At 42.2% G+C, this 144,179-nt stretch overlaps 3 protein-coding genes across 13 annotated transcripts; 2 read left to right on the forward strand and 1 right to left on the reverse strand.

The window, feature by feature from the left end:
- Positions 1-1,235: 1,235 nt before the first annotated feature.
- smarca4 (SWI/SNF related, matrix associated, actin dependent regulator of chromatin, subfamily a, member 4) lies at positions 1,236-104,319 on the forward strand. Of its 8 annotated transcripts, none has more exons than XM_062974067.1 (36): positions 1,236-1,444; positions 15,182-15,271; positions 19,685-19,934; positions 21,773-21,905; positions 26,348-26,740; positions 26,872-26,970; positions 28,924-29,182; positions 30,680-30,806; positions 31,730-31,903; positions 32,422-32,595; positions 33,451-33,618; positions 46,225-46,275; positions 50,560-50,690; positions 52,691-52,748; positions 55,239-55,357; positions 56,156-56,306; positions 56,462-56,625; positions 58,417-58,483; positions 62,967-63,077; positions 67,560-67,802; positions 70,039-70,152; positions 70,314-70,421; positions 71,379-71,465; positions 74,761-74,807; positions 77,980-78,146; positions 79,840-80,003; positions 83,027-83,254; positions 83,466-83,564; positions 84,009-84,086; positions 88,243-88,461; positions 99,247-99,500; positions 101,216-101,324; positions 101,834-101,935; positions 102,627-102,759; positions 103,327-103,466; positions 103,803-104,319. In XM_062974067.1, exons 3-36 carry the CDS (start codon positions 19,713-19,715, stop codon positions 103,833-103,835), a joined length of 4,926 nt encoding a protein of 1,641 aa, XP_062830137.1. In that variant the 5' UTR covers positions 1,236-1,444; positions 15,182-15,271; positions 19,685-19,712; the 3' UTR covers positions 103,836-104,319. The 8 variants fall into 8 exon arrangements, with proteins under 8 accessions (XP_062830137.1, XP_062830140.1, XP_062830134.1 ...); XM_062974064.1 differs by having other exon boundaries at positions 1,237-1,444; positions 88,243-88,470; XM_062974066.1 differs by having other exon boundaries at positions 1,237-1,444; positions 88,243-88,470; positions 101,219-101,324.
- A 778-nt stretch (positions 104,320-105,097) lies between these two features.
- Positions 105,098-114,682, reverse strand: dnase2 (deoxyribonuclease 2, lysosomal). Of its 4 annotated transcripts, XM_062974111.1 has the most exons (8): positions 114,397-114,629; positions 111,640-111,797; positions 110,639-110,747; positions 109,697-109,874; positions 108,904-108,979; positions 108,102-108,266; positions 106,264-106,461; positions 105,098-106,010 (listed from the first exon to the last, which is right to left on the reverse strand). In XM_062974111.1, exons 2-8 carry the CDS (start codon positions 111,662-111,664, stop codon positions 105,613-105,615), a joined length of 1,149 nt encoding a protein of 382 aa, XP_062830181.1. In that variant the 5' UTR covers positions 111,665-111,797; positions 114,397-114,629; the 3' UTR covers positions 105,098-105,612. The 4 variants fall into 4 exon arrangements, with proteins under 4 accessions (XP_062830181.1, XP_062830183.1, XP_062830182.1 ...); XM_062974113.1 differs by lacking the exon at positions 111,640-111,797 and having other exon boundaries at positions 114,559-114,682; XM_062974112.1 differs by lacking the exon at positions 111,640-111,797 and having other exon boundaries at positions 114,397-114,627.
- Positions 114,683-126,621: 11,939 nt separating this feature from the next.
- On the forward strand, positions 126,622-128,473 carry LOC134297139 (ubiquitin carboxyl-terminal hydrolase 4-like). Its single transcript, XM_062974118.1, has one exon. The coding sequence runs from the start codon at positions 127,654-127,656 to the stop codon at positions 128,317-128,319; it is 666 nt and encodes a 221-aa protein (XP_062830188.1). The 5' UTR covers positions 126,622-127,653; the 3' UTR covers positions 128,320-128,473.
- Positions 128,474-144,179: the final 15,706 nt, after the last annotated feature.

Genomic DNA, 144,179 nt, shown 5'->3' on the forward strand with positions numbered 1-144,179 from the left:
TCACCACATCACAGTGCCACTTTTACAATCCTCATGCATCCAGCATCTGGCCACTGGGCCTTAGTTTGCCCATGCCTGGTTCACACCTTATTTTAGTTTATTTTTGGTTATTTAATATTCAGTTTATTTTACTTAACTGCTCTTTGTCTAATGTGGAACAAATCCTATGTAAAATCATACTACGTATTTTTGACATAAGTATTGAAATCTGCAATGTATACAGAAAGTCTTTACTCTTTTCCCCATGGTAACTGTTCTGGTATTAAATTTCCCCCTTGAGGGGTAGATTTCTCTCACTCCCTGTTGTCTCACCCCTGTTCTTAACTATGAGTCGCTTGTAAATTGGATGTTTGTAACTCGGGGACTTCCCGTATAGTGAAAAGATGAATAAAACAAAGGATCGTACAAATTAAAAATATAGTCAAGGTAACTTTGGTGGGCCTCATCCTTGAGTGGCTGCATCTTTTCCTTAGTTTTGTGATATTTCTGTTTCTGTCATTCTCTTGAGGGAATAAACCTCTCGAAAATGTGTGCGCCTTGCCTCAGAGATACCCCTAAACTGTTCCTTTCCTGCGCAGTCTGGTTTCAGGGAAGGGATTCCCATTTTTGCACGTCTTGAGAGAAGCCTAATTCTTATTCTGCTCAAAAAAAGCGACACGAACACAGAGAGGCGTCCTCAGCAGGCGCTTTTCTCCCTCCAGGTCGTCGCCTACCTCGCACATCCCCCTTCCCCCAATAATCTCCTCAGCCGCAGTGGTGGCCGCAATGCGCATGCGAACCGACGCCACAGCCGGCTTGTTGGGGGATGGGCACAGACCTCGCGCTCGCGACCCGCCCTGCCAAAGCGCGCTCCCTTGCCTCGCCAGACGCGCCCCCAGCGACTGGAAAGCCCGCCCCACCCGCTACTTCATTGGCTGAGGCCGAGACAAAAGAGGCGGGCATTTGGCGATATTTGCATTCAAGGAGGTATAGGTTCTATCAAAGCGGGTCGCGTCACTTACGGGCAGAGAAAAAAAACCATTGGTTGTTTTAATGGCAAAGGCGAGTGTAGAAATGTAAAGCGGGTCGCTATTGGCTTCACCGAAAGCATCATTCTCTAGACTTACTCGCCCCTCCTCTTTCTCTTTCTTTTCGCTGGTTGGCTGGCGGTCGGAGGAGGTTTGAGAAAGCCTCTCCGATTGGCGCGTCGAGAGGGAGAGCCCCTCCCCCGCCTCGTTGAGCCGGCTAAGGAACGCGCAAAAGAGAGAAAGAAAGAAAGAAAGAAAGAAAGGCGAGAACCAGCCGAGCCTGTTAGGGGCGCGTCCACGCGAGCCCAGCAGGGGGCGCGCAGGCGAAGGGCGGGGAAGGAGGAGGAGGAGGAGAGAGCATCTCTTTCAGAGACCTAGGCAGTCACCTTCTTCTTTGTTCGCCGTCCCTGCCCTCCTGGGAACTCCTGGGCCGCCCGGTAAGCGAAAGGGCGCTGCGGGGGGGACGGGGAGGGAGGGAGGAGGAGTGGATCGCGCATGCGCGTGGATGGCTCTCTGAATGAATGAGTGCAAGCCCGTGTGGACGGACCTGGGAGAGGGCATCGCGGGTGGGAGCATCCCACTTGAAGAGGGGGAGGGGTTGAAGAAGAGCATCCTGAGCCCATCACCAGATAAGGATGGTAAGAGGATGAACGTGCGAATGCGTGTACCCGTGTCTTCCTATTCCCACCCTCCTCATCTTCATTTATTATCCCCTTTTTATTGCTCTAGTCTGAACCTCTGAAATATAATCAATTAATCCATCATCGTCATTATTATTTGGGATTTTAAAAAAAATAATGCCAACTTGTAGATGTGAACATTGACGCATATTGACAACACTATGATTGAAAAAATGATTGCAAACCAGTTGTAAGTCCTTTGCCCCAGCTACATCCACCTCTTTCCTTAGCACTTTTTGCATTCACAACACTGAAGTTATTGTTGTAAAAAAAATATAAATAATCACGGAGGTGTCTTGTTTATTTTTCAAAAGGCTCAGATTGAATCAATAATGGAGGAAATTTGGGGGGAAACCCATCCTATCAAAGATCATCCTTTGTAATTACAGAGGTGAAAGCCAGCCAAAAGAAATGTTCCTGGACCATTGTCCATCCGTTTCCAGTGAGCCCCTTCTGCTGGGCCTCCCACTCCTCCCCTCCTTTTGACCCACCAACCCTTTGATTGAGTTGCTGTGAGTTTTCTGGGCTATATGGCCATGTTCTAGAAGCATTCTCTCCTGACATTTTGCCCACATCCATGGCAGGCATCCTCAGAGGTTGTGAAGTCTGTTGGAAACTAGGCAAGTGGGGTTTTGCCCCACTTTTGATCTGTTTTGATCTGTGGAAGGTCCAGGGTGGGAGAAAGAACTCTTGTCTGCTGGAGGAAAGTGTGAATGTTGCAATTGGCCACCTTAATTAGCATTGAATGGCCTTTCATCTTCAAAGCCTGGCTGCTTCCTGCCTGGGGGAATCCCAACCTTTGTTGGGGGGTGCTAACTGGCCCTGTTTGTTTCTTATCTGGAAGGCTATTCAATTCTAATCAATGCTAATCAAGGCGGCTAACTGCACCTCTCACACTTGCCTCAAGCAGACTAGAGTTCTTTCTCCCACCCTATACCTTCTACAGATATATACACCTCACTAGCCTAGTTTCCAATATACACAACCTCTGAGGATGCCTGCCATAGATGTGAGCGAAACATCAAGAGAGGATGCTTCTGGAACATGGCCATACAGCCCGGAAAACTCACAGTAACTGTGTGATTCCGGTCATGAAAGTCGCCGACAACACTTTGATACTTTGATTCTTCCTCCCATCATCCCCTTCTACATCACTCCTCTGACCATCAGCGCACATGACTTTCCCTTCCATTGATTTCCTCAAAGCAGGTAGAAAGAAGATTGTAGCCTCCCGTTTAAATGACCAGAGTACAATTTCCTTTCTCTTTTCTTTAGCCTAGTGGTTCTCAACCAGTGGCTCCCCAGATGTTTTGGCCTTCAAGTCCCAGAAATCCTAACAGCTGGTAAACTGGCTGGGATTTCTGGGAGTTGTAAGCCAAAACACGTGGGGATCCACAGGTTGAGAACTACTGCTTTAGCCCATATCCGGGAGAATTTTGTACTAAGCAGAATCCTTCAGGGCCTAGTCTCTACTGGGATTGTCTTAGAGGATTTTGAACTAAGCAAATCTTGATGCAGCAAGGACTTTCTTACACACTTTAGAACGGCATGGGCAAACTTCGGTCCTCCAGGTATTTTGGATTTCAACTCCCAAAATTCCTAACAGCCGGTAGGCTGTTAGGAATTGTGGGAGTTGGAGTCCAAAACACCTGGAGGGCCGAAGTTTGCCCATGCCTGCTTTAGAATGTACATCTAGGGCCTCATCTACAGTGCTATATAACAAAGTTCAAAATAGCACAATATGGTCAGTGCAGTTAAACTGTCTTATATGAGGCTGCACTGACCATATAATGCAATTTCTTACTGCCTTGTGTGGCAGTATAGATGGGACTTAGGATTTCTTAGGTGGCTTTCATTGTGCTTTATGTGTTCAGGGATTCCGTAGATGTGTATCCCTGCTTTGTATGTTTAAAACACATTGATGGACCTTGAAAAATTTTGTTTTGTTTAAATTAGACAATGAAATTAATTCTACTGCAACACACGCTTAGCTTTCTCCTCTCTCTGAGCTCCTTTCTTGCTGAAGGGCAGTTACTTCTTTCTCTTCTCCGTCACTGCTCTACTGCCACACTAACCTTGAATTTTGTACTGTTTATTGGATCATCCCTTGGCATGGGAGGCATTTCATTTCTGTTCATTCTTTAATTAGGATTTATCAAAATGTACAATGGTCTTTATAAACACAATACAAAAAACCTTGAGATGTAAAAACATAGATATAAAAGGCAATAGTAACTGATTCATCTATCCAGGCCCAGAGCTTTGTTTCCTCTAGTTTTGAATCCTTTTATGTATTTAAACATGTTAGATCTAAATTAGGGTTGGCATTCTCTGTTTGGGGAGGGGAGATATCTCATCCTTACATCTACATTCATTGGAGCTAGGGCACAAGACCACAAATACAAACCTTGTTTTTTCCGATTGAGAAAACACTTTCTAGGAATTGCTTGGTTCTCTAGCACAAATTTATGGTAAACATCCACCAGAATTGCACTGGAAGACCTTAAGATTCTTGGAGATAACATTTTGATGAAATTGGTGAATAATCAAAGCCATAAAAGTCAAACCTTCAAACCTGTAGTTGGCTGGCAGGAATAAAGTAGAGCACTCCACTCTCAGTCTCTATACTGAATTTCATTTATGTATGGAGGGAACATTTTTGATTTAGTTTGTTTTTGGAAAAATTATCCACATTCCCAGATTGTTTATTATAATGGCAAGAAAAGAACAAAAATTTATAAAATGTGAATCTGTGAGCGGGAATCCCCCAACTTTACTTATGTCCTATTTTTCCAGTATTGTCTCAGTTTATCTCCACTCTGTTGTTTTTTCATCTCTTTCCTCTGCCTCGTCCGTGGAAAGAATGCACAGTATAGTATATCTGCTCTTTTTTGTTGCCACATACCAAGACATGAATTCCAGAATTTCACGGACCTTTGATTGATATATACATTTATCTCATATTTGACTGATTCTTCTAGGGCAATGTTTTCCAAGCTCTGGTCTTCCAGGTGTTTTGGACTTCAGCTCCCATAATGTCTGACCATTGGTCAAAGTGAACAAGGCTTCTGGGAGTGGAAGTCCAATGCACCTGGAGGAGCAGAATTTGGGGATCATTGTTCTAGATTCGTGGTTCCCAACCTTTGGTCCTCCAGGTGCTTTGGACTTCAACTCCCAGAAATCCCAGCCAGTTTACCAGCTGTTAGGAATTGTGAGAGCTGAAACCCAAAACACCTGGAGAACCTACGGTTGAGAATCGATACTTTCCTCCAACCCATGATGGTTACAAGAGGATGGAGATGTCTCTTATTATTTTAGGAGTATATGTATCACCCTTCATTTAAAAAAAAAAAAAAGGTTTCAAAGCACTTTATCTAGAACAGTGGTTCTGTTGCCTGTGCCATTATCTAATTCCTCTTTTGCTGGTGATACTTTTCCATTCTTATGGTCCTCTTCAGCAAGTTCTCAACTAGTTCACATGGCTATCCTCTTTTCTTCCAAAGTTGTTAAGGCCTCCAGGAGAATGAGGTCCATTATTGGTTTACAGTATCCAGAAGGGCTAGAAGGAGGAAGTGTTTGTTGTATTTCCTTCTCTGCTTTTATAGTAAGCTTGGTATGAGATACAAGAGTCATTAGAGGATGCAGTGAGGGGTTCCCAGTGGTGCCATGTTAGAAGGACACTCCTCATGCTACGTTGATATTCCTGAGCAGGTATTATAGATCCTCCATGAAGAGTCACCTGCAAATTTTAGAGGAACTGCTGTGTTGATACATATGGAAGATCTATTACTATATGTAGTACTTCAGCATGACAAGCTAACACCTTTCTCTTCTGTTCCCTGCTTTAAAGTTCTTGTACTCTCAAAGGAGTTGGGAATGGGACTTGTTATTTTGACATTATTAAGCAGATGAACATCACGAAAACTAAAATAATGGTCATAGCTGATGTACATCATTTTAAAGTACAGTAGATGACAAAAGACATCAGAATAGTTAAAAATAATAACAATGGAGACTGCAGTCAATGTGAATACTGAAGTTGTCCATGGCATCATGTTTCTCATTTCTATCTGCTGTTGTGAACATTGGCCAGTGAAGATAGCCAATAGGATAAAAATAAACTCATTTGAGATGTGGTGTTGTGGATACCATGGACTGGTAAAAAGACCTGCATTGGGTTCTAGAGTACGTGAAGCCTGAACCAGCCCTAGAAGCCAAGATGATTAAACTGAAAGTATAATGCTTTGGCCATATTGTGAGAAAACACGATTCACTAGAAAAGGTAATAATGATTGTTAAGGTTCTCTGGAGACTAGGATTCAGAACAATGGCTTTAAACTACAGGAAAGGAGATTCCATCTGAATATTAGGAAGAACTTCCTAACTGTGAGAGCTGTTCAGCTGTGGTACCCTCTGCCCCAGAGTGTGATGGAGGCTTTTAAGCAGAGGCTGGATGGCCATCTGTCGGGGGGTGCTTTGAATGCAATTTCCTGCTTCTTGGCAGGGGGTTGGACTGGATAGCCCAAGAGGTCTTTTCCAACTCTATGATTCTATGGTAGAAGGCAGTAGGAAAAGAGGAAGATCCTGTTACAGATGAATGGACTCAACCAAGAAAGCCACAGTTGCCCTGAGTCTGCAAGACCAGACCAGAGCAGTTGACAGGTTGACTTGGAGGTATTTCATAGTTGTCATAATTTGAACTAACCACAGTTAACAACAATAGTGGCAATTTGTATCAGATAGCAGAGGCAACAAAAGAGAAGATTGGGCTGTTTTCCTCTTACTGGCACTGTGTAAATTTTGATAGGTCCTTTACAAAACACTGAGATGTAGTAATTGACAGATTCAATCATCTTCTGGTGCCAACCATGTGCCACCTGTGCTACCCCTGTGGCGATGGAGCTTTGGTTACTTCATTGTTTAAGGAATTGTGTTCCAGATCTTTTTTTCTCCTTTTCAGCTGCTGCATCTCTCGAAATCCTAAGCTCTGAGTCTCCCTCTGGGGTGAGAAGGGTGGGATATAAATGTAGTAAATAAATAAATATTTTTGGCATCGCTTCTAGAATCATAGAGTTGGAAGAGTTGGGCCATCCAGGCCAACCCCCTGCCAAGAAGCAGGAAAATAGCATTCAAATCAACCCCCTGAGAGATGACTATCCAGTCTCTGTTTAAAAGTCTTCAAAGAAGGAGCCTCCACCATACTTTGAGGCAGAGAGTTCAACTGCTGAACAGCTCTCACAGTGAGGAAGTTCTTCCTAATGTTCAGATGGAATCACCTTTTCTATCGTTTGAAGCCATTGTTCCGCATCCTAGTCTCCAGGGCAGCAGAAAACAAGCTTGCTTCCTCCTCCCTATGACTTCCCCTCACATATTTATACATGGCTATCATGTCTCGTCTCAGCCTTCTCTTCTGCAGGCTAAACATGCCCAGTTCTTTAAGCCGCTCCTCATAGGGCTTGTTCTCCAGACCCTTGATCATTTTAGTCGCCCCCCTCTGGACACATTCCAGCTTGTCAACATCTCCCTTCAATTGCGGTGCCCAGAATTGGACACAGTATTCCAGGTGTGGTCTGACCAAGACAGAATAGAGTGGTAGCATGACTTCACTGGATCTAGACACTATGCTCCTATTTATGCAAGCCAAAATCCCGTTGGCTTTTTAAGCTGCTGCATCACATTGTTGGCTCATGTTTGACTTGTCCTCGAGGACTCCAAAATCTTTTTCACATGTACTGCTGTCGGGCCAGGCGTCTCCCATTCTGTATCTTTGCATTTATTTTTTTTATCTTGCATTTGTCCCTATTGAACTTCATTTTGTTAGTTTCGGCCCATCTCTCTAATCTGTTAAGATCATTCTGAATTCTGCTCCTGTCTTCTGGAGTATTAGCTATCCCTCCCACTTTGGTGTTGTCTGCAAACTTGATGATCATGCCTAAGTGTCCTCATGGACAGTGCTCTTTTCATTTCAGCTTCTTCTTGCTCTTTTTCTTTGTTTGCTTTTTTGAATAAAAATCCGTTTTTAAGCTCAACTGCATTTGTCTTATTTTTTTGTCCCCCACCCTGATTTCTTGGGTCCATCAACCCTTCTTCTTAATGTCTTCTAAGGGAATTTACCTTGGTGTCACCATTGTCCTTTAATTTAATTTTAGAACACTTTTTGAAATATTTTCTTTGTCTTTGGCTCAAGAATTTATTACTGCTTCTGTGGAATGGATTCCTCCCCCCCCCCCTCCGAAAACTGGAATATTTGAAGTGCTTTTTAGATGATTAATAGGATTTTGGAATCATCGTTGGTTAATAATGGCCACGTTCACATGTATAAAAAGAAACCATCGAGAGTGTTATCTCTTATATTACTCTCCACTCACATTCTATAAAGAGGCGTTCTGAAACGTTTACATCCATTTTAGACAATGCCCAGATTAGGTGATGCTGAGGTTAATTTTTATAGCAATTAATGAAAACAAGCCAATTGAAATCATGATTTATGAAGCTTGCTTCCTTTTTCTAACCATAGTTAAGACTAATCATACTTTAAGGTTCACAAATATTGATAAATTGTGGTTAGTCTAAGCCAGAAGGGGCGACTACTGATCTTATAGCTATTCAAGAGGAACTGTGGAGTGAAGCATGAGAACCTAGTATACTCCAGCTATTGAAATATGGAAACTTGATACAGGAGGAAGAGTGACATTAAGGCATATATTAATTTTGTACAACTGCAACATCAGTTGCGTCCACTTCTGGTTCAAACTAACCACAATTAATACATGTGAACAGTAAACTATGGTTAATCTTAACTGTGGTTAGGAAAATGAAACTAGCTTCATAAATGATGCAACTGGAAAACTTGATACAGGAGGGAGGGTGATATTCAGGCGTATATTAATTTTATTGAAGATCACCTTTCTGTCCACTATCACAACAAGTCAGTGTGGATTACAAAGTATCCTTTTCCTATTTTCCATTTTATTTTCCAAAAACTTGTCAAGTCAATGTATCTAAGAGACTTGGAGTCATATCATAGTACATCTTCTCCTTTATCTTGTTGTTTCCCATTTCTCCTACTGTGCTACTGTATTTTTGGGGGATGTGGAAAGTATTCAACTTCTAAATGAACTGTTTAATAAGGCTAATTAGCAGTATAATGCCTATGAATGCCAGTCACAGTAAGATGGAGGTTTTGGATTGCAAGTAATAAAACTATTACAATGTGTCCTTTTGAATAATGAAGAAAAAAAAAAGATAGGTTTGAAAAACTGCAAGTCGCTTCTGGTGTGAGAGAATTGGCTGTCTGCAAGAATGTTGCCCGGAGGTTTGATGTTTTACCATCCTAGTGGGAGGCTTTTCTCATGTTCCCACATGGAGAGCTGGCACTGACAGAGGGAGTTCATTTGCTCTCCCAGATTCAAACTGCACAAGGGTTTAACTCATTGCACACCAGAGGCTCCATCAGATTGCATTGAAAGCATTTTTTTTCATGCTATACTCTACTTGTGGCTATAAAATTGCTTCATCAGATGGACACTCTTGAGTATCTCTACTTCCTTAGTGAGCGCCGTAACGTTCAAACTTGTGATCTTTGTTGAAGTTTCTAAAAATGCTCCCAATTTATTAAATTATGATGTTGTTAACATCTAAAATTATAATTATATCGATGGACAAGCATTACACCCATTTCCAAACAGTTGATGTATTTGCCAGAACAACTGAACTAACTCAGCATTTTAACCTTTACCAAGTTGTTCAGTTTGGTAAGGCAAAAGAAACTGAACATTTGAAAATATTGTATTGTAAGTTTTCAGGTATTATAGATGCTTGCTGCAATTCAATATGTTGCAGGCTGCCTTAAGTGAACGTGGAATTCTCCAATTGAGAGGCTTTTCACATCAGCTTTAGGGAGGATGTTTGTTAATCCAACTAAGAACAAGCAGTTTTAAGTTGCATTGTTGTTAGTTAGACAACAGCATCATACCATTGAAAATAATTGAATGGTGCTTCACATAGTGTGGAAGCCTTGTCATTAGAGAGTTTGGTGTGAGCATCAACGAACATACCGTATATACTCGAGTATAAGCCGACCCGAATATAAGCCAAGGCACGTCATTTTATCACAAAAAACTGGGATAACTTATTGACTCGAGTATAAGCCGAGGGTGGGAAATGCAGCAGTTACAGGTAAATTCCAAAATAAAAATAGATACCAATAAAATTTCATTAATCGAGGCATCAGTAGGTTAAATGATTTTGAATATTTACTGTATTTCAAAGAAAAGCAATAAACTAGCTCTATAAGTGGAAAAGTAGGGGCAACAAAAACAATATGCTATCAACAATAACCTAATAACAACAACAACAACAACAACAACAACTTCATTTGGATCCCACCCTATCTCCCCATGGGGACTCAGGCTGGCTTCCAACATAGTAACAGGCAAACATTCAATGCTTATATAAACAGTGCAGAGCTAGATATAGATCTATAATTATAGATACTAATTTCACATATGCATTTCCCCCTGAAACGTTTGCAAATCCCTCTGTGTGTGTGCATTTCCCCTACAATATTTGCAAGCCCTATAAATATGTGTGTGTGTGTATATTCATATCTATCTAGACATGTCTATATATATTTGTGTGTTCATTTCCCCCTGTAATATTTCCAAGCCCTATATATAGGTAGGTAAGAATATATTCATATCTATCCAGACATCTCTGTTTATATAGATATTTGCAGAGACTTGCAAACATATGAGGGTAAATTCATATATAAAAATAATGTATATGTATGGCTACAGATACACAGGTACACAGATCTATATGTATAAAGGATTTGCAAAGACCTGCAAACATATGAGGGGAAATTCATATATAAAATTAATGTATATAGATAGATACACATATAAAGTACATAGAGATTGAAAAAGTTTGCAAGGGGTTAATGCCTATATATCTGTAGGAGAGTTTAACAAATATTTCAGGGGGAAATGCTTTCATAAGATTAGTGAATATATATTTTTCTTCTTCCTGACTTGCAAGGGTGTCTCTCTTTTCAAAACATTCTCTTGATTAAGAGCGAGGGAGGCTTTGCAAAAGTAAACACACTGATAAGGGAGGAGAAGAGAGAAATAGGTCACATATTGCAAGCAATAGCCGGCAGGCTCTGTTGCCGGCCTTGACTCGATTATAAGGCGGGGGGGGGGGGAGGCTTTTTCAGCTCATAGATAAGGGCTGAAATCGAGTATATAGAACCATAGATTCAGGAGACAATTCTAATCTCAAAGAGCAAATTTTGTTGACAACGGAAGTATTGTGGCCAAAGAAGCCACCAGTGCTTTGAAAAAAAAACCCTTTTTTTTTTCGTGTCAGGAGCAACCTGAGTTGCTTCTGGTGTGAGAGAATTGGCCGTCTGCAAGGACGTTGCCCAGGGGACGCCCGGATGTTTTGATGTTTTTACCATCCTTGTGGGAGGCTTCTCTCATGTCCCCGCATGGAGCTGGAGCTGATGGAGGGAGCTCATCCACGCTGTCCCCAGGTGGGATTCGAACCTGGCAGCCTTCAGGTCAGCAACCCAACCTTCAAGTTACAAGGCTTTAATCCTCTAGGCCACTGGAGGCTCCGCTTTGAAAAAAAAATGATGGGGATCATAGACATGGAAAGGATTCTTTTTCCCTTGCTTGTTTGCTCCCCAGTGCACTTATTGCAAAGCGATATTTCCAGTTCATAATGGGCATGTGTCTACGGGTTCACATATTTGCATGTTACAATGAGTTTTGGCTTTACCTAAAGACTTAATAGGCCAGAATTTTGCAGGGCTAAGAGCCTGTACATGTTGATGAGAATTGTGTTTCTCCATGTAAGTAAATACCGTATCTATGCTAGGAAGGAGAAATTAAGCTCATTGAAATGGGTTCAGCAGATCATCCTTGTGAGATCTAATATCTCCTGCATTCTAATGCCTGGGATTTTGTACCAACCCTTCATTCCACAAAAGCTTGCTGCAGGAAATGCATATAATCATTTGTTGTTGCTGTGTGATTTCAAGTTGCTTTTAAGTTATGGCGACCCTAAGGCAAACTTATCTCAAGGTTTTCTTGGCAAGATTTGTTCAGAGGGGATTTTGGCTTTGCCTTCTTCTGAGGCTGAGAGAATGACTTGCCCAATGTCATCTAGTGTGATTCCATGGTTGAGCGAAGAATCCAACTCAGACCTCCAGTACTCAAACCATTCTTTTACATGAAACATTGAATCTATTTTTAATAGTCTGTGATCTGGGATTATAAATTCTACATCGAAGACTGTAAATATAGACAACAGCATGTTTGCTTAAAATTAGGTTTCTTTTTCAACCAACATAGCTTGGGGAAAAAAAAACTATGGCAATTAAATTGTATAAGAATTAAGCATTTTTATGTTTCTGGCCCATATTGCCAAAAAGAGGAAAGAAGTATAGAACAGCTTGCCTAACCTCACTTAGCAACTTGATTTGTACTTGGTATTAGCATTCTTTACAGAATGGTATTAGCATTCTTTACAGAATATTTTTTTTTTAGAATTTAAAATGTGCCATCTATATACTATGATCTAATTATATAATTTTTGGTATAAAATAATTGTGTTTAGTATATTAACCCTAAAGTCCAGCCAGGCAATATAAATTCAAATATCTTGTTTTAAAAAATGTTAGAAGGTCTGGAACTCTGAGGGACCTCTTTGTTTTTTTTTGTTTTTGCAAAAAAAAAGATAAATACAGAAGGAGCTAACAACATTAGTAAAACAATGAACCATATATTTCCATATAAAACATGATTAGGAAGGAGGTGTGAAAATTGATGGAAGGAACATCAGTATTTTATGAAATGTGGGTAGCACAATACTATTTTCTGAAAATAGCAAAGACATAAAGTGGCTTTTTATTAAAGTTAAGGGAAAAGTGCAAAACCAGAGATGAATATTAAGAAAATAATGATTCCAGATTATTTAAAGTGGTAATGAAGACTTTCCATGCTTTGGCTCAGTCATTGATCAAAATGGAGATGATATTCAGAAGAAGACTAAGGCTGCTTCTACACTGCCATATAATCCAGGTTATCAAAGCAGAAAATCCACATCATCTGATTTGAACTGGATTATCTTCATCTACAGTTCAAAGCAAATAATGTGGATTTTATACAGCTATGTAGAAGGGGCCTAAGACTCTAAAGAACAGCTGAGAAGGAACTAGGTAAGGTCCATAATTATATATAATTAAATACCATATTTCACCAATTTCACCGATGCAATTTCTACCCAAAACTGAGGCTCCAAAAGGGCTGAGTCTTAGAATCAGTGGCATCCTAGAATTGCGGGTATTTTTTAATTTTGCGTGCTTTGCTATCATGATGGTTTTCTGGAGCTCCAGTTTGGGCTGCATCTTAAAATCAATGGTGTGTTACAGTTAATGAAATACGATATGAAAACCAGAATAATCCATGCCACAATATCATCAATCCTATGTATGGATGTGAAAGCTGATCAGTAAACAAAGATAATAGGAAGAAAATCTACCCATTTGAAATGGGCTGAAGGGAACTTCTATGGATCCCGTGAACCACTAGAACGATAAATGAATGGGCCCTATTCAACCAAGCCTGAACTCTGGCTAGAAGCCAAGATGACTAAACAGGCTGTTGAGCTTTGGACATATCATGACATGACACAACTCATTGGAAAAGTTTATAATGCTTGGTCAATTGGAGTGCAGTAAGTAGTAAAGAGGAAGGCTAGGCTATAGGTGGATTCAGTTAAGAAATCCATAACCCTGGGATGGCAAGAAGATAATAAATCCAATGGGCATTTGTGTTTCAAATAATAAGAAATCCAAGTTGTATGATTTTTTAAAAAAATTCAGAATTGGTTTTATAAAATCTTATGTCCATGACTTGTGAACCCCAATAAAAGACTGGTGTGTTCTAGTAAAGGAAAGAAAGACAATCAAGGGAAACTATCCAGATCCTTATACAAATATGCAGTGTATTTGGGGCTAATAGTATTTGCAGCCAAACCTTTTCTTAGATTGTTATGAATCCTTTTCTAGAATTGATATTTTTGAATTTCTAAGAGTGTGGCCAACTTAATAAAGAGGAGAAACACTTTGCCAAAAACTTTCCAAAACCACAATCCCGTCAAAATGTCTCTAAAAACAGAACAAGTGCCGTTTAAACAGAGACTTATTAAATAAACAGAATTGAAATAAGGATACAGACTTTGTTTGGGGTGCAAACAAAGCCTTTATGAGAGGACAATTTATGCAATATATCTCAAGACTGACAAAAGAAAGAGAAACAAATAAGAGCAAGAATTTAAAGATGACTGAGAAAGCTACAACAAAAGGTGTAATTAATTCATTATCTAATGTTTTCCTGTCGAAGATTGAATCCCAAACTTCTGTATCTTAAAACAAAATTATTCCAGATTTGCAAATAAACCTGGGAAGTGATTCTCTTACAGGTTAAGACATGATATGATAAATAAATTTGTGACAAGCTAATTTTGAAGTTAACTGACCTTATATAGTCTTCCCTCCCTATTAATGGATTCAACCATCAATGGCTTGAAAATTCCCAAAACAAACCTTGATGTTGCCATTTTATATAAGGAAAACCATTTTATTACACTGTTGGATATAATAGGTCTTGAGTATCTATAGATTTTGGTATCCACAGGGATCCTGGAACCAAACATCAGTGGATAACAAGAGCCAACTAACTGTAAATGTATCATAGACAAAGATAAAAGTTTTCTCGTGACGTTAAGTCGAGTCGTGACCGACTCTGGGGGTTGGTGCTCATCTCCATTTCTAAGCCGAAGAGCTGGCGTTGTCCATAGACACCTCCAAGGTCATGTGGCCGGCATGACTGCATGGAGCGCCGTTACCTTCCAGCCGGAGCGGTACCTATTTATCTACTCACATTTGCATGTTTTCGAACTGCTAGGTTGGCAGGAGCTGGGGCTAACAGCAGGCGCTCATTCCGCTCCCAGGATTTGAATCTGGGACCTTTCAGTCTGCAAGTTCAGCAGCTCAGTGCTTTAACACTCTGCGCCACCACCAGGGGCCCTAAATGTATCATATTGTATAGATTTATTCATGTGAACATACGTTCCTTCACAGTTACTAGGAATCCTGGTGTTGATATAGCACAAATGGTAGATGTGTGGTTTTGGGGTTTTTCATGTTTTTAATCTGCAGTGCTATTCACACATGAATTTGTAAGTAGGTCATGCCAAAGTCAATCAGTCTTACTTCAGGGTAGATATGTGCATGATTATGTTGTATATGGGTATGCTCCCTAGAGTAGAATATTGCATTTCTTGTATCTGTGTGTAACATTTATAACCCAGATTGCTGTGTTAATTTTGTAGTATGCAGAAGTCAACCATTTTACATTTATGAGTGCAGATAGGATGCAAAGACCAGAAACAAAATAACGACCACTTGTTTTTTCACCCCAATAGCATTGGAATTGGTGTTTGGCAACTTATAGAAAACCCTAATCATCTTTTGGGACCACTGCTATGAGTTAACAAGTATATTGGGATTTTCAGGTAGGTGTAAATTCAGAGTTATGCTTTAGATGTATGAAGTTCATATTATGTATGTTCTATTTCACTTTTTAATGAATTGGTAGTGACTGAAAGAATGGAGAAATGTTTCTTAAAATAATGAAAATTGCCTGTTTCTAATTGCTTTTAGATATAATAAGGGAGGCTGGACTCCTGGTGGTATGACTTACTGGTAAAACATGCTACTAGCATTAAGTCAAAGTTGCTTGCTTTCATTATAAACACATGCTATCATGTGTTCACCCTAAAATATATATTTAAAAGAAACAGTATAGCAACACGTTGTGGGGTGGAGATGTTTTTGGACATAAGCTCAAGTGGATCTTTGGTAATTTCTTAAATGGGGTAGACAATGGCAAGAAAGATCAGGAGGAGCAAATTGAAGGGAAAGGAGTATTGGACTCCAAATCAGGGGGAAAGTAGTTGTGGCCCAGTAAATGCATGAGCTGCCCCCATTGTCATTTCTGCAGCCCATGAATCCATAGTCACTTGTCCAAAATTGTGTTTTTCCATCTAAAAGGTTGAGTTGGTGGTTGTTCCATTTGCTTAAAAGTAGTTTTGCAGGCTATTTAATACTAATCCTATTTCCAAAAAAAACCTGTTGTCCAAAGTCAAAGTTGACTTCCAATCACACCCAGATTCTTTTAAAGTAGCATTTTATTTGAATCCCAAAGACCTTAGGGCTAGCTGTCTCTTCCCAAACCAACAGTGGGCAACTCTCCAGATTTTAGTGGACTTCCCAAGTCCCAGCAGTCCTAGGCATTATGGCCAACAGTATGGAATGCTGGGAGTTACAGTCCAGCAAAATTCAGAAGGCCACACCATTCTCACTCTGTCCCAGGCTCACCAATGTTGCTCATCCTTGTTTTAAATATTAAAACGCAGTGTATTCCTTCTAGTTACCTTTTTATTTATATGTATGATAAAATGCATACCCTCAAGAGTCTGCCCTTTCAGCAGAAAAAGCATGCAAATACCAAAGCTTGCTGACTATAATAGAATGGGCTGACAAGGGTTCAGCTGCTGTGAAAGAAATTCAACTTGACTTCTACTGCCCTTTTAACTTCAGCTTCTTACACTTCTATGGTTTCTGAATAATTGCCAACTAAATAGTCATCAGAATGCAAGATTTCCATATTCCGCAAAGCCAAGCTTTATTACCGTATATACTCGAAGATAAACCGAGTTTTTCAGCCCTTATTTATGTGCTGAAAAAGCCTCCCCCGGCTTATATTCAGGTCAAGGTCAAGCCAGCAGCGGAGCCTGGGGACCACAGTATGTTTTCTTTTCCAAAACCTCCCTTCTTCGCTTCTCCTCCCAGGCTGGTTATCTTGTTTTTTGAGAGAGGCAGAGACAAGAAGCATATGTTTTCAAAAGCGAAAGGAAAATGTGAGAGAAAGCTTTGCAAGCCAGATTGCATGGGTAGAAGGGGAAGGAAAAAAGATATTCTTGCAAATTTGCACGATTCATTACTATTACTATTACTACTACTACTACTACTACTATTGCAAGAACATTTGAGTCCAAAGGGAGGGAAAAAGGGAAAAGAGAGCAACAGAAGGTGTGTATTTCTTTTTATTCCTAAGGAAACAAAAATGAGGTAGGTATTTTTGGGAGGGGGAGAGAAGTTTTAAAAAGCCTTTTCTGGCTACTTTTAGTGTTTGAAAAAGGGAAAAAGAAAAGAAGTGGGAAAGGGCAGGAGAAAAGAGGACAAATTTGTTTTTAGGGAGGCTTTGCTTGCATTTCTTCCTTGAGTAAATGCATGCCCCAAAGCTTCTAAATATTTATATAGATGTTCCCCCTACAAATACATTAATATATGAATTTTCCCCTCATATGTTTACAGGTCTTTGCAAATCCTATGTAAATATAGATAGAGATTTCCATGTACCTGTATATCTGTTCCTATATGTATACATTAATTTTATATATGAATTTTATATGAATTTCACCCTCACATGTTTGCAAGTGCAGAGGGAAAATGTGTGTGTGCGCACACACACACACACACAGATGTCTAGATAGATATAAACATTGATAAATAGGGATAACAAATATTGCAGGAGGAAAATGCACATAGAGAGAGGATTTGCAAAGGTTTCAGGGGGAAATACACATGTGAAATTAGTATATATAATGATAGATCTATATCTAGCTCTGCATTATTTATGTAGGCATTATATGTTTGCCTGTTACTATGTTGGAAGCCGGCCTGAGTCCCCAGGGGGAGATAGATAGGGCAGGGTACAAATGAAGCTGTTGATGATGATGATTATTATTATTATTATGAAGTTATTGTTGCTTTTCCACTTATAGAGTTAGTTTACTGTTTTTCTTTGAAATACAGTAAATATTCAAAATATTTAACCCACTGATGCCTCAATTAATGTAATTTTATTGGTATCTAATTTTATTTTTGAAATTTACCAGTAGCTGCTGCATTTCCCACGCTTGGCTTATACTCGAGTCAATAAGTTTTCCCAGTTTTTTGTGGTAAAATTAGGTGCCTCGGCTTATATTCGGGTCAGCTTATACTCGAGTATATACGGTAACTTATTTTGCTCAGATCCTATGATTAAAATTGCTGGAAGAAACATTAACAACCTTAGATATGCAGATGGTACCACTTTGATGGCTGAAAGCGAGGAGGAGCTGAGGAGCCTTCTATCCAAGGTGAACGAAGAAAGTGCAAAAGCTGGGTTGCAGTTAAACATCAAGAAAACCAAGGAGATGGCAACCAGACTGATTGATAACTGTCAAATAGAGGGAGAAAATGTGGAGGCAGTGACAGACTTTGTATTTCTAGGCGCAAAGATTACTGCAGACACAGACTGCAGCTAGGAAATCAGTTGACATTTGCTTCTTGGGAGGAGAGCAATGACCAACCTCAGTAAAATAGTGAAGAGTAGAGACATCACACTGGCAATGAAGGTCCACATAGTTAAAACGGCTCCCCCGGCTGCTCACTGGGGGGGAAGGATATTAGAGGTAAAGATGAAGTATTTTGGCCACATCATGAGAAGATAGGAAAGCTCGGAGAAGAGAACGATGCTGGGGGAAATGGAAGGAAAGGAAGAGGGGCCGACCAAGGGCAAGATGGATGGACGGTATCCTTGAAGTGACTGGCATGACTTTGAAGGAGCTACAGGTGGACACAGCTAACAGGGAGCTCTGGCGTGGACTGGCCCATGAGATCACGAAGAGTCGGAATCACCTGAATGAATAAACAATAACAACCTATGATTCTTTTTTTAAAAGATCCATGAACCAACGGATTGTTCAGCCAGGTGCAGGAGGAAATCCTAATGCTAGAATTGTTAAACAATGTTCCTCCATGGATTCATTGTAGATCTCTCTATGTACTTCCTAACACATCCTTTCAGGTGATCTTTTGCCATCTATTTGTCTGCTCAGCATCCAGTTCCACCAGTATTACCCATTCAAAGGCCTCATGCTCCCTGAAGTGTATCTGCTGATTTTCCCTTGCTGCCTTTTGTGTGCCCTCTTATTTCCTTTAAACCTTTTCTCAAAAAATAACCTTGTGGGAGATGGTGTTGGGTCACTCACTTCATCTCCATCTTCTCTATCAACTTGTATTATTATACAGTTACTGATCCCAGCAGCCTACTGGCTTTGAAGATTCCAGGGAGGTATCATGGTTTTCTTTTATGAAGGAAAATGTGATGTCTCTCAGTTAATGGGAGTAGCATAAGGATGGAGGTCTCTGAATATACCCAGCTAGGAGAAAACAAAAGGGAGGCATTGAGCTCACTAGTCCCTAATTTTTTGCAAATGTATCAATAAAGTTTATTTTATTTGTGTCAAGATTATGCGAGAGTGTGTTCTCCTGTAAGTTACTGGTGGTCGGCTTTCATACCTTGATCTGGTGTATTGTTCTCAGTGGCAGAGGACACTGTCATCGAAAGCCTTCTGGTACTCCAGTTGTTCTCAGTACAGATTGGGCATCCCTTATCCGGAATTTCAAAATCTAAAATACGCTAAATTTGTCCACATGGATGGCTGAGATAGTGCCACTTTTGCATCCTGGCGATTCAATGTACACAAACATTGCTTCTTCTTCAAACTGTAGCAAATATTGTGTATAAACTCAGGCTAAGTGTATATGAAACATGAACATGAATTTTGTATTTAGATTTGAGTTCCATCTTCAAGATACCTTATTATGTACCTATACACAAATACAGCTATTCTAAAATCCAGAAACAATTGAAACAAAAACACTTCGTATAAGGCATATCCAACATACTTTCTCTTTCTATGGACCAGTAATGTATCTTCAGAATAACACACTTATGTTATACTGTAAATCACATTAGTGATTAATAGAAAGATTAGAACTAACCCCCTCCCCACTTGTGCTGTTTCTGCCATTAGGATATTGTTTTGAACCTCCTTGCTGACAATGTCTACTCCTGATCCTCCAATGGGGGGGACGCCTCGTCCGGGGCCTTCTCCGGGGCCTGGACCTTCTCCTGGTGCTATGCTGGGCCCCAGTCCTGGACCATCTCCGGGATCTGCACACAGCATGATGGGCCCCAGCCCGGGACCTCCATCTGCAGGGCACCCCATACCACCTCAGGGGCCCGGAGCTTATTCTCAGGACAACATACACCAGATGCATAAGGTAGGAAACCATAACATTGCTTCATCTTCATGTGCTTTTGGTGAATTGCTTTGCTCTTCTGCTGTGACTAATAGAATTTAATCTTTTCTCTGTCTTATTTTTCAATGAATGTATTTGTTTAAAGTTTTTATTCCCTTCCCTCACACACATTATGATGAGAAATTCAGTCTTTTATCTCCAGTGGGGTGTTGTGTGGTTTTCGGAGTATATGGCCATGCTCTAGCAGCATTTTTTCCTGGTGTTTCTCCTGCATCTGGGGATGGCATCTACAGAGGATTCTCTGAAAATGCCAGCCACATATGCAGGCGAACAGTCAGGAGAAAATGCTACTAGAACATGGTCATACAGCCCAGAAACTACACAACACCTCAGTGATTCTGGCCATGAAAGCCTTCAACAATACATTAACCTCCAGTGTTTCTGACAATTCCTTTACTTTGAAACCTAGTTTTGTTGTCATTTTGCTATCCTTATCTTTTTTTATTCTTTTCTTTCTTGCAAGTTCATCCCATTTTATGGAAAAGTGTAAGTTGCTGGTATTATTGTAGGTCTGACTAATAATTTAGGTTCTCCAAACAAAGTCACTGTTTTGGGTGTTTATGCCTTTCTGTATACAAAGCTTTCTCTTGCAAGTAGCATTAAGTTTATTATTTTGTTTTCAGTATACAATATTCTGTTGGAAAAGCTAAAGCAAGAACATGAGACATTAAGAAAAGTCTAGGTTGGGCGTCCCTCCCTATGAGCCACTTTAATAAGTTGTTATGTTGGCCATCATATCTGGGCATTCAAATCTTTCTTCCAATACATCAGGAGTGGGGAAAGTGCAGTTCACAGGCTGCATGTGCCTGTGGACCCCCAGAATCCCATTCATTCAGAATATTTTACATGTTTCCAGAAGCTGTTAGGACTTCCTTGCCACATTCGGACTCCCCTTAATTCTGTTTTAGTTTAAAGTAAATTAGCCTTGAGTTCAGGTTTATGTCTTAAACGCAGGCTTCTGAAACAGCATAGCAGGGATGTTTTGAATTAAGAAGTAGATTTAAAAAAATAAAATCTGAGGAGGTAAGGAATGCAGCAGGAGTATGTGGCCTTCTAGGGTCCTGCATTGGGCAGAATAATCCATTAGGCATGGTAGTTGCCATTGCTCGGAGTACATACTTTTATTACAAAAACACACAATTCTAAAATGTATAAAACCAACATGTAGGTGTTAAAAAGTAGGCAAAAGTGGGAAATGTGTGACTAACCTATTTGAATCAAATGTTTGACATGTTTAATACAATTCAACGTATGTATTTTAATGACATGGTGTGCTTGTGTGTATGTATGTGCCATTGAATGGCCACTAATTTCATAGAGTTTTCTTAGTTAATGAATATGCAGAAGGTTTTTTCCAGTTCCTTTCTCTAAATTACAGCCTATGGCTCCTGGTATCAATCCTAGTACTTACTAAACATGGCTGATTCTGGTTGGTTTCCAAGATCATATGAGATTGGGTGCTTTTGGAGTATTTAGGTTTTCAGTCACATGATACTAAGAAAATAATCAAAAATATCTCAGATGTATTTGGTGTGTATGTGTCTGCATGATTTTGGCTTAACATGTGTGATCCCTTCCTTATTCATGAATACTTCTCATATTCAGTATGGCTTACTTTCAGGCATGGAGATTTCATCCTGATTCCTCTAAAACACTCAAAATCTGCAGTTTCACATTCAGTTTCACGTACAGATTTACTAAAATAAGTTGTGCCTCCTAGACAGAGCTAGCTTAACTCCTTCATTGGAACACTGTCAGTTTTAACAGATTCTAGAGATTGAATTTTAGTATCGTTGCAGCCAATGGAGTCCATGCATGAAAAGGGAATATCTGAAGACCCTCGTTACAGCCAAATGAAAGGCATGGGAATGAGGGCTGGTGGACACTCAGGAATGGGGCCTCCTCCAAGCCCAATGGATCAGCATTCTCAAGGTATGCTTTCTTTCAGAAGTCACATGATTCAGTTGCTAGCTAACTCAGAAGTTTTGATACAAGTTACAGAATTTGAGACAGAATGAGAACAACAATCTGCCACCATAAATATACTGTATTACACTGACTTTAGGACACCATTGCTTTTAAGTTGTAGTCCTTTTTCTGAGCTCTGATTTCAGAAAAAAGGGGATTTTCGATTTCAAGATGTGCCCCCTTTATTTGAACCTTGATTAAAAAAATGTTTTTGCTAGTCCTCAGTCCAACTTAACTTGTCTGGTGCCCACCTTTCCTGGCCACCCCTGGAAAGCCTTCCCAACTGTCCTCTGCCTCCCAAACCCCACACCTTTCTTTTCTGTTGCTGCCTCCCATTGCTGGCCTGGGACACTGTCCTGGGCCCAAGTTTGCTTTCAAAGGGTGAGGATGATGAAGTGGCAGCAACTTAGAGAGCATGAGAGTAACATGGTCCCTCTTTTGCTCAGTGCAACTTCTTTCTCTCTCAAATAATGTAAGACCCTAAATTTGGCAACTCTAAAAGTATGAGACTTGCTTGGGAATCGGACTTGGGAATGAAAACAGATGAAAACAAATAAAATTCAAATTGGGAAAATTTGCATTACAAATCAGTGTCAGCCCAAATTAGAGGAAATACATTGAAAACTATTCATAAATGGGTTTACTTTCCACCCCAGTTTCACAGGATTAACAATAGAATATCAAATTTATGCTGAAGAGTTTTTGGAGCATTAAGAGATTGAGACCATATGTGACTTATGTCCAAAGATACTTAAGTTTTGGCAAGAGGTTTCCACCTGGATAATATGTATACAACAGGAGAAAATGTCAGTTATATATTACTACTACTACTACAACAGTAGAGTCTCACTTATCCAACATAAACGGGCCAGCAGAACGTTGGATAAGCGAATATAGAATCATAGAATCATAGAATAGTAGAGTTGGAAGAGACCACATGGGCCATCTAGTCCAACCCCCTGCTAAGAAGCAGGAAATCGCATTCAAAGCACCCCCAACAGATGGCCATCCAGCCTCTGCTTAAAAGCCTCCAAGGAAGGAGCCTCCACCACGGCCCCGGGGAGAGAGTTCCACTGTCGAACAGCCCTCACAGTGAGGAAGTTCTTCCTGATGTTCAAGTGGAATCTCCTTTCCTGTAGTTTGAAGCCATTGTTCCGTGTCCTAGTCTGCAGGGCAGCAGAAAACAAGCTTGCTCCCTCTTCCCTATGACTTCCCTTCACGTATTTGTACATGGCTATCATGTCTCCTCTCAGCCTTCTCTTCTGCAGGCTAAACATGCCCAGCTCTTTAAGCCGCTCCTCATAGGGCTTGTTCTCCAGACCCTTAATCATTTTAGTCGCCCTCCTCTGGACGCTTTCCAGCTTGTCAATATCTCCCTTCAACTGTGGTGCCCAAAATTGGACACAGTATTCCAGGTGTGGTCTGACCAAGGCAGAATAGAGGGGGAGCATAACTTCCCTGGATCTAGACGCTATTCCCCTATTGATGCAGGCCAGAATCCCATTGGCTTTTTTAGCAGCCGCATCACATTGTTGGCTCATGTTTAACTTGTTGTCCACGAGGACTCCAAGGTCTTTTTCGCACACACTGCTGTCAAGCCAGGCGTCCCCCATTCTGTATCTTTGATTTCCATTTTTTCTGCCGAAGTGAAGTATCTTGCATTTGTCCCTGTTGAACTTCATTTTGTTAGTTTTGGCCCATCTCTCTAGTCTGTCAAGATCGTTTTGAATTCTGCTCCTGTCTTCTGGAGTGTTAGCTATCCCTCCCAGTTTTGTGTCGTCTGCAAACTTGATGATCGTGCATATATGTTGGATAATAAGGAGGCATTAAGGAAAAGCCTATTAAACATCAAATTAGATTATGATTTTACAAATTAAGCACCAAAACATCATGTTATACAACAGATTTGACAGAAAAAGTAGTTCACTACGCAGTAATGCTATGTAGTAATTACTGTATTTACGAATTTAGCACCAAAATATCATGATATATTGAAAATATTCACTACAAAAATGCGTTGGATAATCCAGAACGTTGGATAAGCGAGTGTTGGATAAGTGAGACTCTACTGTACTACTTATTTGAGAGTGAAAATAAGAAACCATCAAACAAAGACCTCATACTATTTCTGGTTTGTGCTACAAGGGTGGAAATAGTAAAAGCATGGGGGGAAATAGAAAATTTATCAGTACAGAAATAGATAAACAGAATATGGGCCATAGTTCTATCTGAAAAACTAACATGCAAAATGAGATTAGAGAGAGGAAGAGTGAAAGAGAATTTGTTTGAGGCCATATGAAAACAATTTATTAGCTATATGTGCCAGAGCAACAGAAAATTCAAATCAAGTAAAATTTTGATTAGATGACTATTCAGATTATTAGGAAAACTACATACCGGTAATAGAGTAGACAATAATTATTTTGATAGAGGACTGGCAGGGAACTAGTATGTAAACATCTATGACTTGGGGAGGGAAGGGAGGGTGGATGGGATAACTAATAATTACAAATACTGACTTACAAATGTATTATGGTATTTGTATATACAGGTAATATGCAAGAAAAATATTTCATTATTTTTAAGTAATAAATAAAAAGAGAGAGAACTCACCCACAGAGTGTAAGATCCAATATTGCATCTGGGGATATGCTGGAGGAAGCTGGGGATATGCAGGGTTTAATGCTCTCCTATTACATTGAGATGGAAAGAAAACTACATCAATTTCCACTGAAGAGAATGGGAAGGAAACCCTTTTTAAATAAAAAAAACCCCAATGCATGTGAAAAGCCAAATAAAAAGGAAGAAATGCTTCCCCCCACCTCCCCGAACAGGAAGGACAAAAGAAGTCAATCCCTCTGCCTTCTCTGCCTCCCAAACAGGATTATTCCCTCAGTCATTGTAAAAACAAGCATGTTCTCAAAACACACATTTTCATGACTCTGCATTTTATTTGGTTTCAATCTGTTTAATTGATTGATATGTGTTTTAATTGCTCATGTTTACATTTTTGATATTTTGTTGAGATGTATTTTAATGTTTGTAAGCCGCCTTGAGTCCCCTTTGGGGTAGAGAAAGATGGGATGGAAATAAAATAAATAAATAAATTTTGAAACTGGCTTTAAAACCATATGTTGTCTATTTTTGAAGCAGGATCCCTGTAACAATCTCAGATGTTATCTATCATGTTTTTGTTCACTTTTAAGCAATCTCAAATGTTATTTGAGGTTGTTTAAAAGTGAACAAAAACATGTTAGATGTTCTTCACCTGGATTCAAAGGAGGATAGAGGAGTGTTGAGCTCATGAGTCTGATGTTATACCTAGGCTCATTAGCCCTTGCCCAAATATCTTGTACCAAACTTTTTATCTATATCTGTTTTTATCTGTGTTTATTGAATGTTTATTCTAGCAGATACTTTCAGTATAATTACTCATAGTGGAGAGTGCTATCACCGGCCCTCAGTATTTGCGGCTTTGACGTTTGCAGATTTTATTTTTCATTAATTTGATTTAAAAGGTTCTCTCTAGGAATTTCTGGGTCCTCCAGTGTGAGTCTATGATCAACTTCCTCTGGAAATTAACCATAAAGTTGTGCTGGAGGACTTAAATATTCCTGGGTCCTCCAGTATGATTCTGTTGATCAATTAGGACACCTTGATCACAGAGTTTTGGTGGAGGACCTAGAAATTCCTAGATATGTGTTCTCACACATTTAAAATAGCAATTTTTGGAATTTACAGTTTCTCACTTTCACGGGTGTCCTCTGCCCCTAACTGGAAGTGTCAAACTAATTTTCATCAAGGGCTGCATCAGCCTTATTGTTGCCTTCAAAGGGCCATTGAATCCATGGATGGAGAATCCATGAATACAGAGGGCCAACTATAGCTTTTTTAATACAGTGATAGGTGCTCTTTAGTTTTTACCCAAATTGGGTCCTCGGATATTATTGAAAGACACTTTTGATGATCCACCGTGCGAACTGGGGATAATTGGGATTGCAACCCAACAGCACCTATGGCTCTGAAGCTGGTGAAAGGTTAGAGGACATTTTAAAGTTAGACATCATATCACAAGCCTTGTATTTAATTTCAGAGCCCACTCTCCTGACTCAAACAGAACAAATGGCAGCCTTCCAGACATTACTGTATAGTGATGAGGAGTGCAGGCGTTGCAGTCCAGCACCTGAAAGGCACATAAAATGACATGGCAGGCCAGATTCAGCCTGCAGGCCTTGAATTTAACACATGTACCCTCAGCCTAGCAAATGTGGAGGATTGACTGTAATTTTAAAAACATAGTAGTATATTTCCTAACATTCACACGTAAGTTAAAACTTCTGTCTTAACTTTGGAAGTACACTGAAAATGATTCTCTCTTTCTCTGTGTGTCCTGCTCTCCTCTTCAGGTTACCCTTCTCCACTTGGTGGTTCTGAGCATGCATCAAGTCCAGTCCCAGCTAATGGCCCTTCCTCTGGCCCCCAGATGCCCTCTGGCCCTGGTGGAGTTCCATTAGATGGTACTGATCCCCAAGCATTAGGACAGCAGACTCGGGGCCCCACTCCTTTTAACCAGAATCAGCTGCATCAATTGAGAGCTCAGATCATGGCCTACAAGATGCTTGCCAGAGGGCAGCCCTTACCAGATCATCTTCACATGGCAGTGCAGGGAAAAAGACCCATGCCGGGAATGCAGCAGCAAATGACAACTCTACCTCCACCATCTGTATCTGGAACAGGACCAGTGCAAGGCCCAGGCCCTGCACCTGGACCGACGCCTCCAAACTACAACAGACCTCATGGTAAGCCAGAGCCTTTCCAGGGTGAGTGCTGAAGTACTGTGACCTCTCTACTGCTTCAACCACAGCTTCTTCTGCCTTTCTTTTTCTATGTTGGTTTTTTTTCTTTCTCTATGTCTCTAATGTCCGTGCAGGTATGGGAGGGCCTAACATGCCTCCTCCTGGACCCTCAGGAGTTCCTCCAGGAATGCCCGGACAGCCCCCTGGGGGACCCCCAAAGCCCTGGCCTGAAGGTGAGTCTCAAAGGGAAAGGAGCTCACTGATGTTCAGTTTTGTGTTTCATTTGTGTACTAGAAAAAATAAAAAGTTCATGAACAAGGCATCTTCAAAACTTAGAAACCATGAAAGTTTCAAGACTTTTAAAACTAAGATAATCAAAACTTCCCCAGTACAATTTCCATAACTTGTAGATGACATACTGCATACTTTCAGTAACACTCAATAATAATAATAATAATAATAATAATAATAATAATAATAATAATAATAATAATAATAATAATACTTTATTCTTATATCCCGCCCCATCTCCCCAAGGGGACTCAGAGCAGCTTACAAAGGGACCATGCCCAAACAATATAAAAATACAACAGTAAAAACAAATTCAAACACAGCAATAAATACATCCAAAAAAGCATACAACAACAACAATTTAAAAACAATTAAAACATGTTCAATGCCCCGGAGCGGTATTGTTGGTACTTCAATCTTCAGACATTTACCAATTTTTGGAGAAAATTGAACTGACTTTTCTTGAGATAGTTGTGCAGCAAGAACATTTCAAATATTATATGACTGAATATTACAGCATATATGTATAAATAAGGGGCCCCTGGTGGCACAGTGTGTTAAAGCACTGAGTTGCTGAACTTGTGGACCAAAAGGTCCCAGGTTCAAATCCCGGGAGCTGAATGAGCGCCCTCTATTAGCCCCAGCTCCTACCAACCTAGCAGTTCGAAAACATGCAAATGTGAGTAGATCAATAGGTACCGCTCCGGCGGGAAGGTAACGGCGTTCCATGCAGTCACGCCGGCCACATGACCTGGAGATGTCTATGGACAATGCCGGCTCTTTGGCTTAGAAATGGAGATGAGCACCAATCCCCAGAGTCGGTCACGACTGGACTTAACGTCAGGGGAAACCTTTACCTTTACTAAGTCTAAATAATTTAGGCACCATCTACACTGACATATAATGCAGTTTCATAACACAGTTTAACTACATTGAACTTCATTATATGGCAGTGTAAACTCACATAATGCAATTCAGTGCAATTCAGCTGCATCATATGGCAATGTTGATAGAGCCTTGGTCAAAACATTAACCAAAAACAACAGGATCAGTTCAAAGTTAGAAAACTAAAAATAACACCCCTGCAACTTAGTAGGTGACTAGAAGAACCTTAGGATCGGAAAGCTGACAGGCCCTTATATGTTTAAGCTAGTGATTTGTTGATACTTGTTTTTGTGTAACTTTAATTATTATTTTTTTTAGATTTGTGCACACAAACTGCATCTGAGGTCATGTTTTATCTTGAGAGTCAGAATGATGTAGTAGACAAAAAGACAAGTTAATAATGAAATAACCAAATCACAACGTAGTTAATTATGAGGCCAGGTATGGCCTTTCAAATCAATTTATTTCACAGTTCTGCAAGGTTGGAATATTTTAGGATGGGGACACTAACATACATAGTACTGCCGCTTTAGAAGAAATTTATCTTTAAATGTAGTGAATAAAAAGTATTTTTCAGGCATCAAAATAGATAAACTGGGCTTTGAAAGTTTCAATATCTTGTCGCATACATGTTGAGTATCCCATATCTGAAATTCCAAAATTTGAAATACTCCAAAATTCCAAATTATCCCCATGTGATACTGACACTTTTGCTTTCTGATGGTTCAGTGTACACAAATTTAGTTTCATCCACAAGATTATTGTGTATAAGATTACCTTCATGCTATATATATACAATATACATGCAACATAAATGAAATTCATGGCTAGACTCTGGTCCTGTCATCAAGATATCTCATTATGTACATATATGCATATACATGTATTCCAAAATTGAAAAAAAAAATCCCAAACACTTCTTGTTGCCAGCATTTTTGATAAGAGATACTCAACCCATATCATACCATCAGAAAAGAACCTTGTTTTCTTGCTCACCTGTTCTTCAACAGGACCAATGGCAAATGCTGCAGCCCCTACTAGCACACCTCAGAAACTGATTCCTCCTCAGCCAACCGGCCGCCCTTCACCAGCACCTCCAGCGGTACCTCCAGCAGCATCCCCTGTAATGCCTCCCCAAACTCAGTCACCTGGGCAGCCAGCCCAACCTGCCCCAATGGTGCAGCTCCATCAGAAGCAGAATCGTATTACTCCCATTCAGAAGCCAAGAGGACTTGACCCTGTGGAAATTCTTCAAGAGCGAGAATACCGGTAAAAGTGTGATTCTTAAATTACATCTGTGTTACAGGCCCCATCTACACTGACGTATAACACAGTTTCATAATGCAGTTTAATTTCAATGAACTGCATTATATGAGAGCCCATTCCGACAGGATCACATCCCGTGACTTGTCTGGGTTTTTACCGGAGGCGTCCAAACAATGCCTCTGGTAAAAATGAATTAATTTGGAATAAACTAAGTTATTCTGAATTAATTTGATATCCTATTAGATCTTGAAAGGCTGGGTCTAATGGGGTATTGGGACTGTGGGGACTCACTTCTGGGTCATCCTGGGACTACCCAGGGCTGAGTCCCCATTATCACCCCAAACCTTTTGGGCTCCTGGAGCCCAAAGGTTTGGGATGGCGCCCAACCCCTCCCCCCCCAGCCCACAATTTACGCCTAAAAATTAAGAAAAACTTACCTGACTGCCATAACTCGCCTCCTCGTGAGGAAATGATGTGCCAGGAGTGGTGGGGGGGGGGGCAAAAAGGGATTTTTTTCCTCAGTGCCCCCCCCCCCGGTCTCCTGGTTTATCAGGAAGGTGCAAAGAGGAATGTTATAGTAGCCAGGTAAGTTTTCCTTAATCCTTAGGAGTAAATTGGGGGGCTTCGGGGTGACTTCATGCCATCCCGATTTTTCAGTCTAAAGTGCCATATAATATAATTCATTGAATCAAAGAATAATAGAGTTGGAAGAGACCATATGGGCCATCTAGTCCAACATCCTGCCATGTAGGAAAAGCACAATCAAAGCTCCCGCGATAGGTGACCACCCAGCCTCTGTTTAAAAGCCTCCAAAAAAAGAGCCTCATCACAATCCGAGGCAGAGAATTCCACTGTTGAACAGCTCTTAGTCAGGAATGACTTTCTAATGTTCAGGTGGAATCTCATTTTCTGTTACTTGAACCCATTGTTCCATTGAGTCCTAGTCTCCAGGGAAGCAGAAACCAAGTCTGTTTCATCTGCCTTATGACATGCAGTTAAATTGCATTATGAAACTTCATTATTTGGTGATGTAGATGGGCCCCCAGTTTCACCTGTACTTTTCTCAAAAGAGCTTCTTGGTGAAGGCTGAATTAAGCTGAGAAACTTGTTTGGGGCTCTTGGGACTACTCCATCTTTGGCCTGATATACCATGGACAGAGGAGATTGTTAGTAAGCCTGTATTCCACTTAAACAACGCACCTTGGTATTATAGCTTTGATTGTAAAATATTTCCTTAAAACAGAAGGGTGAATTGAGTTATTTAGAAGTTTCTTGTTTGAAAGGCTTTTCTATGTTTGATGCCTTCTATATGTTCTGGTTTATGACTCATTTTCTGACAACCACCCAAGCTGGCTAGAGCTGATGGGACACATAACGCAAAATAGGGAAGTTGCTACGTTTTGGTAAATTGCATCAGTATATTACTGCTCTGAAATCTTCTGTTAGATATAATATAAAAGTTTGATAAACTCATGTTGACACTTAATTTGTGTTGTGCAGACTACAAGCTCGTATTGCTCACAGAATCCAAGAACTTGAAAACCTTCCTGGGTCCCTGGCTGGTGACCTGAGAACCAAAGCTACCATTGAACTTAAAGCACTACGATTGCTTAATTTCCAGAGACAGGTAAGTTGTGCCATTAATTCAACTCTGTTGCTTGACATCCTTGTAGAAATTAGAATTTGAGATTTTTGTAATCCAAACCCATGTAAGAGAAACCGCATTTGTGTAGTGTAGTAGTGGTGGTGGTGGTGGTGATCACATTCCTCTACACATAATTTTTCTCTTTTCTAGTTGTGGCCAATACACACTTTGTAAGATATTTTAGATTATAGAAATGGTGTGGGGGAGTAAGTTAACGGTATTGGCTTCTAGCCATGTAATTTACTTCTCTGTGCTTTTTTATCAAGGGAGAAATATTAGGAAATTAAGCTGGGAGGTTGTGCAGAGTATATAGCTTAAGTGCAAATTTGTAAATGGAAAAATGTTTGAAGAACTTAAAAAAATGGGCCTGATTTCTATCTATTTGAGCCAGTGGTTCTCAACCTGGGTTCCCCAGATGTTTTTAGCCTTCAACTCCCAGAAATCTTCTAACAGCTGGTAAACTGATTGGGATTTCTGGGAACTGGAGGCCAAAACCATCTGGAGACCTCAGGTTGAGAAATACTGAATTGAGCAAAAAAGTTGTGTATTGTTGAAAATTTACATTTATGTTTTACACTGTTTGAATGGCTGTTGTAGGCATTAACCATTGCAAACAGTGTAGCATTAACCTTTGAGTCTCCACTGCATATCATTCTTAATTATTCTGATTACCTTCTCCAGTTATGATATTACCAGGATGTATGGTTGGCCTTAGTTTTTATTTATTCTAGTTTTCCTTCAAAAGGTGGTAACAGTGAAGAATTTGATGCTGTTCCATTTTCCATCCATGTTACCTGTGCAGTTATATCAAAGATTGCAGTGCTTACAGTGTTTTGTGTCGCAGGATAGACATGTTATTGTTCTATTCTCTAAGCTAAGGGTTCAATGTTTGGTTTAAACTACAGCTGCGTCAAGAAGTGGTGGTATGCATGAGAAGGGATACTGCTCTGGAGACGGCACTGAATGCCAAGGCTTATAAACGTAGCAAGCGACAGTCCCTGAGGGAAGCTCGCATCACTGAGAAGCTGGAAAAACAGCAGAAGATCGAACAAGAACGAAAACGCCGGCAAAAACATCAGGTTCTTCTACTTTTACTTGAAAGGCAGAAGGAAAAGGGATGGCAGAAACATGAGGTGCCGCAGAATAGTAGCCACATTTTGGGGGGTTGTCATTACATTTGCATTTTTTTTCACATAAGTGACAAACAGTGAGTTTCAAGCTCCTTGAGTTAATTGCCACTTTATGTGAGACAGGTTCATGTTCTTTATGAGTTTATATTTTATTGCTCTCTCCAAAGCTATGGTGAGGATGTTTTTGCTTCACTGGGTAGCTTTGGATGAATAAACAAAATAAAAGACTATTAGCAGGCCTTTTTGTATTACATGTAAAATAAAATTTCACATTAAGAAAATCTTATACAAAAGTTTCTTATCCTAAATATTTAAGTCCTCCCTCTTGTATTCTGTTGAATACCTTTATGAAAGATATTTCTTAATTATTGATATTGCAGTTCTAAAATTCTGCATCTTGAAAAATGGCAGGTTCTGGGTACATATTTAGTAATTATTTTCCTGTTTTCGATCTGTTTTTCTTTTAGGAGTACCTCAATAGCATTCTCCAACATGCCAAGGATTTCAAAGAATATCACCGATCTGTCACTGGCAAGATTCAAAAGCTTACAAAGGCTGTGGCCACATATCATGCCAATACAGAGCGTGAGCAAAAGAAAGAGAACGAGAGAATTGAGAAGGAAAGAATGCGCAGGTTGATGGTAAGACTTTCTTTTATACTGCAAGCTTTATTTCACATCAAAAGCATTGCATAAATTAGTATAAAACTGATGAAAATAGAAGGAACTCAAGTGGCTAAATATCTTTTGACCAAAAATGGGCAACAGCAATCGCATTGTCTGTAGCCTCAAATAATTATTCCTCTGTACATGAGACAAGACACTGCAGACAAGCATACATATGTGGAGCTGTCTGTTCTGCTCCACAGTCGCACAAAGTGGGAGGATTCTTTTAGGTAGTGCCATTTTGCTAGGTTGTCTTTTGATCTGCCCACTCCACTTCTGAGTCTGTTCAGGGACTTCCAAGTTGCCAATTCTTGGTTTGCCCTTGGAAGAAGACCCTTGTGCGGGGATATCCAACTGGGATTTCCTGGCTTAGCTGCCCGTCACAAGGAGTGGTGGTCTCATGAAGCTTTTCCTTGATTTGAGTCTACAGTGGGGAGGCTGATAGCCATGCAGAGGATGGCTTTCACAGTGTTAAACCTTATTTCTCTCACAGTTAGTAGCAACTTCCCATTGCACATCATTGAGGGCAGTGCCAGCTAGCTTGTAGAGTTTATCAACAGGTGTAGGTTTGAGACATCCTGTGATTATTCAGTCCTGGTCTTGTCTTACTCAACTTCCGAGTATGCCTGCCATGTTTGGCACAAGTCTGCCCGTGCGAAACAGGTGAACAAAACATACAAAATAATCACAGAATGTTGCAAGCTAAAACCTCTGTTCATAAAATATCTGTGACTGAGTTGTGTAGGCTGCAGTTTGATAATGTGTTGTCGATAATGGTTAGGAATTTTTCCAGTGTGAAGACGTAAAATACAATGTATGTGTTTTATAAAGGCTGAAGATGAAGAAGGGTACCGTAAGCTTATTGATCAAAAGAAAGACAAACGCTTAGCCTACCTACTTCAGCAGACAGATGAATATGTGGCTAACCTCACAGAGCTGGTGAGGCAGCACAAAGCTGCACAAGTTGCAAAGGAGAAGAAGAAGAAAAAGAAAAAGAAGGTAATACAAAGCTTATGATGAGTAATAAAGTTGAAACCTAATATTTGTTGGGTTGTTGTATGTCTTTCGGGCTGTACTTGTTGACAGTTGGTTTAAGTCATTCAATCCAGGATGGACAACCAGTAGCTATCTAGTTGGTGCTTTTCTTAATATTGCAGAGTCAAGTGATGGAATGCTAAGTGTTAGAAGGCTATAGCAAGCTTCTTGTTAGTAGCACTTTCAAAATGCACAGATTTTAAACTGGGTAGTCTGGGTTGAGTAGAAGACTAGAGAAACAGTGTATCATTTTAGAGAAATTCAAGCACTTCTTAACTTGTTGAATGCTGCCATTTTGAGGGAGCCTCTTAGAAGGTACCCGTTGGAAGCGGGCGGCCTTGTATGAAGCGGCACCTCCAGGAGCCTCAGTGTTGCAGCTTGACTTTTTTTTTTTTTGAGTGTGTGAGTGTGTGCATTATTGATGGGAGTGAGAAAGTTTTAACTTAATTCAGGGAAACAGATTTGACTGTGATAGGAAGTGGGTTTGTGAAATCTGGTATTAATGTCATAGGAAGTGATCACATAGGATTTGAGAGTACCTCGAGTTTAATCTTTCATTTCTGGGCAAGGTGATTGAGAGGGCAGTAGCGGTGCAGCTGCAGCAGTTCCTAGATGACACAGCCGGACTGGATCCTTTCCAGTCCGGCTTCCGTGCGGGGCATGGGACAGAGACTGTATTGGTTTCCATCACAGATCATCTCCGATGCCAGCTTGACCAGGGCGGGTCGGTGCTGCTTGTGTTATTGGATCTCACAGCAGCATTTGACACAGTCGATCACAGTCTTCTGACCCACCGCCTTGCCGTTGCTGGAGTTAGGGGGACAGCTTTAAATTGGCTGGCCTCCTTTCTTCACAACCGTGGACAGCGAGTGGAGAGGGGAGGCCTGGTCTCTGAGAGGTCCCCTCTACATTGTGGGGTTCCTCAGGGGGCCATTCTCTCCCCTCTGCTGTTTAACATCTATATGCGACCACTTGCTCAGCTGGTCCGAGATTTTGGGCTCGAGTGTTATCAATATGCTGACGACACTCAGCTTGTGTTAAAGATGGAGGGCCGACCGGAGTCTGTACCCAACAGTTTTCATCAGTGCCTCGAGGCCATTATTGGATGGTTGCGTTTCAGTAGGTTGAGGGTGAATCCAGCAAAGACGGAGATCCTATGGCTGGGCCGACCGGGCAGTGGGGATATCCAGTTGCCAACCCTGGATGGCGAAGTGCTACGCCCATCTTTACTGGTAAAGAGTCTGGGAGTCCTCTTGGACCCTTCATTGACGATGGAGGCCCAGGTCTCCGCCATTACCAAAACCGCCTTTTTTCATCTTCGGCAGGCTAGACGGCTAGCCCCCTATCTGTCTAGGGACAACCTGGCTACGGTGATCCAGGCTACAGTCATCTCGAGGCTGGATTACTGTAACGCCCTTTACATTGGCCTTCCTGTGTCGGTGATCCGGAAGCTCAAATTGGTGCAAAATGCAGCTGCCCGGCTCCTTGCGGGAGTCCCGATAAGATGCCACATAACACCAATCTTATGGCAGCTGCACTGGTTACCAATTGAGCACCTGATCACTTTCAAAGTGATGGTGCTTACTTCAAGGCCTTACATGGTCTAGGGCCGATGTACCTGAGGGACCGCCTCACTCCCTACAAACCCCAGAGATCCCTCCGTTCTGAGGACCAAGACCTACTGGAAGTCCCCAGTTTTAAGACTTTGCATCTAACTGCAACTAGACGCAGAGCCTTTTCAGTAGTGGCGCCATCTCTCCGGAACACCTTGCCACCTGAAGTTCGTGCCTTGCGGGACTTGTTGGCCTTCCGCAGGGCATGTAAGACATACCTGTTTCGACAGGCTTTTGAGTTCTGTTGTTGATGTTTTAAAAGGTGCTTTTAGGATGTTTTTAAGATGTTTTTAAAGATGTTTTTAAGACGTTCTTTAAATTGTTGATTTTAGACGGTTCTTGTAAGCCGCTCCGAGCCCTAGGGGAGTGGCGGCATATAAGTTTGAAAAATAAATATAAATAAATAAATAAATAAATAGATTGGTAAATGGATGGTTTTGGAATGTGATTGAGGGTTTGTGTATGTTAGTGGATATACTGCTAAGCGACGGAAAGAGACAGTAGGAATGGGTGTCAACTTTGAAAGTTTGGAGTGGTTTACTATATGAAGGTTTTTGAGAAGGTAATTAGGAAATGAGTTGGCAGGAAACTCCAAGGAAAAATGAACTCTTTCACTTGTGTGATCTGTTGGGAAAATTGTTCAGTGTCGTTTTGCAACAGCTGGAGTTACTGAACAAGAAAATTGACCATCTTTTTAAAGGAATCTCCTTGATTGTGAAAAATCCTTCTCCTATAGACATTATAACAACTGTTCCAACCAGCTTGATTACTTTTAATGAGGAATTAAGTGCTCTGGAAGGCCAGGGAAGGGAAAGGCTAGAGGAGCAGAAAGTAGTCAAGAAGCCAGGTTCCGAAGTGGCTAGGGATGGGGATGGGTTTTTACCTGGGGGTGAGGGTCAGGGGAGAGTTGGTTGGAAGGAAACCACTAGAGTCTCACAAACAACACGCTGTCCCCTGAGCTGTTTGGACAATCTCTGATCACTTCCTGCAATTTTCAGCATCTGTTACGAACTAACAAGGTGGCAGTGGAAGTTTCAGACTCATTATTGAACAGAGGCAGATGGACATCTAAGCAAGCGGTTCAGACATCTCTTTCTCAAATTCTATCTATAAGCTGGTCGGAAGTGAAGATCAAGACTATTGACTGGCTTCGTAGAGACCACCAATCCAGGAACCGCTCCTTGTGTCTTCTCATTGGATTGGAAAACAGAATGTTAATGGAGGAATTGTTTTTGCATGGGCCCAAATTACAACAGTGGGGCATTACTCTTAGGAGGGTACTAGTGGACCCATTGATTCGCCCTTTGGACATCGGGCTGAATTTTGATATTCAAGATTCCCCAATTTTAAGCCATGTCTGTTCTACCTCCCAGCCCCATCCTCAGACATCATTCTTGTTTAATCCCCCTCCCATGTTAGATGATGCCAAGTCAGATGACTCCTTCTCCCTCCCATCAGTGGAGATAGGCTCCTCTCTTGAACAAACAAGCACATTTGGAGGCTTTCTAACTCAGGACAGCTGACTAGCCCCTTCAAACGGCATTCCCATTCAGCCAACCCACCAGGGGGAAGAGGGTTTTTATAGCTCTATCGAGGTGATGTGGGGGAGGAGGAAGGACGGTCACCTTAGACCCAGGGAGAAGCGCAACAGAGTTTTTGCGACCCTGGAGAGGAATAGGTGCGGTAGTCTTCAGGACAGACCCCCCAGCCTTAAGGTCGTGCTTTTGAACGCCAGATCCATCAACGGTAAAACAGCTATCCAGGATTTGATCCTGGATGAGGGGGCGGATCTGGCATGCATCACCGAGACGTGATTGGATGAGCTAGGTGGTGTGAATCTCACTCAGGTGTGTCCACCGGGTTTCGGGGTGCATCAGCAGGCCAGGGTTGGGGGGCGGGGAGGAGGAGTCGCGGTGATCTTTCGGCAGTCCATCGCCCTGATTAGATGCGCCTTTCCGCAATCCTCGAGGTTTGAGTGTGTCTTCCTGAAGGTGGGAGCCCGAGACAGCTTGGGGATTCTGCTGGTGTAGCTCTGTCTGAGCTAGCAGAAGTGGTCTCTAATTCGGCCCTGGTCTCCCAACAACTTATAGTTTTGGGGGACTTTAACATCCATGCCGAGACCACATTGTCAGGTGCAGCTCAGGATTTCATGGTTGCCATGACGACCATGGGGCTGACTCAAGTTATATCTGGGCCCACACATCAGGCGGGACACACGCTGGACCTTGTCTTTATTGTGGACGGTGGGACAGTCAGAGTGGAAGAGCAAAATATTCTTCCATTGTCATGGTCTGACCATCATCTGATCTGTTTAAGTTTTGCCGTGTCTTCTAACCTCCGCAGGGGTGGTGGACCCACTAAGATGGTCCGCCCCAGGAGGCTGATGGATCCGGATGGACTTCTGAGGTCTCTTGGGGATCTTCCTGTTCTGGAGACTGGCGATCCTGTCGATGTCCTGGCTGATCACTATAATAGTGAGCTGACAAGAGCACTGGACACGATCGCTCCCGAATGTCCCCTCTCACTGCGTAGAGTCGCGTCGACTCCTTGGTTCACTGAGGAGCTGGCTGTGATGAAGCGTACGAGGAGGGGACTAGAGTGCATCTGGAGGAAATTTCAGGATGTGTCCGACCAAGCACGGGCTAAAGCCGCTATTAAGGCTTACTCCGTGGCTTTGCGAGCTGCCAGGAAAGCTTTCACGACTGCCCGCATAGCGTCTGCGGCCAACAGGCCATCGGAGTTATTCCGAGTTGTTGGGGAGCTCCTGCGGCCTCCTGAGACCCAAGGGCTTCCTGATGACTTGGCAACTCGGTGCAGCAATTTCGCGCACCACTTTGCAGGCAAAGTTGCTCAGATACACCATGAGTTGGACTCCAGCTTAATTGTAGTTCCAGCGGAGGTAACCGAGGTACCTGTCTGTCCGATTTTGTGGGATTCTTTCCGGCTTGTTCTTCCTGACGTGGAGGGGATTCTTGGGTCTGTGAGGGCGACCACTTGCGCTCTGGATCCTTGTCCCTCTTGGCTGGTTAAGCTGGCCAAAGAGGGGTTGTTGGATTGGTTTGTGGCTATAATAAATGCCTCCTTGGGTCAGGGGTCAGTTCCATCCTTCTTCAAGCAGGCGGTAGTAAAACCGCTACTAAAAAGACCTCGTTAGACCCATCTGTATGTAACAACTACAGACCAATTTCCAACCTCCCATTTTTGGGCAAGGTTCTGGAGTGGGTGGTTGCCACGCAGCTCCAGGAATTCCTCGATGACACTGATTTTCTGGACAGCTCGCAGTCTGGCTTCAGGCCTGGGCACAGCACCGAGATGGCTTTGGTCGCCTTGGTGGATGACCTCTGCAGGGAACTGGACAGGGGGAGTGTGACCCTGCTGGTTCTCTTGGACATCTCAGCGACTTTCGATACCATCGACCACGGTATCCTTCTGGGGAGGCTCTCCGGGATGGGGCTTGGTGGCACGGTTCTGCAGTGGCTCCAGTCCTTCCTGGAGGGCCGTTCCCAGATGGTGAAGCTGGGGGACACCTGCTCGGTCCCCTGGCCTTTGACCTGTGGGGTCCCGCAAGGGTCTATTTTATCCCCCATGCTTTTCAACATCTACATGAAACCGTTGGGAGAGGTCATCCGGAGTTTTGGAGGGTGTTGTCAACTCTACGCAGATGACACACAAATCCACTACTCGTTTCCATCTAACTCCAAGGAAGCCCCTCAATGCTGAACCAGTGCCTGGCCGCTGTGGCGGACTGGATGAGGAGGAACAAGCTGAGGATCAATCCTGACAAGACAGAGGCCCTCCTGGTCAGTCGCTCGTCAGATCGGGGTATTGGGTGGCAACCTGTGCTGGATGGGGTTGCACTCCCCCTGAAATCACAGTTTGGGGGTCCTCCTGGATTCAGCGTTGACGCTTGAGGCTCAGGTGTCGGCGGTGCCCGGGAGGGCTTTTGCACAACTCAAAATTGTGCGCCAACTGCGACCATACCTCATGAAGTCTGACTTGACCACGGTGGTCCATGCCTTAGTTACCTCTAGACTGGACTACTGTAATGCGCTCTACGTGGGACTTCCCTTGAAGACGGCCCGGAAGTTACAATTGGTCCAACGCTCGGCTGCCAGATTAATAACGGGGGCGAGTTACAGGGAGAGATCTACTCCCTTGTTTAAGGAGCTCCACTGGCTGCCGTTCATTTTCAAGGTGCAGACCATCATTTATAAAGCCCTAAACGGTTTGGGACCCACCTACCTTCGTGACCGTATCTCCTACCATAAACCTGCCCGATCTCTCCGATCATCAGGGGAGGCCCTCTTGTCGCCACTGCCTATATCTCAGGCCCGCCTTGTGGGAACAAGGGAGAGGGCCTTTTCTGCTGTGGCCCCCCGTTTGTGGAACTCACTGCCCATTGAAATCAGGCAAGCCCCCACCCTTTTAGCCTTTCGGAAAGATTTAAAAACATGGCTCTTCCGGTGTGCTTTCGGAGAGTAACTGTTCCTTTGTTACTCCCCCCAACATTTATCCTCTAGACTGTTTCACTATCTGATGTCCCTGTCCCCCGAGGTTTTTATTCTTATCCCTTTCTCATCCCGAGTTTTAACTTAGTGTTCATGCGGGCCCGCCCTTGTTATATTGCTTTCTTGACTTTGTGTTGTACTGTACATTATTATCTGTTGTATTGTTTAATTGTATTATGATATGTTGTTTTTATATTTTGTTATATTGTATTGTCCTGGGCTTGGCCCCATGTAAGCCGCCCCGAGTCCCCGTTGGGGAGATGGTGGCAGGGTATTAATAAAGTTTTATTATTATTATTATTATTATTATTATTATTATTACAGGCAGTTTCCAGGTTACAAACTAGATAGGCTCTGTAGATTTATTCTTAAGTTTGTTTTTGTTTTTGTTTTTCGTGTAAGGAGTGACTTGAGAAACTGTCAGGATGCAGAGCCGGGGGCAGTGCGTCTGTTGGTGGGTTTCTTCAAAACCATCCATCAATCAGCTTCACACCAGCACCCTGATGAATTGGCAAACTTCTGCCCTCACCAATTCCTCTCCAGTGTCAGACTCAAAGACATCTGCAGTCTGAAATTCAAACATTTATTCAGTATTTACAAATCACATTTACAAACGCAGCAAAAGCCATCGCTAGAAGCTGGCATTTTTTCTTTTGCCTCTCACCAAACGCAGCTCAACTGATAAGAAAGTACATTCCACATTTCATGAGTTCTGGCCAGACAGTTCAAACAGAAACTGTGCCCCATAGGTCCTGTGGGCAATCAATCAAGCAGTCTAGTGATTAACTCCTGGACTGCTGAAATGCTTTGCCGGAAACACAGTTGCAAAACACCAAACAGTTTAACTTGATATAACATTTCAACCTCAAAACATTAACACACACTAACAATTCCCCTCCTGAAATGTTACATCAATGTTTTCACACTTAACATTCTAAAGATTGGTATCAAACTCTATCACAACCTTTTACTCTAAAGCACACAACTCCTTTCTCCTGGAGTTCCACAGGCTATATTACATATACAGTCTCATTCAAATTCATGTAAAATACATTTGGTTACAATACATTTTCTCTCTTGACGCATTTTTATTCTCACACTTGAAATTCATAACATATCACATTAGTTAATCCTAAATTCTTTCTAAATTCCTCATGCTTGGAGGCAGGTAAAGCTTTTGTTAAGATATCTGCTATGTTAGCTTCTATTGGACAAAATTCCAACCTAATCAATTTTTCCTGAACCAATTGCCTCACTTTGTTAAATTTTACACCAATGTACTTTGTTCTATTTTTCAAATTCTCTGCCTCTACCATGGCAATACATGCTTGTGAATCTTCTTTTACACAGATTGGAGTTTCACACTCTTCTCCCAAGTCTAGTAAAAGTTGTTTTATCCACTGCAATTCACTTACTGCTTTAGCTAATGCAGGAAATTCAGCTTCCATTGTGCTTAAAGCCACACAACTTTGTTTTCTGGACCTCCAAGCAATCATGCTCTCTGCATATTTGATTACTACACCTGTTGCAGATTTATTTATTTTTCTTGGTGGCAAAGGAACTGTCTGCAAAACATTCAGTCTTTTCCTCACCACCACCTAGGACCAAGCAATGATCAATTGTTCCTTTTAAATACCTAACAATCCTCTTTAGTGCAATCCAGTCGATCATCCTAGGCTTTGACACTCTTCGACTCAGAAAATTAACTGCAAAACTTAACATTTGGCCTCGTATAATTTGCAATATACATCAAGCTTCCAATAACAGAATGATATACATCTGGTCTCTCGAACAATTTATCAGACTCTAAACTCATGAAATCAGTTGTCATTGGAGTGGAAACAGTTTTAGCATCAGTTAAGTTACATTTTTCAATTATTTGTTCGATTTTCTTTCTCTGACTTAAGACTATCATTCCATCTTCAGATCTGTTAACCTCTAGACCTATGTAATTTTTCAAAAGACCTAACTAACTCTTTCAATCTGAACTTATTTCCCAATTGTTTTTGAACCTTTTTAATTTTATCTGTTCCATGAGCTAACACACATAGATCATCCATGTAAAGAAGAAATCCTACCCATTCTTCCTTTGTACCTCTTGTGTAATCACATGCATCTGCAATGCTTCCTTTGAACCCAAGTTTACACAATTCATCATGTACACACATGTTCCAGCACCGGGCAGATTGACGTAGCCCATATAAAGCTTTCCTGAGGAGACAAACCTTATTACCTTTAACACAAAATCCTAGTGCTTGTTCCATATATATTTGTTCCTGTAAAGGAGCATTAAGATAGGCCGTTTCGAAATTGAAGTGCCTAACTTGCATTGTTTCCAGGGGATGCCTGGATGTTTTACCATCCTGTGGGAGGCTTCTCTCATGTCCATGCATGGAAAGCTGGAGCTGACATACGGGAGTGCATCCTGCTCGCCGGATTTGAACCGCTGACCTTTGGGTCAGCGGTTCTGCTGGCACAAGGGTTTAACCCAGTGCGCCACCTGTTCTTAAATTGAATTTGCATGTAAGTCAGTGGGCACCCCACCTCCTCTGGGGTTTCTGCTATTATTATTGATATTGATATTATTATTATTATTACAAAGACTGGATGGCCATCATTGGGGGTGCTTTGATTGTGCTTTTCCTGGCCCAGGGGGTCTTCCACTGAAATACTGTTAAGTTTATATTGGTTTATATTAAGTTTATATTGGTTAAAATGTACTTCATTTTATTATATTGTATCTTCATTTTAAATATTGTGTGAATTAGTTCACACAAACACTTTCCATCCATCTGCCACTGGCCCAGCCCATGCTTGATATGTATACATTATACAGTGGGGGGAAGTATTTAGTCAGATACCAATTGTACAAGTTCTCCCACTTAAAAAGATGAGAGAGGGCTGTAATTGACATCATAGGTAGATCTCAACTATGAGAGACAACATGAGAAAACACATTCAGAAAATCACATTGTTTGATTTTTCACAAATTTATTTGCAAATTTATTTATTTCCACGTTTCATCTTCAGTGCCCTTGCTGATGAAAGGAGGTTTGCACTCCAAATCTTACAATACATGGCCCCGTTCATTCTTTCATGCATATGGGTCAGTCACCCTAGTCTATTTGCAGAGAAACAGCCCCAAAGCATGATGTTGCCACCCCCATGCTTCACAGTAAGGATGGTGTTCTTTCGATGCAACTCTGCATTTTTTTCCCTCCAAACACGACAAGTTGTGTTTTGGCCAAATAGTTCTACTTTGGCTTCATCTGACCATATGACATTCTCCCAATACTCTTCTGGATTATCCAAATGCTCTCTAGCAAACTTCAGTGGGCCCTGGACTTGTACTGGCTTAAGCAGGGGGACATGTCTGGCACTGCAGGATCTGAGTCCCTGGCTGTGTAGTGTGTTACTGATGGTAGCCTTTGTGATGTTGGTCCCAGTTCTCTGCAAGTCATTCACTAAGTTCTCCCGTGTGGTTCTGGGATTTTTGCTCACTGTTCTTGTGATTGTTTTGACCCCACAGAGTGAGATCTTGCATGGAGCCCCAGATTGAGGGAGATTCTCAGTGGTCTTGTATATCTTCCATTTTCTAATTATTGTTCCCACCGTTGATTTCTTCACACCAAACTGCTTGCCTATTGCAGATTCAGGCTTCCCAATCTGGTACAGGGCTACAATTTTGTTTCTGGTGTCCTTCGACAGCTCTTTCGTCTTCACCATAGTGGAGTTTGGAGTGTGACTGCTTGAGGTTGTGGACAGGTGTCTTTTAGACTGATAACAAATTCAAATAGGTGCCATTACTACAGGTAATGAGTGGAGGACAGAGAAGCCTCTTCAAGAAGAAGTTATAGGTCGGTGAGACCTAGAAATCTTTCTTGTTTCTAGGTGACCAAATACTTATTTTCCACCATAATTTTCAAATAAATTTGTGAAAAATCAGATAATGTTATTTTCTGGACGTGTTTTCTCATGTTGTCTCTCATAGTTGAGGTCTACCTATGATGTCAATTACAGGCCTCTCTCATCTTTTTAAGTGGGAGAACTTGTACAATTGGTATCTGACTAAATACTTTTTTCCCCACTGTATATAACAGGGGTCCCCAAACTTTTTAAAAAGGGGGCCAGTTCACGGTCTCACAGACCGTTGGAGGGCCGGACTATAGCTTTTTTTTAAAACAATGAACAAATTCCTATGCAGTGAATTCCTATGCATATCTTATTTTGAAATAAAAAGCAAAACAAAAGAGGAATAAATACAGCCTCAATGTTAATCATAATCATAATAAAAATAATAAAGAGGCTTGGAAGAGACACCTTGGGCCATTTAGTCCAACATCCTTCTGCCTTTGTGCACCAAAAGCACTAGCAAAGCACCGCGTAATAATTATTAATTAAATAAATAATTACAATACCATTATAAACTAGCAAAGCTTTGGAAGGCACGCACCAGGCAAGGGAGGAGACGGGAAAGGTGCACGCCTTTCCCTTCTACACTGCGCCGCAGAGGAGGCAAAGGAGGGGGGACACGCGGTTGGTGGGGACACGAGACAGGGCCTTCTCCGTGGTGGCCTCCCGACTCTGGAACACCCTCCTCAAGGATCTCAGACAGGCCCCTACATTGGCAGTCTTCAGAAAGAACTTGAAGACCTGGCTATTCCAATGTGCCTTCCCAGATTAATAGGAAATCTCCAACACCAAGTCCCATAAGCACTTTATTAGAACTAAGATCGTATATCGCACTCTGCACTTGCCCTATAAGCCTTATATATCACCTGTCACATCAGCACTTTTAATCTTGTACCCATTACTCTGGCCCGGCCCAGTTTTATTGTGTTTTAGCGTATTGTTTATTGCTTGTTGTTTATACTGTTTTAATTGTTTTTAATTTGCCTTTTGTTTTGTATTGTTATATTGTGTGTTAAGGCCTTGGCCTTTGTAAGCCGCATCGAGTCCTTCGGGAGATGCTAGCGGGGTACAAATAAAGTTTAATAATAATAATAATAATAATAAAAGCTGCCACCACAGGGCTTCGATGGGCCGCATGTGGCCCCCTGGCCTTAGTTTGGGGACCCCTGGTATATAATATATATAAACATTTCTTGGGACTCCATGAGAAACTTTTGCTTCAAAAAGGGCTCCACAGCAGAAAAAAATTGAGAACTCCTGCTTTAGACTACAACGTGAAACAGTATCACAAGGCTGACTCCATCTTTGATGAGTCTGATAAGAAGATGATGCAGAGGAATAGGCCCTGATAAACCTTCTAGAAAACCCCTTTTAGCCCCAAGTGATGCCAACCAAAGATAGCTTGGCTGGCATTACAAGTTTCTAGCATGGCATGTTTGTAAGTTTTACCAAGTGCTTTAATTTCTGTTGTGAGTTTCAAGGAGACTGTAAACAGAATGCATTTTTCTGAGAATTCTGAATCTATCAAAGCACATCTCTCCCAAAAGCTTTGGGTAAAAGCTAAGAATGCTGCCCATACTGCCTTTGGCATCCATCGTCTGATGTTGAACAAGGCGAAATTCTCCTGGAGTAAGTGAAGAAATGTCAAGTGTGACAGGAGAATAATTAGTAGCATTAGCAGAGCTCTGGATTATTTCTCAGCAAATCATTCACCTTCCACAGGCAAAATTCTCAGACATGGTTCTAGGCAAGTGGCAAGGAAGACAGCTGAAAAGGGAGAGTTTCTGATAAAAAAAGTTAAACATTATTGCCATGCTGTCCACTCATCTGAAAATACTGTGCCTTTACTTTACACTTTGACAACACATATAGAGCAAGGATCTTATATTTAATGTTGAATATAGCTGGCCTCCCATATCCATGGATTCTGTATCCATAGATTCAACCATTCCTGGTTTGAAAATATTTTAAATAATTCAAAAAGCAAGCATTGATTTTGCCAATTTATGTAGGGGACATCATTTTACTGTTCCACTGTGTATAATACAATCTGTGTATCCTTTGAATTTGGTATCTACAAGTGTGCTGGAACTAAATCATAACGGATACCAAGGTCTGCTATCACAGCTCTTTCCCTGTGGAAGAAATCCTCCCACCAGAACAGTAAAATGAAGCTAAATGGACGTAGTGAGGGAATTGGATCATACTTTTTCCAGATTTTATCCGCATTTAAGTCATCATCTATACTTCTCTCCCATTACTGACACCCCAACTGGAATTAGGCCCTGAAACAGAATGTATTTAAATAATCCTCCCTCTATAGCAAATCAGAGTGACAAATCTATCGTAGTACGCTTTCACTTCCAGGGTATTTTCCACTTCTGCAAAATGTTAGAACGAGGTTTTGAATGGAATTCACCGTAGTTTACTTTTTCTAACATTGAAATACTGCATTTTACTTAGCTATTCTGTTCCATACCTCTTAGCATTGTTTCTTTCAACAATGGATGCTATTAATGATCTCTTCTTGTTTCTAGAAGCCTGAAATTGCAGAAGGGCAAACACCAGCAATTGGACCAGATGGTGAAGTAAGAATGTTTGAAAAAATTACATCTCGCAATTTTATGGGTGCTGTTTAACTAGGAACATGTTTCATATAGTAGGAAAAGAACTGGTTTATATAGGCCCCTTCTACACTACTTTATAATCCAGATTATCAAAGCAGATAATCCACATTATTTGCTTTGAACTGGACTATATGAGTCTACACTACCATATAATCCAGTTCAAAGCAAATAATCTGGATTTTATATGTCAGTGTAGAATGGGCCTTAGGCCCCTTCCATACAACTGAATAAAATCCCACATTATCTGCTTTTAACTGGAATATATGATGGTGTGGACTCAGATAACCCTGTTCAAAGCAGATATTGTGGGATTTTTGCCTTGATATTCTGGGATATAGGGCTGTGTGGAAGGGCACTTAGATTCCCAAATGTAATACATGTCTTACTGAAGTGCTGCTCTACACTCATTTTAAAAGCTGTGTATTTTTATTGGAAATTTTGTAGAGGAAATGGGTGCAATGGTTGACTTCATCTTATGCATTATTTAAAGGTCCTGAATTGACTACTTATATTTTTGTGGCACAGTTCAAATGTCTTATGTCAGATGTTTGCTTTTTGAAATCATTCCTCATTTGGACGACCTTCTGAAGTAATTGCAAGTCTTAAAAAGACACACTCAGTTATTAGAAATAAGTTGTATTGCAATAACAAATAAATAAATTCTGCTGTCCCTTTGTGCAGTAGGTATATCTGCATCGGAGAGAGTAACATAATTCAAATGTGGTAACAAGACATTTTAACTTCCATCTTCTTCAGTTACTCTAAACACAAGTCAGTTATATTACAAGGTGGATTAATCCCCCTGCCCTCCAAAAATTTGTTGTCACCTACAACCAATTCTGAAGAATAAAATATCACCCTCTGTGAGGCTGTGGTTGTTAGGTTGCTGGTTTAAAGACAAGCTTAAATAGCTGTTCACTTACAACAAGATACATAATGTATATGATAATACAGGGGGGACATCATATTATAAAACCAGGTGCCAAGATTGTCCCCACATCTATTCTGGGAGCACCATTATAGGGGCTGGTAACATCACCCACAATGTCTGAAATACATTTCTTGCTCCTCCAATGAGATAGATCATCCTGTCTTAATAGTTCCTTTCTGCACTTTACGTTGAGCAAGTAGGACAGTTAAAAGGTAAAGGTAAACATTTCTCCTGACGTTAAGTCCAGTCATGTCTGACTCTGTGGGTTGGTGCTCATCTCCATTTCTAAGCTGAAGAGCCAGCGTTGTCTGTAGACACCTCCAAGGTCATGTGGCCGGCATGACTGCATGGAGCGCTGTTACCTTCCCGCCGGAACGGTACCTATTGATCTACTCACGTTGGCATGTTTTCGAACTGCTAGGTTGGCAGAAGTTGGAGCAACAGCGGGCACTCACTCCGCTCCCGGGATTTGAACCTGGGACCTTTCGGTCTGCAAGTTCAGCAGCTCAGTGCTTTAACACACTTCGCCACCGGGGTACCAGTAGGACAGTTAAGTGAATGCAATTCAACTTGGGCAATGATAATACTCTAAAACCAATTGTAGATTATTTCAACTTTTGTGGATATAACAGCATTTCTGAAACAAAAAATCCAGAGGAAAATGGAAAAAATAAGCTAAATTGGGATATATCCACAAATTTCAATTGATTAGCAGGATTATGAAAACAAGCACAAGTAGTCTTTTTATCGCAGATTATCTGGGAATGTAGACTCATATAATGCAGTTCAAAGCAGATCATCTGGGATTAGATGCTGGGATATAGAGCAGTGTAGATCCAGTCTCGGTAAGCAAATGTCTTGTTTTCTCACCTCTGGATAATCTTGAGAACCAGCCTGACAGATCAGTAATATGCTACAACGATCTTTGAGAGTGTATGTCAGTTTTATAAGTCGTATCTTTCTGTATCATATGGCACAACTGAAATGGAAAGTGAAGCAGTTAGTTTTCAAGATGCTGCTAGATTCCTTCTTTCTGCTCTCTTTCTCCTCTTTTTCCAGTCAGTTACATAATACAAAGGCTGGAATATTTTGATGTGAATGAATTATGCTGGCTATCACCTTCCATATGGAAGCTATATTATATTTGGGTATTAACGCTATATATCTGTGTTAAACCGCTGAGCTGCTGAACTTACTGACCGAAAGGTCGGCTGTGAGCTCCCGCTGTTAACCCCAACTTCTGCTAACCTAGCAGTTTGAAAACATGGCAGTTTGAGTAGATCAATAGGTACCGGTCCAGCGGGAAGGTAATGGCGCTCCATGCAGTCATGCTTAGAAATTGAGATGAACACCAAACCTCAGAATCGGACATGACTAGACTTAATGTCAGGGGAAAACCTTTACCTACCTATCTATAGGCTATAGATCTATTTTTTTGTCACTCCCTATCTCACAAAAATCCCTTTATTCCCTCTTCATGCTTTACTTTTTTCTTTGGCTATTGCTCCCCGAAAATGCAATCCAGTTTTGGAAATCAGAACAGCCAAGTCACTTGGTGGTAGCCCTGACCCACATCAGAGTGCTTACTTCATGTGGTTATATCACTCAAATCTCCTTAGTTCTATTTTGCGCACCATAATGGTTGCATACATTTAACTGGCAATGTGTAATGCTCCTAGGCAGCGCGAACACTGGGAACCACCACGGAGGCCAATAAACAATCTAATATCTTTATTAAAGCAATAAAAGTTTCAAACAAAAACAAGCAGAATAGATAGTCAAGCAGTTGACGTTTTAGGAAAGATCAAATTAATCCAAAAAATGAAAGTCTTATGTCCAATGTTAAAGTCCAAAGTCCAAAATCCAATAACCGAAACACACTCAAACTTAATGGAAGTTTGAGTGGGGAAAGAAGCAAAGTTCCTCAAGAAAATACTTGAAGTAGTAGTCCAGAGCAAGGTTTCAAGGCAAGGCTAGGGCTGTTCATGATGGATCTGAAACGCCGTCCAAACTTGGCAAGGGACGGGACGCAACGCCCAGTCTACTCGAGAGTAAGCGCGCCAGCAGGCCGCTTGGAAGTTCAGGATCAAGAGACGATGTATTCTTCCTTCAGAAGTTCAGTTGACACCGCAACAGAGATTCTCTGCGCAGAACTTTTATTGAAGTCCAAGAGCTCCCCCAAGCAGGTGCTTGACTTCCCAAATCTTCCCAAGAGAAACAAGCTGCTAACAACGAGGTGCCAGATGCCTGCCTCCCCAATTCTTCCCAAGAGAACTGGCTTAGCCACAATCGCCTCGCTCTGCTAATCTCACACTTCTCCTTAAACTTTGTCTTTGAGAGCGATCTGTTTTGAAAGTAGCCCTTCTATCAAACTCTCCGGAGATTTGGGAAGAGCCAGCAACATCTCAAGGGCATTCCTAATTGACTCTGGCACGGCAATGTCAACAGGAGACATCTGGAAAGAGATTGAATCTTGCTGTGGTGGGAAAAAAACCCAAATCCTCTTCAGTTTGATCAGCAATCGCTGCGGGATCAGGGGCCAAAGGTGCCTGAGACATCACACAATGCTATAAAATCCTGGAATTTGTAGTTTAGAGAAGTACTGGCACACTTTGGCCGACAAGGGCCAAGACCTTGTAAAACTACAGATCCCAGGATTCCATAGCATTGGGACATAGCAGTGGATATCAATCTGCATTGATTCTGCAGTGTATATGCACCCTCTATCTCACCAGTCACCGACTCTGTCATTATGGGCCACTAAACAAAATTAAGATTATTTGAAAGCAACGTTCACTTTAGCTACATTATTTTGAATACAGTAAAGCCCCGCTAATTCGACCCCCGCTCATCCGAGCGTCTGTGTAATCCGAGCCAAATCCCCCCCCCCCCACTCATCCCGCCAGATCCCGGTGCTGCCGGAACCCAGCCAGGTGAGTGAGCGAGGGATGGAGGTCGGACTCGCTCTCTCGCTCCTTCGCTATGCCAGTGCTAGTGCTGCTGGCCCCTGCGTGGCGAAGGAGCCGAGGCACGAGCGGGCGGGTGAAGGAGGAGGGCCGCAAAGGCCCTCCCTGTTCACCCACTTGCTGGCTGGCTCCTTCGCCATGCTGGGCGTCGGTGCTGCCGGCCCCTGTGTGGCAAAGGAACCGAGGCACGGGCGGGCGGGTGAAGGAGAGCCATTCTTGGTTTTCTTCCCTCTCCCCTCCCTCCCTTCCTTTTGTATCACAGATGAAAATTGGTGGGCGGCTGCACTGAGGATACTTTTCTTATAGAAGTGTGAGAAACAAGCTTAATACATACTTGTTCTTTCACAGCCCTTAGATGAAACCAGTCAAATGAGTGACCTTCCTGTGAAAGTTATCCATGTAGAGAGTGGGAAAATCCTTACTGGAACAGATGCCCCGAAGGCAGGACAACTGGACACCTGGTTGGAAATGAATCCTGGGTAAGCTGCCATCAGATCTTGTGCTCTGTTATTTCACCAGGAAAACAGACATGTAAACAAAACCTTTTGGGTGTTCTTTATGGTTATATTGTGTTGTGTTCCAGTATTCCTAAATATTGAACTAGAATGATGAATAAAATGTCTATGTTTTGGAAAGGCATGACCTTGTTAGAGATCGTAACCTTTGGAAAATCAGCATCTCCAAAGCCATTTGGAAGTGTGATCCTTTTTAAGAGATTGATTGGTATTCACACTATTTGGAATAATCATAGCCTTTTTGTAAAGTATGATCTTCCTGAGAAGAGTTAAAAACTCACTTGAGTCAATCTTCTCCTTAGTGGTAAATATTCACAAATATTCATGCAAGGCAATTTAGGTTTCTCAGCTGTTAGACTGATATGCCTGGTTATCTCTCTGAATTGTTAGGAACAAAGATATGCCATTGCACAAACTATATAGCAGATCTTCAGAAGTGTTATTTCAGTTGCCCAAAAATATATCTATTCTCTCATAAAATAGATTTCCTTATTTTAGAATAAAGATAGTTCTAAATAAAAAAAATAGATTTCTTTCAAATCATACTCTCAAGAGACCAAAAATATGTAGTCTTCTTTAAAACTTACTTAGAAATGTCATGTATTAGCATACAGGTGCATTGCTCATTGGTTTCATGTTAACTAACACTCTTCAGTCTAATAATTATTGAACACTGACTTAATATAAACAGACTACTCACTGCAGCCTGTACTATACTCAACTATGCTCAACTAATTTCATACATTAATTGATACAAACATAGGTAAAGGTAATGGTTTCCCCTGACATTAAGTCCAGTCGTGACCAACTCTGGGGGTTGGTGCTCATATCCATATTCTAACTGCCATCAACTGACTTCCAACTGACTTCTGATTCAAACGTATTCTAAAACATTTTCAGATCTAAGCCACGTGATCCGTAGTCCCTCCCACAACATCAAACAACATAGAGCTAAGGGAAAACTGCATTACAATATATACATACTTGATAGTAAGCAATCTCAATTATATACATAACAAATAATTAGTATAGGAGGCTTGTAGAAGGTTGTAATTTCCACACTAAGACAAGATGTTCAGGTATGTATCCTTCCCCAAATCATTTATAAAATCTATGTAAAAAGAAGACATTTATGTTAGAATGTATACAGGACCATATCATTACAATTCAGTTCACGTATTGAGCAGGTGACTGGAATTATAGAGGAAACAAAATAATTTTCTTCATTATATTAATATTGATTGTTTTTTTCTGGGGGGGTGGGGGTTGCTTGTTCTTCATAGTTCAGGTGTTCAAGATCTTGTAACTTCATTTATAGCAAAAATATTTTTATAAAGAAGTTCAACTTTTCGTTATATTCTGAATAAACTGATTACACTTTCACTATATCAAACATGATTTTAATATACTAAACAAAGTTGCATATAATGTGACAGGGGTTGTGGTTGGGGTGGGTTAATGTGTTATATAGTTTTTGTTTTTTGAATGTTCTGAAAATTCACTTTCTTGCTGAAAAGAAACAGAAAAGGAAAAAAGTCAACGTCTTCAGCAATTTTATATCTTTAAATATAATGCAGTCTTTATGCTTTTTGAATTTCTCTAAGGTCTCCTTTAAAAATATTCCTTTTTTAGAACCTGAGTCTCTTTCTTCTACCGCCTCCAACTAAAATTCTGCAATGACTCAAAAGACTATATTCTGATTGGTTCCTTGTGACTGAGCATAAGAATATGCCATTTTTTCCTATATAATAATTTTTCCAACACTGCCCCATAGGCAGTTTCTGAGGCATTACAATGGATGACGAAACGCAGTTTGGGGTCTGGGTGTGCCAATATAGGTTGTGTGAATAAAGTTTTAGATTTATTAAAAGCTTGTTGGCATTCCATAGTTCATTGCAGTTTTGCTCCAGGGGTTTTCACTTTAGCTGATTATTAATTTCACATTTCAATATATATTTAAATAGATATGAAGTAGCGCCTAGATCTGATAGTGAAGAAAGTGGATCAGAGGAGGAGGAAGAGGTAAGAGGAATGATTTGGATTCTGTGCTGTTTTCTTTCTTTTAAATTAAAATCCGTTTAAAAAAATACACAGTGCTGAAAATATTTTAACTTTGCCTGATATGTGTCATTTCAGTGGGATTTTTTGTTGCTCTTATGTCATTTTTTTCAAGTAAAGATTTGGTTGCTTTCAAATCATTTTCTGATCATTTCTATGATTTCTGACATAGGTTGACTCCAAGAGTTTTGAGGGATTTCTTTTCAAAATGAGTTCAGAGAAATTCTTCCTATGTGCATAGAAAATATAATTCATAGAATGGTTCTTACTTTTAGTTTCTTGCTGCTGCTTTTGGCTTCAGTAATGTGAATCAATTCACAAGAGTGAAACTGCCTCCAGGCGGCTTCGATGCAAAGACTTCTGTCTGCTTCATTAAGTCAGATTGCTGAGTTATGCACCTTGATGGTTGTGGAATGTTAATGAACCTGTCTATTCTGTCTGGGTTGAAGAAAGCTGTACTTTCCCCCGACAGGCACATGAGTTGGCACCTGCGGGAAATTTGTAAAATAGACATAGGGTTAAAGCAGATCAGGAGTAGCTGCTTTGGTGAGCCTGGAGTCCAGTTATAGTTTCTGGATTCTACGGCTTGCTATAGCCATGCCATTACACTTCAATATTCAGCTTCACATGTCAACAGGGAGTGAGTTTCTCCCCTTTTATTTCTGAGACATTATATTTTATTACTCAGGTGGGCAGCCATCAGGGCATTTGGACCTCCAGGCCCTCCACTTTCTCCTCTGAAATTGGGATCGCTCCCAGTTTACCATTAGAAGCCTTTTAGGATCCATAGGGAATTTTAGCTTTCTGGCCCCAGTGGGCCACAGTCTTTTCTTCAACAGGAATGGACCAAGGCATAAAATTCTGGATCACTTCCTGTAGGAAAAATGGCATCTTCTGGGCCTAATATGGATATTAAGGGGTAAAATTGTCCACCCAGCCTCCAGGTGACATTTTAGGCACTGTTTTTTTCTTTTAAAAATGGGTGAGGTCATAAGAAGGCCTAGGGGGATACATGTGGTCTGTTGGCCACAATTTCCCACTTATGTTTTAGAGCTAAGCCCAGTTGTGTATGATTACGTGCCTAGCTTTAGAAGAGCATCACATTTCCTGAGTTTCAGCTCCAAAGTGTAGTTCATACTGAACTGCCTGATTTTGAGTTGCCAAAACAGAGTGACATTTCACTGAATTCAGCAGAGGAGTAGCAATGCCACAAATGTGGATGAGGTAGCACATACCTGCTTTATACTCAACTCTTACTGCTTGAAGCCTCTTTGTTCAGTACCGCTGAGCTGACTATTTTGTGCAGGTGTGAGTTTCCTGCCTTCTTGAAACAATCTTCCACGCTCCTGTTACCCCTCCCTTCTGGATCACGAATTCCTACTAAACATCTATAATCTCAGTTTTTTGTTGTGTCAGCAAGGGTTTTTACCTAGAGACTTAAACCAATTTGGAACATTTTGACCTCTTTTTTTGAGGAAATACTACATTGTTCTGCTCATTTGTATCTCTGGGCCCATTATGAAAAATGATATCCGTATACACTCTGGTTTGTTATAATGCGTGCATGTTGAACATCTGACTGAGGCTGTATGGCTTCTTTTGCAGCTGTTAGCACTATATCATGTGCTGATTTATTTTTAAAATTGTTTCCCCGTCTTCAGCCAGAAAGGCTGGAGAAATTTACAAAAAATAGATAGCAAATATATCTTTCTATAGTCTACATGGTTTCAAGGGAAAATAGTGGTGAGGAAAATTTGGGAAAGAAAAATCAGGAAGCAGTTCAACAAATAGGGCAGGAAAATATGGGACTATAGTAGTCACTCAACATTTGTGGGGGTTAAGGGAGCAAATTTTTTGCAAAGACTGCAAATGTGAATGCAAATTGCAAAACACGTTTTATAAAAAAAATCTGAGAGATCACTATTGTAAGCATTGGTGGGTCCCCATCACAATTCTTTGGTCAACTTTCTTTGGGAGTGGACCTTCCAAACATATTTTTTCACTCTATGTTGGGTAGCAGTGGAGATGGTGATCAGTACAGAGAACTATGAATAATTAAATCTGTGAATGCTTAACCCTAAATGTGAAGAGATTACAGTAGTTGTTGAAGTGATTATAACCAGCCCTCACCAGCCTTTCCCCCAACAGTCAAAGATTAAGAGAGTGCACCATCATTTGGAGAGCCACACATTTCCCATCCCTGTCTTCAAGTTACAAGGTTCTCACAGTGCCCAGTTTGAATAAAATGAATCAAAAGAGAGGATTAACTCTGTGGAAGTGGTCTTACAGCAAAGCCAACTGCTGCAAACAGGTGGAATGGCTGCTGCTTGAAGGAGGAGTTCAGTGGGGTTGTTCTGTCAGCAGAGTTGATGAAATGGGCCTGAACTCTCCAAGTGTTGCAAGTAATCATACTGTGTGCTCAACAAGTACTGATAAGATCTCAATTTCTGACAGGAGGAAGAAGAGGAACAGCCACAGCCTGCTCAGACTGCTTTACCTGTGGAAGAAAAGAAAAAGATTCCAGATCCAGATAGTGATGATGTATCAGAAGTAGATGCAAGGCATATTATTGAGTAAGACTGACAGTATCTTTTAGAATCTGTAATAGGTCCCCCTTTAAATGTGGATGGTACAGAGTTATCTTCTCAGGCAGCTAGCAGTGGGAAAAACAGTCTTCAGATTTGTGAGGGTTGTGGAGTTGTGGAGTGAGGATAATTTCCTGTCTCCCTTCACAATTGTGTTTATTAATTTGCTAAAGTTTATGTGTAGACTGCCCATGCACACAAGAGAAATTATTACCAGGACCAGCATGAGAGGGTGCCAGCGAAATGGATGAACAGAAACTGTGTTCACCCTCATCTTTCTTCTTAGTTTCTGCCACTGTTCATTGTCCAGAGAGAAAACAGGAAGAGTTTCCCACACACCTCAGAGCCATGTCATGTGAAGGATTGGGAGCATTTTTCCTTGGGCAGAACTAAAGATTAGACTAAATACAGAGATATTCCAGGGAACGAGTTGGAAAGGGTTTGTTGTAAGCAAATAGATGCAGACAAGGAGGACACTGTAAGATTCACAGTTTGGACCTACAGCTGTACCTGCTTCTGATCACATTTACTGTAATTTTTATTGTAAGATGCCATCAATTGTAAGATGCATCCTAATTTTATTACCACCACTAACAAAAGAATAATAAGATGCACTCATAAGGCACGCCCCATTTTTAGAGATATTTATATAGTGGGGGGGAGCACATTTAGAAAAATATGGCTAATTCATCAAGGATGATTTCTGCACCCTGTGTTATTTGTTTTGTTGGACTACACATCCAGAAAGGTATGATCCAGTGTTATTCTCTCTCCCTTCCTCTTCAGGAATGCTAAGCAAGATGTTGATGATGAGTACGGTGTGTCCCAAGCCCTGGCAAGGGGGTTGCAGTCTTACTATGCTGTGGCTCATGCAGTCACTGAAAGAGTGGATAAACAGTCCACACTTATGGTGAACGGTGTCCTGAAACAGTATCAGGTGAGAACTAGAAAACAAGGTTGTTGGCTCAGACTGCTGTGGAGCAGTCCCGCTGCTTAGATCTGCTGAGAAAATGGCAGAATCGAAAACAGTTTATGACATTATTTTCTTTCCATACGTCCAGTAATGTGTGCATTTTTCTATTTTTTTTATAGATAAAAGGTTTAGAATGGCTAGTGTCACTGTACAATAATAACCTAAATGGAATCCTGGCAGATGAAATGGGTCTGGGTAAAACAATCCAGACCATTGCTTTAATTACATACCTCATGGAGCACAAGCGTATCAATGGACCCTTCCTCATTATAGTACCTCTGTCGTAAGTATCTCTGTTGGATTCATTTGGCATTGAAGAATGATGATAAGGTTCAAAATTTCTGTACTGTCAAATATCTGTGAAAGGAATGTGCAAGTTGGCATATTTCTCTGTTCTTGAAATTGCTTTTTAAAACAAGCAGTTGCCATTGTTTCTAAGTAATCATAATAAAAGCATATATATATGAATGTTTCCATTGTGTGGTGCTGTATTAACTATCACAGTGGAAGCATTACAGATTAGTGCCGGAGTCAGCAGCTTCTTGGGGACCAGAGGTCATGTTATTATTATTATTATTAACTTTATTTATAGCACACCTTTTTTCCCTGTAGGGGCTTAAGGCATCTAACAGCCTCACATTCTTGTGAAAATTTAAAACAAAGGAAATAGAAAAATAAAAAACAATTAGATATTAATATGTGAATATAAAGTAAACATATAAAAATACAATTAGTGCAATTAAAATTACATTTAAAACTCGCCCCTCCCAAAAAGATTCCACCCACAATCTCTTCAGCAGCATGCCTTTTATCCTTGCCCATATGCCTAATAGCACAGGAAGTCTTTACCTGCTTGCAAAAGGCCAGCAGGGATGGGGCCATCCTGGTCTCTCTTGAGAGGGAGTTTCACCATCTGTGAGCAGCCACCGAAATGCCCTCCCTCTTCTTCCCATCAAACACACTTGAGCAGGTGGTGGAACAGAGAGAAAGCCCTCCTGAGAGGATCATAGATGTCTGACAGGTTCATAGACAGAGATATGGTCCTTCAGATACCTTGATTCTGAGCCAAGAGGTAAATTCCCCCTCAATAATCTCCCATACCTTCTACCCGTAGCATCTCAAAATGCCTGTTTGTTTCCCCCCGAGTCCCTCTCTAAATGGAAACCGGAAGTGATATTATATCACTTCCTGTTACCATTTCAAAAAGAACTTACACAAAAACATCCTTAATACTTATATTTTTATTTATTTGGGTAGCTATTTCTGTGTAGTTTTTAGAGAAAAATCAAGCCATTTTAAAAAAGAGAGAGTTGAAGGATTTATATGCAGGTTGTCAGTGGGGTTCAAGGGCCATGAAAGTGGTGCTCAGGAGCTACGTTTAATAGAGCATTTAAGTTTAGCAAGATAAGTCTTTTGATAGGAAGTATACCTCAAGAAAGTATGCACACCAACTTTGATTGCTCTAACTGCAATATAGAAATCAGTTAGTGTTCCACCATTGTTTGATACTCCTCCTTCCTAGCATGTCTCATAGACAACCCTTCATCACACTGCCTTGTTACTTTGGGTCTTTATATTTGAGGATATGATTGACTGGAAACCTTGGAATGCTCTCTGCTGTTCTAAGCATTCCAAACTCCCCAGTTTGATTTGACATAATGCTATACTGTTGTTTTTCTGGAGACAGATCACAGAAGAAAATTTCTCAAAGTGGAATCATTTGGGATTTGTTTTGTCTCTTTTGTAAGTGATTTGACTTGAGATTTGTCATGAGAACTTTTCTGAAACATAAGCTCATTGTATCAATATTTCATTTCAAATGGCATGAGAAATTTTGTACACTCCAGGGCTTTTAATGATCCATTCTTAATGGGAATTTCAAGGTTAATAAAACTGACTATGGCTCTTTCCTGTGGAGATTAGGACCTGATCATCTGGCAACTGTGAATGCAGTTTGGCACTGCCATTCAAATATTCTGAAATTATGACTACATAGTTTAAATATGCAGGTGGTTGAATCAGATGAGAAGAGCATGTTTCTATTACTATACAAAACATTTTCTTTCTGTTCCAGAACTCTCTCGAATTGGGCATATGAATTTGATAAGTGGGCTCCTTCTGTAGTTAAGGTCTCATATAAGGCAAGTACTGTTGCTCAGATTTTCATTTCAAATGTCAATCAAAACTTTGCCAGGAGAGAAGAATGAGTCAGCTGAAAGTTCAAGATAAAGCACTTTATCAGAAATGCAGAAGAAGTAAGGTGTTAAATATTCCCACTGGATGTCGTTCACAGACAGCGTTGATATAATACAAGTCAGGGATGAGCAATTAACATGTAGCTAGGCCATGCAAGCATAGGTATCACCACATTACTATTTTTGGCCACAACTACATGGTTATAAAAGGAATGGGTGGGTCTTGGGATGGATAGGTGAATTGCCACATTTGGAGTGGTTTTCAGTTTGGTGCAAAAAACATACCTTTAGTTTTCAGTTGGAGGATTACCAAATGGGTCTAGTGCAGGCATGGGCAAACTTCCTAACTTGGGGGCTGCATAGTTGACCAAGAGTCTCCTCTCTGCCCTTTCTTCCCCTTCCTCTTCTCTTCTGGAGGCAGAAAGTGAAAGAAATATGGAAAATGTTTGGACCCCAAGAAGGTTGGTCTTGGTCAAGATGAGATGGTGGATGGGAGAGAAAAGGTGTATCCATTAGACCCTGTATTGCCTACTCCTGATATAGAATCCTAGAATCCCAGAGCTGGAAGTGACCCCCAAGGGACATCCAGTCCATCCTCCTGCCATGCAGGAAGGCACAATCAAAGCACTCCCAATAGACAGCCTCTGCATAAAAGCCTCCAAAGAAGGAGATTCCACCACACTCCGGGGAAGCCTATGCCACTCTCCAACAGCTCTTACTCTCAGGAAGTTCTTCCTAAACTTTTCCATTGAATCTCTTTCCCTGCCATTTGAACTCATTGCTCCATTGTGCCCTGGTCTTTAGCGCAGCAGAAACTCAGTTTGTCCCCTCCTCCTTAATGGGACAGCTTTTTAAATCTTGAAACATGGTTCTCATGTTCCCTTTCTATCTTCTCTTCTCCCAGCTAAACATCCCACAGGAGGAAAGGAGGAAAGAAAAAGAGAAGGGAGGGAGGAAGAGAAGGGTGGAAGGGAATGTAGGGAGACAGGGAGGGAGGGAGGAAAGAGAAAAGGAAGGAAAGACAAAAGGGAAAGAAGGAAGGAGAAAGAGAAGGAAGGAGGGAGGAAAGTGGGAAGAAAGGAAGGACAAAGGAGTGGAAGGGAAGGAGAAAAGAGGTAAGGAAGAAAGGGAGAGAGAGCAAAGGAGAAAGAAAAGATAGGATGGTGAGAGAAGAGCCTGAGAAAAGAGCCCAAGGGACCGCATCCGGCCCCTGGGCCTGGGTTTGCCCATACCTGGTCTAGTAGCTACAGAAGTTGGGTTTATGGGCTTCATTTCCTCCAACTGAGATACAGGGAGAAAGATTACAGTGGGGGGGGGGAGTATTTAGTCAGATACCAATTGTACAAGTTCTCCCACTTAAAAAGAAGAGAGGCCTGTAATTGACATAGGTAGACCTCAACTATGAGAGACAACATGAGAAAACACATCCAGAAAATCACATTGTCTGATTTTTCATGAATTTATTTGCAAATTATGGTGGGAAATAAGAATTTGGTCACCAACAAACAAGCAAGATTTCTGGGTCTCACAGACCTGTAACTTCTTGAATAGGCTCCTCTGTCCTCCACTCATTACCTGTAGTAATGGCACCTATTTGAACTTGTTATCAGTTTAAAAGACATCTTTCCATGATCTCAAGCAGTCACACTCCAAACTCCACTATGGTGAAGACCAAAGAGCTGTCCAAGGACACCAGAAACAAAATTGTAGCCCTACACCAGACTGGGAAGACTGAATCTGCAATAGGCAAGCAGTTTGGTGTGAAGAAATCAACGGTGGGAGCAATAATTAGAAAATGGAAGAGAGACAAGACTACCGAGAATCTCCCTCGATCTGGGGCTCCACGCAAGATCTCACCCCATGGGGTCAAAATGATCACAAGAACGGTGAGCAAAAATCCCAGAACCACACGGGGGAACCTAGTGAATGACTTGCAGGGAACTGGGACCAGTGTTACAAAGGCTACCATCAGTAACACACTACACCGCCAGGGACTCAGATCCTGCAGTGCCAAATGTGTCCCCCTGCTTAAGCCAATATATGTCCGGGCCCGACTGAAGTTTGCTAGAGAGCATTTGGATGATCCAGAAGAGTATTGGGAGAATGTCATATGGTCAGATAAAGCCAAAGTAGAACTGCTTGGCAGAAACACAACTTGTCGTGTTTGGAGGAGAAAGAATGCAGAGTTGCATCCAAAGAACACCATCCCTACTGTGAAGCATGGGGGTGGCAACATCATGCTTTGGGGCTGTTTCTCTGCAAAGGGACCAGGGCGACTGATCCGTATGCATGAAAGAATAAATGGGGCCATGTATCGTATGATTTGGAGTGCAACCTTGTGAGGACTTACAGAAAACGTTTGACTTCTGTCATTTCCAATAAAGGATATATAACAAGGTATTGAGATGAACATTTGTTATTGACCAAATACTTATTATCCACCATAATTTGCAAATAAATTTGTGAAAAATCAGACAATGTGATTTTCTGGATGTGTTTTCTCATGTTGTCTCTCATAGTTGAGGTCTACCTATGATGTCAATTACAGGCCTCTCATCTTTTTAAATGGGAGAACTTGTACAATTGGTATCTGACTAAATACTTTTTCCCCCCACTGTAGTTTTCCATTGCTTGAAGTTCTCTTGCCCCAGCAGGTATAGAGGAGATGTCAATAAGTCACTTGGTATCAAGTAAAGCTTGTATAACTATCGTTACTGACTTAAATGAGTGGAGGATGCAAGATTCAGAGGCCACATATGAACCCTCAAAAGCATTTGTGTGGGCCTCAGAAATAGTCCCTGCATCCTCTGACATTACCCACTATTGTTTTAAACAACCCTTAAGAAAATGTTTCCCCTAGGCTCAAAATACTTTCTCCTTGGTCAATCGTGCTAACCTCCCTACTCCCTTGTTTGTCTATTTCCTTCCAATCAGTGACTGCTGTTATTAGGCTGATGCTTGAAAGAATACTTCAGTGCTACCCAGGGCTGGCCCTAGGTAATTTTCAAGTGTAAGCGAAAAGAATTTTGGCACCCCTCCCCCCAAAACCAATTACTGAAAAATAAAAGCGTTGGATAAGTGAAAATGTTGGATAATAAGGAGGGATTGAGGAAAAGCCTATTAAACATCAAATTACATTATGATTTTACAAATTAAGCACCAAAACATCATGTTTTACAACAAATCAACAGAAAACGCAGTTCAATACATGGTAATGTTATGTAGGAATTACTGTATTTGCGAATTTAGCACCAAACATTGAGCTGGGATATAGGGCAGTGTGGACTCAGATAACCCAGTTCAAAGCAGATATTGTGGGTTATTCTGCTTTGATATTCTGGGTTATATAGCTGTGTGGAAGAGCAGAGAAGGTCCTTCCACACAGCCATATAACCCAGAATATCAAGGCAGATAATTAAAAGGCCACCGAAAGGGAATCTGGCCCCTGGTATTAAAAAAAACTCTAAAACCAGGACAGTAAATAAAAAACAACACCCTGAAAACGGGAAAGCGAGACAGGAAAAAATCAGGGCCAGCTAACACCTCCCAATCAAGGATGCCCCCAGGAAGGAAGCAGACAGGCTTTGAATCTGCAAGACCATTAAATCAAGCTGGCCAACTGCAACATTCACACTAGCCTCAAACAGACAAGAGCTCTTTCTCCCACCCTGGATATATAAACCCCACTTACATAGCTTCCAACAGACTTCACAACCTCTGAGGATGCCTGCCATAGGTGTGGGTTAAGGCGGGCCTGGCCTCAGAGGCGGGCCTGCCCTGGGCCAGGCCCCAAAGGTTGCCACAGGCCTGAAGGCAGGCCCAGGTGGGCCCGAAGGCGCGCTCAGGCATGCTCAAAGGTGGGCCCAGGCCGAAGGTGAGCAGAGCAACCCTAGGAGGAGGAGGCAGGGTGCACGCACACGCATGCGCACGCACGTGGGCGCACTCAATTGCGCCCCCTAGAGAATGGCGCCACAGGCAACTGCCTAATTTGCCTCACGGTTGAACCGCCCCTGATACTACCTCATTCCTTCCCTCAAGTGCTGTCTGCTTTCATAAACTTTCTGCTTTCAACCCCTCCTTTTGTGCCTCTTCCACTTCGTTTTCACGTTCCTATCTTTTTAGTGCAGGCTTTCCTTTGCAGCTTGTCTCCAAACTGCTTGCCTGCCTCTGAGCTCTTTGCTTCCCCAGTCTCTTAGGCATCCCACAGAGTTGTTCTCATCCCTAATGCCCAGGGAAAGTTTTAATTCTAGCCTCCACTTTCCTTTCCCCTAATCTGGACTAGAGACAGTTTGGCCACTTACAATTTGCAATGTTCATTAAAATGCTCCAACAGTATCATGGCCGCAGACTCAGCATGGCATAGAAAATATAGTAAAATAAGTAGTGCTTAGTTTATCTATCTATTTATTTATTTATTTTGTTTTTTTAGGGCTCTCCAGCTGCAAGGCGGGCATTTGTACCTCAGCTTCGAAGTGGAAAATTTAATGTTTTGCTCACTACATATGAATACATCATCAAAGATAAGCACATTCTTGCAAAAGTGAGGTTTGCTCTTCATATATGCTCTTTAAATTGTGCTTGAATTGTTGGATTCATGATATACTGTCTTATTGGGCAATTTATTTTCCAAAGCAGCCTATAATAATGTTTAATATATAACAGGCCCAGCATGGTGTAGCGGTTTGAGCATTGGGCTAGTACTCTGTGGGACAAGGTTTTGAATCTGTGCTCAGCCCTGGAAACCTGTTGGGTGCCTTGGACAAGTTATACTCCCTCCAGTCTCCAAAGAGAATGGGGCAGTGGCAAACCTATTCTAAACAAATCTTCCAAAGAAAACCCTATAATTGGGCTGCCAGAAATGACTGGAAGGCATTCAGCAACAAGAGCAATATCAGTATAGTCATAATTGCACCAAAGCCATCAGTAACATTGAGAAAGCACTCAGCCATCAGAGATCACAACAACACCATAGTACTACCAGAATATGCTGCTATGCTATTTTTCATGACACCTTTGAAAATAATTTATTATAGATTAATACTGTATTCATGCTGCTTTCCTTCTTTCAAAGCTAACTAAAAGACGTTTATGAATATTTGAAAACAATGTTAAAGCATTCTTACTTACTTACTTAGGCGATCCCTCATAGTTCGAGGACGATTGTCTTCCATCTTTGGTGTTTTGGGGGTGTGTCCGTAGGTGGCTGAAGAGACCTATTCTTGATCTGCATGTCCTCACTGCGTGAGGACATTGGTTTCCAGGTGGAAGGCGGTCCCGGTCAGGGTTGGCTTGACAGTCCTTCCTCTTGGCACGTTTCTCCCTTAAGCCCTCCATTCGTGCCTCTTCGAACTCCGCAGCATTGCTGGTCACAGCTGACCTCCAATTAGAGCACTCAAGGGCCAGGGCTTCCCAGTTCGCAGTGTCTATGCCACAGTTTTTAAGGTTGACTTTAAGCCCATCTTTAAATCTCTTTTCCTGCCCACCAACATTACGTTTCCCGTTCTTGAGTTCGGAGTAGAGCAACTGCTTTGGGAGATGATGATCGGGCATTCGGACAACGTGGCCAGTCCAGTGGAGTTGATGGCGTAGGAACATTGCATCAATGCTGGTGGTCTTTGCTTCTTCAAGCACGCTGACATTTGTCCGCCTGTCTTCCCAAGAGATTTGCAGGATTTTTCTGAGACAGTGCTGGTGGAAACGCTCTAGGAGTTGAGTGTGACGTCTTTAGACCGTCCACGTTTCGCAGGCGTAGAGCAGGGTTGGGAGGACAATGGCTTTGTAAACAATCACCTTGGTCTCTCTCCGGATGTCCCGATCATCAAACACTCTCTGCTTCATTCTGAAAAATGCTGCACTTGCAGAACTCAGGCGGTGTTGTATTTCAGTGTTCATGTTGATTTTTGTGGAGAGATGGCTGCCAAGGTAGTGGGAGTGAGATGTTCAGTGAGAGGCCGAGCTTCTCGTATGCTTCTGCGAAGGTGTTTAGAGTGGCTTGTAGGTCTTCTTCTGAGTGTGCACAGACTACGTTATCATCGGCATATTGGAGTTTTATAACAGATGTTGTGGTGACCTTGGTTTTGGTTTTCAGTCTGCTGAGGTTAAATAGCTTGCCATCTGTCCGATAGATGATTTCCACACCGGTAGGAAGCTTCCCATCGACAAGGTGAAGTATCATAGCGATGAAGAAGGAAAATAAGGTAGGGGCAATAACACATCCCTGCTTGACACCTGATTCCACCTTAAATGGGTCACTCTGGGAGCCGTTGCTGTCCAAGACTGTTGCCATCATGTCATCATGGAGAAGCAGCAGATGTTCACAAATTTGTCAGGACACCCGATTTTTTGGAGGATGGTCCAGAGAGTGCTGCGATTCACTGTGTCGAATGTCTTTGCAAGGTCAATGAATGCCATGTACAGAAGTTGGTTTTGTTCCCTGCATTTTTCTTGGAGCTGTTGTGCAGTGAAGATCATGTCCACTGTTCTTCTGGAGGGACGGAAGCCGTTCTGGGATTCTGGGAGCGTGTCTTCTGAAACAGGGAGAAGGCAACCCTGCGAGGATTTTCCCAGCAGAGGTTAGAAGGGAGATACCATGATAGTTCCCACGGTCTGTTCTATCCCCTTTCTTGAAAAGGGTGATGATGGTGGCATCCTTGAAGTCTCCTGGGATTTTCTCGGTCACCCACACCTTTTCAATGAGCTGGTGGAGTTGTTGTATCAGCTCAGGTCCACCCTCTTTGAAGATTTCAGCAGGGATCCCATCAGATCTACTGGCTTTGTTGTTTTTTTGTTGGCTGATGGCATTGCTGATTTCTTCCAAACTAGGACAACCTGGTTTGTTGTTGTGGGATTTGTGAGAGGGCCTCTTCGGCCACATTGGAGCTGCGATTCAGCAGGTTCTGGTAGTGCTCTTTCCAACGTAGTGCAATTGATGATTTGTCCTTCAGAAGTTTGGTTCCATCTGATGAGCGTAGAGGCTGTATGCCATGGTTTCTTGGTCTGTAGATAATCTTTGTGGCTTTGAAAAATCCCTGAGCATCATGGGTGTCTCAAAGTGTTAGATTTCTTCAGCCTTCTTTGTCCACCAGATGTTCTTGAGTTCTCTGGTCCTTCTTTGGACCTCAGCTTTTGCACTGGCATAGATTTTTTCTTAGCAGCACAGTTGGTGTCTCTCTGCCATATTTGGAAGGCTTTCCTTTTGTTATCGATTAGCTGTTGGATCTCTTTGTTGTTGTCGTCAAAGCAGTCTTGATGTTTCTTAGTTTGGTATTCAAAGGTTTCTTCACAAGTTGTGATGATGGAGGTCTTCAGTTTGTTGCAATGTTCCTCAACATTTTCGGGGTGTTCTATGGGTAGATGATCTTTGAGTGTTCTTTGGAGAAGGGCTCGTTTGGAGGGCTCATGAAGGGCTTGGGTGTTTATTTTGCGCCTTGTTTTTCTTCCTTGGTGTCTGTGTTTGGGGATGATCTTGATAGCCATCATGGATCAGATTTACCTGTGGTCTGTCCAGCAGTCATCGGCACCTGTCATGGCTCTTGTGAGAAGCACATCGCGGCGGACTCTGGCACGTGTAATAACATAGTCCAAGAGGTTCCAATGCTTTGACCGGGGGTGCTTCCATGATGTCTTGAGCTTGTTTTTCTGGCGGAAGAGCGTGTTGCAAATAGCATCTGATGGTACTCATTTGAAACTCTATGCCCCACCCTTTCAAGTGGTAAGAGTCTCATCCATGGGTGGTGCGTGGTTGCAGAGATACAGTGATTTCAAATCAGGTCCATCTTTTTGAAACAATTTATATAACAGCACTAAATAACATAGGGAGTTGTCCTTTTGTTCTTTTAAGCAGTGATGTAGCAAAGGGAGTTAGACTTTGCTTTCAGTTATTAAACATCTGAACCAATCATGTCAGTTATGTCAAAGTCTTTTCTGAAGCAATTTAAAGGCTCAGGCAAATTTGTCCTTCATTAAGAGAAATTAGAGCACTTGCATGTAATGAATGAGAGGGAAGGAGAAGGGTATGGAAGGAAATGTGTGATAGAAGAAATTGCACAGAGTTCAAAAGGCACATGGCAGTAACAGATTTTCTCAGCCCACATGCCAGCTGCTTTCCATAGTTCACCAGTTTCAGCTTCAGTTGAGTGGGTAGGAGATGTTCCTTCTGTTCTGTAGGCTGTAGTCATTTTGAAGCAATATCTCAGAAGATATTTATTTTATTTCTTGACAGCTCATCCACGGTTTTGTAACCGCAACTAAATTAAAAGAGTGCTTGCATTAGGCTGATCACTAGTTTGAAGCACAAAATATGATATACTTTACACATTTTGCAGTCACCTTCTATTCACTTGGGCTAGGGGTACAGGATCTCTACAAAAACGAATAACAATCCATTTAAAAATGCTATTTTTTAACCTGAGAGAACACCTCTCTAGGAATAGTTAGCTTCTCCAGAACATTTCTATGATCAATAGCTGCAGGAAGTTGACCATGCTATCACATTGGAGGACCTGGAGGTACCTAGAGAGATGTTTTCTCTAGGAATCTAGATCCTCCAGCATGACTTATATAGATGTTTGTCATAAAGTTGTACTGGAGGACCTAGCAATTCTTAGAGAGCACATTTTAATCAAATGCATGACTACTCAAATCTTCAAATGCTAAACCTGCAAATGTTTAAGGCCCATCTGTATTTCTCTAGAGCAGGCACCCTGAAACTATGACCCTCTAGCTGTTTGGCCTCCAACTCCCAGAAGCCTAGCCAGATTGTTCAGTGGTCAGGGATTCTGGGAGTTGGAGGCCCAAGAGCTGGAGGGCCACAGTTTAAGGATGTCTGCTCTAGAGACTCTGTGAAGAGAGACGATACTGTAAATTAGTGGTATAAATCTTTCACATGTTCAAATGATTTCTAGTATGGCAGCCTATCTACATCCCAAATGATCTATTTATTGTAAGGGCCTATAATTCAGAGCCGTGCACGAGAAGGGATTCTCTGCGGACTCTTAATACAGATCCTATCCTCCATCTTCAGATCCGTTGGAAATACATGATTGTTGATGAAGGCCACCGGATGAAGAACCACCACTGCAAACTGACCCAGGTCCTGAACACACACTACATAGCTCCACGGCGTTTGCTTCTGACTGGGACCCCACTACAGAATAAGCTCCCAGAACTGTGGGCTCTGCTTAATTTCCTCCTTCCAACTATCTTCAAAAGTTGTAGCACATTTGAACAGTGGTTTAATGCTCCATTTGCCATGACTGGAGAAAAGGTAAACATGGGAATGGTTCAGTGTTTTTCAGCCCGTTTCTGGAACTGAGTTCTGTAGCAACTGCCCTAGAATTGCATCCTATCAACAGCAGTGCCAGGCACTTTAATTTCAATCTCTTCTATTGGCTAGAAGTTTCTTCCGTTGTTACAGATTTACTGTAATTTGTGAGAATCAACAGGATGAACCCTGGGCTTTGCCACTGTTAAATTTATGTGAAAGCAGCAAAAAGTGTAGTGATTTGAGTTTTGGACTAAGACTCTGAAGATCAGATTCATGCTCAGCCATGGAAACCCACTGGGTGAATTTGAGAGGAAAGCAATAGCAAGCCTCCTCTGAACAGATCTGAACAGATCTTACCAAGAAAACCCCATGACATGCCTTGTTTTCAAATGGAATTGAATACGATTCCCATTATTTTAAAAGTGCAAGGGAAACAGCTTTTTGCTTTAAAAGCATTTAAAAATATTATTTTATTTGTGTGGCAAGTTCAGTAACAGCAGAGCCTGGCATGTAAACTTCCTCCAACTCGTTGAAGTGATCTGACTTTGGTCTAATGTTAAATGTACTAATTATTCTATTTAGAAGGCAAAGGTTTAAACAATCCTTTTTTTAAATTATAAAGAGAGAGTTCTCCTGATAGAGTAATCAGGCCAAAATATATAACATTTGCCAACACACATGCCTAAATGTTAGACCGTTTTCTGGATATATTTGACTTGCTGATTCTAAAAATGGCACCAGTTTCCTACTATCAGCTCTTGTTTTTGAGATACAAAACATATGGAATCTATCAGTCGCCCTGTTCTCACCCATAGAAAGCCATGATAACCATATCTCAGAAACTAGAGATGATCCGGTCTGTCCAATGCAATTTTCTGAATCAGTGTCCCAAATAACTCCAGGAAGAAGAAAATATATTTTTGGATGGGCTGTGTAATCAAGTCATTTTTCCTGCCACTTCGTGCCTAAAGCATATGTGGAATGTAAAGATCTTGTTTACTGCTATTATGGGAGATGTAGCACCACACACTCATGGATATATTCCATAATTTATTTAGAAATGGTAAAGATGTTTAAAATTGTACCATTTCTCAAGAAGCAGCCTTACAGGTTTCAGAAATTGCAAAATTTTGAAAGCAAAATCTGCCTCCGTTAAATATAGCATTGATAAGTAAAACTTTCCAATCATCAGTGGTGATTTAGTTAAAAATCTGTAGGCTTGTCTCTGAGTTATCAGCTTATGTGATTCTAAGCAGAAAAATAATTGATAGGGAGAAAAGTTTTATGTTTAATTCCTTCATCACCTGTGGTATTTCCTATGGCTAGCACATGCACCTCTGATTCAGTGCCAGCATGTCTGGAAAGCCAGTAGCCAGACGGGAATTGCAAGAGTAAAGACATCGGGGCCGGAAATAATTAAATATTATCCTTTAGTCAACTTAACTTCTCTCTGCTGTTAGTCATGTCTTATTCAGCTCTTTCTGTCTTTTTAATAAAGCTGCTGCCAAATGTCTAATTTAGATCTTGAAATTTCAACATTTTATTAGGTTTATTTCACTTATACAGTATACCTATTTTTACTATTTGGTCATGTTGTGAGTAATAATAATAATAATTTTATTTCTTACCCACCTCTCCCCATAGCTTGAGGTGGGTTTCAACATACCTGAAAACACATAATCATCTTAAACATTCTATAAAATACACATATTAACACATATTTCTATAAAATACATATTAAAATACACAGAATCAAGATTAAAACTCAAGACGCAGAAGAGATAGGTTTTCAGGTGTGTTTTAAATAAATAGCACGCTAATAAAATGACACGTTTTTAGGTTTTCTATATTAAAAATATTTTGCCAAATTATATTAGAGAATTCATATTATGCCATGACATTATAAGTTATAGAACTTAGCTTTGATGGAAAAACCTTCATGATAATTAACAGCAACAAAATTACTATCAAGCGTAAGGCCATTTTTAAAGTATCTAATTCCTCCCATTGAATTGTAATGGATCTTTAGCCCTATCATCTTCCTTGGTCATTTTTGGAATGATACTTGAACAAAGTAGTTGGTGGTTTTGTAACTCCTTTGGTGCATTATGTGTTTATACTTTAAAAATAAACAAACAACTGATTTCATAGTCTTTTCTGTGCAGTGTTTCATCAAAATTGAAGTTAAAAAAAAACAAGTAATGTTTCCCATACATCTCTGTGTTGTTAAAACCAGGTTGATTTGAATGAAGAAGAAACAATTCTCATTATTCGTCGTTTGCACAAAGTATTGCGTCCTTTCCTGCTAAGAAGATTAAAGAAGGAGGTCGAAGCACAGCTGCCTGAAAAAGTAAGGCATGCGAGGCAGATAGTACCCAAACTACCTCTCTTGCTAATGGAAGATTGTGTTAACTGTAAACTGTCCTGTGGTGTTTGATAACTACTAATTGTATGTTTTCAAAAGGTTGTTGGAGGTCTTGAGTTTTTTTCTTTTCTCTCCACCCATAACAGGTAGAATATGTGATTAAATGTGATATGTCTGCGTTGCAAAGGGTACTTTATAGACATATGCAGGCCAAAGGAGTACTGCTTACAGATGGGTCTGAAAAAGACAAAAAGGTTTGGTTGACCGTTTTTTCGCTTTAAATGTACAATAAAGATGGGCATATCTCTGGTAGATCTGTTCCTTAAACATGTTATAGTCTTCTTGGTGAAATTATTACTACTGCATATGATTTTGGTGGTGGGTGGGAGGGAAAGCTTCAGTTCTTTGCTGTAAGATGATGTTAAAGCTATTTGAAGCTTTATTTGCAGAAAGTTTCCTACTTGTGATACAGTAGAGTCTCACTTATCCATCATAAACGGGCCGGCAGAACATTGGATAAGCGAATATGGTGGATAATAAGGAGGGACTAAGGAAAAGCCTATTCAACATCAAATTTGGTTATGATTTTACAAATTAGGCACCAAAACATCATGTTATACACCAAATTTGACAGAAAAAGTAGTTCAATACGTAGTAATGCTATATAATAATTACTGTATTTACGAATTTAGCACCAAAATATCACAATATATTGAAAACATTGACTACAAAAACATTGACTACTGCTTTGGATAATCCAGAACATTGGATAAGCGAATGTTGGATAAGTGAGACTACTGTAGTTATATTTTCACTCTTTTTTCCTCTCTAAGGCCTCTTCCACACAGCTGTATAAAATTCACATTGAACTAGATTATACGTGGACTTTATTAGTGTGGAAGCAGGTATTATGGATTATCTGCCTTGATATTCTGGGTTATATGGCTGTGTGGAAGGGCCCTAAGAGATTCTTTTTTGTAGTGATGTTTTCCTGTAAGTGCTACACTATAACATAGTTACTTTAGGAGCTTTGTGAGATATGAATGTTTGCAAGCTTTAACTATGTTTAATGTCAATTTAACTGAAGAAATAAAGAAAAAAACAATAATGCTAGGAAATGAGTTGTGTCATACCTTATAAAGGTTTAGTTGATATCATCAACTAATGTGCTCAGGTAGAAATTCTTGAATTGTACTCTCTAATTCTTGCAGGGCAAAGGTGGTACAAAAACACTGATGAACACTATTATGCAGCTGAGGAAGATCTGCAACCATCCTTACATGTTTCAGCACATTGAGGTAAAGAAGCAAAAACATGTGGCTAATCCATTTTCAGCCTGTATATAGTAAGTGACTGAAATCAACTAAGAGTGAAAATGATGGATCAGAAGTATCAATGCCTGGATTAATAGCACAGCACAACAAAAATATTTTTTTTCTTGGTATCTTGGGTTTTAGATATAGTTATCATGACTTTCTATGGGCAAGCAGATGACAGCTGGTATATGGCATATGTACTGTATTTCTAAAACTAGAGCTGATAGGGGGAAACTGGTGCCATTTTTGGAATCAGCAAGCCCAATATACCTAGAAACAGGTCCAATATTTGAGGCAACATAATGTGTGTTGGCTAGTGTTATTCTTCAAGATATTTTGAGTGTGGGGTGCTTTGTGGATGGTAGACTAATCCACTATTTCTCAGATCTTTGGAATTCTGCCCCATTTCACAATTCCGCCAGATCTCAATCTGCTCAAATATTTAAAATTGTTCATAACATCATAAATCCAACCCATCCAGTCAAAGATATGGCCAGTCATGATATTAAAGCAGAGACCTTTCAGAGCTACTTCATAAATAAGATCAATCTGCTTCGCGAAGGGCTACCTCCCACAGAGGACACATTGAGGGAACTAGAAGCTTTCTGGCCATCTAGTGACAAACTTCTAGAACTTTTGTGCCATTAGAAATGGAAGATCTGGAAAAGACTCTAGCTGCAGCAAGACCAACTACCTGCTCCCTTGACCATTGCCCCTCCCGGTTGGTTAAGGAGTGCTGGGAGGGACTACAAGATCCCTTAAGGAACATCATTAACAGCTCCTTGGAACAAGGAATTTTCCCAGAGTGTCTTAAGAAGCAGTGGTTCACCCTCTTCTGAAAAAACCAACTGTAGATGCTGCCATACCTAGTAGCAACCGCCCAGTTTCAAACTTTCCGTTTTTGAGCAAGGTGATTGAACGGACAGTGGCGGAACAACTACAGCAATTCTTAGATGAGACTGCTGGCTTAGACCCCTTTCAATCAGGCTTTCGTTCAGGTCATGGGACAGAGACCGTCTTGGTAGCTATTACTGACGAAATTCGTCGTCAGTTAGACCGGGGCGGATCAGCGCTATTGGTACTCTTGGACCTTACCGCTGCATTCGACACGATGGACCATGTGGACCAATGGACTGATCCATTGATTGGCTATGTCTGGTGTACGAGGTTTAGCTTTTAAATGGTTCAATTCGTTTCTCCAGGACCGGAGACAGAGGGTGGAGTGGTTAGGCCAAAGCTCTGACAGCTCCTGCCTTTGCTGTGGAGTTCCCCAGGGTGCTATCCTTTCGCCCTACGTCCCACCACTTGCTGGACTAGTGCGGAGCTTTGGCATAGAGTGCTACCAGTATGCAGATGATACTCAGCTACTCTTGCGTCTCGAACCTGGGACAACCATGATTCCTGAGAGCTTTAAGCTGTGTTTGGAAGCAATGATGAGTTGGCTGCGAGCGAGTAGACTAAAAGTGAATCCCGCAAAAACTGAGATACTCTGGCCCGGCCAGCCACCAGAGTTAATCCAGTCACTGCCTGATTTTGATGGGGAAGTTCTGGTTATGTCTGCTACTGTTAAAGCCTTGGGGTTGTGTTGGAATCATCGCTGACAATGGAGGCCCAGATCACTGCCATAAGTAAGCAGGCCTTTTTTCATCTTTGCCAGGCAAGGAAATTGGCATCCTACATTTCGACAGAAGCATTGGCAACGGTAATCCATGCAACAGTCACCACTAGGTTGGATTATTGTAATGCCTTATATGCCGGCCTTCCAAAGACAAAAACCCAGAAGATCCAAATGGTCCAAGGCTGCTAGCGGGATCATCTATAAGATCCCATATTACACCGATTCTGAAACAACTGCATTGGCTACCAATAGAACATCAGATCTCTTACAAGATACTGATCTTGACATTTAGAGCTCGAAATGGCCAAGGACCATTATATCTTAGGGACCGCCTCATTCCTTTTTTTCATCAGTGGTCACCTCAATCCTCCCAGGAAAATCTCCTATACATACTGGGCCCTAGGGAGGTATACCTGGAAGCTACAAGGCGTAGAGCCTTTTCGACCTATGCTCCAATTCTGTGGAACTCATCGCCTCCATATGTTAGAGCAATGTCGGAGTTGCGACCTTTTGTAAAAGCGCTCAAGACTTGGCTGTTTGGTTGTGCATTTAAGTAAATCGGATCTAATTTGCCAAATAGTCACTGTTGAATGTTTTTATGTTGAATGTTTTTATATGGTGGAATGATATTTTAAATTGTAAGTCGCTCGGAGCACTGGTGGAGAGCGACTAATTAAGAAATAAAGTGAAGTGAAGTGAATTCACTCTGAGCTCTGGTATCTTACACCCCCACCTATCTACTGGACAGCTTTGTTGCATGTATATTGGTCCTGTTGCTATCCATAAAAAAGTATAATTTGAGACAAGTGTACATAAGGAATACTTTGGTAGGAATGTAGTAGACACGCTTTGCATGTGGAAGATCCCAGGTTCAAGACCTGGCATCTCTAGGTGGAGCTGAAAAACACTTCTCTCTGAAACACTTCTGTCAGTGTGGATAGAAGTTGGCCCAGCAGCAAGTTGGTCCAGCAACTTCACTTAGCAGCTTCCTTGTGTTTTTATGGTCTTCCTGGCATATGATCTCTGAAAATCACAGGCCTATCTCTAGACTGGTACTTCCGCAGGCAGGTCAAAACCTTCTTCTGCCAGCAGGCATTTGGGGAAGGATAAGAGGCAGGCTTTGGGGAGATGGGGATGGGATTGTGGAGGGGGCAGTGAGGTTTAAAGGCTATTTTAAATGTATTTGTTGGATTTTAATCTGTTTTTACCACACTGTAACTATTTAATTGTTTTTTTTAACTTTTGTATTGCACTTTTTAAACTTGATTAAGTGTGGGATTGTTAGCCTTGGGCAGAAAGTCAAGATATAAATGAAGATGATAATAATAATTCTTCTCAAAATCTGTTCTGGGATGAAAGGAATACCCAGCTGCTATTGCCAGAGCTTCCAGGTCTTTCCCTTTCCCTGCCCCACAATCTTGGTTCACTGCATAATTTGAGAAGCTGGTTTAACTATTTAGGTACTTAATGGACGGATTTAAGGCAGTTTTTATGGAACATGATATATACTACATTAATTATGATTGTATGTTGCAGTGTTACTGCATTTGTTTCCAAAGCAATTCTATAGTGTAGTCCCTCCTGACAAATAATATTTACAATTGTAGCACTTGATCTGGTTAGTTCATCTTTATACTTGTTTTCATATATTTGTTGCAGGAATCCTTTTCTGAGCACTTAGGCTTCACTGGAGGCATTGTGCAAGGGTAAGTTGGCCACATGTTGGGCTACAGACTTTTCTTGGTAATCTCTGACAATTGAATGCTGACTTGCATGATGTAGCAGGAAATTTGTATTGTACGCCTCCAGATTCTTGCTGTGTTAGAGCCCTGTTCTGTAATCTTTTGGAATTACTTTATCAGAGTATGCAAACCATACTAATGGGGTGCATTCATTACAAAATAATGAATGTAAGTTTTAACTTATTTTAATTGGTCCTGCCTGGCACTTTATAAAATCATACTGAATTAACTCACCCATTATAATACCCATAGCCTGCCTCGCACTTTAATTAGCTTAGATCCCTGTACCCATGCTGCTCCTGCACCCTTTGCACTTTACAACTGCATTTGCACTTTGTATTGTTGGAGGGGGGTGGGGGAGGCTGGAGGGTTATGGGGACTGCAGGGTGGGGGAAGGGAATGGGTGGGAAAGGATGCCAACTGTTAATGGAAAATTAGGAAATCAAATAACTTTGGACCAGAGGAAGCGATAGGGAGAGGACAGCGTAATAGGGGAGGGGTTGTTCCCGTGGGTGGGGAGCCCCTATAGAGGTGGTGTCTGGGAGGGGGAGGTACAGGAAAGGGAGACCTAATCATTTAATTCAGCCTAGGGTTTCGGAAAGGACATTAATAGTTCCAAAACAGTCTCCTGACACAGTTAATCTGGGTAACCAGGATGGTGGTCCCTCCAGATTAAATGTGGTGCTGTTCAGTGCCAGGTCTGTAAATGGGAAGACATATTTCATCCAAGATCTTCTCTTGGATGAACATGTAGACCTGGCATGTATAACAGAGACCTGGCTGGACAAGACGGGAGGGGTTAATTTTACCCAGTTTTACGCCAGGCTACTCCATACAGCACCAACCAAGATCTAGAGAGTGGGGAGGTGGGGTTGCAGTGGTCTATAAGGATTCCATCCCCCTGACCAGGTGCCCAGTCCTGCAGTCAACCATGTTCGAAGGTGTTCACCTGAGGGTAGGAGACCGGGACAGATTAGGGATTCTGTTAGTGTACCATCCACCCCACTGCACTACAGTCTCCCTGCCTGAGCTAGCCGAGGTGGTCTTGGGCCTGGTGTTGGAGTCCCAGTGGCCTATAGTGCTGTGGAACTTCAATGTCCATGCCGAGACCAATCTTTCAGGTGCGGCTCAGGACTTCATGGCCTCCATGACAACCATGGGGCTGTCCCAATTAAGCAACAGGCCCTACTCACAGTGCTGGACACACACTGGACTTGGTCTTCTGTCAAGGATAGGAGAAAGGTGGCAGTGTGGAGTAGCTGACCACCGCTCTGTTGCCATGGTCTGACCATCACCTGATCAGGTTTAGACTTACCATGCCCCCTAACATCTGCAGGGGTGGAGGAACTATTAAAATGGTGCGCCCCAGGAGGCTTATGGATCCAGAAGGATTCCTGACAGCTCTTGGGGATTTTCCCGCCTTCTCTGTAGGTGATCCTGTCGATGCTCTGGTCTCTCTCTAGAATGGGGAGATTAGTAGGGCAACAGACATGATTGCTGCAGAATGCCCCCTCTCGAGTAACTGAGCTAAACCAGGCCCTTGGTTCACTGAGGAGCTGGCAGCAATGAAGGGAAAGAAGAGGGAACTAGAGTGTGTGTGGTGATCAGAGCACAGCTAATCAGACCGAACACGGCTATGTTCCTATCTTAGGACATATGCCGCGGCAATTAAAGCCGCAAGGAAAGCCCACCTTGCGGCCAACATTGTGTCTGCAAAGAACCGTCTGGCGGCGCTGTTCCATGTTGTCAGAGGGTTGTTAAATCCCACCACACAAGGGGGGGATCCCTGATAACTCGGCAGCCCGCTGTGAAGCATTTGCTCGGTTCTTTGTAGACAAAGTCGCTCTGATCTGGAGTGTATTACTCCTCTGTTATGCCAGCTCCACTGGCTGCCGATTAGCTACCAAGCACAATTAGAAGTGCTGGCTTTAGCCTATAAAGCTCTAAACAGTTCTGGCCGAGCTTACTTGTCTGAATGTGTCTCCTATTGTGCCAAATTGCTATGTGTGTGTGTAAAGAAATCCTTGCAAAGATATTTGCAGATCTCTGCAAAAGAGCTCAGCTTTGCAGAGAGCTAAACCACGCCTAAGACAATGTATCTGTTTCTGGCAGGTGGCTGAAATTGTCAGTTGGGATTTGAGCTTGCTGGGAGAGCACAGGAAAAAGAAGGCTCTCTAATAGCTACGGTCAAGTAGCTGATTTAATATGCTATGCTGTATATATTGATGCTGATTGATTAGTTATTGATCTTATGCAACTACATGGACATTGTATGATTGCAGAACTGTTTTGTATTTCAACTCTACAAGCAAGAGTAAAGTTTCCTTTGTTCATTTCATTTCCTCTGCCTGGCCTGAGTCTTTTGCACATGGTGTTAACTGGACGCTACTGATTCCGCTATACTCTCACCTGGTAACATCTCCCGCCATAAGGTCTTCAGGGGAGGCCCTGCTTTCGGTCCCGCCAGCCTCACAGGTGCAGCTGGCAGGGACAAGAGACAGGGCCTTTTCAGTGGTGGCTCCCCACTTATGGAACGCCCTCCCAAGTGAAATCAGACAGGCTCCCTCTCTCCTATCCTTCCGTAAAAGAGTTAAGACTTGGCTGTGGGACCAGGCCTTTGAACAATAATAGCAGCATCAGCTAAAACTATATGCCTCAGGACACAATGACAGACCCGGTTTGGACTCGCTACACTCCTAAATGTATATTTATATGTATATTTTATGATTGTTATAATGTAACCAATTTTTTTAACTGAATGAAATGTTATTGTAATTTTTATATGTTTGTTCATACTGTAAGCCGCCCTGAGTCCCCTATTGGGTGAGAAGGGTGGGGTAGAAATACTGTAATAAATAAATTAATAAAATAATGGGCAAATCACCGGGGGGTTTCCAGCTTTTCCTTGCAAACCTTAGATGAAGTGTTAGTTATATTCTCTTCCTACCTTGTTCATTCATAACAAGAAGATCCAGTAGGCTTTACCTATCTATCTCAGAATTTGTCCCATAATTCACTAAACACATACATGACTTTTGTGACAAAATGTCAGAGCAGCAGATAGGTCAGTGTGAAAAGGTGACCAACAAGATGGAATGTTTGAAAACTATGGTTTTCCTCCTCATGCCCAATCCAGACTTGACCTGTACCGTGCTTCAGGAAAGTTTGAACTCCTGGACCGGATTCTTCCCAAGTTACGAGCCACCAACCACAAGGTGCTACTGTTTTGTCAGATGACCTCCCTCATGACCATAATGGAAGACTATTTTGCTTACCGTGGCTTCAAATACCTCAGGCTAGATGGTGAGTTTGATATTAAGGCTTACAACATTGTACTTAATTGGCTTATACTCAAATGCACTCAATCTTTCATATAATATACCTTTGGATATTTAAAGATGGTTCATTTAAAGATGGCATCACATTTCAGACTTCCCTTCTCCAAGCTAATCATGCTAATTTCCTGAAGATGGAATAAAATGAAACTATTACTTTCTTTTGCCTGGGCGCTATAATCCTGCTGATACAGCCTAGAACTGCATCGGCTTTTGGGCTGCTTCATCACGCTGTCTACTAAAACCCCACACCCTTGTCCTGATTGCTTCTTATTGTACTGTAATGTAGATGCGGTTGGTCTTCTCCTCTTTCCTTGTTGGCCTCCATGCATTTCAATCAGTCTCTTTTATGGCCTCCTCTACAAGTTTGCAAGTGATTTTTCCTACAGGCCTCTTACCACTTCACTGAAAAGGAAGAATGGTGTCTCGTGTTAAAAACTGGGGAGAGCAAATTAGTAGATGACGGATGGCAGAGGGAAATCAAAGAAAGGCTTGCCTTGGGAAGGCCTGGCTGTGATTCCACATGTTCAACAAAGGGACAGTAAGAGTAGTTTTTACTGATCCAGCCAAGTGATTCCCAAAGTTATTTAGTGCTTGTAGGCAACACAAATCTGCTCCTTGGTCCCCTATTTTGATGATGGTGATGGAGGGTGGGTAGTGTAGTATTTGGAAGGCTTAATTGCTTCAAGACTTTCTGCTATTTCATTAGAAGCCCATGTCCACTATGGATTTGTGGCTGTTGTTTTTAGAAACAGTATTGATTGATACCTTATTCTGTATATGGGAGAAGAGATTGAGAGAATATGTTTCTTCGGTGAGGCTACATTGAGGCCTCAGATGTATTCTGTGGGAATTTTTCCTGTATCAGGTTGATACTTTTGGGGTATTCTCTTGGAAACCTTTCAGCAGTCCTGTCTCCTCTGACAACATACATTGCCGCACAAATGTATCATTATATTTGAAGGGTGCATTCATTTAAAAAAACAATAGCCTCTGATCACAGTATAATTTCTTGTTCGGATTTCAGAATGGAAGCCAGACTGTTTCGGTGACTTACGTTTCTTGGTTAACTACACAATTCCATGCTTTCCCCCTCCATCCTTCAAGTAATATAGGGTTCGATCCCCAGTTTATCCTTTTATCATGAAAACAATACTGTTGATTCCACAGGCAGCCTGTTCCCCTGCATGGAGCTGGAGCTGATAGAGGGAGCTCATCTGCGCTCTCCCCGGGTGGGATTCAAACCTGGCAGCTTTCAGATCAGCAACCCAACCTTCAAGTCACAAGGCTTTAATCCACTACGCCACTAGGGGCTCCACCTGTTTCAGATGTTTAGCTAGATATGTTGCTTCTTAACAATAATTGTTTTAGTGCATGTACATCTTACGTGTCACTCTTCAAGCATGCTAGGACTATCTTTTTTCATATATTTACTTTTACATTCTTCACTGTGGACTTGTTTCTCACCGAGTGGCACAAGCCCAATTCTCTCCAGTTATCTCTCCAGTGTTGGTTCTGAGGCAAGATCAAGCTTTGTTTCCCACTTATTCATTTCCCTTGTGAACTGATGCTAACAGACTTTGGGATATCCTCTGTAGTTGACATGCAAATAAAATATTTGTAGCAAAAAGGAAAATTCTATTTTCTCTGGACTTTTTAAGGGACCACTAAAGCAGAAGATCGTGGCATGCTGCTGAAAACCTTCAATGAGCCGGGCTCTGAATATTTCATTTTTCTGCTGAGCACTCGAGCAGGTGGCTTAGGACTAAACTTGCAGTCTGCTGATACTGTGATCATTTTTGACAGTGACTGGAATCCTCACCAGGTAACAAATAAATATTTTACTGAGTTTCAGAAATAATCATTTTGAAACCAAACATTAAGGTGGAAGTTGAGTGTGGGGAGATAATGGTAAAATAGCAGTATTCATATTTATTGTGTTAATACAAAAGGTTATTTGTGTTTCTTGCTCTGATTGGTCAAGATTAATTGATTACACAGCCCAACAAAAACTAATCTTGATATATTGGTTTTTAGGCCTGTTGCTGCGATTTTTTGTGGCACTGATTGAGAAAATGTTTGTTGTGGCCCTTATTGAAAAAAAATATGACATGGGCTGATAGTTTATCTAATACTCAACATCAAGTGCTTGCTACAGTTTGGCTCCCATCAGTGATAGGATGATTTTTTTTCTTTCCATAGTAATTTATTACATGCTTTTAGATGTTTCCTTTTTTCTCAGGCATCCATGATAGGTTGTTATTAAATAGAGAAGAATTATCTCAGCCTTCAGGAGTTGGTGGTATGAACTCTCTTTGCCTGAGCTCTGTCTTCCCTCAAGCACAGATCTTCAGCATCCCTGGGGAACATGTGGAGAAATCACCAGTTGGCTAAGAAATCTGGTGCCCACTAGTTTCTTCAGACAGTCGTTCCCATAAATCTGGTCATTGGCTATGCTGTCAAGGGCTGAGTTCACTTGTAGACCATGGCATGTTTCTTATCCTTGATCAAGAGAAATCGGAATTACAGCAGGCATATTTTTTACATTTTTTATGGATGGTCACCCACCTTTTCTTATAAATATTAACTTGCCCTTTAATTGTTAATTAAAACTCTGACTTTAATTACAAACAAAACTTAAATGATCTCTGCATGAAACTAGGTAAACTTGCTAATTAAAGCAACACCTCACAATGGGGAATTGCGCCCAGAGAACCTAGGGGGCATCTAGTGTGATTTGTAAGCTCTTAGTAAATATAGTTTATCTGCTATAAAATCAGCTGCATCCTTAGATTTTTTTTCTCTTATAACAGTGGAACACACTAATCTATACAGTGCATGGGTTTCTTGAGGAGGCCTGGAATATCCAGTCCAAAAACAGGGCAAATGACTGAAATGTTGGACTGGGAGTCAGGAGATAATAGGATCTCATCGATATCATTAAGCACAATGGAGGAAAAGTGGAATGAACTAACAATTGTGATAGCTTCTAAATTGCTCAATGACTTGTAGTATAGCTATGATAAGACATTTGCCATTTAAAATTGATCTCAGGATAGGATCATAGAATGATAGAGGTGGAAGAGACCACATGGGCCATCCAGTCCAATCCCTGCCATGCAGGAAAAGCACAATCAAAGTATCCCTGACAGATGGCCATCAAGCCTATGTTTAAAAGCCTCCAAAGAGGGATGTTTACTTTCATCTAGTAAATTAGTACATGCAGCTGGTTTGTAGTGGTGTGCATTTGTATGGAATCGCTGTTCGTTTTGTTTAGTTTCATTCGTTTTGTATCAGTTTTGTATTTGTCCCCATTTCCAAAAATGGGGCGCCTATATGAATAGAATTTTCATTTGGCTTACAAAAAAAACCCCAAAATTTCAGACCACTGGCTGTAATGGGAGGGCTTCCAAGGCTCCCCCCCCCCCCCCGGCTTGGTTTTTGCGCTAGAGGGGTGGAAATCACCACACATGGAGGGCATTTCGACCCCTTTTAGCCTACCAACTTTTAAAATGTTTGGGTCTTCCACAGAGTACTATTGTTATTAATAATATTATTATTAATACCCATTGGAACACATCAGCTGTCATGGGGAAGTAGACTTCTCTCAGACTAAGCTTAGGGTCCCAGAATAACTATTGCTATTATTATTATTATGAGTAACAACAACAACAACAATTCTTTATTGATTAGTCACTTTTGACCATATCAAAACATGTAAAACATATTATTATTATTATTATTATCATCATCATCCATTAGTACACATCAGATGTCATGGGGTAGCAGCCCTCTCTCAGACTCAGCTTAGGGTCCCAGAATAACTATTGTTACTAATATTAATATTAACACCCTTGGGTACAAATCAGCTGTAATGGGAAAGCAGCCCTCTGTCAGTACCTGTTTATTGTTATGGAGCTGAAACAAAAGGAAAATGAAAGCAAGTACTGTGTGGCTTTCATTTTCGTGTTGACTGTCTTTTTCTACGAAAATGTCATCATTAATTTTGTGTAGACGAATGGTCGAAATGAAACGAACGCACAAAATAAACATATATCGCACACATCCCTACTGGTTTGCAAACTGACCTAAGTTCGTTTTAACAGCATTACTATGACACAAATGTTTGGAGCCCACTTTAAAAATGGATCCCTAAAGCCATGTTTGAATACAGAGTGGATGCTGGTTCTGAAAAGCCTGTAGACTAATAGTTAAAACAGCTTTCACCCTCAGACACCTTAGTGCCAGGAGACTTCCTTTCTGAAATTGCTGCCTCCTAACACCAGTCACAAAATCCCTAAGGGTGCATCTGCAATGTGGAATTAATACAGTCAAATACCATTTTTAACTGCCATAGCTCAGTGCTATGGGATCTTGGGAGTTGCTTATTTGTGTTTCATTGATTGCCTGTTGTGTTTTAGATTTGTGTGTTTAATTGTTGTTGATTTTCTATTTTATTTGATTGTATTCTAATAGGTTGGAAGCTGCTATGGTCCCTTCGTGGGAGAAAAGTGGGAAATAAATAAAGATTTATATCTTTATTTATGCTGCGACATCAGCACTCTTGAGCAGAAAAGACTAAACCTATGACTGCAACTCCCAAAATTCCATAGTTTTGAGTCATGGTAATTAAAGTGGTGTCAAGCTACATTAATTCTACAGTGTGGATGCACCCTAAGTCAGAAATCCAGCAATGGTGAATATCCATCCAGGAAAACTTAATCTACTAAAGTCCAGCCAGCCCAATCCTTTCTACATGCTATCTTTAAAAGCAAAGGCACATTTAAATTCAGTCCTGATTGTTCTATGAACAATTGAAAGCATTTGTGTTTTTTGCCTCTTTCTCAGGACTTGCAAGCCCAGGATCGTGCTCATCGGATTGGGCAGCAAAATGAAGTCCGTGTGCTGCGCCTCTGTACTGTGAACAGTGTGGAAGAAAAGATCCTTGCTGCAGCCAAGTATAAGCTGAATGTAGACCAGAAGGTTATCCAGGCTGGCATGTTCGATCAGAAATCCTCCAGCCATGAAAGAAGAGCTTTCCTTCAGGCAATCTTAGAACATGAGGAACAGGACGAGGTAAGAGACAGTGGAGGTTTGCTTTCTCCTCCTCCTCCGGTGTGTTGCCGATGAATGCCTGGCTCCTTGCCCTGTGTGACACTGATGCAAGAGACTGTGGGCTGGAAGGAAATGGTATGAACTCTTGTCATCCCAGAAAGTGAATTTGAGTGTCAGTAAAAGGTGTTGGGTTTGGCAGCCCTGGAGACTGAAGCCCTCTATCTATCCACAGACCAGATACAGCACGGGCAGCGGCAGTGGCAGCGCAAGCTTTCCCCACACTGCCTCAACCCTGTGCCTCAACTCCGACTTGGAGGAGCCACCTTTAAAGGTGAGAGGGGTAATTCAGTCACCGCGCCTGTCCAGACCCTTAGCCTTATTGTTTCAGACTGTCAGCTTGGATGGTGAGTTTCTGCCATGTGGATAACTGTCCACTGAGACCACCTTACTCATTTTCACATGAGTAGCCAAATCAGACATGAAATGGTAAAACTACATTTGATCTCGAGCTCCAATTTATTTATTCATTTATCACATTTATATCCTGCCCTTCTCACCCCACAGGGGACTCAGAGCAGCCTTGCACAAAGGCACAATTTGATACATACAATAAAATCACAAACACATTAAAAAAACTTACAAGTTAAAAACATCTCAACATTAAGATGTTGTAATCCGTAGCTGTTCCAATTATCATTGCACTCTCAAGCACGTGAGCCACCAGATTGTGCCTTTGCCCACACGAGATAAACAGGGGAATCTTGAAATCTTACAGGAGGAAGATGAAGTTCCTGATGACGAAACAGTAAACCAGATGATTGCTCGAAATGAGGAAGAGTTTGATCTTTTTATGGTGAGAATCCTTCTTGTATATCAATCACAGCAGATTTATTTTCCTGAATTCAAACTAATCTAAAAATATTCTAAAACAATATTAAGTAAAAATGTGCATCTGGGTCTGAAAATCAGAGCATGGAGCCTCTTACCAATAGAAAAACATGTAAGAGGAAGAGAGATAGGTGGAGGGAAGCTCCCATACATCGTGAACAAGGGCTCCAGGTTTGTTACCATGTAGTAAGTGTGACATGACCCTGAAAAATATGTCATGATCTTTACTGGTGGAAAATATCTTCAGCTGGTAGTACTGGAGGAAACATCTTGCGTTGCAAACCTCCCCCCGCCCCCCCAGGAATCACACTCCTCTATGCATTGATCGCAAGATTATTTAAAATTTAGTTGAGAATTGTTTGCCACACATCTGTTGTGTTGTGGTATGTATTGGAGTGGAGAGAAGGACTGCTGGCCTAGGCCTCACGCTGCAGAAATGGTACAGAAAAACCTTGGGAGAAGTGAGGAGCTAAGTGCCTTAGTGAAAACATTCAGGTAAAGGCCATTAAACTAAAATGCTAAGCAAAGATTTTTGTCTGATTTTCTTTTTTGTCTGAAGAGTCAACAGTACCTTGCAGCTGTTTGCTTCTAGGCCAGATTCATTCCTCTGAGGGGTCCTGCTAACCCTCCTAGTTGTTTGAACACCGTTTGTTTTTCTAGGAAACAATAGTACAGAACAGACAAAAAAAATCAGAGCCCTTATATTGTTTTGTTAACCTATTTCCTTTATCTTTCTTGTTTCCACAGAGCCTGTCACCATGACAGGACTGCTAGCTTTAACTAGGGAAATGTCTGGATTTCTCTTTTTTCTTTCCTTCTTCATAATTATGTTTAGTTTTTCTTCTTTAGAGTATGGAAAGGAAGTTAGAAAAAGATGGGGAGGACAAAAGTGTATGTAAACTTGTATCAGCAGTAGCTAGAGATGATTAGAGATGGAGGTGATGACGGGTAAAGGGAGGCTCACTTCCTCTTTCCCTTGCAGCTGTGTATACAGGAAAGAATGTGAAGCATAAATTGACAGCTTCTAGAGAAAGCACCCTCTATCTCAGTGATTCCCAAAGTGGGTGCTACCGCCCCTGGTGGGTGCTGCAGTGATCCAGAGGGGCGGTGATGGCCACAGGTGCATTTGGGGGCAAGGAATTCTGAGTTCTGAGTTCAAAAAATAGTTTCATAATTTCAAACTTCAATATTTCTAATTTACACTTTTCTTTACTATATTTTACAAAAAAGGTAGAAACATTAATACATATATATTTCTGTTTAATTGCTATTAAAATTTTAAAAAATTAATTCCCATTGGGCGCTGAGTAATATTTTTTCTGGAAAGGGGGCAGTAGGCCAAATAAGTTTGGGAACCACTGCTCTATCTGTATTGTCGAGGAGCCCCCGGTGGCGCAGCGAGCTAAGCCGCTAAGCTGCTGAACTTGCTGACTGAAAATTTGGTGGGTTGAATTCGGGGAGCGGGGTGAGCTCCCACTGTTAGTGACAGCTTCTGCCAACCTAGCAGTTTGAAAACAATAGATACCATTCTAGCGGGAAGGTAATGGCGCTCCATGCAATCATGTCGGCCACATGACCTTGTAAGTGTCTACGGACAATGTTGGCTCTTTGGCTTAGAAATGGAGATGAGCACCAACCCCCAGAAGTTAGACATGACTAGACTTTACCTTTACCTTTTATCTGCATTGTCTATAGTACATGTGTGGACAATGCTCTCTATGTGACTAATAATAGTGAGACAACTAATTATTATTATTATTATTTTATTTTTGTACCCCGCCACCATCTCCCCAAAGGGACTCGGGGCGGCTCACAGATATAAAACAAGCATACAGTGATATCAAATACAAAAAACATACAAATAAAATTAAAAGGCATAAAATAAAATCACAATCATTGTAAGACACATGATAAAACACAGCAATAAAATCATTAAATGAGCTTGGCAAAGTGCACTGAGTGAAACTTGTAAACATGAAGGAAGTTAAGGTGCTATAAGGTCATGGGAAGAACCTTAAACTGGGGTGAACTGTGGCTATGTCGAGGAGTTAACCAACAGGTACAACTGGTCAGAAGTAACCGCTAGTATAAGGGTTCAGCGTACAGTGGGCGGTACTTATTCAAAAGCCTGTGTGAAGAGCCAGATTTTCAGGCTCTTCCTGAATACTTCCAAGGTGGCAGCTTGCCTAATTTCCCTGGGTAGCACATTCCAGAGCCGGGGGGCCGCCACGGAGAAGGCCCTCTCCCTCGTCCCCACCAACTGCACTTGTGACGGAGGCGGAAGCGAGAGGAGGGGGGTTCATAGGGGGAGATTCGGTCAGAAAGATAAGTGGGTCCCAAACCGTTCAGGGCTTTGTAGGTCAACACCTGCACCTTGAATTGGGTCTGGAAAATAAACAGCAGCCAGTGGAGCTTCTTAAACAGGGGAGTAGACCGCTCCCTGTAATTCGCTCCTGTTAGGAGCCTGGCTGCCGCCCGCTGAACTAGTTGGAGTTTCCGGGCCATTTTCAAAGGCAGCCCCACGTAGAGTGCGTTGGTAATAATCCAACCTAGAGGTAACTAAGGCATGGACCACCATGGACAGATCAGACTTCACAAGGTATGGTCGCAGCTGGCGCACAAGTGGGAAACTGCAGTGTCGCAGGGTGGACGGTACACTAGCAGAATCCCCAGACTGTCCTGGGCACCCACCCTAAGATGTACACACTAAAAACCTGTAGATTGCGGGATGGCACATCTGACCAGGGAGATGGACTGCCGAAAGACCACCGCGAGCCCGCCTCCCCATCCCCCAGATCTGGCCTGCTGTTGCACCCCAAAACCCGAAGGACACAGCTGGGTGAGATTTACCCCGCCCAGCTCATCCAACCAGGTCTCAGTGATGCAAGCAATGGGTTTGCCTCAGTGTTGGCATTTCCTTTGATAAATATTTGTAGGGAAACTGAGCTCTTATGGATAGAGCTCAATCCATAATGTAGACCTTGTTAACTTCTGATATGAGTTATATGTGCAAGCATCTTTAAGGACTGTGTCCAGCCCTCATGCCCTTGGCTAGGAATGGACTGCCTGGTGCTCTCCAGATGTTTGGGACTGGAGTTCCGTATTTTGCCACCACTGTGATCAATCACTGCTTTGCTCCCCTTCGTGAGAAATAAAAGCTGGCTCCCAACTGAGCTGTGCTCCTCAAGTAGTGTTTCTGAAGCCTATTCAGCTCAGAGCATCACTCCTACTGGAGAGGGTCCAGGGCAAATGAAACTCTATGAGATTGAGTTGACACTTCTGTGCACACATCTTCTCTCCCCATGTTGTGGCAATCAGAGGACTTCCATGGCTGAAATAACAACAGAAAGCCTATGTGGAGTTAAGCCGGGTAACTACCAGAGGTCTAACATAACCCTTCAGCCAAGGACCCACTTACACTAAGGGCTGCTCTGATGCGCTTGGTAAAGGGTTCCATACAAGAGTCCCCATCCCTGTTGTAGTGCTCAGTAGGGGCACACAACATTTGTACTCCATCTTATATTTTTTCACAGTCTGGGAAAGATTCACTGGGATCATACGCAAGAAATATGGATGGACTCTGTTTGCTTTTGATAGCATGTCCCACCCTTTTTCTTATAACAGGCCTTGCTAATATTGAGCAGAAATATCACTCAACTTCTACTGTGATAACACCATGAACCAGTGGCAGCCAGTTATACAAACTAATTGTTATCTCTCATTTTCTTCTTTTGCTTGATGAGCTCATTGTAAGTTGACAGGTGTCTTGAAGGCACCAAACAGACTAGCAGTTTTTCTCGATTACTGTTTGGCAACCCTTCCAGTCTCTACTGGAAAGGTTGCTTCAGAGTCTTCTATTTTCAAAACCTTAAGACTTTGTACTTGGCTTTTGTTACTAGCTGTTTCCCAATAGGTCAATATATTGCTAATTCAGTTTTATTTACATATGCATTTGATGAGCTTCATGTGCTGGGAAACTCTGTAATTTAGACTCAGATAACTCAACTGCAAGCAACTTTGATGTTTTTACGTGCAGAGCCACATTACCCCCAAGCAAAGTTCTTTAAGTGCAAGGTCTGTGCAGCCTTATTATGTACCTTCACCAAAGACTGTTCTTACAGCGTATGGACTTGGATCGCAGGCGCGAAGAAGCCCGCAATCCAAAGCGAAAGCCACGTCTAATGGAAGAGGATGAATTGCCATCTTGGATCATTAAAGATGATGCTGAGGTGGAAAGACTTACATGTGAAGAAGAGGAAGAGAAAATGTTTGGGCGAGGTTCACGTCACCGTAAGGAAGTGGACTATAGCGACTCGCTGACTGAGAAGCAGTGGCTCAAGGTATACATGGTACAGCATCGTTCTCCAATGATTTTCTAATTTTTTATTTCTATTTGTGTCTGTGTTTGTCTGTGTGTCTGTATGTTCAGAGGGTACCCAATATCAGAAGTTTTGATGATTAGCCAAGATGATGCTTAACAAATTACAAATTTGGGAACAATAGGTTATTAAAAAATGACTAGAAACATGATGCATAGCTATTAAATGTATAATCTGATAGGGGTTTTTTTTCATTTAAATTCTACAGAGTTTTAAAAAACTAGGCAACTGTTTCACCATGCAGAACTTCTGTTGGGTATTGGCTACTGAACTGTGTGGAACCATGTCGCTAAACTTAAATTCAATTGATCTCCTTGACAGATGTCAGACATTTCAGATGCAGAAAGCCTACTTGCTATGCACCTCTTCTTCCTGTCCAAGCAAAAATTTCATCCTACCTGTTACTGGGCAGTGATCCTGATATTCTTTAGCCAGTAGGAGGCAGACTTGGCTGGAAAGGGAGGGAAGAGAAGTTGCTAGCTCTCAGCTAAGTTAGGAGGCATCCCTCTTCCTTCTGGAATCTAGTCATGTGTCTGCTATGAGGCAATGTGTTAGTTAGGATACATTTTCTTTGTAGACTAGCCCAGGTCTTGGGTTAGAAGAGAGTGGTGATTCAGGTCGCAAAACTTTGTGGCACAGGATATGTATCTTTGCTCAGCCATCCTAGAAGTTTTGCTAAAAATGCAATCAATATGCAAAACTAGAACCAGGGAGACTTATTTTGAAATGTAGTTTCCAACTTTCTGCATCCCATTCCTCTGTCCAGTGGTATCTCCAACTATGGTTTCCAGACATTATTTACATCTTCTTAGGGGAGTCTGCTCATCATTGGTCTGTCCCTCCCAAAGCTTCCCTTAATCATGAAACCTAAAAAACATGAAGCTGCTGCATTTCTTATCATAGACTCTTGTGTATTGCCCAAGGGAGACAGACAGTCCTCTAAACCAGGGCACAGAAAGATGAAGTTGCTGGTATGAAGATCCATAGCGTGTATAGATATAGTTACTAAATTATATCCACTAACAGAAACATCCTTTAAGGACTTGAAGTTTGCAGCTTGTACTGATTTATTTTAGTTCAGAGATTCATTAAATCTACCATTGCAAATTCTGATATTTTCTGAGAGAGCTCCTTTCTTTTCCTGTTTGTGAATCACAGCAAATTGTTTTCTCAAAGAAGGGAGCCCCCAGTGCTTTGATATCTGTCTTTAAGAAACTATATGGTATTCATAAATTGCAACAATGTCAACATTTTTGTGTTGTTTCATCTGTCATGTCGGAAACAAGATTTTCTTTAAAAAGATCTTCCTTGAGACTTTGGGAAAGCTGCTTCTCAGAGTAAATGTTTCTGGACTATGCCCACAAGCAGTCTGATTCAGTACAAAGCAACTTCTCCTTGGAAGTGCCAGTGGTAGAGCTTTGTTGTGAAAGATTTCCTATCTTGCATGTCAGCTTCAAAGATTTTTTTAACTTGTCTTTCTGAAGTGGTCATTTTGGGAAGAGAATTGAAGCTCTGTAGTACATACGTAGGGTACAAAGTCTTATATTCAGTCCACTTGAAGAAGCACAAGTAGATCACAAGTTGGATCAAGACATATTCTTGTTAATAAAATGGATGATGGCTATGGATCCTTCTTGGAACATTTGTTTTTAATAATATAATAGCAACAACAACAACCTTATTCTTATATCCTACCACCATCTCCCAGAAGGGACTTGGGGCAGCTTACAGATGGCACAAGGTGCCTAAAAACAACATAAAAGTGAACACAGTATAAAATAATAATAATAACAACAACAACAATAAAAACAACTACAACTTTATTTTTATATCCCGCCTCCATCTCCCCGAAGGGACTCGGGGCAGCTCACATGGGGACAAGCCCAGCAGTAACATAGGTTAAAAACACAATCCATGAGTTAAAAACAATGTAACAATACAATATAAAACAACATAAGACACATCAAAATACTTTAAAACCTAGAGATAAAGTACTGCATTTACAGAGGGTGAACTTGTGTAGAACTCTGAATAGGGCTCCTGGGTAGTGTAGGAGCGATCAGGGGTAAGGGTGGAGAATGGTCTCATTAAAACACTGAAAACCTATAAAGGTGAGGAGCAGTGATGAAGTGCAGTAAGAATTGTAAGCAAACTGAGTATCTGGTAGATCACTATTCACTGGTGGGACTATTCACTCAAAGGCATTGTCCACCTTCTGCAAGGTGCCAGTCTGATCTCTCTGGGGAGAGAGTTCCAGAGCTGAGGGGCCACACCGAGAAGGCCCTCTCCCTCGTCCCCATCAACCGTGCTTGAGACAGAGGTGGAAGCGAGAGAAGGGCCTCCCCAGAGGATCTTAAGGCTCACGTGGGTTCATAAAACATATGCAACATATAAAACATCAAAAACATATAAAACAGTTTTTAGCTTTGGTTTTATGTTATGATGTATATTTTAAGACGATGTGAGCCGCCTTGAATCTACCTGGAGAAAGGCGGGATAAAAATCTCCTAAATAAATGAACACATTGGGAGTTTGCTGCCATTTAGCATAAACTTCCCAAATGCAAGAGTCATTTACCTGACATGGCACAAAACAAATTACACTACCGAATTCTCCTCTTGGTTTGGCCAATTTACTCTGGATATTTTATCAAGATACTTACAGTAAGAATAGTGATTTCAAAAACTAGGGATGGTATTCTCAAAAGTCCTGATCTGGGACACAAATAAAACATCTCAGCAGGTCCATACACCACTGAAATAGGATCCAACTGTTTTCTTCTTAGGAGATTTATTTGAGTGGCTCCAAATATTGCCGAATATTAATTTCCAATATTAACTTCAAAAAAAAATAGCATTCCAATTTATATGGGAACTCTGATAGTCTCATGCTTGGGAAACGAAAGTGGGCATCCCTGATCATATCTTACCTGGGTATGTCCTACCAGTATGAGGAGAGGCCATCATTTGTCTACAGATGGGAAAAATAAGGACAGTGCACAAAAGTTATGGTGGTGGTGCTGTCTCGTCTTATAGAAAATTACAAGTCTAAAAATTGTAAGATAAGATTATTTGAGTGCTTTGGGATGTTCGGATCACAGAGTGATCAAAACATACTGCCCAACAACAAGGAGATCACAGAACATAAATAATATCATTTAATGCACCATAATCCAGTACTTGCCTGTATTAGTTTGGTCTGTTGATTGTGGTAGATTTATTGAATGGAGTCTCCAAAAATAGAATAGGACTGGCTGGTTGTTCAAAGGAAGAGAAGGAACTGTCTTAGTCCAGTCCAATTTAGTCCAGAGACACTGGCTTCAACATCTGCCCCTTACTGGCTGAGTAGGGAACGTGCCCCATGTCTGGACCACTGCCCGTCTAACGAGTAGAAAAAAGAAGGTAAGATCATGTTTTCTGTTTTACACCACATCTAGGGGTGGCAGGGGGAAAATAACCTGATCATCTTGCTTCTGCACAAAATATCTCGGAAATTAGATGTATTAGCAAAGAATAATGAATAACGTTTGTTCCCTTAAAGCAATGGTTCTCACCCTGTGGGTCCCCAGGTGTTTTGGCCTCCAGCTTCCAGAAATCCCAGCCAGTTTACCAGCAGTTAGGATTTCTGGGAGTTGAAGGCCAAAACATCTGGGAACCCACAGTTTGAGAACCACTGCCTTAAAGAAAGAAATTGGAATTACCTGCCAAGCAAGGTTATTATGGCCTTTGCTCTTTTACTGTAGATCACTTCTTTTATTCTTTCCTAACAGATCTAATTTTCTCTTCTAAAGATTTCAAACAATAGCAAGATTATTTGTTGCACTGTGAAGATAAATTGTTTTATAAGCTTTTGGAGAAAAGAGCCACTTTTTTCTCTAATAGGTAAAGCTGATGAAGAATCTGGAAGCACTTGGAAATGTGCAATTTCCTCCACTAAAATAGCAGATGAGTTAGGAACTAAACATTTTACTACTTTACTTGTGTGCATATATTAAATATTTTGCTAGAAATATAAATGAAGCTTCGCCTCAAACTGACACAATCTTTTTGCAGTAAGGAAACCATTTACAGGTGTTACCTGTCTCTGTACAATTGTGTGTGTGTTTAGTACATGGTAAACAACTAAACTTCACTATAGTGTGTGAACCCTTAGCAGGTAAAGTTAGGCCTAAACTGGCCTGGATTAAGCTCATGCATCAGATGCCTACTATCCTGATATGCAGTTCAAGAAGGTGACCACATTACAGTGTGAACGGAAATCTTCTTCATGTAACGGTTGAAACTTGTGCCTATTTTGATGGGGGAACTCATCCTGATGGTTTTTGTGGACCTAAGAGAATTGTGACTGTACTGGAGATGATGATCCAGGTTCTGTTGAGGCTTATATTGAGGCAAGCCCATATTGTGAAAGAGGGGGGCTGATTTGAAAACTTGTTCAAGCTGGCATTAATATTTCCCTGTACAAGCATAGATGCACTATTGCCCTGTTCCCCATGTTGCTGTCACCAGCTGATAACAAGAAGCCCTGCTTAGTGACCATCAGCCCAACCTCCTCCCCACAAAACATGGGCAGCTTAGGCTATGTCAGTTACTCTCTTGCTTGCTTTGCCTTATTTCCCAAGGCCAATTCTTTGGGTCATGGCAGCAGCAGTGGGAGACCATGCCGTGGGGAGTTACCGTATCATTAGGAGTGGGGAATAGTGGGAAGTGTTTCAGATATTCTTGATGCCACCAGCTTTCTGCCCTCCTATAATCCAGTGTAAGTACATCACAGTGGGTTGGATCTAAGATGCTGTGTTTAACTCATTGGGTGTGGGATTTCCTGCACTTTGTTCCCCATCCCACCCTTAGTCATGGGAAAGAAAGAATCCTTGTCATGAAATGAAGGTAAGACTCCGGACACTTTGTAATCTGTTAGTGGATTTGTTGGCAAAATGGTAGGGAAAGAGATTACCATGGTTGTGTTCCCTAGCAAAGTTTTAAAGCCCATTCTACAAAATATCCCATGAGTGGCTAAGTCATTGGGAATTCCAGTGTGAGAGAAGTTAGTTTTATATAACTTTGAAGCTATGTAAAACCCATTCCTTGTTTAATTTCTTACAGCTATTAACATTTTATACCCATACTCTTTGAAAGTGTAAGTCCCCCATCTTCTAGAACCAGAGTAGCATTTCTGATGAGTGTCATTGCTATCATTGTCACTTCATTTATTTGTCTTGTTTCCATGCTCAAAGTAGCTCAAAGTAGCTAAGTTATTTCATGTTCTCTCCTAAGAGTATAGCACAGAAAAGGAACATCTTTTGTCTCATCTAATATTCTGCACATCCCACTACATTTCTTCTGGGTATGTATTTAATCAGTTTCTAATTGCCCCCCCCCCCCCACCACCCACACACACACACACAGATAGTTCTTCTTTTGGAATGGCTATGACTGAGCTGGCAAAAACAAAAATAAGTAGCTTCCTCATCATTTAATATTGGTATCAGTTCTGAGTGAGAGATGTGGGTGCTGTCTTCTGACAATGTTCTCAGAGTATGATTAAAGATGGCCTTTCTGTATTTTTGTGGAGCAAGGAACCAAAGACAGTGAGTGCTAGTATTCTTCAAAAGACCAAACTGTAAAAAGAATAATCAAGATAGTTTAATAGGCTAGTCTTTTGCTTTCAGAAGACTAGCCTATTTCAATTAAAAGATTTATATACACATCCTGATTATTCCTTCTTACCAAAATTAACCAAAATTTGGGTAAGACATGATGACTTGGTTCTTGGTTCTGAGCAGCTGATACTGTTATGCCTACAACATCTATTTATAAAGATTGGTTTCCACATAGAATCATAGAATAGTAGAGTTGGAAGAGACCTCATGGGCCATCTAGTCCAACCCCCTGCCAAGAAGCAGGAAATCGCATTCAAAGCACCCCCGACAGATGGCCATCCAGCCTCTGTTTAAAAGCCTCCAAAGAAGGAGCCTCCACCACAGTCTGGGGGAGAGAGTTCCATTGCCGAACAGCCCTCACAGTGAGGAAGTTCTTCCTGATGTTCAGGTGGAATCTCCTTTCCTGTAGTTTGAAGCCATTGTTCCGTGTCCTAGTCTGCAGGGCAGCAGAAAACAAGCTTGCTCCCTCCTCCCTATGGTTTCCCCTCACATATTTGTACATGGCTATCATGTCTCCTCTCAGCCTTCTCTTCTGCAGGCTAAACATGCCCAGTTCTTTAAGCCTCTCCTCATAGGGCTTGTTCTCCAGACCTTTGATCATTTTAGTTGCCCTCCTCTGGACGCTCTCCAGCTTGTCAACATCTCCCTTCAACTGTGGTGCCCAAAATTGGACACAGTATTCCAGGTGTGGTCTGACCAAGTCAGAATAGAGGGGGAGCATGACTTCCCTGGATCTAGACACTATTCCCCTATTGATGCAGGCCAAAATCCCATTGGCTTTCTTAGCAGCCGCATCACATTGCTGGCTCATGTTTAACTTGTTGTCCACAAGGACTCCAAGATCTTTTTCACATGTACTGCTGTCTAGCCAGGTGTCCCCCATTCTGTATCTTTGATTTCCATTTTTTCTGCCGAAGTGAAGTATCTTGCATTTGTCCCTGTTGAACTTCATTTTGTTAGTTTCGGCCCATCTCTCTAGTCTGTCAAGATCGTTTTGAATTCTGCTCCTTTCTTCTGGAGTGTTGGCTATCCCTCCCAGTTTGGTGTCATCTGCAAACTTGATGATCGTGCCTTCTAACCCTTCATCTAAGTCATTAATAAAGATGTTGAACAGAACCGGGCCCAGGACAGAACCCTGCGGCACTCCACTCGTGACTTCTTTCCAAGCTGAAGACGATGCATTGGTGAGCACCCTTTGGGTTCGTTCGCTTAGCCAATTACAGATCCACCTAACCGTAGTTTTGTCTAGCCCACATTTTACTAGTTTGTTTGCCAGAAGGTTGTGAGGGACTTTGTCGAAGGCCTTACTGAAATCCAGGTACGCTACATCTACGGCATTCCCTGTATCGACCCAACTCGTAACTCTGTCGAAAAAAGAGATCAGATTAGTCTGGCATGACTTGTTTTTGGTAAATCCGTGTTGACTATTAGCAATGACTGCATCTGTTTCTAAGTGTTTGCAGACCACTTCCTTAATGATCTTTTCCAGAATCTTGCCTGGTATCGACGTGAGGCTGACCGGACGGTAATTGTTTGGATCGTTCTTTTTTCCCTTCTTGAAGATAGGGACCACATTTGCCCTCCTCCAATCTGCTGGGACTTCTCCCGTTCTCCAAGAACTCTCAAATATGATCGCCAGTGGTTCTGAAATAACTTCCGCTAGTTCCTTCAATACTCTTGGATGTAGCTGATCTGGCCCTGGCGACTTGAATTCGTTTAGAGTGGCCAGGTGTTCCTGGACAACTTGTTTCCCTATTTGGGGTTGGATTTCCCCAAATCCTTCGTCCATTTCATGTTGCTGAGGTTGAAGATGGCTTTCTTTTTGTGAGAAGACCGAGGCAAAGAAGGTCTGCCTTTTCCCTGTCCCCTGTCGCCATCACCCCATCTTCTCCTCGCAGAGGCCCTAATTTGTGATGTAATAATCCCAGTATCTGGTTGTATGTTAGTATGCATTTATGCTTGAAAGCAAAATGTAAGGAGGGCAAAGAGGAAAGAGGAGAAACCCCTGTGGTTTTGCAAGTGAAGGGGCCAGAGTGTGTAGCTTCCTGTGTAGCTTTCAACCCTCAATAAAGATGGAGTGTAAATGGGGAGGCAGTATCTCTGCATGCACTAGCTTCACACTGCTGGAGATTTTGTGAGTGTAGAGGAGTGCATGGGTATATGTATGGAGCTGTGTTTGTGCTTCTACTTAAGCTGAAGGCAAGCTCTGGCCCACCTTTCCAGCCCTCCAAAATGGCAGAGGTGTATTATTCCTTGTGATACTGTTAGAACTTTTCATATAGGTCTGTTGAGCCCAGTTGTGTGTATTTTAAGGAGCTGTTGGTTCTCTGAAGGCAGACATTTTTCTTAGTCCTGATATCTCTGAATCTTTAAGCTGAAGATTGCATGGACTGAATGTTCAAACTAAAAAGCATTTGATGCTTGAATTTTGCCCCTTCCTCTTGCATCTTATAAAAGATACCAGGAAAATATGTCCTTGTGTCCTTTAGCTCATGGTCTATCTTGTAATAAAACAAAATGGATATTTTTTTCCAAAATGCATTCCCATTTAATATTTTCTTGATGCTTAATGGTGTGCAGCATTCTTTAGAATCATTTCTAGAAGATAAAAGATATTATCAAGCATCATGAAAGCACCTTTGTTCAGAGTAGACACATAATAAAAGATGAATGAGTTGTCCTTTGGTTATGCTTTTGTAGAATTTCTGTAGACCACTCTTTCTTAAACTGAGGGTTCCCCCCCCCCCCCAGTGTCAGGAGCAACTAGAGTTGCTTCTGGAGTGAGAGAATTGGCTGTCTGCAAGGACGTTGCCCAGGATGTTTTGATGTTTTACCATCTTTGTGGGAGGCTTCTCTCATGACCCCGCATGGAGCTGGAGCTGATAGAGGGAGTTCATCCACGCTCTCCCCGGGTGGGATTCGAACCTGGCAGCCTTCAGGTCAGCAACCCAACCTTCAAGTCACAAGGCTTTTATCCCCTAGGCCACCGGAGGCTCCAACTGAGGGTCCTGACCCCAAATAATATCCAGCTCAGTGTTGGGGTCCTGAATATTTTTCTGAACATCACCTAGTGGCTGTTTTAGACATTTACATGAATGTGTGTGCAGTGTTTACAGTAGACTCTGCAGCAGATGCTTCAACTGTACTTCATAAAAAGGAAAATCAGCCTGTTTTAGCAAGCCTTGCAAATGTCGATTTGGTATTGGTAAATATTTGATTTTTACATCTGTTCTATATAGTTATAAACCCAGGATCATGAAAAAAAAATTGGACTAAAGAAGATTAAGAAGTCCTTCTCTAGACAGCTTACTGCGGTTGTAGTCCTATTGACATTTTATTCAAGGGAAGTAAGCTTTCTAGAAAATATTGCTTCTCTGAGTTGGTGAAAAGAAGTCTCAGTGACAATTAGGTTTCTATCACTTGCCCAGAGACAGGAAGGAAACACAGGACTTTCAAAATGTTAATTGGCTGGCTTACTATCCATAGCCATTTTTTCTTACCAGTTCTTTTCCTACCTGTGCCCAGAACAGACCCCTTTTTCCTAGCTCCAATATGGTAGTTCACTATCTTCTATCCTTCATCTATCTCTTGTTTGCATTTTTAAGTGCAGATCTGAACATCATTTTTGTTGTTAAAATATTGAACCAGAAGTAAATCTCATGTTAGTGAGATTATTGAACTATTCATAGCCTATTAGATTTGCAAACCACCTGTCTAGTCACAGTTCCCTTTAAATAATATCCAGTGCTACCAGTTTTGATTCAGTTTAACACCCCCTGTCTATTCCTTGCATAAAGAGAAGTTAGACATAGTGGAAAGTGCACCTCAATAGTGGAATGAAGTTTTTCTCTCTGCCCCATCTTAATGTTTCAGCCAAAGTAGAAGGACAATTTGTGCAAATGTGTGATGAGAAATACTTTGATGATAGGAGTGTAGCATGTAGAAGCAGGCCTTAGGGGAAAATGTGAAACACACTGTCACGTGAAATCCTACAATTTGATAGGAAGCTAAAAATGTCTAAAAACTGATATTGCCAGCCAGAAATTAAAAGTAAGTCTATTAATTCCTACACTGATTCTACCAGAGGGATATTTTGTTGATCTTCTTCTCTGATGACAATGTGGTGTGTATGTGAGAGAAGGAGCAAATACAAATGACTACAGGTAGCAACAAGACTAGTATATCCCTCCTGCATAGATACTCTAAGATTTGATGATTGACATAGAATTCAGTCTGTTTTGTATCTTCTTTAGACAGATAGCAGGTACACAATTATTACTGATCACAGTCATCCCCTGATTTTTTTCATTTTTTCCCTTTGCTTAATATGCCAATTTCCCACTTTCAAAATTTAGATTGTAAATTTAGACTGTAGGGTCTGTCTTTCCTAATGAAAACTGCAATGTAGGGGCTGTGTAAGCAGTGCTGACTACAACCATGTTGACAGGCCATTCTTCTCCTAAGAACCCTTCCACAATTTTGCTGCTGTTACACTGGAAGTATCAGAATAGTAACCTTGGATTACTCTGGATGCTGAAAGTCTCAAACCATGTATGCCTAAAGAAAAAGATGGAAGAACAAACAGTGTAATTTGTGACTTTTTCTACTTCTGTTATCCATGGCCTGCAGTTCGCCTGCTTCTTTTCCTCTCTCATTGTTCACTCTGAAACATTTATCTTTACTGTTAACTGGTGGTTAGGAGCCGCAGATTTCTTTGCAGCTTTGGAAGAGTTTGCAACTTGAGCTGGCAGGAAGGGGCACCTCCAGGCCTTGGTCTGCATTGTTTCTCCAGATGACTTTGCTCTAGAGTCCCTGTCTGCCGGCCCTGTTTAACACGAGAAGAAAAGCTCCTTGGTAAGAGAACCAGCTTTCCTCTCCACCCATAGAGATGCAGCTTTCCATGGTCCATAACTGGTTAAACCAAGATGGTCATTCGTGGGAAGCAGCCCATGTAGACATTCCATTCCTCACTGTGTTAAGACAGGTTGGATGTATGTGACTGTCCATGTCAAAACATTTCACAATGTAGTGTCTTCATCCGGTCTGTTCATTGTACCTGGCTGACTGGCTGCCTCTCCTAACTGTAGGCCATTGAAGAAGGCACCCTGGAGGAGATTGAGGAGGAGGTGCGCCAGAAGAAGTCTTCTCGCAAACGCAAGAGGGATGTGGATGTCAGCTCATCTACCCCAACCACCAGCACACGCAGCCGGGAAAAAGACGAGGACAGCAAGAAGCAGAAGAAGCGTGGCAGGCCTCCCGCAGAGAAGCTCTCTCCAAATCCGCCCAACCTCACCAAGAAAATGAAGAAGATAGTTGATGCTGTGATCAAATACAAGGACAGGTAACAGAAAAAAAGGGGGACTTCTTTCCCAATGTATTTTTTTTACAAAATATTCCATCCATGTTTCTGCTTTCCAGGCACTTGTCTACTTTGCTAAATCTCTCCAGAAGGAGTCATTTGACTTCTGCTAAACTGTGCTTTAAAAATGGATAGGCAGCCTATTAAGACTCATGCCTGTTTCAGATGTCATGAATGTAAAGATTTCTTCATTATAATCAACGTAATTTCATTTTATTAATAGACCAATAAGCAGTAACAGTAAATATCCCCCACTTAAAGGCCATTGAATTATTTCAGACAAATGGAGAGTCAGAAAAATGCAGCCCCCTCCCAAAAGGCCCCTACAAAAGAACAAAGATGGGAGAAGAAAAAAGAAAAGAGTTAAAATCATATGCACAGAGAATAATTGGAAACCAAGTGTGCATAATTTGCATTTCATTTTCACCATTTCACAGGACATGGGGCAGAGTTGATAAATGAGTGTGGTGCTCTTTGGAGGAATTGTTCTAAGTCTTCGTGATTTTCTGAATTTTGGCGACCCTTCACAGGTTTTCCTTGATAAGATTTGTTCTGCAGGAGTTTGTCTTTGCCTTCGCCTTCCTCAGGCTGAGGGAGAGTAGTTTGCCCAAGATCACTTCCATGAATGGGCAGGAATTTCAACCTTGGTCTTTAGAGTCGCAGTCCAACACTCAAATCCACTACATTAGTGACTAAAAAAAAATCAATTTGGATCAGTGGTTCTCAACCTATGGGTCCCCAGATGTTTTGGCCTTCAACTCGCAGAAATCCTAACAGATGGTAAACTGGCTGGGATTTCTGGGAGTTGTAGGCCAAAACACTTAGCGACCCACAGGTTGAGAACCACTGGTTTAAATATTCAGTTTAGATGTTGCTGGGAAGAAGGAATTTGTATGAGTTTTTAAATCTGAAATGAAACATTAATTGTAGGATTGTCTACTGTTACTTGTATTCGTGCTAATTGGGGGGAGGCATTATGGCACTTTCCATACACATGAGGAAGGACGTATTGTTTTTTGCATGAAGTACAAAAAAGCTCTCAAAACACTGTAGTGGACAAACAACTGTAAGATCCCAATGAGGACTGACCATGGCCAGTGGAATGCTGATGGGGAAGTAGAAATAAAACTCTGAAGAAAAATGGAACATACTACAGCATCATGGAAATGGGCATGGCTAAAACCATGAACATGATTTTCCACCATCCAGCATTAGGTTGCAAGTCAAACACTCACAGTATATTTGCTTCCACATTATGCTATTTATTTAAGCCTCTATGGGACATAGACTACTTAAGCTATGGGAATGGTAGCAACTTCTTGCTATACTTTTCATCTTTCATTTACTATACTTTGTTTTAGATACATTAAAACTGTGTAGCAAAGTTTTTGGCAGCCCTTGAAAGTGCTGAATTTTGGCAATCCAGGTTGTGAGCTATTCATATGGATAATAGTTCACCTCCAAACTTGCTGCATCTTTTTCCTGTAGCAGGGTACTTACATCTCTGTTCTCGATTGTGATCCATCCTGACAGTGTTAAAGCTTTTTCACAGAATAAACCTTGTTCCTCAACTCTGACCCACCAGCGCAGATTTTTCAATGTAAGTTGTCAGAATTTCACAACCAGTGCAAGCAAACTGACCTATTCCAGAGGAGACAGGCATTTTTTCATCGTTTTTCTTTTTGCTTGTCTTGTAGCAGCAGTGGACGCCAACTCAGCGAAGTCTTTATTCAACTCCCTTCCCGTAAGGAGCTTCCAGAGTACTATGAACTAATTCGCAAGCCAGTGGATTTCAAGAAGATAAAGGTAAAGTGGTTGATTACATTTCATCCAGTATGTCTAAATTTGGGAACTTTAAAGGGACTTCCATTTCAACAAAATAAATTTTCATTAACGCATTCAATTTTTAACAGGAGTGCTTATTTAATTTTTGATAACCGTTGGAGATTGGTTCCAGGATCTCCCACCATGGGTGTGCAATTGTCATGATATATAGTGGCTTAGTAAAATGGTGACGCTTGTATAAAATGGCAAAATTGAAATCTGGGGGGTTTTTTGGGGGGTGGGGTATATTTTCAGCTATGGATGGGGAAATCTGTGGATATGAGGTTTTGTTTACCTTTTTGTTTACCTGTGTTTTGTTTACCTTTTTTGTCAGCCACCTTGGGTCACAGACTGCGAAAAAGGTGGGCTACTAATAGGATAAATGAGGAGGGCCCAAAGTCCTAGCAGACAAAGTAGTGGATCTTCAGGTTCTGATAGCCAGTGATCAATGTAGGTTCATATGCTATTTCATTCCTGGCACCCTTTTTCAGGAGCGCATCCGGAACCATAAGTACCGCAGCCTAAATGATCTGGAGAAGGATGTCATGCTGTTGTGTCAGAATGCACAAACATTCAACCTTGAAGGCTCTTTGGTAAGACTTTCCCTAATGTTAGCAAACATGCAGCCAGGGAAAGGCAGTATTTGATCTTGAAAATGAAGTTTCACATCATTTAGCACCTCTAAAGTGTGAGGTGAATGAGATCTTTTTTTCTGGAACTGAATCAAAACTGTCAAGAGGTGATGGAAGACTCTGTCATTAGAAAAAATGTGCTGTCTGTCCTTTGAGACATCAAAGATGACATTTCTCAGGGAAGGGTGGGCAGAATACATGCAACAAATGTTGAATTTACAGAGTGCTCTTTTTTTCTGTGATGTGGGGATTTCTTGAACTTAAGTGGCCTGCAGAATATTTATCTTAAATTATAAAATTGCTGTATCCTTTTTGGTTATTATCTCACCTTGTTTAAATAAGCAGTTAGTTGTTGTTAAAAGTTCTTGCTGAATTCATTAAGTCAGTGTAACAGAACAGGTAAAGACCTGGTTTAAAGATAACTGCAGGTAGCCTCTTGTATCTTGTCCTTTCCACCAGCAGCAACAGATGAATAATAATAGTAATGTACTTGTGTTGTTGGAAACAAATCAACAAGAAATATGCATAAGGAGAGCTCTGAACATTCAGCTCTGTCCTAAGTATTAAAATGCAGTACAATCTAATAATGACTTTTATGGAACTATAGCCTCTGCACCAAGCATGATTATCAATCTCTATTGCTTTCTTTAAGATTTATGAGGACTCCATTGTGCTGCAGTCTGTCTTTACTAGCGTGAGACAGAAAATTGAAAAAGAAGAAGACAGTGAGGGTGAAGAAAGTGAAGAGGAAGAGGAGGCAGAAGAGGAAGGATCTGAATCAGAATGTAAGCAGTTTTCTGCTATTTCCTCTATTAAGTTTCTTTTCTGCATGTTTTGTTGGGGGCATTGATTTCCTCTTTTAAATTTGTTCTCTAATCATCAAGCTTGAGGACTTGTGTTCGAGGAATGGGAGAAAGGCCAAGACATGAAAAGAGAACACCATGTTGATTGCTCCACTCTCTCCCTAGATACAAACACAAGATGATTTCAATTTTTCTTAAGGAGAGAAATGTGAAAAGGTTTTTCATGCGCAGATTGTTTGTTCCATCAACTTGGTCAGAATCTACCTGTATTATATTTGGAATAAAAAGATAGTAAAATTCAGATGACAAAATAAAGCAGATTAAGCCATAAAGGGAAGAAGCAAGCAACTGAAAACCCTAATATGGCAACCTATTAATTGTTCAACTCTCTCCTGGTGAATAGATGAAACACAGAGGTGTATGTATGAAATTAAACTAACCTTACTACAAAGTTTTACAGTTGTACTGTATTACAAAGTGCTGCGTGCAAAGGAAAGGCATTCTTCAAGCCAGGTATCCAGGCTCACCATTTTATCTTTTTCCTTCCAGCTCGTTCTGTCAAAGTGAAGATTAAGCTGGGCAGAAAGGAGAAAGCACAAGACCGGATGAAGGGCCGCAGACGTACCAGCCGTGGGTCCCGGGCCAAACCAGTAGTTAGTGATGATGATAGTGAGGAAGAGCAAGAAGAGGTAACTGGACAGTTTCATTTCCTCAAAAATGGGATGCTACTCTGGAGAAGGCTGTGCATTTCTGGTGACGGATGAAGGCCAAAAAAATAATTATTTTAGGCAGGCAACACAAATGTTGTTCTTGTTATAAATCTTTCCATTCAGCATGTGGCTAATACAGAAAATATCAAAATAGTATCTAGGATTCTTATCCTTCTAAGATACTTGGGTAACTCACTGTTTTTTACCCAACTGTTGTAAGAATATATTGTGCATGTAGTGTTGGTGGGTAGCAGGGAGATAACTGAACCTAATCATATTAAAATATCACTTAAATATTATATCTTTTTTCTGCAGGATCGCTCAGGAAGTGGCACAGAAGATGACTGACATTCCATGGCACAAACCTCAAGCATCAGTCTTTCTAAAGCTGAGATGCTCAATTCCTTTAGCTGCGACGGGTAGCAAGAAGCATAGTGTCAGATGTGGGTAAACTGTATAAAATTCTTCCATATTTATACTGCAGTGAAGATGTGGGACTTGTTTGTGTCTTGCCTTGTCCTCACATCAGTAGCATTTGTAACATCATTAACTGTTTTAAAGAAAAGAATTATGAATTGGGGAACACTTTGATACACACACACACACATATATATATATTCTTTTTATGGCAGTCCTATTTTCTGTTGTAGTATTGAATCACTGTAGTTTTAACCTGTGGGTGCATGTGTGTAGCAGTCCACTTCCCAGTACTGTATTTTATGAAACAGATTGAATGGCCAGCTGCCCACCAAGCCAGGAGGGGTAGCAGTGGCAACTGTGTCAGTGTCACTGGATTTCAGACAGTAATAAATTAAGCAAAACAAATTCTCAATTTTGCCTGTGCATCTGTTTTTCCCTCTCTGCAAAGCTGTGATCTGACTGTGTTCGAGCAGTTCCTCATACTGTTCCTTGCTGAGTGTTTTGGTTATTTCTGGCTTATGATGACTCTACCACATGATGTCTTCAGATATAATTTTGTCTGATGCCAAATGACTTGTCTGCAGTCACCCAGTGAATTTCCATGGTCGAACACGTATTTGAACTCCAGTCTCCTGAACTTTCAGTCCAGTTACATCAAGATGGATTTCACTATAGCTGATCTTACAGAAACAACATTATCTGTTCAAGATAATGATCACACTATGTAACAAAATTTGAAAAAAAATTATCTTCCTGGTTTAAAAGTTTTATTTCCTGTTTAATTGTGCGGTACTTACTTTGAAAGTACTTACTTTGTTATACTCTAGAAACTTTTTTAGTGGCTGCCACAAACTATGTTGAATTGGTTGATACTCTATGAGATATTCATTGAAAAACTATAGCAAAATGTACTACCGGATATCCGGCAAAACAGTTAAATAAACCTTTTCCGTGTTTTGATGATATAACCAATTCAGAAATGACATTTATAACCCAGGACAAAAATCATGTTACATACACATCAATTTTCTTCTCTGTATTCTGACTCCAGTTTGTTACAGAAATGGCAGACTAGAGGCAGCTGCCTACATTTTCACCTAGTAAGGGAATGGGGTTCAGCTTGCTTTATGGGGGGAGAATGGTAAGGGTGTATGAACAGAGTAAAAAACAACACATGCAGCAAATACCCATCTGTTGCACTGATATGTATTCACAGAATCTATAAAAATCCATACTTGAACATTTGGCAGTGGAAACAGATTTATACAAAATAAGCAAACCCAGAGAAAATATGGGTTTCTCTGGAAGTACTACCCCCATCTTGGTAGTACTGTTGCTTAACAAAAGGCAGCATGGTTTGTGGAGAGCTGAAGCACGAAACACAAAGTAAGGGGTTTTACCTGGAAGATCAAGATAAGCTGATCCCTGAAATAGAACCATAGAGTTGGAAGACATCTCAAGTTCTGTGCAGTCCAACTCCACTTTGCCATGGAGTTGGCACCAAAGCACTCCCAACAGATGGTCATCCAGCCTCTGTTTTAAGAAGCTCTATAGAAGGAGACTCCACCACACTCCTAGGCATTGTATTCCACTATTGAACAGCTTTCAAATCAAAGGTTTTTCCCCCCGGCAAAATTGTTTAGGGGAATAAAATAGTAGAAAAGTAAACTGGATTGTAGGAGATACTTGTGCATCACCTCTTCAGCTAGTCTCTGTTTCCCTTTTCCAGCTCCATTCCTCTAATAGACTGAATGGCACCTGCACCATCGCAGTCAGTATAATTCTGTACCAAGGAATAGAAGGCTTTCCAGACAGCTGGATCACGACAGCAGATGATGCCACCTCCACGGTATTCCTCTGCACAATTGCGGTTCATGTCCCCAACACAGGCCCAGCCAGGATCGCTCTCCGTCCCCACACACCACTTGGAATGGTCTGACATGGAGGGAAAACTTGTGGCTGGCTCCTGGAAGGCCACTTCCTCCACATTGTAGACCCTGAAGTTTCCAGAACAGTTGGAAGGCAGGATCCCTGTAGACCTGTGCCAGAACTCAACATAGAGGTCACTGGCAAGAGCTTGGGCCAGCCAGCCAGAGTACAAATCTGGAAAGAGTCATACACAAAACACACACTTCAGGAGACAGTTGGTGTCATGAGGATAACATAGTCACCTTTCTTTTAAGCTTATATCATTCTCTATTGCTCCCATCACATCCCTTTTCATTTTGCCTCAATCTATCATTAACCATCACTTGTCCCCTGGGCAACGTCCTTGCAGGACAGCCAATTCTCTCACATCAGAAGCGACTTGTAGTTTATCAAGTTGCTCCAGACACGGGGGAAAAAGCAAACTTACCATCACCAAAGAAACGAAATTTCGCAAAGCTGACAAATTCTTTGCCCCCCAGTGATGTCAGTGGGGCACTAGAATTCCATGGCTCTTTCTGAACATGCCGCCCCTCCGATGCATTCAGCAAGGCTGGCAGATCCTGGGCAAAAGTGCCTTCCACACGACAATCATAAACATGGGGTTCAGTGAAGAGAAGCTGTTTCCCTGAAGCAAAGCAACATGATGTGTAATGTCAGGTGTGCTAACTGGCCAGCAGTTCCATCCAGAAAGAGAGAAGAGGCTCCTGGAAGAGAACTACAAAAGCAAGTAACCACCAGATATGCCAGGGCTGACCCTGGCAGGTAAGGACAAGAGGACAATTTCAAGTCAAATGTTGGGGCCCTCAAAGCTCACCAAGCTACCTAGGAGATAGGGAGGGTATTGAACAGGACTATAACATACTGTGACTGAAAGCTGAAATAAGCAACCTAGATAATAGGAAATATTTCAGATTAAGCATTCCTCAAAAGCTGGCAAACACCAAATGTTCCAGGGATAACACAGAAATTACCAGTGAGGGAGTGTGGCTCATTCTCAAGTGAAATACTGGAGACCTCCAGGCACACGAAGTTCAGGAAGATTTTATGCAGAAACATTTCTTGTGATTGGAAACCCACAAGGGTGAAGAGCAGCCTGTCTGCCTCCTAGAAAGGACTGGCAGAGTTGTTTTGCATATTCTTTAGGGGGAAATGACTTTTAATCAGAGGTGATCAAAGTATGGCCCCTCCTATGTTTATCTTCACAGCCCTTCCCAAACTGCTGGGGTTTTTCCTAGCAAAAAGGGAAATATCTCCTATACTAGAATTCTTCTAAATACATTGCAGGGGTTTATTGGAAGAACAAGAACAAAAAAATCGACTTTGAAACATTTTTTCAGTGGTGGTGGTAAAGATGACGATATGGCATCTTATGTGTCTGCTGTCCCACTTCAGATTTGGAGATAATATTGTTCTCCTTTGCCATGTTAATTTTAAAAGGTATTATAGTAATTCCAAAAGTAATAAAATGCATGGGAATTAAAATGTTTATCTAATGTCAGAAGACATGATTGTCAGTTACTTCTCTAAATTATATTGGGTACTTTTAGAGGAATTTTGGCAGATGTTTTTCAAAATACTATTTTCTCCTATCCTAATTTTTTTAAGCAGCAAACAATATAATGAATATGCAAGTTGGTTTTATAATATTGTAATGAGGAAAGGCAACAGGGTAATATTTAAATACAACAAAATTAACTGAAATACAATACTTTTCATAGTAACTTTACAAGCTCTGTCTGGATAATGCTGCCCTTTTGTGGGGTTAAAGGCACAAGATGCTGTGAAATGGGAAAAAATGAAAGAACACCTGAGAGTACATATCTATAGGAAACTCTAGGTCCTTCAGTGGAATTTTATGTTCAGTTTCTGATGGAACACCTGAGATAACATATCTATAGGAACCTCTAGGTTAATGGTTCTCAGTCTGGGGTCCCCAGATGTTTTGGCCTTCAACTCTCAGAAATCCTAACAGCTGGTAAACTGGCTGGAACTTCTAGGAGTTGTAGACCAAAAACATCTGGGGACCCCAGGTTGAGAACCACTACTCAACTTTATGTGGAACTTTATGTTCAGTTTCTGATGGATGTTCACTATAGAATACCAAGGGAGTACCTAAATATATAATTAATATATATCTGGGGAAACTGTACACCAGAAAATCAGTCCAACTCATTTCTACAGAGGTCACCCCAACTCCCATTATTCCAGCAGTTTATAATCTGTACCCATCAAAATCCCCAGACATCTTCATACACACCTACCTACCTATCTCTTTGAACTGGTCATAAGAGTAGGTAACACACAGGAAGGTCTGCCCATAGAGCAGTGCACTGTGGGGCCAGGCATACTCCTTTTCAGCTAGACTTGGAGGGAAGTGAGGAGTGCTATGAAGAAGCCAGAAACCCTGGTTCTGATCCAGAAGGATGGCACCTAAGGAGGGAAAAACCAGCGATGAACAAATTCAGAGATCCTTGGAGCCACAACTATCGTGTTTCCCCGAAAATAAGACAGTGTCTTATATTAATTTTTGCTCCCAAAGATGCACTAGGTCTTATTTTCAGGGGATGTATTATTTTTCCATGAAGAAGAATTCACATTTATTGTTCAACAAAAAATGAACATTTATTATATACTGTACAGTACTTGTCATCACAAACCGGCATAACCAGACAAACTGAATCCTATCAAGAATTTCTTGTTACTACCAGTATTTCCATGTACCAATATTTCCATCTATGGTACCAATCCTGCATGCTCTAGTGTTCTGTTTAGCGGGCATGCTTCCAAACAAAAGCTTTGCTAGGTCTTACCTTCCAGAGGAGGCCTTATATTTAGCTATTCAGCAGAACCTCTACGAGGTCTTATTTTCTGGGGATGTCTTATTTTCAGGGAAACAGGGTAGGTCCCTTGACAGCTGTTCTGGCTGCTAGAAATCCACCATACTGCACTAGAGACATCAGCCAAGTTGATGGTAAGACATCACTAGCAATAATGGAGAAGAATTCTCATCCTTCAGGACTGTAAATCTTAGGTGTACCTGAGGATGCATCTGGAGCACACACACTACCTTTTGTATGGCCCTTGAGGGTGGAAGAATGGGTTTTGGGAGGAGCATCATTGTAAAGGACATAGGCAGTTTCTTCCTGGAAGACAAAGAAAATAGAAAAGTAGTTAAAAGTATAATCCACATTTGCAGATTTGACTTTTATAGATTTGATTATCCACTGATTTGATGAAAATGTTATCTCTAGGAATCTCTATGTCCTAGAGAGAACCTGATCCAAGAGATTCCTAGAGAAAATACCAGTGTAATATGGTCAACATCCAGCAGAAAGGGACAACAGAGCCATGATGGAGGATAGGAGATTCCTAGAGAGCTGTTCTCTCAAGTTAAGAAACATAGTAACTTTTATTCATGTTTTTTCACTTTCACGGACATTCTGTGTCCTTAATTCCAGTAAATTTGAAGGGCCGACTCCACTTTTCTCTAATAGGGCCCTTCCACACAGCCATATAACCCAGAATATCAAGGCAGATAATCCACAATCTCTGCTTTGAACTAGGTTATCTGAGTCCACACTGCTATATAATCCAGTTCAATGTGGATTTCATACAGCTTGTGGAAGGGGCCTCAGTCAGATACAACCCAAGACATTTGGGTCTGTGGCAAAAAAATGCTCAACTTGTACCTTGCTTGATAGATGGCTACCTCTAGTGAACCAGTATCAGCTAGTCTGGCTTAAACAGAAGTTTGCTCAGGCAGAAACTGTCTCTGTCATCAGGGCCACATGTTGCACTAGCTGCCCCTAGTTTGGGCTATAGTTAGGGCAGATTTTATTTTCCCCTTCTCTTTGACTCACCTGCCTCCGTATTGCCACTGTGTATAGTTGTTGGAGGGTCCGACCCACAGCTCCCTTGGTATTGTTCATCAGACTTCTGCCTTGTACCCACCCCTGGGTATTTTCATCTTGATACATGTATTGCATGCCCCCCGCTGGGGATCTATGGTGAGGCTGGGGTAACTTGTAGACGATAAACCTGAAAACCAAACCCATGCAGATCACAAATTTATCATAGGGCCCTTCCACACAGCCATATAACCCAGACTATCAAGGCAGATAATCCACAATATCAGGGTTATCAGAGTCCACACTGCCATATAATCCAGTTCAATGTGGATTTTCTACAGCTGTGTGGAAGAGGCCATAGATTAGGTTGACCTGTCTTTATTTATTTTTCAACTGAGTCACATGTTTGCAAGATGGCTATAATATTAGAAACAAAGGTGTCAGGAATTGAACTTTAGGAGGAGAGGTGTAACACCTGATTTATCCCAGATCTAAAAAGAAAAGAGATTTGTAGTTCTTATGGAAAAAACGTAATCAAGATTTGTACAAAGAAGCATCCAGAAAGTTAATGACCATCAGAGGGGAAAAAAGGCTGAGGAGGAGAAGGAAAATCGTGCTATTTTATCTTCTTCTTTTGTAATTCAACTGATGGGAACTTTGAAAATCCATGGCCCTTCCACACAGCCCTGTATCCCAGAATATCAAGGCAGAAAATCCCACAATATCTGCTTTGAACTGATAATGTGGGATTTTCTGCCTTGATATTCTGGGATATAGGGCTGTGTGGAAGGGCCCCTAGTCTCCCACCATTACCCAGCTCTTCTCCTCCTTGCTAAAAAAAATATCCTGGTTATTTGCTTAAGGGCAATATACAAAATATTTGCTTAAGGGCAATATACAAATATACAAATATTTGAAATGGAATGAGAAATAGATCAGGTATAATGGACTCACCAGTCCACAGGCTTTCCAGAGTCGTCATAGCAGGAAATACTCCCGTCAACAAGATTGTGGAGGAAGGTTAAGGAGAGAACCAGAATATGAAGCATGTCCTTTGGCAGTCCTTTAAAAGCACACAGAACCACAAAATCATTGAGTTGGAGGGGATCTCATAGGGCGGCCACCAAATCCAACCGGTGGCTCAAAGCAGGAATTTCAACCCAAGGAATGGAGAGGCAGCTGTGGAAAGCTAGGGAGCCACGTCAGACCCCGAGGAGAACTTGGAGAGCTGCACCTATGCCCATTTAAAAAATGCTCTCGTGCTGGAAAAGTTTGCAAAAATTACATTTCATCCCGGAGGGAGCATTGCCAAACATGGGGGGTGCCCTGCACACCCCCTAGAGTGCACTTTTTTTCTCCAAAGGGAATTGGGAGGCTGCACTTTGCGCGCCTCTGCAGTCCCACCAGGTAGAGTGGGACTACAGACCCTTTTTAAAGATGTTCTCAGAAGGCACTGCCACTCCACTAGGCCACTGGGTTCCATGGCAAAACTGCTTTTACCAGGAAGTCATTTCTTCTAATATTCAATCAAAATCTGCCCTCCTGTAACTTCAAACCAGTCAACATGACCCTACCTTGTGGGGTAACAGAGAACAGACACCCCCCCCCCCCCTACAATCATGACATCTTCAGCCTTTTCTTCAACAGGCTCAACACAACCTTTATTTAATTATCCATACAGTGTATAGTAGTGTTGTATATACTGTAATTCCTGGCTGGGTAGTTGAGGCTTCATTGCATCCTTATGGGTAGTTTCCAATCCCTCCTTTGTATTTTGTTTTAGTTTTCATTCAATTCAAGAGCCTTGCCCACCTTATTTCTGTGTGATGTTTTCCTAACCAATTTTTTAAATGTCAGGAACAACTTGAGAAACTGCAAGTCGCTTCTGGTGTGAGAGAATTGGCTGTCTGCAAGGATGTTGCCCAGGGGATGCCCAGATGTTTTGATGTTTTTACCATCCTTGTGGGAGGCTTCTGTCATGTCCCCGCATGAAATTGGAGCTGATAGAGGGAGCTAATCCGCACTCTCCCTGAGTTGGATTCAAGCTGGCAACCTTCAGCAACCCAACCTTCAAGTCATCAGTCCTGCTGGCACACTGCGCCACCGAGGGCTCCTGAAGGTGAGAGAGAAGCAACTGCTAGAGCCAAATGAACATCCAGATACTAGGATGTTTTCCATAGTCATTATTCTCTGCTTCCTTTCTTCCTGTCCAGGGCACTTTTTACACTGATCAATTAGAGTGTTATGATCCCACTTTAATTGCCATGGTCCCATCCTGTGGAATCTGGGATTTGCAGAATTCTTAGCCACTAATGACCCCACCAAACAACAAATCTCAGGATACTATATAGGATGCAGCCATGGCAATGGAATGGGATCATAGAGCTATAGTTGTGTGAGCTATTCAAAGTGCCTCTCTGCCTCAGAGTATGGTGGAAGCTCCTTCCTTGCAAGTTTTTCAAGAGAGGCCATCTGTCAGGGATACAACTCCCAAATGACAAAATCAATCCCCTCCCAATCCCACCAGTATTCAAATTTGGGCGTATCGGGTATTTGTGCCAAATTTGGTCCCATGAATGAAAATACATCCTCCATTTCAGATATTTACATTATGATTCTTAACAGTAGAAAATTTACAGTTATGAAGTAGCAATTAAAATAATTTTACGATCAGGGGTCACCACAACATGAGGAACTGTATTAAGTGGTTGCGGCATTAGGAAGGTTGAGAAACACTGTAGATAGAGACCTAGCCGTGCTGTGAAGGAGTACTTTCACAGAATCGCAGGCAAAAGCAAAACATGTCAAGTGACTTTTTAATTTCAGTTCCCAAAAGCCACAGTCACATGCCCTTGGTTAAATTGGATACAGATTTTAACAGCTGCATTTTTCAAAGGCAGCAACACTACTACCCCAAGTTTTGTTTGGGGGAATGGGGATACATTAAGAGAGTCTTGTTGCAACAAGTTTGGTGAGAACTGTGCTAATGTGTAACAACAAAGAACTTGCAGCATTCTTACAGCTGTTGTAAAAGAGTCACATGATAAAGGAGAGGTGTGGCTCTCTCACATCATAGAATCATAGAGTTGGGAGAGACCACATGGGCCATCTAGTCCAACACCCTGTCATGCAGGAAAAGTACAAAGTACCCCCAACAGACTGCCATCAGCCTCTGCTTAAAAGTCTCCAAGGAAGGAGCTTCCACCACACTCCAAGGCAGAGAGTTCCACTGCTGAACAGCTCATACGATCAGGAAGTTCTTCCTAATGTTCAAATGGAACATTTACTGTAATTTGAACCCATTGCTCCATTGAGACCTAGTCTCCAAGGCAGCAGAAAACAAACCCACTCCCTCTTCCTAAAGAAAGCCTTTCACATATTTAAACATAGCGATCATGCCTCCTCTAGGCCTTCTCTTCTGCAGGCTAAACATTCCCAGTTCTTTAAGACACTTCTCATAGGGATTCATGTTCTCCAGACCTTTGATCATTTTAGTTGCTCTCTTCTGGACACCTTCCAGATTACCAATATCTCTTTTGAACTGTAGTGCACAGAATTGGAGACAATATTCCAGGTGAGGTCTAACCAAAGCAGAATACAAAGGCACAATCACTTCTCTTGATCTAGATACCATACTCCTTTTGATGCAACCCCAAATCCCATTGGCTTTTTTAGCTGCTGCATCATACTGTTGGCTCATGTTCAACTTGTTGTCCTTGAAGACTTCAAGAGGAAATCTGACTCCCCAGCATTTGGATCTGCCTTCAGATGAATCAGGACCCTTCCACACAGCCATGTAACCCAGAATATCAAGGCAGAAAATCCCACAAGATCTACTTTGAACTGGGTTATCTGAGCCACACTGCCATGTAATCCAGTTCAAAACAGATAATGTGGGGTTTTATTCAGCTGTATGGAAGAGCCCTCGGATAACCCAGTTCAAAGCATATATTATGGATTATCTGCCTTGATATTCTGGGTTATATGGCTGTGTGGAAGGGCCCCTAGTTTCCAGAGCAACAGAAAACATGCCTGCTCTCACTTCCTACTTCTTCCTTCCCATCTACAATGCCATATAACTCTGTTTGAAACCATATTGTGCTAGAAGCAGGGATACAGCTGAGAAGGGAACGTTCTGCCACTTCTGCCACACAGCCCTATTAAACTGGATTATATGAGTCTGCGCTGCCAGATAATCTGGGATAAACAGGAGACCTGGGATCAGATCCTGGGATATAGGGCAGTGAGGACAGGAAAAATTGGGGCAGAAAATTGATGTCATGTACAGTAGAGTCTCACTTATCCAACATAAATGGGCCCGACCAAACGTTGGGTAAGCCAATATGTTGGATAATAAGGAGGGATTAAGGAAAAGCCTTTTAAACATCAAATTACATTATGATTTTACAAATTAAGCACCAAAACATCATGTTTTACCACAAATTTGTCAGAAAAAGAAGTTCAATACACAGCAATGTAATGTAGTAATTACTGTATTTACGAATTTAGCACATCACAATGTATTGAAAAGATTGACTACAAAAACATTGACCACTAAAAGGCAAACTGCGTTGGATAATCCAGAACGTTGGATAAGTAATGTGTTATTTGATTCAGCTGTGTGGAAGGGACCTCAGTCTGATATAGGGCCTGTCTGGATCGGCCCTAAATAAAACCTGTAACCAGCTACAGTCCCTCTTCAGTCTTGTTACCTGACGCTGTTACTCTCGAGGCATGTCGCTCGCTGCCTCTGTGTGTGGATGAAGGCGGCGGGGTCTCCTGCTTCTTACTTCACAGGCGAGTGCCTTGGCTGCACTCAGCACGGGAGGCCCAGAGACTCTCGCTTTCGAAACACGGAAGAAAGGGGAACTCACCCCGCTTCGGATCTGCGGCTTCTCGGTTCCACCAACAGCGGGGCGGAGGCGGAGAAACCTCCCCTTCCCGAGCCGCCTAGGGCTCCTCCCCGGCTCCTCAGGGGAAGGCCTCCGCCAGGTCTCTTCTTTCTCTCCCCGACAGCGCCACCCGGTGGCCGAGAGAGGGAGGCAGGGAGGGAGTCTCCCCAGGAGTCCGTTCATGCCTTGGAGAAGGATCTGCGGGGGACCTCATCCCATTGAACAGATCAAGTGTTTGAAAGAGTAGATTTACCATTCAGCTCAGGCATATCAAATTAAATGGATGGCTGTGAGTCTTTCAGGCTGTATGGCCATGTTCCAGAAGCTTTCTCTCCTGACGTTTCGCCACATCTGTGGCAGGCATCCTCAGAGGTTATGAGGTCTGTTGGAAACTAGCTCACAACCACTGAGGATGCCTGCCACAGATGTGGGAGAAACGTCAGGAGAGAAAGCTTCTGAAACATAGCCATACAGCCCAAAAGACTCACAGTAACCCAATGATTGTTGCCATGAAAGCCTTCAACAATATATTTAACCGAAGAGAATCCAGATAACCAAGACCACTCCGAAGTCTATGTATAATTTACTGTATTACATACAGCTCCTCCCGTGCTGCTTTTTTTTTTAAGAGATGCCCTTATTATAAGAGATCCAGAATGGTGTATTGGTCTGAGCATGAACTATGACCAGGGACCAGAAATCCCTGCTCAGCTGTGAATTTGATTTCTGGGTGGGCTTGGACAAGTCATATTTTCCTATCCTCAGGACAGCAAAAGCTAACCCCTTCTAGATAAATCTTGCCAAGAAAAGCCCATGATAAATTGATTTGAAAGCATAGTAACAAAGGGCCCTTGTCCTCTAAGACTGGATCTACACTGCTATATAATTCAGATCATCAGATCAAATAATACACATTATCTGATTTGAACTGGATTATATGAACCTACACCACGATATAGTCCAGTTCAAAGATGATAATCTGAATTGTATATGGCAATGTAGATCCAGCCTAAATTATACTCAAGTCCGTCTCTTACTGTGCCATCACACCAGAGCATGGATCCTCTTTAAATCCGGTTTCTGCCTCCTGCAGAATTCTGGGGTTTGTTGTTTGGTGAGGCTCAGGACCTCACCAAACAAATCCCTCCCTAAAGTGGATTTAAAGTGGATTCAGACTCTAGTGTGATGAAGTGGTTAAAGTCTCAGCCCAACTCCCAAATCACAACAAAATGCTCACTCTTCTATAAGACCACAATTCAGGATGAATCAACCCACAGCTCCAGTGTTCCCATTCATAAGACAATTTCCTGGATCCTGAAAGAATGTTTTAGAAGTACCTTTTTCTTAGCCCCCATCTACACTGCTATAAAAAATCCAGATGATCTGCTTTGAACTGGATTATATGGCTGTGTAGACTCATATAATCCAGTTTAAAGTGGATTATCTGGATTATTCATATTATTACGAAACAGTTACTTTCTCCAATCGCTTTATAGAAGAAACCTATGTTACATCAAGACTGGTCTATAGGGCCTGTATGTACAGTCTTCTGGGGTGAAAAATAATTTTTGCAAGTTTTTACACACACACACACACACACACACACACAAAATTTTGTGTGGAAATGCTCCAACTGGGAGCATAGGATTCATTTCTAAAACATTTCTGTGATCATTTCTTCTGCGTTATATTTCATATTTTAACAAGCTCAGCATCTTTCAATGACATTTGATTAAGTGCTTACAAAGTGTTGTTCTATCCCCCATATACACAAAATAAAGATGCTGTTCACTATGATTTCTGACAATGCAAAGTTTCTCCATTTTTATTTTTATTTTGCCAATGCTGCTTTTCGGAAAAAGGCATATGACATTTAGCTCTTGATGCATCCCATCCTCCCCAGGTTTTTAGGATGAAAGAGCACAGCTAAGGCTAGAGGCAAGAGAGTAGTAGGTCACCAGTAAAGCAATAATTTTTTATCCCTATTCAGTTTTTCTTTGTTGCAGACCCGGTTCAATAAGATGAAGGGTTTCTTCTTCCTTCACAATGTGCCCCTGAGTCTAAATGAGCTGTCGGAATGTAAAACACATTTGAAGACTTATCTCTTCTGGCAGGCCTACACAAATTTTAAATTTGCATCATATGTTTAATATTTTCTCTGTGTATTTTAATATGTATTTTGTAGAAATATGTTTCAATATGTGTACCTTATAGAATACTAGCTTGGGTACCTGGTGTTGCCCAGGTTATTTGAAAAAGTCAATTTTTTAATTGTTCAAAATGGTTGTGGTAAAGTACATCTGATATCATGCCAGGTTAACCCCAAGAAACTCCATCAGTTTTTCAATACAGTAGAGTCTCACTTATCCAAGCTAAACGGGCCGGCAGAAGCTTGGATAAGCGAATATCTTGGATTATAAGGACTGATCAAGGAAACGCCTATTAAACATCAAATTAGGTGATGATTTTACAAATTAAGCACCAAAACATCATGTTAGACAACAAATTTGACAGAAAAAGTAGTTCAATACGCAGTAATGTTCTGTTGTAATTACTGTATTTACGAATTTAGCACCAAAATATCACGATATATTGGAAACATTGATTACAAAAATGGCTTGGATTATCCAGAGGCTTGGATAAGCGAGGCTTGGATAAGTGAGACTCTACTGTACTTTGAAAAACAGGCCCTAGAAACAGCACCAAAAAGCCAAGTGTTTGGTTCAGATAAGTAGATGATGTTACCAGGTGAGAGTATAGCGGAATCAGTAGTGTCCAGTTAACACCATGTGCAAAAGACTCAGACCAGGCAGAGGAATTGAAATGAACAAAGGAAACTTTACTCTTGCTTGTAGAGTTGAAATACAAAACAGTTCTGCAATCATACAATGTCCATGTAGTTGCATAAGATCAATAACTAATCAATCAGCATTCAATATATATATACAGCATAGCATATTAAATCAGCTACTTGACTGTAGGCTATTAGAGAGCCTTCTTTTTCCTGTGCTCTCCCAGCAAGCTCAAATCCCAACTGTCAATTTCAGCCACCTGCCAGAAACAGATACATTGTTTTAGGTGTGGCCTTGCCTCTGCAAAAAGAGCTCCTCTGCAGAGTTCCCTTACAAACTAACTTTTGCAAGAATTTCTTTACACACACAGACACATATACAAATTAGCATTTTGGCGCAATAGATGACACCTTCACAATTTGGAGCCATGGAGAGGAAGAACTTGGCAAGTTCCTGGACCATCTTAACAGCATCCACCCAAACATCCAATTCACCATGGAAAAAGAAAAGGAAGGAAAACTGCCATTTCTAGATGTTCTGGTCATCCGCAAACCCAATCAACAATTGGGCCACACAGTTTACAGAAAACCTACACACACAGATAGATACCTTCATAAAAACTCCAACCATCACCCAAGTCAAAAAAGGAGCACAATCAAAGCCCTGACAGACCGTGCACAAAGAATCTGTGAACTTCACCTCCTCCAAGGTGAACTAAACCACCTAAACTGGGGTCTACAGGCAATGGATACTCCACCACAGACATCAGAAGAGCTGCAAGGCCAAGAACAAGCCATGAGAATCAAGACAAAGATCCACCCAGAGGAAAGGTGTTCTTACCATACATCAAGGGAACCACTGACCGCATAGGCAAACTGATGAAGAAGCACAACCTACAGACCCACAAAGAAAATCCAACAAATGCTACGGTCAGCGAAGGACAAGAGGGATCCTCTCTCCTCTGCAGGAGTCTACCATGCAGCTGTGGACAAGTCTACATAGGGACCACCAAACGCAGCAATGCCCAAACAAGAGTCAAAGAACATGAAAGGCACTGCAGACTAATTCAACCAGAGAAATCAGCCATAGCAGAGCACTTGATGAACCAGCCTGGACACAGTATATTCTTTGAGAACACAGAAATGCTGGACCACTCCAACAACTATCATGTCAGACTACACAGAGAAGCCATTGAAATCCACAAGCATGTGGACAACTTCAACAGAAAGGAAGAAACAATGAAAATAAACAAAATCTGGCTACCAGTATTAAAAAAAACTCTAAAATCAAAACAGTAGATGGGAACCAACACTCAGGGCAGACGACAGCTAATGACTGAACAAAGGATGCCCCCAGCCAAGAGACAAAAACCTTTCCAATGCTAATTAGGATGATTAACTGAAACATTAATGCTGGCTTCCCAGTGACAAAGGACTCTTGCCATGCTCTGGACTCTCCACAGATAAATATTCTTTCCTTACTTAGTTTATCCATACCTCACAACCTCTGAGAATGCCTGCCATAGATGTGGGCGAAACGTCAGGAGAGAATACTTCTGAAACATGGCCACACAGCCCAAAAGACATACAACAACCCTGTGATCCCGGCCATGAAAGCCTTCGACAACACAACTCCATCAGTACTTAAAAGTATGTTATTTTGGGCAAGTTTGCTCTGGATGCCTCATCATAGAATCATAGAATCATAGAATAGTAGAGTTGGAAGAGACCACATGGGCCATCTAGTCCAACCCCCTGCTAAGAAGCAGGAAATCGCATTCAAAGCACCCCCGACAGATGGCCATCCAGCCTCTGCTTAAAAGCCTCCAAGGAAGGAGCCTCCACCACAGCCCGGGGGAGAGAGTTCCACTGTCGAACAGCCCTCACAGTGAGGAAGTTCTTCCTGATGTTCAGGTGGAATCTCCTTTCCTGTAGTTTGAAGCCATTGTTCCGTGTCCTAGTCTGCAGGGCAGCAGAAAACAAGCTTGCTCCCTCTTCCCTATGACTTCCCTTCACATATTTGTACATGGCTATCATGTCTCCTCTCAGCCTTCTCTTCTGCAGGCTAAACATGCCCAGCTCTTTAAGCCGCTCCTCATAGGGCTTGTTCTCCAGACCCTTAATCATTTTAGTCGCCCTCCTCTGGACACTTTCCAGCTTGTCAACATCTCCCTTCAACTGTGGTGCCCAAAATTGGACACAGTATTCCAGGTGTGGTCTGACCAAGGCAGAATAAAGGGGGAGCATAACTTCCCTGGATCTAGACGCTATTCCCCTATTGATGCAGGCCAGAATCCCATTGGCTTTTTTAGCAGCCGCATCACATTGTTGGCTCATGTTTAACTTGTTGTCCACGAGGACTCCAAGGTCTTTTTCGCACACACTGCTGTCAAGCCAGGCGTCCCCCATTCTGTATCTTTGATTTCCATTTTTTCTGCCGAAGTGAAGTATCTTGCATTTGTCCCTGTTGAACTTCATTTTGTTAGTTTTGGCCCATCTCTCTAGTCTGTCAAGATCGTTTTGAATTCTGCTCCTGTCTTCTGGAGTGTTAGCTATCCCTCCCAGTTTTGTGTCGTCTGCAAACTTGATGATCGTGCCTTCTAACCCTTCGTCTAAGTCGTTAATAAAGATGTTGAACAGAACCGGGCCCAGGACGGAACCCTGCGGCACTCCACTTGTCACTTCTTTCCATGATGAAGACGACGCATTGGTGAGCACCCTTTGGGTTCGTTCGCTTAGCCAATTACAGATCCACCTAACCGTAGTTTTGTCTAGCCCACATTTTCCTAGTTTGTTTGCCAGAAGGTCGTGGGGGACTTTGTCAAAGGCCTTACTGAAATCCAGGTACGCTACATCCACAGCATTCCCTGTATCGACCCAACTCGTAACTCTATCGAAAAAAGAGATCAGATTAGTCTGGCATGACTTGTTTTTGGTAAATCCGTGTTGACTATTAGCAATGACCGCATTTGTTCGCAGACCACTTCCTTAATGATCTTTTCCAGAATTTTGCCTGGTATTGATGTAAGGCTGACCGGACGGTAATTGTTTGGGTCGTTCTTTTTTCCCTTCTTGAAGATAGGGACCACATTCGCCCTCCTCCAATCTGCTGGGACTTCTCCCGTTCTCCAAGAACTCTCGAAGATAATTGCCAGTGGTTCTGAAATAACTTCCGCTAGTTCCTTCAGTACTCTTGGATGTAGCTGATCTGGCCCTGGGGACTTGAATTCGTTTAGAGAGGCCAAGTGTTCCTGGACAACTTGTTTCCCTATTTGGGGTTGGATTTCCCCCAATCCTTCGTCCATTCCGTGTTGCTGAGGTTGAAGATGGCTTTCTTTTTCTGAGAAGACCGAGGCAAAGAAGGCATTAAGTAGTTCTGCCTTTTCCCTGTCCCCTGTCGCCATCACCCCATCTTCTCCTTGCAATGGCCCTATCGCCTCCTTTTTCTTCCTTTTTCTACCAACGTAAGCAAAAAAGCCTTTTTTGTTGTTTTTTATGTCCCTGGCAAGCCTGAGCTCATTTTGCGCTTTAGCCTTGCGAACCTTTTCCCTACAGGTGTTGGCTATACGTTTGAATTCTTCTTTGGTGATTTCTCCCCTTTTCCACCTCTTGTGCATGTCACTTTTGAGCTTTAGCTCAGTTAGAAGTTCTTTGGACATCCATTCTGGCTTCTTTGCACTTGTCTTATTTTTCTTCTTTGTTGGCACTGTTTGCATTTGCGCCTTGAGTATTTCACTTTTGAAAAACTCCCATCCATCCTTAACTCCCTTGTTTTTTAATATCGGCGTCCATGGAATGCCGCTCAGTAATTCCTTCATTTTTTGGAAGTCAGCTCTCTTAAAGTCCAGAATGCGTGTTTGACTTGTCTTAGTTTCAGCATTCCTTTGTATTGCAAACTGCAGGAGCACATGGTCACTTGCCCCTAAGGATCCAACCACTTCAACTGTATTGATCAGGTCTTCCACATTTGTTAAGATTAGATCAAGAGTTGCTGATCCCCTTGTTGCCTCTTCTACCTTCTGGACCATAAAATTATCTGCAAGGCAAGTGAGGAATTTGTTGGACTTTGTACTCTTGGCTGAGTTTGTTTTCCAGCAGATATCGGGATAATTGAAATCGCCCATGACTACTATATCTCTTCTTTGTGCCTGTTTGGTCAGCTGTTGACAGAAGGCTTCATCAAGTCCTTCATCCTGACTCGGAGGTCTGTAGTAGACACCCACGACAAGATCTTTTTGAGTCCCGGTTCCCTTGATTCTTATCCAGATGCTTTCAAGCTGGTTTCCCGGTTTCCCGGATCAGTGGCGTACAGTGTGCTGTCTGGCTGCAGGGTGAACTACAGCTCCCACTGTGATGAGTCAGTCCCCTCAAACCCATCCAATAGGTTGAGTTTTAGGTACTGGGATGTACAAGGCTTTTAAGCAGAGGCTGGATGGCCATCTGTTGGGGGTGCTTTGAATGTGATTTTCCTGCTTCTTGTCAGGGGCTTGGACTGGGTGGCCCGTGAGGTCTCTTTCAACTCTACGATTCTATGAGTTAGTCATGGGGGTTCTGTGTGCCAAGTTTGGTAGTTCACCCACAATTGGTGGAGGTCACAGTTTTCCCTGATTGTGGGTGAACTACAACTCTCAGAAAAGAAGGTCAGTTCTCCACAAACCCCTCGAGCAATCAGATTTTGGCATATCAGATTTGTGTGCCAAGTTTGGTCTGGATCCATCAGTGTTTGGGTTCACAGTACTCTCTGGATGTAGGTGAACTACAACTCCCCCAAATGAATTTGCCCCAAAGACCTCTAGTATTTTTTGTCGGCCATGGGTGCTCTGTGTGCCAAGTTTGGTCCAATTCCATCTTTGGTGGAGTTCAGAGTGCTCATTGATTGCAGGTAAACTATACATCACAGTACCTAAAACTCCAAAAGGTCCAGGCCAATTCCTCTCAAAACCCACCAGTATTTAAATTTGGGCATATCGGGTATGCATGCCAAGTGATCCATCATTGTTTGGGTTCCTAGAAATCCCTCCAAAGACCTCCAGTATTTTTGCTGGTCATGGGGGTTCTGCGTGCTAAGTTAGTTCCAGGTCCATGAATGCTCCAATTAGAAAATACATAGTGATGTGGATGAACTACAATTCCCAGAATTGTGGGTCAATCCTCCCCAAACCAGGGCTGTATGCACAGCTGGCTATGTGGGGTCTGTGTGCCAAGTTCCAGATACATCATTGGTGTTGTTAGAGTGCTGTTAGATTGCAGGTAAACGATACATCCCAGTCCCTACATTCCTATAAATCATGGTGAATTCTCCCCAAACCTCTTTAGTATGTTCAGTTGCTGACCAATTCCTGTTTTCTGTGTACCATAGAAAAGAATAGCAAAAGTTTATGAGAGAGGCAGTGAGCAGACTGAAACTCCATTTTAGAAGTCAGTACAGTTGAGTATAGTATAGTAGTCAGTATGCATCAGTCAGTCAGTACAGTAAGTTTTGTAAGTAAATCAACTATGTTAATTTTTAACAAAGACTACTTATTTTTGTTCTTTTGAGAACATGATTTAAATGCAATATATTTTATGGGAGAGTAGATTTTGGGGGGGGGGGTTACTGAAATACCATAAGTCTTCTGAAGATCTGCTATTATTATTATTATTTATTATTATGTATTGTATTATTTTTAATTATGTTTTGATATGCTGTTTTATATTTTATTATATTGTATTGTTTTGGGCATGGCCCCATGTTAGCCGCCCCGAGTCCCCGCTGGGGAGATGGTGGCGGGGTATAAATAAAGTTTTATTATTATTATTATTATTACTCGGGAGAAGATTGATTCAAGCAAGTTTTTTAAAAAGGGAGATCATACCTTAAAAAAGGTTATTATTATGCCAAATAGTGTGAATGCCAGTTGATCTCCAAAAAGGGTCACACTTCCAAATGGCTATGTAGATTCTGATTTTCAAAAGTTGTAACCCACCTCGAGCCACTAGGAGAGGCTAATATGAAATAAATGCAATATAATAATAATAATAATAATAATAACAACAACAACAACAATAATAATTTTATTTCTTATTTGCCTCTCCTCATGGCTCCAGACAGGTCACAGCACAGTCAACACACACACAAACATTGCAAAAATTCTATAAAAACACATCTTAAAATGCAGTTCTGTCAGCTCACTCCAGCTGCCTCCGAATGAACACAAGAGACTCTCTCTGTTGTCACCGAAAACTTTACTGAAGAATACCGTACACACATATAAAGCCAAGATTGCTGGTCAACCCCGGAAGATTCCTTTATATACCCTTCCCCCATATTCAAAGTAACAATTCCCGCCCAGAGAAAACCCCGCACAATTCTTCCCGCTCGCACACAGCCGTTTTCCTTCAGAGCACAATCTGATGCGTCACAATGCACTACAAAAGTTTTGGAAGTGTCCGGATGCTGTAGAATGGGTTCCTCAGTGAATTTCCTTTTCAATGCCTCAAACGCTTGCTGGCACTCCACTGTCCAATTCAGTTTAGCTCCTGGGGATTTCACCTTAGCTGGCTCCCCTCTCCCTTTAGTTTTCAATAGGTCCATTGGGGGCAGTGTTAGTTGTGCGAAGTCTTTGATAAAAGCCCTGTAAAAGTTCACGAACCCCAGGAATGACTGCAGCTGCTTCCTAGTTTTGGGTGTTTCCCATCCCTTTACATCCTCCACTTTAGCTGGGTCCATCGCTATCCCTTGAGTGGAAATTCTGTATCCCAAAAAGTCTATTCTGTCTTTATTGAATTCACATTTAGACAGTTTTGCGTATAACTTCGCTTCCCTCAACTTCTGGAGCACCTCCCTGACCAATTCCACATGTTGGGCCTTGGTTTGACCCAAAATAAGGATGTCATCAAGAAACACATAAACGCCCCTGTACAGTAACGGATGAAGCACCTCATTGATCAGCTGCATGAAAGCCCCGCCTCCGCCGCTTAGACCAAAAGGGAGCACGCAATAATTGTATAGTCCATAAGCACACGAAAATGCGGTTTTCCACCTGTCCTCCGGCTTTATGCGAATTTGATGATAGGCTTCAGCAAGATCTAACTTTGTAAATACTTTCCCTTCCAACAGCTGTGCAGTCAGGTCTTTTATCAAAGGCAGAGGGTAATTATTCACTGTGCTGATAGCGTTCAGACCTCTATAGTCAATGCATAGCCTCAGGGAATTATCCTTTTTCCTTCGAAATAGTACAGGTGCTCCTATAGGGGAATTTGATCTTTCTATAAAACCTCTTTCTAAGTTCTTGTCAATGTATTTCTTTAACTCCTCCTTCTCCTGGGCCGACATTGGGTAAATCTTTGCCTTCGGAAGCTCTGCTCCCGGTACCAATTGAATTTCCACTTCCACATTCCTCTTTGGTGGAAACTTATCCACCTCCTTCTCATCAAATACATCGACATAGTCTCAGTATTCTGGAGGCAATGCTTCCGCTAACTTTGCTATCCTTTCATCCTCGTCCTCCCCTCGGCTCCCCATCTTTATTCTACTCCCTTGACCTCCTGTCCTTCTTCCTTGGAAGTATAGGCTCCTTGTCTTCCAGTCAATTTGTGGGTTAGCCTGCTCGAGCCACGGCATCCCCAAAATTACATTATATGTTGCCACCTGTGATACTACAAATGACATCTGCCCTTCCCACGGTCCTATTTTGCACCCTACGTTCTCGAGGCCATGTTTGGCTACAGAGCCTGAGGCTAACCCTGGTGAAATAATGTTCCTGGAGCACTCACAGTCTATAAATAGCCCATTTCCCGATGCCTTCCAGTCGGATCCTCACAACTAACATTTTCGTGCCGTCACTCACCAATTCCTCCGAAGGGCCCCTTGCTCTTCTTCAGCACGCTTCCCTGCTGCTGCCTGCTGTTTGGGCTGATTGCCCCCTCCTCCTTTCCTCTGCCAGCACTCCGCGGCTCTGTGTCCCACACGCCCGCACACAAAGCACTCCTTCCTCGCTCCTCCGCCGCTTCTCTTCACCTCGGTCTGTCTCCTGGTTGGGGGTTGCTCGGATCTCCTGCCCTCTCCCTTCGGCTTCGGATGCTGCTGCTGCTGATCCCCTCGATGCCTCTTTACTTGGGCCAATGTGGCCTCAACATGGCCCGCCAACTGGATCCAGCCTCTTAATGTCCCCGGATCGTCCCGATGCGCTGCCCAAATAAAGACTTCGCGTCCTAGCCCTTCTTTAAATATTTCCAGCTTGGTGACTTCCGACCATTCTGGGATCCTCTTGGCTAGGCACTGGAATTCCTCAGCGTACTAGGAGACCGACCTCTGCCCCTGGCAGATGGTTTTCAGTTTCTCCCTCGCCTGAATCCGCTCGAGCGGGTCTCGGAAGCGTTCCTCTAGTGCCGCTAAGAAGCGCCTTACCGACCCCAGACATGGGTCGTGTCTGGCATGCAGTTGGACATACCAACCAGCTGCTCCCCTTCTCAGGACCGCTCCGATGGCTCGGACCCTGCTGGACTCCGTCCGGAAAGTGTGGCCGTTGTCCTCCATGTAGCCTCTCACGGTCGTTAGGAAAAAATCCAGTTCAGAGGACTCTCCTCCATACTCTATCCTCAACTCCTCTCGTCTCTGCTGGGGTCCCTGTGGCGGCAATCCACAATGTTCCGCCCGTCACAAGCCCCCTTGAGGCCGCGGAGGCCTCACTGCTGCTTCCCGTTGCTCTGTGCCATGCCCGGCGTTCGCCAGGGGCACCAGAGGTTCAGGTTGGAATGTAGCTGGGATTCCTGGAGGCCTTTCCAGTTCGTCATCGCTCTCCTCCCGCGCCACGCTTGCTAGCGTCTTGGGCCATGCTCCAGGCTCTCTCCGCATTCCCCTCCCTTTTGGTGCTGGGAGGTCTGCGAAGCTCTGGCTGCTTCCCATGCTCAAGTCCCCCATTGAGCCCATCCGAAGTTCCCTTCCCTTCTCCGGCTCTGCCAAAGATGCTAGGCGTTCCATTGCCCTCGACATTATCGCCAGAGTGGTCTCCATCGCTGTGAAGAAGTGTATAATTATATTTTGTATATAGATGAAATGTGTATTTAATTTTGTTTAAACAGTCAGGTTTGGCTAAGTTTAAAATGGTGAGTATTTCAGTTGACCATATGTATGGGGGAAGGTAGCCATCTTAGAATGCTAGAACAGGTTACCATAGCAACAGGGGCGGAGCCAACCGCCGCTTGGAAAGGAAAAGGGGAATGTTTTAAAACCCAGCAGTCTGTGATTTCCATCCACAGTGAAGGAACTGATTCTCAGGTAGAGAATCAGTGTGACTCAGAAGAATTTGGGTCAGGACTAAAATGAAAGGATTTATTTTAGGAGTCTGTGATTTTCCAGTCACAGAGAAGGATCTGGTTCTTGTGTGGAGAATCAGACTGGCTTAAATAGAAAGATTTGAGTCAGATTTAGGTTAGACCAGACTAGGCAAGTTAGGTGATTTGTCTAGGGTCTTTTATAGAGCCTGTGGATTAGGGAGAATTAATCCCAGGGGATCCAGTAGGATCAGGGTTTAGTGTAACTTAAAGAAAGAAGTATTTTGAAAGTTTAACCACCTCATAACCGTTGTAACCATTAAGCGAAGTGCCTTTACCAAGTTATCTGAAACCATCAAGCTCTGTACCTGCAATAAACTTGTTTTGATTTTATTCAAATCAAGCCTCTGTCATACTCTCATATTAAGTTAAGTAACATCAACACCTGAAGTGGAACAAATAGAGAAAGCTTATAAGAACCAGTACCATCTGCCTGACGTCTCTCCATTGGTGGCAGCGAAGAAGATAATCAAACAAATCATTAATTAACATCATCTCTCATAAAACATCTTTATTAAGTGGTGGTATCTGTGTGTGTGTGTGTGTGGGATCAAAAGGATTCCATCCCGGCCTCACATTCCTGTCAGACACCTCACCTCTGTACAATATTGGTGGCAAAGCTGAGGGATTCTAAAGGGATTCCATCCTCTGTCACCTCAGCATCTCTACATAAATTGGTGGCAGCGGTGGGATCTGAAGGGATTCCATTCTCTGCCACATCAAGTCCCTACATAAATTGGCGGCAAGCGGTGGGATACGTATAACATCCCTAATTTGGTGCCTGAGATCGCTCAATAAAATTTCTGAGGTAAAAGTTATAAAGAATGGCCACCAGAAAGCAGAAAAGAGGAGCAGGAGAGGTAGAAGTGTACCAGGAGGGAGAGAGTTCAGATTCGGAACAACAGACCACCATGTCAGAAGCAATGATGAAATATCAATTAGAGATGAGGAAATTAGAATTATAGGCACAGATGGAGAGTAAGAAATTGGAAGCAGAGGAAAAAGAGAAAGAGAGACAAGCTGAGGAGAAACAGAGACAGGAGAAAGAGAGACAGGCACAGATACAGAAGATGAAATTGGAAAAAGAGATAGAGTTGAAAAAGATGGAAATTGAATGGGAAAGACAGAAGCTGACACTGTCTCAGCCTTCTGTGGAGGCACAACCAGGAACTCCTAGTGACTTAGCCTTAAAGAGGTTTTCTAAATACACTAAGGAGGATGTGGAGATGCAGCGGATTGAGCTCGCACCACTTTTGAAGATGCCATTGTGCCCAGGGGATTCTTGGTGCCTGATTGATTATAAGTGGTTCAAAAAGTGGCAGAGATATGTGGGTTTTGAAAGTTGGGACCTGTATTATGCAGGAAAACCTGATTACTACCCAGGACCCATTGACAATGCGAAACTTTTTGAGGATTCAGAAACTCAAATTTTAAAAAAGTATCGCATGGATAAAGTGGATTATGAGGTGATTCCTATTGAGGCCTGGAATAAGTTAGTCAATTGGTATGGCTGTATAGAGGGAGAGAGACCAATTGAGAGAACAATCATGAAGCCCATTTTGTTGTGGGAGATTTCAATAGCCATAGCTGTGTCTGGGGCTATGACAAAGATGATAGGAATGGTGAAGCAGTTGTAACGTGGGCCGGCAACAGTAGAATGAGCCTCCTCCATGATAGTAAATTACCACCATCTTTCAATAGCGGCCGATGGAAGCGTGGTTATAACCCTGATCTGATTTTTGTAAAGGAAAGCATAATCCACCAATGCATCAAAAGGGTATTAAACCCGATACCTAACACACAACACAGACCAATATGCTGCGTAGCACATGCAGCTGTAAGACCAAAAAGTGTCCCATTCCGCAGAAGATATAACTTCAATAAAGCTAACTGGACAAAGTTTACAGAGACCTTGGAAGCTGCTATTTCTGATATAGAACCTTCTACAGAAAATTATGACCTATTTGTAGAAGCTGTGAAAAGATCCTCAAGGCTCTTGTGACGGCGCGAGTGGCGCCATCTATATGTCAAACTATAAGTTTTAAGATCTGAATTGCTGTATCATGCCTGATTTTGCCCTTACCCCGTAAATGTAGTTGGATTGGTTATTTATATCTGTCAATCAATGTTGTTTGTACCTGTTACATTGCTCACTCAGCAAAACTGTTTGGCTCCACCTCTTCCTGGAGTAGGACTGTGTTTCCTCCTTTTCATTCCATCAGCAAGTTCTCTTATCGGATGGACGTGAAAGAGAGGCTTGGCTCAAAAAGCCCTTCAAAGTTACCTCTCAGCATCAATTCTGAGGTTCTTACCCTTGGGACTCACACTTCATGTTCAGGGCCAACCTGAACAACGTTGAGGAGTCTCAAGCGCCTTCACATCAGTCCTTTGGCAACAGAGGAAGACTCTTGTCTTCAGACATAGGTCATTGGACTGAGGCTGAGTTTGCTCCGGCATTCACAGCCAGAGAAAGAGGGATCTGGACAAGCTTCATGGACTTAAACAATCAAAGACTGTAATGTATATTTTCTTTTACCCCCTTTGTGAAGAATAAACCCAGTTTTTGAGTTAACTACAGTGTTTTGGTCCTTGGGAGTTCCAGTTTCCCTAAAGGAGGGCAAGAAGCAATCCCCTGGGGAAAGATGTCACGTCCATGCCTCTTTTCCTAAGAGTACAGCCCCAGGCGCGACGGCACAGCTCTCAATCCCTAGAGGCTGTCGCACAAGCTACCTACCAGGCCTAAACGAAGAATCGCTAAATCAGCTACAGGAATATCTCAGACTATTTCAAGAGAATCCATACAGTGATGGGACTATAGCAGCAGGCCAAAAACTATCTACAGCCTTAGCTAATGCTAAGAAAGACCCCAAGCTGGTCTGAAACAAGCAGGTTTCAGACCAGGGAAAAACTGTACAGGTCAAATTCTTCATCTGACTGAGCATATCGAGGAAGGCTATGAGAAAGGCTGCATTACGGGAACAGTTTTTGTGGCCCTTAAGGCAACATAGAAAAATGCTGCATAAAGTCTACCATACCATTGATTTTACAAAAACTGTCCAGACCCTCCTAGAAAACCGCAGCTTCTATGTGGAGTTTCAGGGCCGGAAAAGCAGATGGAGGAGGCAAAAGAATGGTTTACCCCAAGGCAGCGTTCTTGCACCGACCTTATTTAATATCTTCACGAACGATCATCCACAACCACCACTCACAAAGAGCTTTATATATGCTGATGACCTTGGCCTTACAACACAAGCGAAAGATTTTGAAACAGTTGAAAACCAACTCACTAATGCCTTGAAAGACCTCTCCAGCAAAGAGAAGCCTAACCTTGCCAAGACACAAGTGTGTGCTTTCCACCTACGTAACCGTGAAGCCAACAGGAAACTGAAAGTTACTTGGGAAGGCCAAGAGCTCGAACACTGTTTCCATCCTAAATATCTTGGTGTCACCTTAGATCGAACACTAACATATAGGAAACACTGCATGAACACCAAGCACAAAGTAGCTGCACGCAACAACATCCTGCGGAAACTGACTGGCAGCACATGGGGTGCAGACCGACAAGTAGTAAGAACATCAGCCCTGGCCTTGTCTTTCTCAACTGCAGAGTACGCCTGTCCTGTCTGGCAAAAGTCTGCCCATGCGAAGCAAGTGGACATAGCACTAAATGAAACATGCAGAATAATCACAGGATGCCTTAAACCTACGCCTGTTGATAAGCTCTAGTTAGCTGGCATTGCCCCTCCTGACGTGTGACGGGAAGTTGCTGCTAACTGTGAGAGAAATAAGGTCGAACATTGTGAAAGCCATCCACTGCATGATTATCAGCCTCCTCCCACCAGACTGAAATCAAGGAAGGGCTTCATGAGAACCACCACTCCTCTTGATGTTCCTCCAGCAGCAGCAAGGGTGTCCCTCTGGGCAGCTAAATCTGGCAATTGCAACTGGATGGCCCCCCTCGAGGGTATTCCTCCTGGGGCAAACCAAGAATGGGCAACTTGGAAGTCCCTGAACAGACTCAGAAGTGGAGTGGGCAGATCTAAAGACAACTTGGCGAGGTGGCACTACCTGAAGGAATCCTCCACCTTGTGTGACTGTGGAGCAGAACAAACAACTCCGCATATGTATGCTTGCCCACAATGCCCTGCCTCCTGCACGGAGGAGGAGTTGTTTAAAGCTACGGACAATGCTGTTGCTGTTGCCCGCTTTTGGTCTAAAACTATTTAGTTGTTTATGATTTCCTCTATTTTTTTTCCATCATTTTTAAATGTATTTGTTATGCAATGGTTTTGACACGAAATAAATAACCTCATCTCACAGATTTGAACTGGCAATCTTCAGGTTAGTAACTCAACCTTCAGGTCAGCAGTCCAGCTGGCACAAGGGTTTAACCCATTGCGCCACCGCAGCTCCTCTCAGGGCAGCCAATGAAAAGGTCCTCTGGGTGACGGTCACCAGTCAGGTTCTGGCAGGCTGGAATAGCCACCAACAGAGGATCTACGCTTGCTGGGTGGATTGTACAGGAGAAGGTGATCCTGTAGGCAACCTAGGACCCAAACCATATAGGGCTTTAAAGGTCAAAACCAACACCTTGTACTTTGCCCGGAAACTAATTGGCAACTAGTAGAGTGACTTTAGGATAGGTGTAATATGCTCACTCCTATAACCTATAACCAATCTGGCTGCCATATTTTGAACCAGGTAGAATTTCTGAACTTGGTACACAGTGGTAGCCCAATGTAAAGCACATTGAAGTCCAACCAGGGCCAGTTCATCATGGAGGCCGTTGAAGCCGCCGCTTTGGGCGCAGCCCTTGGGGGGGCACTCTCTAGGCAGCGGCGGTGGCAGCGACCATTTGGGTCGCTTGCCGCAGATCAAGGAAGTGCCTGCTCTTCTCGCAAGATTTCTGCAAGACCTCGCGAAATATCACGAGATTTCTGTGAGATTTCACGAAATATCGTGAGATTTCTGCGAGATTTTGTGAAATCACGCGAGAAAGCGAGGCCTTCCTGGAGGCCATCGTAGTTCCACGGCTGAAGAGTGCACTGCCGCCGCTGCCAGTATGTTGGGAGGGGGCGTAATTTCGGGAGGGGGCACAGCCCTAGGTTTGCTTACAAGTCCAACCTTGAAGTTACCAGTATGTGTACTTCCATCTTTAGGTCCTCCAAATCTAGGAAGGGGCGCAGCTGGAGATAGTAGTAAGCACTTCTGACCATTGCATATACCTGGTCATATATTTGGAGAGACAGATTCAGGAGCACTCCCAAGCTGTGAACAGTCTTCCAGGGGGGGTGTAACCCGATCCAAAACTGGTTGATACACTTCCACCCCCAAATTAGAGCCCTGTCAACTCTTTGTTTAGTCCTGTCTTTGAGACTTCAATCAGGAGGTAGAAATGATGAAATCTCAATTTAGAAACCGAGGCTATCCTGAGCACATTATTCAGTCAGCTGTTTTAAAAGCATCAAGTATACCAAGAACTACATTACTCAAAGACAGGACTAAACAAAGAGTTGACAGGTTGATATGGCCACTCACCCTTACAAACATGTCTAACATCGCCATCAAAACCATCAAAAATATTGGAATTTAATTAGGGATATTCCAGGATGTGAGAGACCCCCTTTAATTGCTTACAAGAGAAAAAAAAACATTAAGAACATTCTTGTCCATTCAAATATTGACAACAAACGTCTTACCAAACCAATTCTAATGGGGAACTTTCGATGCCACCATTGTTCTGTATGTTCTCAATTAGTAGCCTCAAAAACATTCATAGATCCACATTCACATCGGGAGCATAAATACACCCACTTTGCTACTTATAGTACAAAGGTAGTTATATATATGATTGGTTTGTGAGTGCAACTTAGCACATATTGGTCAAACTCAACGGTCAGTAAAATCACGAATCATTGAACACAAAAGCAGAATTAGGAATCTGTCGAGAGAATCAATACTTTACAAACATTTTCATGATCACCAACACAGCCCAGAATCATTTAAATTCCAAATATTAGAAGTGGTGACACAAACTTCTGACATGGATTACAACATTAAACTCTTACAAAGAGAATCATACTGGATGTTTAAGTTACAAACTGAGCACCCCCGAGGTCTTAATGAACATTAATGAATTAATTAATGAAGTAATTATACAAGTTAATTACTTCATGTGAGTCTGTACTTGGTATTTCTTACCACACTATAAATTCCAACCAAACTGGGAGAACCACCAGCGCCACCTAGTGTTGATTACATATATTAATACACTCAGTAACCCCAAATTGCTTTAAATGAATAATGGCTACCTGAAATCATCCCACCTGATGACAAAACTTCCCATTATATTGTGAGGTTACCAAATAACAGTTTATACTCGCTATAAGAATTAACCAAGAGCCAGCAGAGTATCTCATGAACACTGTGATTACATAAATAAGATACTTCTTAATTGAAACTTAAAAACCTTAAATTATGTTATAGTCTTTTGCAGTTGGCAGATCGTAATTTTGTCAATGTCTATTGTTTCCAAATGCCGGCTGAGATCTTTTGGCATGGCACCCAGTGTGCCCATCACCTGCACTGGTTTCTGCCAGAGTCTTTGAAGTTCAATCTTGAGGTCCCTGATAGCGGCTGAGTTTTTCCTGTTGTTTTTTGTCAATGCGACTTTCACCTGGGGTGGCAAACCTTTTTCTTTTCCACAACAGTGATGTCTGGTGTGCTGTGTTCCAGAACTTTGTCAATCTGGATTCAGAAGTCCCACAGTATCTTTGCGGTTTCATTTTCCAATACTTTTGCAGGTTTGTGATCCCAGCAATTCTTTACTGCTGGGAGGTGGTATTTGCGGCATAAGTTCCAATGAATCATTTGGGCCACATAGTTGTGCCTCTGGTTGTAGTCTGTCTGTGCGATTTTCTTACAGCAGCTGAGGATATGATCAATGGTTTCGTCAGCTTCCTTGGACAGTCTGCATTTTGGGTCGTCAGCTGATTTTTCAATCTTGGCCTTAATTGGATTTGTTCTGATGGCATGCTCCTGGGCTGCAAGCATCAGGCCTTCTGTTTCCTTCAGTGTCCCATCCGTGAGCCATAGCCAGGTCTTCTCTTTGTCAGCTTTTCCTTCAATTTTGTCAAGGAACTTTCCATGCAATGTTTTGTTGTGCCAGCTTTCAGCTCTAGTTTGTAGTGCGGTTTTCTTGTACTGGTTTTTTGTTGTGTTTTGAGGAGTTTCTGATTTTTGACTTCAATCAAAGCAGGTTCTTTTTTTTCGTGTCAGGAGCAACCAGAGTTGCTTCTGGAGTGCGAGAATTAGCTGTCTGCAAGGACATTGCCCAGGGGATGCTCAGATGTTTTGATGTTTTACCATCCTTGTGGGAGGCTTCTCTCATGTCCCCGCATAGAGCTGGAGCTGATAGGGGGAGCTCATCTGGCAGCTTTCAGGTCAGCAACCCAACCTTCAAGTCACAAGGCTTTTATCCCCTAGGCTACCGGACGCTCCTAAAGCAGGTTCTTCACTTTGCTTTGCATATTCTGCCAAGGCATGTTCTTCTTCTTTGACTGCTTGTTTTACTTGTAAGTCCTCTGCCACCTGATCTTCTAGGCAGATATAGCCGGTCAACATCACTGCGAGGGTGCAGTGAATGATGAATGGTCATGAGTTTTCTTGTTTTTCTGTCCAAATTGTCCAGTTCCACCTGTGTCCAGTTTATGATGCCAGCAGTATATCTTATGACAGGTATGGCCCAGGTGTTTATGGCCTTGATGGTGTTGCCTCCATTGAGCTTGCTTTTGAAAAATTTTCTGACCCTTTGTGTGTATTCTTTGCTGATCACAGTTTTCACATGTTCATGCTTGATGTTGTACAGCTGTAATATGCCCAGATATTTATAGGCCTCTGGCTGGTGACACTTGATTGTTTGGCCATTAGGCATATTTATGCCCTCACTTTCAATGATTTTTCCCTTCTTCAATGCCACTGTCGAACATTTGTCCAAACCAAACTCCATGCTGATATCAGTGCTAAAAATTCGGACAGTGTTAGAGACTGGATTTCAGTTTCCGTTTTCCCATACAGGTTCAGGCCATCCATGTACATCTGTCAGGATCTCCAATCCTTGACATCTCTGGTCAGCTGACAAAGAACAGATGCCAGCCATAAAGCAGGCCGGCCATAAAACATCAATTACCCTCTGGTATGTGAAAGTCCCTATATATGTGGCACAAAAGAAGGTTCTGGCATTCGGTACAATAAAAACTTGTTGGAATCTACCCGCGTGTGTCTTGGTGCTTTCTTTGGAAGACGGACCCACAGCACAACTGGGAGAAGAGAACCCGACAACATCAGATGTGAAATTTTGTGAGAATTCTTAGATGTTTGATAGCCGAGATTTGTTTTTTGTAAGATTGTTGACAGAGGGATCATGGCAATAATGAAAAGCAGAGGGGACAATGAGTCTCCCTGGAAAATTCCTCTCCTGATGTTGACTAGTCCATAGCTTTCATTTCCAACAAACAGTTCAGTTTTCCAGTGCTCCATCATGTTTTCAATATAGGTGCCAACGTTTTTACTAATCCCGATGGTGTTCAGGCACTTGATGAACCAGCTGTGTGGGAGTGAGTCAAAGGCCTTTTTGTAGTCAATCCACGTCATGTGAAGATTAGCTTTTCGGCTTTTACAGTTCTCCAGAATCATTTTGTCAATCAATAACTGGTCTTTTGTGCCCCTGCTTTTCCATTTGTTGCCTTTCTGTTCATCTGGCAAGATGTTTTTTTCTTCCAGATAATCTTTAATTTTGTCAGCTATGATGCCAGTCAGTAGTTTAAACACGTTATTGGTCTGTAGTTTCCTGGTGCTGCTCCTTTTGCTGGATCCTTTTGTATCAGGGATGCTCTTCAGTTGTTAGCCATTCACTGATACTTCCTTTCTGCAGCATCTCATTGAATTGTTGGGCCATTTTTCCATGTAAACTAATCAGATATTTGAGCCAAAATCCGTGAAGTTGATCACTACCAGGCGATGTCCAGTTCTTGACTTTTTGCACTCGTTTGCTGAACATTTCAGTTTTTATTTCCATCTGTCCCATTTTGTTCTGTGAGAATTTTCCTTCAAACTCCTTTATCCACCCAGGGTTTTTGTTGTAGTTCTACTATTTTCCCAAAGCTCTTTCCAGAACTTCGTTGTTGCAGTTTTCTCTGGCTTTATGGTTGGTTACTGTGTCTGTTGTTTGGTTCAGGCTCTGGTAGAACCGTCTTTGGTCTGATTGAAACAGTTGATTTTGTATTGGATGATTCTGGCTTCATATCTTTCAATTTTTCTGGCTGTTGCTGTAATTTGTTCGTTCACGATTTCCAAACCTTCTTCAATTTTTCTGGTGTTCTGCCAGTACTTTCTGATCAGGTATTGCTTGATTTTGTCATTCTTAAGTTTCTTCTCTTTCATATTTTTCAGGTTACTTGCATCTGATCTAAGTTTTTTGATTTTCAACTGTAGCCTGACCTTCCACTTTGGTTTTCCAGTCGATTTTCTTTGGGGCTGCCTTGGTTGTAGGAGCCCAAGCTCTTCTGTTACTATCACTGCTGCACTGTAAGAGAGAAGATGGCGCCGAGGCAGGCTGATTCTCCGCGGGGGTCCGTGAGTTTGTTTTAAAAAGCTTTAAAACTATTGCTCTTTTGACACCTCTCTGAGCTATAAACTGGGCTTGAAACCTGAGGATGACGGAGGTCACCAGAGGGGAGTCCTAAGCTAAAGAGGTGATAATAGTGAGAAGCAAACAACAAAGAGTGAAAAACAAACGGGAACAAACGAGAGCCTGGGAGAGAGCGTTGGAGAAAAGAAGGCATTATTTGCCATTAAAAACTGGCATTTTACAACTGCTGCTACATCTGACTGTCAGACTGCCAGACAGCCTTTAAAGTCTATACAACCTGTCCCCATTCCACCATTCCTCATTGGGAAATTACTCTGAGGTTAAGTTTCGGTTTACCGGCTTACTGACTTATAATTGTGGCCTCCATCTGAGCCCGGTTAGAAGCACCACCACCACCTACCTGCTCGCCTTGTCACTGCTGGGCTTGGAGCTGCTCCTTTGCCATCTACCCTAAGTTGTAAGCAGGGACTGAAGCCCCAGAGTGGTGTAGACCACCTGGGGAGGGGTTCTTGCACTACTGGAAGGGCAAAAGTGAAGAACTATCGGGAGTCCGGTTTATGAAAGAGGAAGGCTCCGTGCACCATTCCCCGTGGTCTTCAGGTGGCCTCCGTTTGGCCTTCCTGGCCAGAGGACATTAGGCACTAGGCCCAGCACTATCATTGCACTGCGCCGGTGGGTGGTCAAGGGTGTGTCCTGCCTGATGGGTGGGTCCAGAGATGACCTGGGACTGTCCCATGGTTGTCATGGCAGCCATGAAGTCCTGAGCTGCACCAGTTAAAGGGGCCTCCGCGTGAATGTTGAAGTCCCCCAGCACCACCAGGCGCTGGGAGGCCAGCACCACGCCAGAGACCACTTCTGCAAGCTCAGGGAGGGAGACTGCTGTGTCGCGGGGTGGACGGTACACCAGCAGAATCCCCAAACTGTCCCGGACACCTACCCTCAGGTGGACACACTCAAAACCTGAGGCTTGAGGAACAGCGCACCTGGCCACGGCGATGGATTGCCGAAAGACCACCGCAACCCCTCCTCCCCGCCCCCCGAGCCTGGCCTGCTGATGCACCCCGAAACCAGGAGGACACAGCTGAGTGAGGTTAACCCCACCCAGCTCATCCAACCAGGTCTCGGTGATGCAGGCCAGGTCTGCCCTCTCATCCAGGAGTAAATCCTGGATGACGGAGGTCTTACCATTAACAGACCTGGCATTCAACAGCAGGACCTTAAGCCCGAAGGGACTGTCATGAGGACTACCATGCCTTTCCTTCTCCAGGGTCGCAAGTGTTCTATTGCGCTTCTCCCTGGGATTTTGGTGACCGCTTCTCCTCCTCCCCCACATGACCTCAATCTTTCCCTCCTGGGGACCACCCGCCCCCTCAGTAGGGTTAGGCAAGATGAAACTGCCTTTTAACTGGCCTAGTCAGCTCTCTAGAGCAGGAGAGCCGTGTTGGGACCTATCGTGCGTAGTGGCTAGAGATGTATCTTGTGAGAACAGTAGAAGAGAGTCCTCTAGGGTGTTAGGTGGACTAATAGATGGACAAGGAAGCGTTTGTAGGGGGAGTTGAGAACATGTATGGGCAGAGAGATGGGGAACTAGGGGGGTCCGTGGACACATGGCTGAGATAGGGGGGGTCCAGTATAAAGGATTTGGGAGAGTATGGTTACTAATAGATGTTAGCTCTAGGGGATGTGATTGTAGGTCAGGGATCAGGGGGCGAATCCAGGGGTCGAAGAAGACCCTCCTAATGCGGATGCCCCATGCTTCAAGACGATCTCTAGAGCTTAGTAACTCCTTAATGATGTAATTAACTCCTTTAAGTGTAATTAAAAGATGCGTAGAGCGGTTGAGAGATTGAAAGTCTCTATGCAGCCAATTGAGAGATTGAATGTTAATATCTACAGGGTTCATAAATAGGATTTGGGCAAGAGACCTTAAAACCGCTATCCTTGATCCCCATTTACCCCTATTCTGCATCGAGTCTGCTACTTCAAACGCCAGTTGGTTTGGAGATAACAGGCGGTGTGTGGTGGTAGGTGGTAAAGATGTTGCAGACTCGGATGGTATCAATGGATGGACCTTTGATTGACCTAGAACCTTATTTTCATGCCCAGGCTTCACTAGTCCTTGTACTTCTCTAGACAACTCTTCTTCTCTATTGTTCTCCCTAATTTCTAATGGGGTCACTATAGGGAGTAACTTTAGTTTCTCCTCTTCCTCGCCATCTATATCTAATGCGCACGCCTCCGCAGTGTGGTTAGAAGACCCAGTGGATTCTTTCTCAAGGGGTGCATAATGTGTTGGATGTTTCAGACTAAGAGATATTCCTTTAAAAACAAGGTCCATCTTCTCATTGAGTGTTTTCAGTTGTGATAGCACCAGATTGAAAGATTTCTCCAATAATTTGCACAGCTGTAGGAGGTCATTTACATTTTCATTTTTCCCGTGGGTGTCCATCAAACCCCTCATTGTCCGGCCTATAAGAATCTATTTATTTGTACCACACTGATCCTTCTGCAACCCTACAGGCCCAGACTGTATCAATATCTCTCAATTTTACAGCCTCAGTACAATCTTTACTATAGAGATTAATATTCTTTAGATCATATAGGCAATCCACGTGAAACTATAGCAGCTGCACTTACTAAAACCAAATTATTCAATCTTTAAGCAGAAACAAAAGAGAGGAGAACCTGGCCTTCTCCACCAATACTCAGTTGGATGTCATTTTGCCCTGGAGATGGCTAGAAATTGTCTGCCCTCTGACCCTAATATAGGCCAATACCAATGTCGCCCACACCAACCCTCATAAAAAACAAATCAATACTTGGTGGTACATACAGGTGATCACATGTCTAAAAACAACACTTAACGGGGGAGGAAGGAACAGAAAAATGGGGGGGGGGGGGAAAGAGAGAGAGAGGAGCCTGCAGAGGGCCACAGTCAGCAGCACAGCCAGGGTACACAATCAACCATAAACTGTCCCCAGAGGCACAACAGCTGCAAATTCCGGAGGAGGTCGCCTCCCAGTCTGGCAAAGTGGGACGGCCCCTCAGAAGCAGCGATGCTGATGTTATAGCACAGTAAGGGTCACCGTCAGGACTGGCTCGGCCGCCTTCAAAGGGAGCAGTGCTGGTAGTGATGATGGTGGGCCCCGGTGGCAAGGGACACAGATGGAACAGCCCGATGGCCAGTCGCTACTCGCCTCCTCTCTCCGAGCACGGTTAGGGCCCTCCGGCGGACCAGATGTGGTAAAGGTGGCAAAGATGGTAGAGGCGGCCTCCTCGCTGTTCGCCTCCGAGAGTTCTTCAGCACCCAAGGGAACGACAGTAAAAACTGGTGACCTGGGGCTCAAGCACGCCGTCCCCGGGTCCAGTGGGATGACGGTGAACACAGCCTGTTCTGGCGGGAGGTGGCTTGGGCCTACAACGCGAGAGCCGACTGGGACTATCGCTCTGGGCCCCTCTAGATTAGGTCTTAAGGTGATGGTACATGAGGGAAACCCAGAATTACTGCCTTGTTACTTTCTGATCCATGGAGTAGTAGTATCTTTCCCCAGTCAACCGAGAGCTGCACCCACAGATCTCCAGTTACGGCAGGAAGGAGCAATATCAGTCGCGGAAATGAAAAGGGGAAGTGGTCTCTGGCGTGGTGCTGGCCTCCCAGCGCCTGGTGGTGCTGGGGGACTTCAACATTCACGCGGAGGCCCCTTTAACTGGTGCAGCTCAGGACTTCATGGCTGCCATGACAACCATGGGACAGTCTCAGGTCATCTCTGGACCCACCCATCAGGCAGGACACACCCTTGACCTAGTATTTATTGCCGACAGTGGATTGGTTGGAGTGGAAGAGCAAACTATTCTTCCATTGTCATGGTCCGACCATCACCTGGTCACTTTAAGACTTACCGTGACCACTAACCTCTGCAGGGGTGGTGGACCCATTAAGATGGTCCACCCCAGGAGACTAATGGATCCAGACGGCTTCTTGAGGTCTCTTGGGGATCTTCCTGTCATTGAGGCTGACGATCCTGTTGATGTCTTGGTCGATCGCTACAACAGCGAGATGGCCAGGGCGATAGACACGATTGCCCCTGAACGTCCCCTCTCAACCCGCCGACGCACCAGGGCTCCCTGGTTCACAAGGGAGCTGGCCGTGATGAAGCGGTCGAGAAGGGGTCTAGAGTGCTCCTGGCGGAGAACTCGTAGGGTATCCGACCGAACACGGGCTAGAGCCGCTATTAGGGCCTATTCTGCGGCCTTGCGGGCAGCCAGAAAGGCTTTCTTGGCTGCCCGCATAGCATCTGCAATCAATAGACCAACGGAGTTGTTTCGGGTTGTTGGGGAGCTCCTCCATCCTCCCCAGGGGGAGGAGACCCCTGACAACCCAGCAACCCAGTGCAGCGATTTCGCGCACTTTTTTGCAGATAAAGTCGCTCAGATACGCTCTGAGTTAGACACTGGGGTTAGTGCAATGCCAGGTGAGGTGCCTGAGGCATCTGTCTGTCCGATCTTGATGGATTCGTTTCGGCTTGTTCGCCCTGATGACGTGGACAAGTTCCTTGGAGCTACGAGAGCGACCACTGGTTCCCTAGATCCTTGCCCCTCCTGGTTAATCAAACTGACCAGGGGAGATTTGTTAATTTGGCTTGAGAAAATTATCAACTCATCTCTGGAACAAGGGATTTTTCCATCTAGCCTAAAACAGGCAGTAATTAGGCCTTTTCTAAAAAAGGCATCCCTGGATCCGTCTACTCTTAACAACTATAGACCAATTTCCAATCTCCCTTTCTTGGGCAAGGTACTGGAGAGGGTGGTTGCTTCTCAGCTCCAGGGACTCTTAGACGACACTGATTTTCTGGACCACTCACAGTCCGGCTTCAGGCCTGGTCACAGTACTGAGACGGCTTTGGTCGCCTTGGTGGATGACCTCCGCAGAGAGCTAGACAGGGGGAGTGTGTCCCTTCTGGTTCTCCTGGACATCTCAGCGGCTTTCGATACCATCGACCATGGTATCCTTCTGGGACGGCTCTCTGGGATGGGCCTTGGGGGTACTGCGCTACAGTGGCTCCAGTCCTTCCTGGAGGGCCGTTCCCAGTTGGTGAAGCTGGGTGATACCTGCTCGGACCCCTGGCCTTTGACCTGTGGGGTCCCGCAAGGTTCCATTTTATCCCCCATGCTCTTTAACATCTACATGAAACCGCTGGGCGAGGTCATCCGGAGTTTTGGAGTTGGGTGCCATCTCTACGCAGATGACACTCAACTCTACTACTCATTTCCACCTAATTCCAAGGAAGCTCCTCAGATACTGAACCAGTGCCTGGTCGCTGTAATGGCCTGGATGAGGGCGAACAAGCTGAAGCTCAATCCTGACAAGACAGAGGTCCTCGAGGTCAGTCGCAAGTCTGATCGGGGTATTGGGTGGCAACCTGTGCTCGATGGGGTCGCACTCCCCCTGAAGGCGCAGGTCCGCAGCTTGGGGGTCCTCCTGGACTCATCACTGACACTTGAGGCTCAGGTGTCGGCGGTGGCCGGGAGGGCCTTTGCACAATTAAAGCTTGTGCGCCAGCTGCGACCATACCTCGTGAAGTCTGACTTGGCCACGGTGGTCCACGCCTTAGTCACCTCTAGACTGGATTATTGCAATGCACTCTACGTGGGGTTGCCCCTGAAGACGGCCCGGAAACTTCAGTTAGTCCAACGTGCAGCTGCCAGGTTGTTAACTGGAGCAAACTACAGGGAGAGATCTACTCCCCTGTTCAAGGAGCTCCACTGGCTACCGATTATTTTCCGGTCCCAATTCAAGGTGCAGGTTCTTACCTATAAAACCCTAAACGGTTTGGGACCCGCCTACCTTTGTGACCGCATCTCCCACTATGAACCCACTCGTCCTCTTCGTTCATCCGGTAGGGCACTTCTTTCGCTCCCGCCACCATCCCAGGCTCGGTTGGCGGGGACGAGGGAGCAGGCCTTTTCTATTGTTGCTCCCCGGATCTGGAATTCCCTTCCGGAGGAGATCCGGAAAGCATCCACCCTGGCTTCCTTCAAAAAGCTGCTTAAAACCTGGCTCTTCCGCTGCGCCTTTGGATAACCGAGCCCATAGCTATAGTAGTCGCACAGGCCACCTCTTTGACTTGAAACACTGCACTTTATTCCTCTGCCCCAAAGCATCTTAGAATATCACATTGCATTTTAGTTCTAGTGGTCCCTCCAGGCCATCCTCTCCTCCATCCCAGTGGTCTTTTTTTCCCTTCTTTCTTTGCGGATTCATGTTATTTGAGTGATTATATTCCTTCTGCTTATGTGATTGTTTTAGTCAATTGTTATGTTTTGTTTTCGTTTCTAATTCTTATAGCGTTTTATAGTGTTTTCAGTGTTTTATTGTACAATGTTTTATGCTGATTTTATATTGGAAACCGCCCTGAGTCCCTTTTGGGAGAGAGGGCGGTATACAAATAAACTTTTACTTACTTACTTACTGTAGGTAAACTGGTTTGTTTGTTCAATTGATGTTATTTGGACAGTGTACTGTATTCACATCTTTCATGTGTCTCTTGGGCACTGTTTTTAGAGTTGGGAGCCGTTTTCTTACTGTATTTGCTGCAGCATGAGCCATGATCTTATCCTTGAGCTCTTGTTGTCTTGCTGTCAAGGTTCTTGGTGGTTCAACAGTGCTGGTTTTTCAAATTCTTGCAAAAGCTCCACACTTTCTTCTGGTTCAATCTGTTCCACCATTCCAAGTGTTGCTGGGGTCTCTGCTGCTGTCTATACTGTAGTCTGATGGTAATTTGCTTTGCAGATTTCCTGGATATATCATTATTATTATTATTATTATTATTTTCACAATTTCAGAGGAATCATCAATTTTAAGCGTGAAAATAGCTTTCCCCATGCATATTGCACTCAGTCTGGGAGAGGAAAATAATAAATAGCTAATAGCACATAATCTAGCCTCTCATTACAATTTCTAACATCCCAGATAGATACATGTACAAAACTAGTTTTAAAACATGTGAAAAACATGCATTTTGAGGGAATGATTGATTTTTCAAACCAGCTGTTTTCTGATTCTTTACATGTTAAGAGTTGTTCCTTTTAATTATTTTATACAAGGCCATAAGACAATAGTTTAATGTGTGAAAAAAAGGTCCCTGCCTCCAAGAAGCTACAATCACAATTGCATTGAGGTCAGCTTTGCTCATCTACCCCATCCCACTAATTATGCATAATTTAAAAATACCTATTTGCATTCTGTACAAGCCATATGAACCACAAATGGAGCATACATAGTTTCATTAAAATTAAAAATAGAAATGCACTAGATTAACATAACATTATTGCTTATATTACTCAGGTTGTATCTATCCCTCCTAAATCAATTATCCTTCTAATTTGTAGAGCTAAAGTTGTGAATCTATACTTCCCAGAGATGTTACTGAACAACAATACCCATAATTCCTGGCCATTGGAATGAAAATGCTGGCTAAGGCTGATGGACATTGGAACCCTCAGATTCTCCATTGCTACAAAAATCCAAGTTGCTTTTCCTAGAAAGTTACTGATCATTGAGCAATTGGTTTCAGAGATCAGGTTCCTGCTTGCCTCCAAGCCGCATTTTTCAAAATCCGATAATCACAGGGACAGAAAGTGAGGTTGAATCTTCAGAACAGGGCCACAGACAGCAAAACAAACATTACAGGCACTTTAATTTTACAGGGAGCAACCGCTGAACTTCCTGATCGAAAAGTCGGTGGTTCAAACGTGGGGAGCAGAATGAACGCCTGCTGCTAGCCTCAGCTTCTGCCAACCTAGAAGTTTGAAAACATGCAAATGTGAGGTGCCACTCTGGCGGGAAGG

Source organism: Anolis carolinensis, chromosome 2, assembly GCF_035594765.1.
Source record: "Anolis carolinensis isolate JA03-04 chromosome 2, rAnoCar3.1.pri, whole genome shotgun sequence".
Lineage (NCBI taxonomy): Eukaryota > Metazoa > Chordata > Lepidosauria > Squamata > Dactyloidae > Anolis > Anolis carolinensis.

What these genes read in the sequence shown, in the direction of transcription:
- dnase2 (XM_062974111.1), bottom strand. Translation starts at nt 111,664, where the DNA reads ATGACAGAAGCCTCCCACAAGGATG. An exon ending in AGAAGCCTCCCACAAGGATG is followed by an intron (nt 110,748 to 111,639) that starts GTAAAAACATCA and finishes GTGCTTTTAAAG; the next exon opens with GACTGCCAAAGGACATGCTT. An exon ending in TGACCAGTTCAAAGAGATAG is followed by an intron (nt 106,462 to 108,101) that starts GTAGGTAGGTGT and finishes GCTTTGCTTCAG; the next exon opens with GGAAACAGCTTCTCTTCACT.
- LOC134297139 (XM_062974118.1), top strand. Translation starts at nt 127,654, where the DNA reads ATGGAGAGTAAGAAATTGGAAGCAGAGGAAAAAGAGAAAGAGAGACAA.
- smarca4 (XM_062974064.1), top strand. Translation starts at nt 19,713, where the DNA reads ATGTCTACTCCTGATCCTCCAATGGGGGGGACGCCTCGTCCGGGGCCT. An exon ending in TGCTTAATTTCCAGAGACAG is followed by an intron (nt 30,807 to 31,729) that starts GTAAGTTGTGCC and finishes TTTAAACTACAG; the next exon opens with CTGCGTCAAGAAGTGGTGGT. An exon ending in GATGCAAGGCATATTATTGA is followed by an intron (nt 55,358 to 56,155) that starts GTAAGACTGACA and finishes CTTCCTCTTCAG; the next exon opens with GAATGCTAAGCAAGATGTTG.